This window comes from Scophthalmus maximus, chromosome 11, assembly GCF_022379125.1.
Source record: "Scophthalmus maximus strain ysfricsl-2021 chromosome 11, ASM2237912v1, whole genome shotgun sequence".
Classification (NCBI taxonomy): domain Eukaryota; kingdom Metazoa; phylum Chordata; class Actinopteri; order Pleuronectiformes; family Scophthalmidae; genus Scophthalmus; species Scophthalmus maximus.
Genome location: NC_061525.1, coordinates 22665056 through 22809234, shown reverse-complemented (window position 1 = coordinate 22809234; position 144179 = coordinate 22665056). Strand labels below are relative to the sequence as shown.

General features: G+C 46.6%; 3 protein-coding genes, 1 long non-coding RNA gene and 1 other non-coding gene across 6 annotated transcripts in view; 3 read left to right on the top strand and 2 right to left on the bottom strand.

Moving 5' to 3' along the window:
• The window catches only part of clmpb (CXADR like membrane protein b), a 62231-nt gene extending 50271 nt beyond the window's left edge, over positions 1-11960 (bottom strand). The window contains exon 1 of one of the 2 annotated variants that reach the window (XM_035623308.2): positions 11472-11960. In XM_035623308.2, coding sequence (XP_035479201.1) covers positions 11472-11502 — 31 coding nt within the window. In that variant the 5' untranslated portion in view covers positions 11503-11960. The remainder of the gene's footprint in view (positions 1-11471) is intronic. The other variant, XM_035623306.2, reaches the window with a different exon arrangement.
• Positions 11961-67831: 55871 nt separating this feature from the next.
• On the top strand, positions 67832-72177 carry rbm7 (RNA binding motif protein 7). The gene is made up of 5 exons (XM_035623239.2): positions 67832-68049; positions 68381-68543; positions 69626-69701; positions 70991-71084; positions 71190-72177. The coding sequence occupies exons 1-5, from the start codon at positions 67957-67959 to the stop codon at positions 71532-71534; spliced, it is 771 nt and encodes a 256-aa protein (XP_035479132.2). The 5' UTR covers positions 67832-67956; the 3' UTR covers positions 71535-72177.
• A 1974-nt stretch (positions 72178-74151) lies between these two features.
• On the top strand, positions 74152-90034 carry barx2 (BARX homeobox 2). The gene is made up of 4 exons (XM_035623237.2): positions 74152-75209; positions 81898-82249; positions 86846-86930; positions 87647-90034. The coding sequence occupies exons 1-4, from the start codon at positions 75023-75025 to the stop codon at positions 87974-87976; spliced, it is 954 nt and encodes a 317-aa protein (XP_035479130.1). The 5' UTR covers positions 74152-75022; the 3' UTR covers positions 87977-90034.
• On the bottom strand, positions 75224-143975 carry LOC118299464. The gene is made up of 3 exons (XR_004789860.2): positions 143920-143975; positions 122082-122328; positions 75224-76085 (listed from the first exon to the last, which is right to left on the bottom strand). It is a non-coding gene; the product is annotated as an uncharacterized LOC118299464 (long non-coding RNA).
• trnaw-cca lies at positions 116537-116608 on the top strand. Its single transcript has one exon. It is a non-coding gene; the product is annotated as a tRNA-Trp (tRNA).
• Positions 143976-144179: the final 204 nt, after the last annotated feature.

The following is a 144179-nucleotide window of genomic DNA, read 5'->3' as shown; positions in this document are numbered from 1 at the left end:
TCCGACATAGGGGTCGGAGGAATAGAAAGATTAGATTGATGGACTGAGCTGCTGTAGTGGGGTTTTTTTCCCCCTGCAGCACGACACACCCGGGGCGTACGGTTATGATTACTTGTAGTCAAAGCCGCGGCCGCAGGGATGCAGACGGCGGCTATACAGTCTAGAAAAATATTAGGATTAATGACCGACGCCGGCTCAGTCCAGAGAAACATCACTCATACTTGTCGTGCAGTTCCAAACGGCGTGCGGGGCAAACGACCACGATACAGAACTTCTGTGGTCTGAAATATCTAAAAATCCTATTTATTTATTTATTTATTATATATACAGTATATATAAAGGCCTCTGCGTGTTCCGCCGGCTAATGTGTTCAGATAACGTGACATCAGGTTTTCCGCTGCTGACATCGCTTCATAAGAAACTGCACCACTGTCGTCACGACAACTGCTTCCTGTTGCACGATTATATTGTCACGGAAATTATCGCCATAAACAATATTATCGTGATTTTGAGACCATTTATTTTAATGACTGAATCATGTATGCTCGCAGTGAAGGTCTATTGGTCGTTGCGAGTGAGAGAAATGTAATCCAAAATTTAAACTTTGCGTTTAGGCCAATTTGAAGACACGGTACCTTTTAGAAAAATACATGAAAGCCATATTTTTGTACAGACCAAACAAGTACAAATGAGAGGACAGGAGCAGTGAGACTAGACTGTTTTTGACATTACAAGGCAAAGGTTCGACCCGTCATCTGCCCTGGGTCCGTGGCTCAGCGGTGCGTCTACTAAATCCCGCAAAAGGACGAAAAAGAGTTGTTTGCGTTGCCTTGCGCTTCTGTGCCACGCGAGCTCCAACGTGGAAGGAAATGAATCATTCGGCGGCGTGAGAAAAAAATAGGCTCCCTTCCGAGTTGGGGCGGAGGACGGGGGGGGTCCAGTCGAAGACCTGTGTGTGATCGGGTACACTCTTCTGTCAGCCGGGTCGTGTGAGCAACCTGTCGTGTCCAATGTCGGTAATTATATCCAGCTGAAAAGACAGCGCGGCCCCCGTCGGTGCCGGTGCCTGTGCCTGTGCCGTGTTTTTTGCAAACCGAGCACTTTCGCCGGCGCCCTTGGCACCAGCGTGCGGCGTCCTCCTCCGTTGTGTCCTGTAACTGAACACCGTGCGCGGCCCCCGTCCTCGCTCTCTTCTCTCTCCAATGCCGCCGCTTCGCAGAAGGCGTCCGTGTCTCGCGGCGAGCCGAGGGCAGCCTCTCACCGTGGATCGGGTCACGTGGCGCCGGGCGGATACGTCAAAGGGCACGGGCGGAAAACGCGCACACGTGGGCAGAGAACGTAATAGATAATCGATGCCAAGAGGAGCCACGGACCTCGTCTTCTTCTGCGCGCGTCGCTTTGTGGCGTTCGGCACACTTTCGTTCCGCCCACACGAGCTCCTGCGACTCGTGTCTGGCGAGGAAGCTTCAGTTGTTTGATTTCAAACCAATGTGTCCGGACAGCGCGTCTCTTTCGGTTCGGTGCGCCTCAGCGCGGCTAACGAGCGGTCCTCGGCGTTCCCCGCCGAGTGAGACGTCTCTTCCTTTTTGCTGTCGATTCATTACCGGAGAGGAGAGATGGGGGGGGGGGGGGGTTTAAGACAGACAACGGCGTCCCGCTAATCCATTCTGAGCAGCCGTAAGCCTTCCGTTATCGCTCGTTACATTTGTGCATCTCTAGAAGACTCGGGCCCTGTATGACACAGCAGTCGCTAGGCGAAGAGGGAAGAGAGACGCGCTAACTGCTGTTGAACTGGTTTAATCGGGTAACACGGGTGTCTTCCTTCACGGACGCCGAGTATCAGCACACTTTTATTACAGCGATCGACGCGATCCTGGCAAGCTCTGGACTCGAGGCGGCCGCAATGCCACGCGATTCCCTCCTGACGATGGAACCAGGCATGAACGCGGCCTTTCATTTCAGTCTCTCTCTCTCTTTCCTTTCACCATGTGCTGCGATCCAGTGCACGTGGATAAAACGTGGGCCCGACGCCGCCTGCTATCTCCAGCCGTGCCGAGGGTCGACGCATCAGCGCGGCCGAGACGCTCCGGCGTTCGTTGAGACGGCAGGCGACTTGCCTTTCTCTCTCTCTCGCGAACCCCATTTTTTGCTCCACCGAGGCAGGGTGCACTTAATTGCCTCATTAGCAAAAGGGCCGGCGAGGAGTCGGCCCCCTCCACATTGTTCAATGTCAAGAGTGCAACGGAGAGGAAAGGTTAATAGAGTAAACAGCATCTCCCTCTCCTAAATGGGGGAAAAAATGTTTGCTTTCCAGCACGACGGGTCGGAGGCCAAAAAGCTTCATTTCACCGCACAAGCGTTTGATTTCTTCGTCCTCGTATCCGCGCACTGCATACGCCATCCCTAATTCCAGAGGGGGGGGCACGGCTTGCCGCTGCTGTGGGGGTAACTCCCAAAAGCTGTCTTCTCTTCTTTCTTTTTATTTTTCAAAGCCTGGACCCGTCGAGGAAGCGGAGTCACCGCGCCAACTTTAATTATTTTAAGAGCTCGACTTTGCAAACTCTGCTCCTTCCTCCTTCCACGGCGTCTTGTGGACCCAAACGCCAACACTCTTGAAGAGAGACACGCGAAAATAAAAGCCTCACATTTAATAATTTCGACAGGGACGACAAGCACGAGCTGCACCGTGTCTCGCGCCGGAGAACATTATTATTATGCCGGAGAAGTGTGACAGTTTGGACAACAATGCCAAACCATGACAGGCGTCAGATCGCAGTCCTGAGGCCCCGGCGTCCGTCTCCCCGACAAGAGATTTGGCTCTCTGTAAGTCGCGGGGTCTGACAAGCTGCGTGATGGACCGGGGCTAAGCAAGCGCGCACTCGACCCCCCCCCCCCCCAGAAAAATGCTTAGAGAATGTCAAAAACAAACAAACGGAGGAAACACGCCGTTATCCTCACTGAGCTCGCAGTATGATTGCAAAGTTGCTGGCCGCAATTTTGCTTTCACTCCCCTTGGGTACGCTACATCACTGCAGCGAGGTTTTACACGATCGCACGGGGGCACAACGTGGCCCTGCAGCCGCGCAGAACACGTGTACGTGATGGTGGCTCCCTCTGGTGTCACGGGGCGGCTTCGAACCCCCGACATTTGGCCCTGGAGACGGGACGCTGTTTACACACTTGCGCCGCTCTGCACTCGACCAAAGTTGCGCAAGCTCAACAAAACACGAGATACAACGATTAAATCCCAGCCCCGTCCCAATATTCGTGCGCGGTGAGAGTTCTGAAATAAGCCGCGCGGTGATCAAGGCTGATGGAAGCAGGATCCTTGAGGTAAGTGAACCGCAAATGTCTCGCGCCGGGACGAGCGCTGACCAGATGGAGGCGCCAATCGGATCGCAATCGTCCTGTCGCACCGTCGACCGTTCACGTTACGGCGCTTTACTCAGTCTAAAAATGTCCATTTGATGTATTTCATACGGTCTATTGGTGAAGTAGCATTGATATCATGAAGAAAATGAGCCCCACTACGTCAGAAAAACAACCACCCGTGTGATGTGACATCCACATTGCAGGCTCCTCAGGCTGTGGTATGAAGTCAGACTTCTACTGCAGGGCTACATTGGAAGTCCACATCTGCACGGCAGCGTAGCGTAAAGGCTCCATTTCATCAACAAGTCAAGTCTAACGAGTTGGAAGAAACAAAGGTGGTGGTGCCATCTGCTCTGCTCGGAAGCTCTTCGCTGGAAAAAGGGGGAAAAGAGGAGGTGGGGGGGGGGGGGGACTTCATGTATATACACAGTCTGAGCAACCCCGGTACGATCGTTTATCTCAACCTCTTTTTTTTTGGGAACTGATAGAGGACTCGTGCAAACGCTTTTAATCTGAGGTACAGTGACGGGAGCTGGGCTGTTGTACAATCAGTGACATCACACACTTCATTTGTGGACAATTTAGCGAACTGATCAATGGCGTTAAGTTCGCGGCGTTTTTTTGACGGAGCGAGCGTTGCGGCGTTGTGGTCGGATGATTAAACCATCCATCACACGACATCCGCTGCGGCTGGGAGAAGGCAAAAACTGGAGAGCTGCACCTACAGTACAGTACGGTACAGTAGAGTTATTGCTTCTTCTTCTTCTTCTTCTTTTTTTTTTACTGACACGAGGCGAGGTTCTGATGAGCAAGGACTTCATCCCTATAAAGAATCAATTGGCGGTATTGCGCGTATAGCTTTTTCCAAAGGCCATAGTTTTATTAGAGTCAATAAAAAAAGAGATGGAGTCCAACAATTTAAAAGTCACACCATCATCTGATCTTTTTTTCGTCTCCGACCTGAAAAAAAAAGAAGAAGAAGCAGCTCACACTCAGTATGGATCTATGTTTGACAGATGGCCGAGTCCTGACTTCAGCGATCATGCACTAAGAGTCGGGGGGGGGGGGGGTCCTGCCAGATGGTGCTCAGGTCTAGTGCAGGTAACCACTTTGTCTTCCAACACTCTAATCAATGGCCACCAAACCCAGCCCCCCCAAGCCACTTCCAAACACCATCCATCTTCAGGTCTTTCCAGGCTGCTCGGTGACGAGCAAAGAGCGGCTGAAGATAAATGTTGGAAGGGCAGAAAAGTGGGGAGGGGGGGGAGGGGGGGACCTCTCCTGATTAAAGCCACGGACGCTTTAGGGGAGGAGCGGCGAGCAAAAGGGGAAATGGAGTGAGACAATGTAGCGTGAGTGGTTCAAAACACCTAATGGAGTGTCGGGCTAATAGACGGCCGCAAATTGAAAGGAACAGCAGGCGTCTAAACAGGGCGACTCGGAACATTTCCTCCCGCTCATTCACTTCAGCTGAGGGAGAGAAAAAAGAAAAGAAACTTCCATTATTTGGTGCAAAAACGCAACTAGCCCTCATTCAATCCGCGAATCAGTTCCCGGGGGCGTCGCATTACGGCCGAATGCCACGTAGAATGAAGGGAGAAGATGAAGGGTGAAAAGTCGATACCGGCCGCGCAGGAGTAAATCAAAAAGTCCTACGTACACTTTCAAAAAAGACTCTTTTCTGTCTGCATCAAAGATCCTGTATGGAGGACGCCCCCCCCCCCCCCCCCCCCCCCGCGGTCGCAGCAGTCCCGGCTCGCCATTCTCCTCGCCGACTCTCGTCTCAGCAGCGAGATGCCGCTTGAGTGTCCAGGGTTGATATTTTTGGACATGATGATCAATAATCGCACGCCGTGTGTGTGTGTGTGTGTGTGTGTGTGTGTGTGTGTGTGTGTGTGACGAGGCGCCGCACAGATGGGAGTCTGACAGGCGCGCCCCACGACCAATTACAGACGCTAAGCGACCGGTAAGAGACGATCAATTGTTGGCGCAGGGTTCACTGGGAGTTTTGACACCGGTGAGGTTTGCCAAGCACGGCTGAGTGTAAGAGAGAGATTTTCCAAACCCCCCATTGCCGTGACGTGACCCTCGACGGAAAAAACGGGACCAGCGTCGCCGGCGTCGGGGCCTCGCGCACGGGAAAGAAAACAGGGACATGGCTGCTTCCTGAGACGGAGAACGTGGACCAAGAAGCGCGTGCTGCTTATACGCAAGAGGAGCGCGCCAGGCTTTACTCCGCGGCAGATTTCAGTAGAAAGGAGGAAGCACTTGAGAAGCACGACAAACCCGGGGGCTGGGAAACTCTGGGATGATACGTACCTTTGCTCGTGACAAACAAATCCTTTTTTTTTTTTTTTTTTTTTTTTTGCGAGGCGCGTGAACGTTGATCACCTTCGCTTTTTGGAGCCGGAGAGCGCCCGCTCGGTGATGGATGGAAATCCCCTTCCCGGGCAAAATGTCAATAAACTACAAAGGATTAATATCGGAGACGGACCCTTCGGCGGCGGGGGGTGGGGTGGGGGGGGGGGGGGGGGGGGTGGGGGGGTTGATGAGGGAATCAATCTGAGACTATTCCCTGTTCCACATTCGCCGACAGCATCGGCGCTCGTCTCGCCGCTTCCTCTGATCTTCGCCCCGCCGCTCACACGAGAACAATCATGGACCCTGATCACGATGACTCAGAAGGAGCATTCTACTTCACATGTTTTCCGGGGGAAAATGGCCGCGATTGCACCTGCTCCATTGACTTTCGCGGTTATTCCTCCCCCTCCCGTCGGAGGGACGTGGCCGTGGAGATTAGAAACCGGGGAAGTGGAGGCCAATGGAACATTGTAGAGTCGCTACTCAAGCTCAAGAGCATAGCTGCTCTTGAAATGCTAAATCTGTGGCCCTGTCTTATCTTTCTATCTGGGATGCAATAGAACATGATGAATAAACAGTAAGACGTACACTTAAGACGATAGACGATAGAAAACGCTGCTCTAACAGTGTGAGTGCAGTACAAACACACCCTGCCGCCGGTGTACGGACTCACTGCGCATGTGGCTCCGGTTAAATGTGAACCTGAGCCTCTCCGGAACATCTGTCACAGATTAGCAGTGAAGTGAAATAGGCAGTTCCTGTTCGTACGTTCCAAAATGAATCTGGCAGTAATTTTCCTCCAGCGAAGGATGATGGGGGAAAAGGGGGGAGGGTGTGTGGGGGTCAAGAAACACTACACAAACCCTGCTCTGTCTAGGCATGTGTCTTGTGTTTTACAAGACGACAGCAATCGTAGGTGTGGCCCTAAAAAGAAGAGAGACAGCGGGAGGAGACGCTGAAGAAACTGTCAGATGAAGGAGTGTTGATGACACATCGAGGAGAGGCCGGCCGCGACCCAGTGACCTTTACTTATTGTTTGTTTTACCTCGCCCGTCTTCAGAAAACACATAGGGCCACAACCTCAGCCCCTTTCTGCTGTTAGGGAATAAAGGCACTTACTGCACAAAGCAGGTACACACACACACACACACACACACACACATTTTTAAACATGGCATCCGGCCTGCTGCGACAGAAGAGAGACAGACCCTCAGACTAAAAGCAGCACAATCAATGAAACATGAAGAACCCCCCCCCCCCCCCGACCCCCCAGGTGCAGCGGGAGGAGGAGGAGGAGGGGGGGACGGTGGCGGCTTGTTATTCCGGGAAGACGGCCTGTCATTCAGAGGCCGGGGGAAAGTGCTTGGAAGGCAAATCAGTAGTTTGATAATGACATGGGTCAATTGGTTCCGAGGACGTCTTTCCGGACCCTCGGCGCTCATCCGGCGCCCCTCCTCGGTCGACCCCCTCGCTGGAGGGTATTCCAGAGCGCTCCCTCCGCCTTTTGCGGATTTGCCACTTTTTGAGTGATAGAATCCTCTCTCTCTCTCTCTCTCTCTCGACGGGGAAATCTGTTTACACTTTGTTGTGCCGTGTCGAGTGGCCGACGTTGCAGGAGGAAGGGAAGCTGCGCCTCTATCCGGAGCCATACGTCTCCCCCGTACGCGTGTGTCCTACCGCTCGAATGCAGAAGCTAGTGGATATCGATATCGTACGTTCACGTGCTGATGTGTCCGATTCACATTCATCGAGCGAGCCTCGTGTAAATGAATCCTACTCGCCCACTGAAAGTCGTTTCATAAGCTCCGACAATGTGGGACGAAGGTTGACTTCTGACACCTGAGTGACAGGGAACGGATGAATATCCTGCAAAGACTTCAGATCCCAACGGAGCGAGCGTTTCCAAATCCATCCCACACGCTCTCCTAAAAGAAACAAGCCAAATATGCTCAAAGCCGAGCATGTGCATATAAGGGGGAAGGGGTGGCGGATGATAAGGCCGAATGATAATGCGAGTCAAAGGGAGATCAAAACAAAACCGTAATGTATGGTAACTACACGTCAGATGTGGGAACGTCTCCGGGTTTGTGTGTGGGAATGTCAGAAGTCTGGGTCCTGGGATGTGTGTGTGTGTGTGTGTGTGTGTGTGTGTGTGTGTGTGTGTGTGTGTGTGGGAGTGTGATTCAGGCGCAAACACATCCAAGATGTCACTTCGTAACCTCTGGCTCAGGAGGCTCCTGTCATCTTCGCATCTCGGAGATCCTCCTCTTGCCTCACCCCGGCAGGCAGACGTGCTAAATATAGAACGGGGACAGAGGGTTTTTTTTCCCGTTGGGCGCTCTGCTGCTCTTCTCTTCATCTACATCTGTGAGGCCGGCGTGTGTGGTGCGTGGGCCATGTCCCCCTCTGCACACACACACACACACACACACAAACAGACACACACACAGACACACACACACACACACACACACACACACACACACACACACACACACACACACACACACACACACACACACACACACACACACACACACCACACAGGTGGGGTTTTGGGCCCCTGCGGATGGAAGAGGCTCACTCATTCATTCCAATTACATTCCTGCCGCGTGACTTGCGCTCTGTTATTACTTCCTGGCCGGTCATTTTCAAAATCCTCCCATTCAGAATCATTTAATCCTGGCACGGGGACGGATCGGGCCAATCCATCACCGGGCCTCCTTTTCCTTTTACCGTTCTGCCCACTGCGCCAGGCGCGCTGTCGTGACCTCGACTCACTCTATTGTGACCTTGTTCCGTTTCCAGTAATACTTTGCGTCGACGGAGTCGGCGAGGGGGGGGGGGGGGGGGGGGGGGGGGGTGGGGGGGTGCAGGAAACTCTCCCTGGCAATTAATTGTGCTGCTTATCTGTAATGTGAACGGTGGACGTTACAGCTCATCCAGCAGATATTAAATTAAAAGGACGTCACGTGACTCGCAGCGGCCGGGGCCGAATTGAAGACGGAGGAAAAAAAGAAAAAGGAAATGAGCCGCTATTAATGACTATTGATTCTTTTATAGTAAAACAGCCACTTCCCCTCTTCACTCGGCCTCGGTGTTGATCCTGAAATAATGCGGACTATAACTTTAGTCTGGCAACGACTAAAGCAGCATGCAGCCCGACGAACATACACATATTTCCCTCTTTGCTCTTTCGGCCGTCTGGTGGATTTATTTCGCGAGAGACTCACGACCCAGGTTGAAGTCTTGGACACTGGACACTCGACCCCGATGTGATTTTTCTTTCCAGCTCGCCTTTATACACCTCGTGACATGACAAGAGGAGGGAGATGGGAAATGCCTCACCATGGCAACAACCGAGTCATTTAATACACTCTTGGCACAACACGATGGTTATTCTAAGAGAAGCGTATCTTGGTGCTTTTTAACTGCTTGTTGGTCAATTAGACGTGCGGCGCGTTTTTTGGTTGCCGTGCGATAGCTATACACTTCCCACTGTGCCAGCCTGAGGAATCGCTTGTGTTTTCATCATCATTTACATCATAGCAATCATAACTAGAGCCCGACCGACATATCGGTTGGCCGATAACATCGGCCGATATTAGCCTTTCACAGACATGTCGGTTATGGGGCCGATAAGTTTAGGGCCCGAGCGATAAATTGGTCCGGCTCTAAAATGTACATTCATGTTTTACATGTTTACGTAAAAATTAATGGTGTTTATTTTCTTAATTCAAGTTCTACATATTTGGTTGTATTTCTGATCTTTATTTATTTATTTATTCATAGTTATTTATAATAAAGTTTATGCTTTAACATCAAGTCTCAATTACATTTCTTTGTCATGAAGGTTTGATAACGAAATCTTTGACGGATTAACATTATGCATATATCGGTACAGGTATAATTTATCGGTATCGGAAATCTTTCACTCCCTAATAACGATATCTGCATCGGCCCCCCAAAAAAATCCATATCAGTCGGAATGTATAATCATAACCGTGATCGGCAAGTCGGCGATTTTCTAGATAATCGTCGTAAAGATGACGGATAAGCTTCGTGCCCCGAGACGAGTCGGCCCTCCAGTGAAACCAAGGACGAGTGACAGGCGAGCACATGCTCAGGGTTCACCGGTACGTCCGACGTGACCCCCCCCAGCTCCACAGCATGGGTCAATTTTATTCCATTTGTTTCTACACTGCTTTACTTATTCAGGGTCAAAGTTCAGCCTCCACTGGCGCCCGGGGGGGGGGGGGGGGGGGGGGGGGGCGCTCCCCGGAGAGGTCGTGGAAGTATAACTGGACAACGGGAAAAGGGCCGATGATGCTGTATAACAAAAAACTCTTGAGGGCGTTGACATGGTTACATCACAAGCCACATCGAGCGCGAGCGAGTGACATCAAGTCGTCGGATGAAATGAGATTCCCTTCTCTGCAGTGCGATGCACGAGAGCGAGCCGGCGCCGGATTGTGGAGCCGCGACTTCTCGGACTCGAACCAGAACCCGCCGAGCTGCCGGGCTCTCGGCTTCACTACTCCACACGCTGCTCTCTCTCAACCACACTCCTGCTCCAAACTCCCCCATGCCACAGCAGCAGCGTTCAGGCGCAAGTGAAAACTCCCTCTCCGGCCCCAAAGCCCCAGTTACACCCAACTCCAGCTCTCTGTTTCCTCTCTCCGTTCCACTGCGGACGCCGAGAGGCGAGCGGCGGGGAGTGTGAAAACCCCTCCACTGGAAGTGGTTTCGACACAGCGCCCCAGTCACTTCCAGTCAGCGAATGGTCACGGCGGAATTAGGCAACAATCCCCCATTCAACTCCGGTGCACCTGGAGCAGGCGATCACAGCCGCGTTGGTGCCAGCGTCAGCAGCAGTGATAACACAGCGGTCTGTGGATCAGAGAACTAACCATCTGACAGCCATAAAACCTATTTCAGGCTCCAAAACTATTTGTTTCTTTCTTTTTTTTTTTGAGAACAATACTCTTGAAACTGGGCCAAACAATAAGGCAGACTAGTGGAAACCGTCCAACCCTGCAGGGTCTTTGTGGCTTTCTACATTCTCCCTACAACAGCATCATCTGCATCATCTGCATCCAGCCATGCCCTTGAATAATGCAATGTGTCAATACCTGCATGTGTATCCATATATATATATATATATATATATATATATATATATATATATATATATATATATAAACACACATATAGACACACATATATATACATATAGGTATGAGGCGATGGATAAATCTGGACAGCAGATTTAAAAGGGAGGGGTCGGGGTGAACTTTCTTCCTTTTTCCATCAGCACCCCCCCCCCCCACCAATTTTTTTTTTTAAAAAGCAGAGCAGCATATTTGCTAAGCACCCCCCCCCCCCCTCCACCCCACATTTGTCAAATATACATTATAAAATAGCAAATTTCCCAACACATGCGCGTTGTAGAGAGAGATGGAGGGTGACGATACAAAAAAAAGGATAAAGATGAATATGTGCTGACATCATGATGGGGCTGAGGAAACAATGTTGGCCAGACGTGTTAACAACAATAAAAAAATAAAAATATATACTGTATACATATATATATATATATATATATATATATATATATATATATATTTACACGCAGTGTCCACATTCCTCGAACACGCTCCATGGCTTATTAAAATCAATTAATGGATCGTTCAAAGGAGGAGGGGGGGGGGGGGGGGGTGAAATGAGAAGTGACTTACCCAGAAACAAAGAGAGAAACGTTGCAGACATCGCGGCTGGAGATCCCGTCCGCGGCGGAGCTGGAGACGAGGCGCGCGGCGGAGCAGGCGCGCGGGGCGCAGCGGCGCGGCGGAGCTGGCGCGCGCGCGGGGCGCAGCGGCGCGGCGGCGTCGAGGAGCGAGATCGCGGGTCGAATTCTCACAGAATCTTCGCGGGGCGCGTGTGGCGGGGGGGCGGGGGCGTCCGAGGGCACGTTGTCATCGTGTCTAACAGCAGTGAGCCTCCCGCTGCTGCGGGGGAACGCGGCTCTTCCTCTCCATCGTCCTCCTCCGTCGGTCGCTTGTTAAATCGCAGGCTCGTCACTTGGCGTCGAATCAAAGTTCCCCGGCTGTCTGGCTCCGGCTCCGGCGTGGGACGTGTTGTCTCAGGGTCCCCCTCCGTCTCCTGTACACTGGGCAGTCCTCTCTCTCTCTCTCTCTCTCTCTCTCTCTCCCTCTCTCTCTCTCTCTCTCTCTCTCTCTCTCTCCTCCTTCCCTCCTCCGCTGCACAAAATGCCAGAGAGGAGGAGGAGGAAAGGGAGGAGGGAGGAGGAGGAGGAGGAGGAGGATAGGTGGATGAGCAGGAGGAGGAGGAGGAAGGATGAAGGATGGAGACCTCTAGAGTCTGAACTTCTCTCCTGCCTTTAAACAAACACCCCTGGTTTCTGGAGGGTGTGTGGGTCATCACGAGAGGCGCCGGCTTGATCCCCCCTGACATGAATATGAATTTACAGTCGCCTTGACAATCCGTATAATTCGTGAAGGGTTTATAGTGAGTGAGTCGTGGGGACCTGATGATAAGATTATACGTGAAAAAATGTGGTATGGTATGTTTTAACCGTGTTATCTTAAGAGTATTTACACTTTGATGTCCTGCGTTTACTGTACACTGAAGGATCACAGTGAGGTTCCTGCGTATAATATACTAGATCGCGTCACAACGCGTTTCTCTGACCTTTTATAGATGAAACTATACATGTACGTCTTTTAAATAATTCAACAATACATAAAACTTGGGCTGCACCTAACGATTATTTTCATCATCGATTAATCTGTCGTTCGTTTTCTCGATTAATGGATCAATTGTTTGGTCCATGAAATGTCTTGAAATGGTGAAAAATGTGTTTCTCAAAACCCCAAGATGATGTTTTGTTTTGTCCACACACCAAAGATATTCAGTTTACTATCACAGAGCAAAGAAACCAGAAAATATTCACATTTAAGAAGCTGAAATCAGAGAATTTTGAGTTTTTATTATCATTAAAACTACTTGAACGGATTCATCGATTATTAAAATAGTTTGGCGATTACTAATCTGTTGCAGCTCTACATAAAACAAATAATCATCATATTAATGGGTGATGAATTGAATTATGAATTTTTAGCTCCATCACCACTCTCCATGGTAATCAGATTTATTCATTTATGGTTTGATTTTTAATATGTTCTGAAGAATTCGCGAGGTCAATCCAACCCGATGCGATCTGCTCGAGCAGGAACAAGCAACGCTGCACGTTTGAATCTCAGAAGCGTGATATCATTTCCATGGCCACTCATATTTCCCAAGCTGTGCTTGTGATCAAAAGGGAAGTTCCAACATCTGTTTCGTTCCAAAAATGGCACATTTTCATTTCCTTTTTTTTCAAACTTGTCCAGCAGCTTCCCCCAATTTGAAGGATTATTCCATCAATCCTTTCGCTGGCTTTGGGTGAGATATGTCACATGATGGTCCAAGTTAAACAAAAGGGGCTGTCTGGCCTTGAGACAAATTAACCTCCCCCTCCTCTTCTTCATCCTTTCTGTGTCTCAACAATCCACAGAAATAACAAAAGGATCCCACTTGCCACTCCGCCGCTTCGCTCCCGCCAACCCCCCCCTCCTCCTCCCCTCCTCGAGTGGCCTGCTCTGAGCACCAGCCCTCCTCCTCCTCCTCCTCCTCCTCCTCCTCCTTTCCTTTCCGTTCCAATAACTGGAGATTGCTCCAAACAACGTCTCTCGTGCCAAAGTGGCCATGCACACACACCACATCCATTCTCTTCGTCTTTCGCAATCCGGGGACACAGACACGTGTACACAGACAGTGAACAGTTGGTGAGACGCACAAATACAAACGCACAACATAATTCCAGATGTTGCAAGAGGCAGATAGGACAGATCCACATTTTGTGGGCGATAGCACCTGGGCTGCGGTCGAATTGTCAAATGTGCTCAGGAAGTTTTGGCTAAATCTTGAAGTGTTTCATCGGCAGCCACGACACGAGTTGTTCGGATTCTCTAAACGCTTGGGACGGGCGCTTCAATGGTTCCTTTTCCTGTCTCCTTTAGCGTAGGGTACACTGGAGCTTCCTGTGCGAAAGGAAAGGAGAAACGGACGCCCCACAATTCATTGCGGCGGCGATGTTCAACGTGACGCGCCGTGCACAAAGGTAAAAGATTCAATCTGAAATAGAAGAAGACGAGTATGAATATGACCCAGAAGAGACACACGTCATCATGTAAGTTACTGTTACATATGAAACATAACATGTGATGTCACACGCTGATGGAGCCAATCTTCGGAAATTTGCAGTTTCACCACGACAGACGCGTCAACAACATCCGCCGTCGCGTGATGACGTGGTTTAGTGAAAGTGGTCCTGTGAATCCTCCTTGACACCTTTCCTTGACCTCATGACGTTTTCCACCGAGGTCAAGGAATAGTAGATAGGAAAAGACGACAGGAAGCAAGATCCCAATGCACCAACGGCATCTTTTTTTTTGTTTTTTCTCCTCCTTTGCTTGTGTTGCTCTGTTTTTTCCACCTGAATATAAAAAAGGGGTCACGGCCCCCGTTGCAGCTCGTCCCTGCAGGAGTCGGGTACTCGCAGAAGTCCGCCGGTGTAGAAAAGTACACAAGGCAAAAATGAATAAAAAGAACTACTCCGAACCGCTGCAATATCAGCTGTCGAACGATGACGGATGGCCGCTTACAACGGACGCCGTTCGCCGCTTGCGATCGCAAGCAGTCCCAGATACGAAAACACTCGATTTGAAAAAAGATGAAGCACAGAGAAAGCCAACATACATCACATCTGTGTTCCATTTGTTTGCCCCCCAAAAAGCAAGCGGGCAAGAGAAAAAAAAAGATTTGAGATCTGGAGGTGAACAACACAGCAGCAGCACGACGACAAGTAAGATGACCTCACTTCATGCAGCGCTGTATAAAGTACTCACATGCTGTACTTGAGTGAACAGAAAAGATATCTTACTTTTCTGGGTTCGACCCCGGATCAAACCAACCAGGGCCTTTCTGTGTGGAGTTTGCATGTTCTCCCCGTGTGTGTGTGGGTTCTCTCCAGGTTCTCCGTCTTCCTCCCATAGTCCAGAGACATGCAGAATGGGGTCAGGTTCATTGGAGACTCTAGATTGACCGTAGGTGTGAATGTGAGAGTGAATGGTTGTCCGTCTCTGTATGTGGCCCTGTGATAGGCTGGGACCTGTCCAGCGTGAACCCCGCCTCTCGCCCAATGTCAGCTGGGATTGGCTCCGGCCCCCCGTGAGTCTTAAATGGATAAAGCGGTAGACGATGGATGGATGGATATTACTTTAAAATGACAAAATGTTAAAAGTAAAAGTTACCCATGAGAAAATGACTTGAGCAAAAGTCTAAAAGTAGCTTACATCAAATGTACCTGAGTATCAAAAGTGTTTGTCAGGTATTTAAATGAACTCAAAGCTACAGGGTGTAATATTTAGAAGGACTTATTCACAGAAATTGAACATATTGTCCATAACTATATGTTCATATATGTATAATCACCATGTTTTTTCGTCAACTTTAAATGAGTTATATATAGTTCCATGAGGTGGACCCGACCTCCGTGTGAGTCGCCTAGTTTGCTACGTCCTGTTGAATACGGTTGTTGTAACAAAACGGTCCAGAATTCGTCGCATTCGCGTTGAATTTTCAGACAATGCCAGAAACTGGAAATGGAATCAGCGCTGCGCCGCCATAAAGTGTCCCTTGTCGGTCGCTCAGTTGGTTGTGGTTTGCAACTTTGCCCCCAGATGTCGCCAGAAAATTACAAACTGGGGCTTAAAGTCAAAGTCAAAGTTGAAATAAATATAAAAACTCTAAAGTAAAGTAAAGATACTCCCAAATTCTACATAGGTACGTACCTTTACACTTATGTATAAAACTGTATGACAACGCAACGTGAGGAACGAGGGCGCATCCATTGTTGATGGTGTGGCGATATATATTCACGACACGGCTCACTCGCCTCGGCTGCCGAGGGAGGCAACCTGCCCGCGCGTGGTGGCTTGGCCTCGGCGCATGATCTGGCGCCGCGATTGCAGATGGCCCTCGCAGATGGTTGATATTTGTACCGCGCGGGGCCCCTCGGGAAGTCACTTGCGTGGAAGCTGCTCTTTCTGACCGATTAGTTTCGCATCGCCGATAAAGCGCGGCGATCTCCTCGCTGGGTGAGAACGTATCGCCTGGTTGTGACATTAGGAGAAATGTTATGATATTGTTTTAGGGTGTGGGCTAGCCCCCCATTTTTGAGGTGATGATGATGATGATGATGATGATGTTGTGCCGGGACTCCACCCTACCCCCCCTTCCTCATTTTCTCCTCCACGCATGAAAACGTAATCCTCCTAAGTGCAACGTCCATGATTTTTTTAAAAGTCTTCCAGACCCCAACACGGCTTGCATTTTAGCCCGGAGCACTCCCCGACTTATGTACCTTTAAGTGGATCTGCAATTTTAAATCGGGAGCAACGAGACGACGGAACCTCCCGGCAGAGACGGAACCGCCTCGGACGAGAGCGTGTTCCCGTACCGCCAGAACAGCTGTACCCGCCCCCCACCCCCCCACCAACTGGCGATGACATCACGGGGACGTGTTAGTGTTTCGTTGACTCGGCTGTGCCCGGCTCTGGCCACCTTCCCTCTCTCTCTCCCCCTCTGACCTCAGGGAGCGACAGAAGTGGGTAGTTAAAAGGATTCTCGAGTAACAATATGGACGATGAGAAAAAAAGAAAAGAACTCTTTTGTTTAGGCCCTCTCTATTTTTAGCGACCTGCGCCATGCGTTTGGCTGTTAAGTGTTTCACGGCTCGCAGATCCTTTATAATTTAATGAGGGCGACCGGCTGAGATTTACGGCGAGCGTCTTATTGGCCACTCGGCTTATTGATCTAAATCAGACATTTGTTTATGCGACGGTGAAGCTCTCTCCCCCTCCCCCCTGTGCCACCCCAACCCCGACCTCAGGGGCATTTCAAATCATCTGGCTTCTTCTTGAGCCAATAAAGAAATATACTTTTACTAATACTTTCACCGAGAGGCGAGTTTATTGTTCAACAGAATAAATTAGGTCCTCGGAAAAACAACCATCTTATTGTTTCTTTTCATATCTATATTGTACAGTTCCTTTGATCGGGCAATGTTTTCTATGAGATTTTATTACAACATCCTTTGCCGTCGCCCATTTCAACTTGTTCCACGCAGCCGAGCACACCCGTCTCCTCGTGCACTGTGAAGCCCCGTGGATGTTCCCGCTCGATTTGATCATGAGCCTTTTCTTTGTGGTGGAGAAGGATGGAGCTTATTTAAAAAAAATCTAGTTTTCGTGATCTTAATTAAAGGCGAGAGGCAGACGACAACATGGCAATTCCGGAGAAAAACCCAAGATTAATCCAGGATCTGTTGGTCTGGTCTGTTGGTAAATGAATGTGCATGAATGGGAATATGATTGCATGCACGAGTGAATTGGTCTAATGGTGCGTTCACAGCGGACGCGGTGCGAATTCTTTCGCGCCACTTTGGTCGCGCGAGTTTGGTCTCGAGCAAACATTTGTCCGTTCTCTTTCCTTCCACTTTCTCCGACAAACGTCATTTGAACAAACACAAGAACTGTTGAATTTAAAAAAACGGTCAGACAGGAATGCCGATGACAAAGCGGTTGTGCTAACTGGGGAGATTCTAGCTAGCTAGCGTCCAACTTCCGCGTTCACTTTCTGCCGAGCGCTCTCCTTCTCCACCCGGTCACGATGCAAATAGCGACCAGGTCGCTTGAGTCCGAATATTTTAACTCGAGCGACTGAAGTGACTGACGCAAATTCGCCTTATTAGCGTTGCGCTACTCGCGCCATTCGACTAGCCGCCAGTTAGCGCGAATAATTGGCGTCGCGTCCGGTGTGAACGCACCATAAGACACGAGGACGAAAAGACGGAATGGTTGTTTTTATTTTGAATCGTATGACTCTGACTTCTGGAAAAGGTCATAATGCTAAATTGTAGCCGTCTCCAATCCAAGATCAACGGATCGATCACGTCTGAACACTATTTTTCACCAGGCTGCATTAGAATCTGTTTTTTTTCCTCAACTGGCCTTTTTTCTCACCGATGGATTAAAAGAAAACGCTGCATCCTGCCCCGTCTCCAGAAACCATATAGGAAAAGAGAAAAAATCTGATAAATCTTTAATTAGCGGAGGATGTTTGGGTTTAATGTAGACACGTTTTTTCCATTAATAAGAGGGAATAACTGATCGGACCGACGTCATCGAGGGGCCGCGTGTGACCTGAGGACTGAAATCCTGAGTCTTTCCATTCTCACCTTAATCACATTTATGACCTCGTTGGGAAGAAAGTATCGTCTCTACAGCTCGTCCTGAGAAATAAACCTCGCTTTCATTAAAACAAACTGGCTCTAAACTAATTTTCGGCATCATCATTCCCGTGATGCACTTAGAGCGACGCGACAAACCTCGACATAAATCCAACGTGCCGCGACTCGCTTTGCTCCCGAAAGCACATTTTCCCTGTTCCGTCTATAGCTGCGTGTCCATGGAGGCGTGTCGTGGCAGTTGTGTAACTCAGTTAACGGATTCATGTAAAAAAAACACAACAATGTTTATTCTCATTATGCCGGGACGTGTGAGTGGCTTTTGTCGGGAGGAGGGGGGAGCTTGGATGCTACATTGAACCAAAGCAAATTAGCTGATTAGCCCTGGATTTAAGCGTCAGTGGAATGTCCTCTTTGTCATTGATCGCTTTCCAGCCTCTTCGGGTTTATTGACACGGGACGGGGAGCTTCGCCAGACTCCCCGTTATCGTTTTGCAAAAAAACCAAACAAGTCCGTCTTTGATCGAGGGACAAAGCGGAGGGGGAGATTGGCGCGCAGGTGAAGTGCGGAGGCTTTTGTTTGATTTGGCCGTCGCCCCCCCCCTCCCCTCCCCTCCAACCCCCTTGTCCAATAACCATGACTACTGCTGCTGCTGCTGCCCCTCTCCCTGATGAAGTGGTCTCCGTGCTGGTCACCGGGGGGAGAGTGAGTGATGCGAGTCATACGGCGGCGAAGAGCCCGCGTAAATCAGCCGACGCTTTGCATCATACTGTATGTCAGGTGTGGGTGTAGCTGTGGGGGTCGTGGGGGGGGGGGGGGGGGGGGGGGGGGGGCATCCATCTCCCGCACGTCGCTATTCATCACTCCGGGAAATGACCGAGCTGTTGGTAAACACTTTGAGAGTCACCGCCGAGGGGCATTTCTTGAGGAACTGCCCTCGCGCTCTCTCACCTACTGTATCCATACGAGCGGGGAAGCATTAACTGAAGGGGTGGCGACTGAATCTGCACAACAAGTCAAGAAGGGCCGAGTGTGTGTGTGTGTGTGTGTGTGTGTGTGTGTGTGTGTGTGTGTGTGGGTGGGTGAGAGTCTACCTGCTTTGTGCAGTAAGTGCCTTTATTCCCTAACAGCAGAAAGGGGCTGAGGTTGAGGTTGAGTGTGCTCAAAGGTGAAGTCTTCTTGTGTGATGTCAAGGGGCTTTTGAACAAACCTGTTTCCATTTGTCTGTTAAATGGCCGTCGCCTGCCTCTCCATCCCCTCGTGCTCCCTCTCTCTCTCCCTCTCTCTCTCTCTCTCTGTCTCTGTCTCTCAGCCGGTGGCGGCGGCGGCGGCGGCGGCGGCGCCTGCAAGGTCAAATGTGTGATTGCATTTTTTTTTTACTCCAACGGGTTATTTGCGACCTAACGATTTGTCACTTAGCCAAGGCCAAAAGGACTTTATCGCAATTTACTAAAAATAATGTAAAATGATCTGATATATGGAGAGAAGATGAAAAAAACATATATAGAAGAAAGGAAAAAAAGGGAAGAAATCACAGAAACAGGAACAGTCGTGCTCTGATGAAGACACTCACATCGTCTGTGGAGGTGGACGTAGAAACAGGTTGTATTGAATGAAATCAATTTTACATAAAGCTGCTTTAATCAATATTTTCTATCAATAATAGCAGCAAGAAAAAGGGGACGAGTAGTTGGTTCTCAACTGTATGCTAATGCTAACTGTACCCACAGCCCTGGACCCCTGGACCCCCCCCCCCCCCCCCACCACAATGTGAAGATAAGGGAACTCCTGTCTGAAACATGGACAATGACAATCTTGTGGAAAAAGAAAAAGAAAGTAACAACATGTCGATCCATGGGATGAAATGTGATGTGGGATTTTTCTTTTTCTTTTGAACGAGACATAAAAAAATGATGTAGGATTATCTTGTGCCTGGATAACCTCAGAATGGAACCCCCCCCCCCCCCCTGTTCCCCCCACACAAATCATTTTCCTCCAGGAAAAGGCGATATTGGTCCCAGACAATTCCAGGGCCCCCGAGCCGGAGACTGTTCCGAAGCCCGGGCAATTTTCCTGGAGCGGCTCCGGGGCGGAGGCGTGACTGATGCAGTGACCGGTCGAGCAAGATCACTTCTTTTGACGGGCGCGGCCGAGGAGGAACGACGAGAAATGAAAAGTTCAGCACAAAGCAACGGCGTCCCTCATTGGCCAACGTTGCACACACACACACACGCGCACGCACGCGCGCACGCGCGCATATGTTCAATAAAAAACATGGGATTGTTTGTTACCAGAAAAGTGAGAAATGAAAAGTCTCACACATCCAAAAAAAGAGTTTGCTTTTCATTTCTCATTTCCGCGACGCCGTCAGCAAAACAGCTCGAGCGACTGACGACGTCCGCCGACGCCCGTCGGATCCGCTCCCGTTGACGGATGGGATGTTACGGCGACAGATTATCAAAAAAAAAACAAAAAAACAAAGCGTCCGACTATGCGGATGAAAAAAAATGAGTTCATTTCTGGATATCACCGTTTCGATTTATCACCTCTCTGGCTGAGAACACAGGCCTCCGTCTGTGTCCCGACCTTTCAGGCCGGGAACACGTTTCATTTATCACCAACGTTGGGTGAGATCACTCCTCCTCCTTCCCGACGGAAGCACAAACAGCTGGCACCAACATTCTGCTTGTTACCCAGGCCAGCCGTGTCGGGTGACTCAAATCAAAACCTGGGATTTAATCCCTCCGAGGGGCCGCCCCCCCGATGTCCGTCTTGATTCTCTGCCTCCTTCCTCACAGACACGTCCATTCGCGGTCTGGCGCGTTTCGTCCTGACGGGATCTCGCCGTGTGCACCAGTCACGACGAGGAGCAGATCCGTACGAGGCCCAAGCATTAGGGAAGCGGCCGCGAGGGACCTCCCGTCTCCCGGGACGACTCGGCTGCATGTGTGTGCTGGGTGTTCCCAATAACCCCAGATAATGAATGTGGCAATGAAGGGGTTCTTGAGGCTGGAGCAGTTGAGAAACACTGACTTTAGAGTGCTTGTTTTTTGAATTTTTTATTTAATTTGCTTCATCCTCAACCTTTTATGTTGTATTTACTATGTTTGCTATGCACCAGGCCCCCAAAGAAAATTCCGTGCATGTGAGAACCTACTTGGCAATAAGCACGATTCTGACTCTGATTCTCAAAGTAGTAAACATGACTCTCTTCATTTCGGCTCGATATGCAAACTGACTCGAATGAAAGGGATAGTTCAGTGATTTTGAAGTGGGGTTGTATGAGTTACTTATGCATAGTTAATTCCACTTCTCCTCCAAACTCCGTAAAACGACATCGCTGATCACCATCTCCACAAGGTAACACATGAACTATGCATAAGTAACTTATACCAACCCCACTTCAAAATCACTGAACTATCCCTTTAAGGTTTTAAATTTAACTCTTTCCCGTTCATCCGTGTATCATTTTTAACCATGTGGCACGTCCGTAGCAGCGGGCGCAAGTTGTTTTTTTTCTTCACATCTCAGCAATTTCACAACTCTGATTTCAAGCTTCACGAGAGACAAGTTTATTCACCCTGGATGTAGAGTCCTCGGAGGGGGTGTTCTCAAGTGGTGCTTGTCTAAATATTTCTGCGAGGAAGCAGCTCGGAATAGATCGTCCAGGGCCGATACATAAATCTGAAGGACAAAATCGTGTTTGCTTTACAACCGAGGTATTTTTTCTTTTTCCTTTCCACACACACAATACAAACACACATGCACTGAAAAAAAAATATGAGTTGTGTCAGATACATAACGCTATAGCTTAGCGGAGATATGATTGCTTCCTCCTGCATCAGCCCTTAAGACTGGAGGTTTGTGTGTGTGTGTGTGTGTGTGTGTGTGTGTGTGTGTGTGTGTGTGTGTGTGTGTGTGTGTGAAACTGCTGTTTACTTACCGCTGCAATGCAATCCGGGGTGACACGTTTTCACGTGTAATGCGCTCGGACACCGATCTGGGCTTTTATGAGAAACAAATTACAACCTAGCATGCAGCTGTCACTTTGCCTTTGTCAGGAGGGGCCACCCACTAAATATCACCTCGCTCGTTACGGCACAGAGCGCCGCGGCTGCTGCACATGGGGAAGAAAAAAAATCATAAATCTATTCTGGAGGCATTTAAAAAAAATAAATAAGTCCAGCGTGATGTGATGTATAAAATGCATAGAAATCCTCGTCTGCATGCAGCTCGCGTCCAACCGTGTGTGTGTGTGTGTGTTTTGATTTGTGTACAGTACATACGCTTAACAACGTTCACAAACAATGTATATTACAGCGGTATAGGAAGTGTCCGGCCCTAATGCTGCTCTCTTCCGCGAAACGGTGAAAAGTCAGTTTGACTGAACGTACACTAGCGGGATAAGGTTAAACAAGGTTGTTTGTTATTTTCCTTTTTCTTTCCCCCCCCCGTGCACGACATGCCCCGTGGGCACAGTTGCCATTTATGCATGACTGAACTGGCCTGCACCACCACGTACGCGGGGGTCAGCTGCTCCTGCTGCTGCCGCTGTAGGTGGATAACAGGGGGCTGTGCTGGTGTTTAATGCTTCTGATGCAAAAGTGCTCATTAAATAAGCTCAACAAAGGGGGGGGGGGGGGGGTGGGGGGCGTACTGTATGTGAAGTAAAAAGAAAAAATCCTTTATCCAGGTCTGTTCAATTGGGTCAGGGCGTTCGCTCACATCGTCTCTGATCGCGCTCCAACACCGGGAGCGCTCGCTGCCAAACACAAAATTGTGCATGGTGACTCACGGAACACTGACTGGGATGTGGCCCCCACAAAACCAACACATTGGGCCGTCGCCAGCTGCGCAGCCTCTCGGTGCAGCTTCTCGTCCTGTCACTTCCTCGCTGGGGGCCTTTGCTCTCGATCATCTTTGATCGTCTTGATTCTGTGGCCACCACTCAAATGAGACAAAAGCTACAGATTCTCTTAAAGGGGCAGTGAGCGATTTCAGAGGAAGCTCGTCTCTCTCTTTGTCGTTGTTGATTTTTTAAAAATACACTGACCGGGCCGCGAATCCACAGCCTCGGGTATGGGAGAAGGACGCGCTACACACTTGGCCAAAAAACCACTGACACATAGCGTATGCCGCTAGCGCATCTGCTGCTAGCACGACTGTTGCTACTGTCGCTTTCATGTCCGCCGCTAGCACGACTGTTGCTACTGTCGCTAGTACGTCTGCCGCTTTCACGTCCGCCGCTAGCACGACTGTTGCTACTGTCCCTAGAGCACCTGCCGCTAGCACGACTGTTGCTACTGTTGCTAGTACGTCTGCCGCTTTCACGTCCGCCGCTAGCACGACTGTTGCTACTGTCCCTAGCGCATCTGCCGCTAGCACGACTGTTGCTACTGTCGCTTTCACGTCCGCCGCTAGCATGACTGTTGCTACTGTCTCTAGCATGTCTGCCGCTTTCACGTCCGCCGCTAGCACGACTGTTGCTACTGTCTCTAGCACGTCTGCCGCTACTGTCGCTAGCAAGTCTGTCGCTAGCATGTCTGCTGCTACTGTCGCTAGCACGTCTGTCGCTAGCACGTCTGCCACTACTGTTGCTAGCACAGCTGTCGCTAGCAGGTGTCCGGGAGTGATGTATACAAACTGAACACAGTGTTGTGTGGTGAGGACCGCATCTTTTTTGTTAGTTTTCAATTTATGGAGCCAGGGCTCTTTTTTTTTTTTTTCAATCGTAGATTTTTCTAAAAACATGTATTGGTTTTAAAATCGCTCACTGCGCCTTTAAGATAGAACTATCAGAAACGTTAAAGGGGCAGTAAGACCACATGACCTCACCATGTTTTTTAGCCTGGACGGAGCCGAGAAACACAGATTTTTTTCCCCCGCGCACACAGAAGCGACAGCTAGCGGACGGTGAGGAAATATGTCTTACGAAACGTGTCATTGCTTCAGAATCGCTTACTGCCCCTGTGAAGGGTGGTATACTGTACACGGAGCACAGACTGTGATTATGGCTTCAAGAAAAGTTACAAGAAAATGATGTGTTTTGCGACGGGCACGCTCGCATCCCGCACGCGGCAGCCTTTGCAACGCTGTCAACTTCGCCGTTGAACACGGGGCGGCGGAATGACCTCCGCTCCGTCGTCAAAATAGAGATGAGATAACGCCATATGGCGGTCGGAATTATAGCCCGTCATGTTCCAATACTCCAGAAATAACTCTTCTGGATGCAGACCAGTTAAAATGGTGTTTTATTTCTGGGGATTTTTTGGGGAGCCGATTAATGAATAGAGGAGCGGTACCACTGGGCTCTGCTGTTCCCTGAAAAACGACAGCTGACAAATTGTATATTTTCGGAAGGATGATATATCATCACACACACACAGTCACATCCCTCTCAGGCCTTTGTCTCCCTTTTTTCAAACGTGTCCCAGAAACAATATGATCAAGGCGATCGAGATGAGACGCGAGATCTGATGGATTCTGAAAGTGGTTGAGAAGCAGCTGAAGGGGAGGAGGGTTTTTTTTTTCTTTTTTCTGTCTTTCATTTCCCTCCCCCTTCACCTGTTTTTCTTTTCTTTTGGCAGGATAGAAAAGGGACAGTTAGGGGTCAAAGAAAAAAAAGATATAATAACAGACTGAATGGAGAGAGCGAGCGAGAGCAAGTGTGTTTTGGTAGCTTCAGGAGGGAGAGAGGGGAAATGATAGTCAAACAAAACTGAGAAGACAAATGTTTGAGCAGCGAGCGAGAGAGCACACGTGAGAGAGAGGAAGAGAGGGAGAGCGAGAGAGGAAGAGGGAGAGAGAGAGAGAGAGAGAGGGAGAGGAAGAGAGAGAGAGAGAGAGAGAGATGCTTCTGTGGCTGCAGAGTGGAGGGGAGGGGGGGGGTTGTCTATTGCCTGCATTAGCACTGCAATGTCAGTGAGGACTAGTGTAGCTATGTGTCGCTACATGAATGGATTTTTGGATTATATCTCCTGCAAGACATAGTTCATTACTTTAACCGGTGGCAAATTGAGTCAAATTGAAAGATGTGAGATAACACGTCTTCTAAAAATAGACCCAATATAAATCTATCTATAGCCATAACGTTTGTCTCGGCGTTCGTCTTTTCTTTGCCTAGCCAGAGCGTCTGCGTGCGCGTATGTCTGTCCTCTCGTCTGTTGCCGAGACGAAGGAGGACGTTTTTGTGATTCATCAGCACACGGGGCAGCGGAGACGGACCGGCAGGTTGAAAGAGGGGGCAACGCTCCGATGCCCAGTCAGCGCACACAGAGCAAGCAGGGCAAGTGAGTACACAGCAGGCTCAAATATGAAAAATAAATAAATAAAGAGGAGGAGGAGGAGGAGGAGGTGTTGGTGGTGGTAGGGGAAAAGAGGGATCAAGGCCAAGCACCAGCTGTTAAAAATAGCCGCCCTGCCTGGCACTTTTTTCTGTAGCTTGCAGCAGCTCCACACCTAATAATAGCAAGTATACACACACACACACACACACACATAGCTCAGGGCCACTGCAAACAGAGTGGGGCGAGAGGCGGGCGGGCGCGCCCGGAAGGATAGATAGCACTGTGGCTATGGTGATGCTTTTGGAAGACGAGTTCCCACCTCGGGACATTCTGCTCACCCCGCCCGGTCCCTTAGCCCCGTTTAATGAGCTCCAGCAGACGGATACGAAGTGTGTGTGTGTGTGTGTGTGTGTGTGTGTGTGTGTGTGTGGAGAGGGAGCGGAAAAGGCTAAAGATGCTGCGGTGATATAATATTCGATGTGCTTGTCCACAGCAAAGAAGAACCGTTTGCAGACATGAAAAACACACAGGCAGGAGAATTCACCTTGAGCCTGGTTGAATGTCAAAGGCCAGGCTGAGCAAGTGGCAAATTCGAGAAGAGAACCTTTAAAGGAGCAGTAAGTGATTTAGCGTCAGTGGCTAGCACGTCTCTGATGGTGCGTTCACACCGGACGCGACGCCTTCTTCACCCAAAAGGTCACGACACAAATAGCAACCTGGCCGGGACTGGCCACATGGAGGACTATAAGTTATCCTTCATTTCTGATACAATGACGGGACGTCTGACGACAGTGACGGAGGGAGGATCTCAACGCTAGACGTCTATGGCGCCACGCGGAATATTTCGTTTTCGAGTTCAAATTGCCCTAGCACTTTGGCCGCTAGCACGTCTGGCACTAGCACATCTGGCACTAGCACGTCGGCCGCTAGCACTTCGGCCGCTAGCACGTCTGGCACTAGCACATCTGGCACTAGCACATCGGCCGCTAGCACTTCGGCCGCTAGCACGTCTGGCACTAGCACGTCGGCAGCTAGTACGTCTGGCCCTAGCACGTCTGGCCCTAGCACGTCGGCTGCTAGCACTTCGGCCGCTAGCACGTCGGTCGCTAGCACCGGCAGCACGATGTTTACAAACTGCACTTTTTTTCCGTTTTCAATTTACAGAGCCAGTGTTGAGCCGCAAACATAGAACAGACAGCTGTAACGATATTCGCAGATTTTTTTCAAAACGTGTATTGGATTTAAATCAACTTACTGGCCCTTTAAGTGGGAAGCCTCAGGCGCTTGGGTCACTCAGTTGCGTGAACAACCCGACACAATGACTCTAATTATATGAATTTCAAGTTACACCGCCACAGAGGCAATGTCATGGTCAAGCGGACGAGGCAGCGAGGGGACAAAAAGTCCAACAGATGATGGATGCCTCGCTCCGCGACGGTGTTGTACTAAGTAGGTCTTTTAAATTCATTAAACACTTTGCCTTACACTTTTGGATGAGCCCGTGCTTGGGCCAGAAAACCATTATACTTGCAGATCGCTCAGGAATGAAACGCATTCCCGGGGGATTTTTACATATCTGGCCACTGTGGCGGAATATCCTCTGTCACTTGCTGTTTGTGATTGGTGACTGAATGCACAATGTGTGTGGGTTTTTTCTCTTCCCATGGCACGTCAAACAAAACCGGGGGAAAATATCAGAACATTGCATGGACATGGGAGTTGGGCTCGGAGGAGCACACTTTTCTTTTTTTTCCCGGTGGGAACCTGGGGGCTGCTCGTTGAACTGAGAGTGGCTTTTGTGTGATTCAGCAAACAAATTACTCAAAATGTGACAGAAGAAAAAAAACAAAACGCAAGACCTCCTGTGTGCACCGAAAAAATGGAGGAGCGCAGACGAACGGCGTGGGCTCCTGCACCACTTGGAGCGGGGAGGGGAGGGAGGGGGGGCGCGCATCATTCAAGCATGGCAGATGAAAATTCAGAAGGCAATGAGAAAAACAAACACAGCCAGTCGTCTGCAATATGATTTCTAATTTGCTACTCGCCACGGCAACATAGAAGCGATGCAGTTTCAAAATAAAACATCTGCAGGTGTAAATTGGAACGCGCTGCTGTTAACGACATGTGGGTCACACCCCGGCCGAGGCACTGGTCACGCTGCCACACACAAATAAAATGTCTGGTGGCATTCAAGATGGCAGATGCAGACCTGAATTTCATCAGCGTGTGGCCATTTCCAACGAGCGGGTGTGAACCAAACCGCACGATAAATTGAATTTGTTGCTGTGAGATAACTCCGAGGGCAAATTATAAATAAAGTTCTACTTCTTTAAGAGGATTTATGGGCATAAATAGCTGTAAAATGAGAAAAAAATAATTATTTACAACAATTTCTATCACAAAATGCAAGAAATGTAACAACTTTATCAAATTACTTAACACGTTTCACAGACACCTGTAGGATCATTACAACCGTTTACCTGTAGGAAGTGTAATTGTTCAGAATGTCTCATTAGTGAAGTGTCAAAGTTGCAGAAAAAAGAATACAATGTCCACATTTGTGTTCACCGCAGAGGGCGGACCGATTGTTTATTTAACTTTTATTTTTTTTGTTTTTCCGAACACAAATAGAGCCCCAATTAAATCTTTTCTCCCCTGAAAATATCTGCGGTGTTATTCCTCCAAAAAAGACAGAAAGCGAAGCTCTTCAAATCCCAAACGGTCTTGTCATAATCCAGTAAATTCAGGAGCCCTAATTGGATCTTTGAAACGGCCCAGAATAGTAGCGGAATATTAAATACTGGCTCCATCAAACTCTGTAATGATAAAGGGGGTCAAGTGGAAAAGCCGTCAATGACACACACACTCACACACACGTCTACTGTGGCCGTGGAAGTCATTTTTCACATATCATTTACCGCCTCCCCGATGCCAAAATCTGGTCGGTCACCAGAGCCAGACATTAATAGCGGAAGTTAAACCCCCGGAACAAATATGAGGAGTGAAAAGGCCTTTTCGACGTCCAAATATAGACACTGAGGATTGTAACGCGGAACCCAGAAACTAATTAAAGCCCGTCTGTGAATCGCGGCGCCAATGCGAGCGTTCCAAAGTCTGCCGCTTCCACTTTCAACACGCTGAGCGAGGTGGGTTCGGACGCTGAGCATCTTCAAGCGCAATCTGTCTCCCTCCACGTCCCGATTGATCTGACCGGACAAAGACGCAACCACTTCTGTTGCCTTGTACTTTAAATAAATAACAAAGCGTAGGGAACCTCCGGAGCCATACATGGGCAAACACAAAAATATCTCATGTCAACTCATGACAGCAATTACTTTTTCTGTGATGAAAGAAACCATCAAATTGTAGACACACGTATCACTCAGGGTCGTCCCTTCTGGCCGTCAGGGTGAAGGAAATCCATACCACTTGACGTCGCTGACAAGCATTAAGGTCACTGTCAGGAAAAAGCACAGAAAATGCAGAATGTCAAGCTTCTCCAAGAGAAACAAAAGCCAGTGAGACGGAATTGCAGAGACGGGCCTAATAAAATGAAGAAGCCAAATCTGGAGCCTCGTTTCACTTTGAACCACGTTGAACTGGATGAGACGTAAAGATTTAAATGCTCCAGGATGAAGTTTTCGACCACATCCCGGCAGAGACGCCGTTACGCGGGCACCTTCTGTGGCGAGGGAGCTAATCGCTAACAGGCCCCCAGAAGCTCGTTCAGAAGGAGAACTCGCGGTGGTGCCTTCTGCGTCAACTGATAGAACCGGACGAATGAAAATTGTTCCAAACGTCCAGTTTGTATCGAACAACCATTGCGGACCATGTCTTCGGATATGGTAGATGGACTGTGTCGTGGAATTTGGTCTATCCTCCCTGAGAAGCTCTTCGTTCTCAGGCACCAAGCAAGGTCATCTTATCTATGGCAAGCCGAAACAGTCGGTGGGCTGTCTCGGGGGCTGTCACAGTCGCGGTGAAATGACGATGTTACTCTAAGCTAAAGACAACTACCGAGACCAAAGATGGGCAGACTATCTAGAGACGCCAACCACTGTGAACCTGTTGATCTATGTGCCGACCCAGAAGTCTCCTCGATATTGAGCTCTTATAATAAATAATTCTGCTTAAGACATCCACAGTTTCCGTTTTCCTGAATCAGCATCCACTCCGTCAATTATTCCATTTCAGACCGAATTTATGTAGCACTTGTCGGACTAGGGGAAGCAGGGATCGGGCCGCCAACCTTCGGGTTAATGGACCCAATATGGCAGATATGGCACACGATATCGAAAAATCGCAGAAGGACACGGCAAGAAATTTTGCAGTTATTCACTCTGGCCTGTGATGGCACTACAACAACATATGTGGGAGGAGTTTGCAAGACATGCATGGCATCCTTATACCAAAGAGAAGGAGTTCCAACCATCACTGAGAGATTACTGTGATAAAGTAGGTAAATGGAGTTTAAAGTTGTATAGCCCCCTTTACAGATACTAAAAGGGTAAAGGCCAAACTCATAAAGCATCTGTTAAAACGACAACAACTCACAAAGAAAGGTCAGAGACACAAACACAAAGATCTAACGAACGTGTGTAACTGAAGTATGTTCCGTGAAGGACGTCATCAAAATCAAAAACAAGGTTCCCCACCCTCCAGGTAAAAGGAGTAGAACCGACACGGAGCTGTCCTTTTTTTTTAAAAATGCAAATGGGGCCTGCGTGAAGTTGTTGTGGCTCAGACACTGGCTAAAGGGGTGGATGTTTAAAAATAACACATTGTGAGTCGTGTCCCACATTTGGCTCAGAAAGAACCGCCTGAAAAGAGGCAGAAAAACCAACCGGTGGAACAGGCGAGTTAGAAACTCAAAAACCTCATTTACATTTCAGTCACACTCTGGCATTATTATTTGTTGAAAAAAATTTCTAAATAAGAAAAAGAAAATACACAAGGGGGGAGAAGGAATTGTGGGATATCAGACGTGTGTTAAATAGCTCATTGTGCATTTCATGATTCTGTTCTTAAAGCCACAGTGTGTCATTTTTGTAATTTACTGGCGGCATCTGGTGATGAATGTCAAACAGACAACCAACTGAGCGACCGACAGGGGACACTTTATGGTGGCGCACCACCGATTCCATTTCCGGTTTCTGGCAGCCGCTGAAAATTCAACGCGAATGCGACGTATTCTGGAGCGTTTTGTGCAACAACCGTATTTAACACGTCATAGGAAAAATGGCGACTCACGCGGAGGTCGGGTCCACCTCATGTAACTATATTTAACTCAATCAAAGTTGATTATACATATATGAACACAGTTATGGACGATATATAAAATTTCTGTGAATAAGTTCTTTTTTCTAAATATTACACACTGTAGCTTTAAACTTTTGAAAGGGGCACAAAGACCAAGCTGTAATTGCAAAGTCTACTACAGGGACTAGCTGTAATAGTTTTACACGACGTGCACACGCACAGTACCTGGATTTGTCGGGGCTGCCGCCTCAACCTTTTTCCTCCGCTGAGGTTTCACCATCAAGCTGTTTCCATGACACCTGAGTTACTGCAGGCGTTTGCTCTTAATGAGAGGCTGAACCGCGGCCCGGTGCCAACGTCTCCTCCTCCTTCTGCATATTTTAAGACGTGATGGCGCAGAGTGATCACCCCCCCCCCACCCCGTCATTTCTCTTAATGCACCTAATGCCACTTAACTGCTAATGGGTTCTCATACTTGGGGGGGAAGGCAGAAATCAAAAGGCGTTTATGAAGGGGGGACGTTCGTCCGTCCCTTGATAAATACTTCCTCGTGAGGAGAAGCTTGACAGGTGAGGAATGTGGCGTTAATCCCGCCTCCGTGTGCTCGCTAATGAATGCAGAGGCTAATCCGTTTCCCCCAATCTGCCCTCCGTAATGAAAAGAAGAGAAGGCCTTCCACCCCTGCAGCACTGCCCCGTAAGCCAAGTCAACGCACGCAACGCCGGCCCATGTGACTTGCAAGGTTGGATTTGCCATTAAATTATTCACTGATCTCCATCTACAAAAAAAAAAAAAGGCCTCCTAAACAGGCGGCGGTGTGGTTTCGCCCTGGTATGTTATTTGCATCAAGTGCTTGCGGTACATCGAGGAAGAGGGCGGGAGGAAGCGGCCCCTGGCAGAGGATACAGGTGGCACAGGAATACGGAACTGCCACAGTGGAATTAAAAATATCTCAGGTGTTTATCTCAAATATCTCAATTTCCCTCGCTATAACGAGACGGTTTCGCATTGCAACGTGACAATTTTTCTCATTAAAAACGTTATAACGTTTTCTCGTTACAATGAGATCTGTGACACATTGTTCACGTCTCATCTGGGAGTTCAGACAGTTTCCTGATAGCAGATGCCGTGTCCTCCGTGAGGCTGGTATAGTTCAAGTCTACTCATGCGGCGACACAAGCGACACGCCCAGAACAAACCAAAATCGGACAACAAAGCTGTAGAAAATAAAAGCCTGCCTGGCGAAAAAAACAACAACCTGCGGGCGAAGCGTCTGTCATGAGACGAGCTCTCTGAATTCACTGGTTTCTGTTCACCCGAAACGAATCGCTGAAAAGCGGCGCTCTCGGAGACGAGCGGTATCTCCGACGCGCAGCACCGCTGGTGGCGAGCTGTGCCAAGTACGGGGTCACGTGCCCAAACTGAGAGCTGTACACTCGTGTGTGTGTGTGTGTGTGTGTACACAAAAGTGTGTGAGGAAGCGAGGTCAAAGGTTAACAGATACTTACTTTTTTTTAAAAATTGAATTAAAATGTGTGTGTATTCCGAACAAGTAAAATAATGAAACAAGTTGAAATGAAACGACAAACAATGAAAGCATGAAGTGAAAGAAACTGTCCAACACTTTCTTTACATGTTTGAAAAAGGGGTGAGAAGAAGAAGAACTCAAGTCATTCATCTAGAATTAAAAACTCATCAGCTTCCTTATTGATCGAAATCTATACTTTTGTTGATTGGTTGCATTATGAGTAAATAAAATGGCCATTTAATGTTGGTATTGAATAATAATAGTTCTAATACAATTATTCTTTTGTTGGATGCTGTGTTGTTATTTTCCCTCTCGTACATTAATACCCTGATGTCACCTTGACATGGAAGTATTCTGTGAAATATTATGCGAGAGCCAACGGCCAGTAGAAGGTCACATCCAAGGACGAGAGCAAACTTGGAATAAGCTGAAATTACCTTTTTTCCTTTTGTCTTCAGTAATATTAGTTATAACTCACATCCCGAGACTATCGGAGCCAGAAATATCTTCTCCAGACTGTGGCTGCGACTATGAGCCGGTGTTTTCATGAGCTCTAACTTATTTCTCTCTATCCAGAGAATCCTGTAAGTCGTTCCCGTGTCTCGTCTCCAGAGAAACTCTCCGTGCCGACCCGAGTCCGACGCTGCGTCGCCCCCCCACGTCACGTTTCTCTCTCTTTAAAACCCTCACAGTTCACCCCTTGTCTGTCCCCCTCCCCTCCCGACGGTGTTCCGCCTATCAAAAACTCCACCAGCCTTCATCCCCGCGCTCCCTTTACACTCCACTGAGTCCATGTCATCATTCCTACATATCTTGCCAGGTAGAATTGGCCTCCTTTTCTCCTTCCTGTTGTTCAACTTCTAAAAATAAAGCTCCCCTTTCGCCGAGCTGCCAGGAGGCTCCGGTCTGCTCCTCTGCGGGGCTCGAAAACTTCCACTTCCTGACAAACGCAGACTCGGCTTTTCAAGAGTCAGAGGGAAAAACCTGGTTTGTCTGAGTGTGGACCTACGAACGCCTTTGAAGCGCTGCATTCATCTTATTAATGTACTGGACAAAATATACATAGTTCAATCAGTTTGGATGTAGACAAACAAAACCCTCACAGCAGGAATCTCTGTCCGTCTGTGTTTGTATGTAATTTTTCTCTCGAGAACCGCTCATCCCATCTACTTCAAACTTGGCAGGTGTGTTGCCGTGGGCCCGGGGGAGAACAGTGGCAGATGATTTGGTACAATTTGGACAAACAACACATCAAATATTAATGAGGATTTGAATAAACAGGTGAACAGAGCACCGTTCAGCAGGGAGGGGGGGGGGGGGGGGGGGGGGTCCAGAAGACGGCTGCTCCCAGTCCAAAACAGCAGATTCAGGAAACCTTCTCTTTAGTTTATCGGCTGCGTATATGAAGATTGTATATATATATATATATATATATATATATATATATATATAACTAAGGGAGACTGTAGAATATGAGGGTTTTTTTCTTTGTTGGCTTTGTCAATATTTATGAATGTATGAATGTAAATAATTTTGTGTAATTGGGTGTTTATAGCTGCTAAATTTGTACAATATATTTTTAGCAGTTGCAAAAGGGGTTGGAATCAATAGGCTTTGGCTTCGTCCTGCTCCTTTTGGGACACTTATTTATGAATATTGTTTGCTTGCTTTTTTAATTTATTTCAAATTTGTTTGAAATAAATTAAGAAAGATTGAATTGGATTCAACTGTTCTTACTGTCTTTAAATCATTTCAGTGTCAAGTGTGAGGATGCTTCGAGCATTTCTCAAGAAAGTCGCAACCAGGCATGTTTGGTACGAGCACCGCACCAGTCGGACAAATACTGCACATTTGCGGTGAAAAACTTATTTCAACTTAAAACTTTGATGTGTATCATTGGATAAAAGGATTCAAATCTGTTGAAATCTGTTTGCTGGCATTGGTAATCCTACTGGGAGTCAACACGGCCCACATCCCAAATAAGACCCATATGGTGTCATAGACAAGGATTTACTGATACAACAACTATACAGCCTTTGATCCAGAAACAATGTAGACCACCAATCTCTTGTAAGTCTACCCAATACTTCAGTACGATGTAAACTAGGATAACGTGTCTCGAGTCCTTCTCCCTGTGGGACAGTCTTTGTTAGCTGTTGTGGAAAGCAGTTCATAGGATTCCTAAGTGTACCGCTGCGAGTGAAAAATCTGTAGGCCTTGTTCCAGTCTCGCTCTCTTTAATCCACAGTACATGTACTGTAAATGAGTCACTCATGTTTTTCTTACCCCACGACAGCAACTTTGCTGAACTTCTTAAAACTGTCTCTCTGTCTAACAGGCACAAGTTACAGCTCCGAGTGGAGCAGAACTCGCAACAAAAGAACCAAGAGAATCCAGCCGCACTCGAAAGCTTAAAAGCTAAAAACTGAATAGAGAGCAAACAGGGATATTTCTTTTCTTTTTTTTGACATTGACATGAACGCATCTTCTTTGATCGCAGGATCAATTAGAGCCCTCAGCTGATCTCCATTGGACGTGGACGGACGAGAACGGTCTGACTGCTTAGCGGCTTAGTGCGATGGTTTAATGGGACACGAGGCAGGAACTTAAAGAGTAAGACGAGGCTGCGTTTGGGATGTTTTCAATAATTCATCATTGCGCTAAGTCAAAGGCCAGATGGTTTCTTCCTGCGCTGCCTTGTCTTGTTTCCGCGGCGCAAACTGAACGATACAGCGGCATGACTGGATTAGTCAGCTGAATTATAAAAAGGTCACAACGCTTAGTCAGTGGAACTATGACTTTAGGAGGAATATTTGATGAAGCGTCCCCCAGGTTGACACGTTGCTGACATTATAGAAAAAAGGAGGAAAAAGAGAGAAGCCCGACAGGAATTTGTCTTCTCAGGACATTCCTAGTACGGATTAGTAATGACCCCTGTAATGTCCAAGTTTATTCTGTTTCACGTGGCTTCTCCAGAAAACAGCTAAATATTGACCCCGTCACTCCACCTTTAAAACAATAAATCCATCTTCATTCGGTAGAAACAATTACATTATTCAGTCCAACCGCCCCACTGTTGCCATACGAGTGCAGGTGGTTGCTCACCTTGATCGCTGGTCAAGTTCACTAGTGAGCAAAGCCAGACAGGCAAAGCCACGTTTCCACACAGATGGGACCGGACAGACGGAGATTTGAGAACGGTGCAGCTGATGTCCTTGGGCACTGGGAAAAATGTAGGTGTTGTGGGTGGAAAGTAGGAAACCGCCCAACGCTGTACTTGACTAACCCGATTAATCCAAAGCCCTGGGTTCAACTCATTAGAAAAAAAAACCGCCCTCACTTTGAAATATCGGGTTCACGTACAGGTTGCAGGGAAGGAAAAAGGAATTTGACCTGCACCAAAAAAAAGGCCACCTAGGTCATTTGTTAAAGCGGCTTATTGTGACCTTCAGTTTGTAGTGATTCAAAGGCAGCAGACCTCCAGCGGTCACAATGTACTTGGCGGCTGGAGGTCAGCGTAAATGTCGGATTCACAAACAGGTTCCAGGGACGAAACACAAATTCGCCCGCCACCAAAAAAAAGGCCACGGAGGTCATTTGTTAAAGCGGCTTATTGTGACCTTCAGTTTGTAGTGATTCAAAGGCAGCAGACCTCCAGCGGTCACAATGTACTTGGCGGCTGGAGGTCAGCGTGAATGTCGGATTCACAAACAGGTTCCAGGGACGAAACACAAATTCGCCCGCCACCAAAAAAAAGGCCACGGAGGTCATTTGTTAAAGCGGCTTATTGCGACATATGGCATGTGGTCGTTTCAAGGACAGCAGACCTCTAGCGGTCAGCAGTATAGACCTGGTAAGTCCGTGAAGTTTGTGTATTTCAATAGATGAAGTAACCTTGCGGATTCTCTGCAATGTCACCCTAACCATTACCTTAACATGCTCATCAACCACGATGCTCTGAGGCGAAAGGTATTTGTGGCGTACCTCCAGTCACCGGTTGAGGCGCTAATTTAGGAAACAGTCGATCTGGTCGTATTAAATGACATGAGTTCATCGTACGAGTTGGAGGACTCTTTGGAATTCGATCAGGGCAATACTGGAAAGCTCTGCCATAAACATTTTCTGCATAGCTGACATCAAATGCCTACGCATACACATCTCCAGAGTAAAGTTGATTTGACCCCAGCATCGAGCTTTGACTTTGACTGCTCGGTCCTACAGGACCACAAGGTCGAGTTTCCGAGAAAACCATGGGAGCAAAACCTCCTCAATTCTCCACTTCTTATCTCTCTTCACTCTGTACTGTAGAAGGTGATTACCTTCTTCGTATTCCTCTCATACGGAGGGAACCTTTTCCCCTGCACCTTCTTAACCCCCCCGGGGCTGGGCAGATAAAACTGGACCTCCGAATGATCTTTTTAGGAACGGCCACATCAAATCGCTTTGCCGTTACCAGAGCAGTAAAATGAAATGTCACGACAGCGCTCGTTGATTTTGGCAGCTCAACGTTTTCCTTCTCCCTAAACATAAAACGGTATGATTTCAACAAAAAGATTACAGTAGAAATGTATATTTATACTTAATTTACTGACGTCGTGATGTGTATTGTTACTTTCTATGTATTGATTTCCTCCCGATACCCTCCCCTTGATGCTAACCCTCCTCCAAGACATTCACCATCCTACTAGTGTGGACGCAGAACGACAATAAAGCAGCATTGATTTTTTTTCCTTTTCTTTATCCCCCCTTGATTTTAAAGGACAAAAGAAGGAGAGTCCAGAAGAATGGCCCTTGCACAGATATACCTTGTCTGCTGGCAGGTGTCACTCACTGGGACCTATTGTTTGAGCAACACATGGCGTCCATTTTATGGAAACGGCCCCCTTTTTGTCGTGATAGAAGGTGGACTACCAAGCTTAGGGACACATTTTGTCAAGGTGCTCCTCAGGCTTCTCTGCAGGAGTGTTGTCTGCTTTGTAAATGCAATTACCGTAGACATTAATTTGCCCACTAGCCAATGTCATTAGGGACGTATAACATTTTAGGTTTATAAACTGTCAATTCATAATATCAAATTTTGCATGTGTCACTAATCTTTGATATGAAAGCTGCTTTGAGAGTGAAAAATAACTTAAAAATTCCCCATTCAACAATTATTACTCGATATTAATAATACCTACGGTGAGAAACTAAACAAAACACTCCTGCTCGCAAACTCTCATCATGTCAGATGACGTGCGGCGGCGAAGTGAGGAACAAGTCCCAGCAGTTAATCGCTGCTCTCTATTACCCAACGTGGGGGGGATCCCGCAGGTGTAGTTATTGTAATAAGTCTGCGCTGAAAGCTAATGGAGGAAAGAGTCGACGCTTCTGTCGGTCGGGGGTAAGAACCGAGGGAGGGGTGTGGAAAAAAATTAGATAAAACCCCATACAAAGTAAAAGTGCCGCCCTCCCTCGACGACAACCCAAGGACGTCCACGTTAGTGGAGTTGACCCCGAGGTGCCACGGTTCATTGACTATATTCCCATCGATCCGTCAACATGGTACCTGAAGGACGAGTCTCTGTGGCGGGGGGTGGGGCGAGCACCCTGTGACCTTTTACATACGAGGAGCTGGTCTCAATTAGCTTCACATCAGAGGAAGCCGGCTTGTCTCAGGAGTCTCCAGTGGATGAGCACTTTAATTACATCTAAGGAAGGTAAATATATGTCTTTGTGACAACGCATTATAGGAGAGCAGCTCGAGGGAGGGAGGGAGGCCCTATAGCTGCACATTAATATATCTGAGCACTTTTAATCCCCATATTCACTTACAGAGATATGGACGTGGCTTAAGAAGATGGAGGCCCTTTTTACTCACCTTTTCCTCGAGTGAAATAATCGTATTTGACGTACCTCTTCAGATGTATACAAAAGGAAATAGAAAAAAAATACATAAAATATATACATAGTGTTTCCCCTCGGTTTACTGGTTTTGGGGGGGGGGGTTGGGCTTAGGGCTTGGTTTCACAAATCATGTTAAGTTTCATCAACAATCTTTTATACAGGGATGAGGAATAAGGTGTATAAGCACAGTCCAATAAACCACACTCTTACAGCAGAGGGGGACTTGAAGTACTGAAACATCATCAATAAACACAAGGTTTCATCCGACGCTGGGTGACACTCGTGTCTCCATGCCAGGACTAAACCACATTTAGCGTGCGTGTGTTGTTGCCTCTGGAGTCCGTGTGTGTGTGTGTCTCACACACACACACACACACACACAGCTGATAGATTTAAAAGGGTCACCTTGGCTCGGATGCTGTCACCTCTCTGCCGGTCTGCCTGTCTCTCATTCTCCTGAAGCAGCAGTCCTCAGAGTGTGAGGGATTGTGTGTGTGTGTGTGTGTGTGTGTGTGTGTGTGTGTGTGTGTGTGTGTGTGTGTGTGTGTGTGTGTGTGTGTGTCCAGCATTTAATAACATGCACATGCTCGTACATCCTCCCGCTCAAAGTCTCACACGAGAGCTGCCACTTCACCCTGCTCCGTCTCCATCGATAGACAATTACCTCAGTCCGGCCGGAGGATTTATCGCGGCAGTTTGCCTCCGCAAAGGCGATCATTTGCAAATTCAATTGAGCGGAAACAAAAAGGTTAATAGGCGTGTGGGAGGCAGCAGGAACATAAATAGTTTGCGGAGGGAACCTGATGGAAAATGGATTCCCGCGCGAGAAGAGGGTTAACTAAGTTTTTTCTCCCGCGATTTAATGCGTCTCTGTGCAGCTGCTAATCTGTATCAATACATCCGATAGCCAGATGGCAGGGAGGAGAGTAACTGACAGGCAGAAGAGCTCGGGAGATAGATAGCGCGAGAGGCAACTACACGGGAAGAGGAAAATACAATCCGAATGATACTGCAGCTATTATGCAACATTTTAATTCATGAATCAAGGTCAATAAATTAAAATTAAAACAGATCAAGGTCAATAAATAGTTAAAAGGAAAACCTATAAAATACATTTAATAAAAGCTTTTTTCTATAGAAGTCGATGTAGTACCATCCAATTTTCAATCATTTGCAATGCACGGTTGCAGCTGTGGGTGAGCGCGCAGTTGACAAGCTCTCAGTCAGACCCCCCACCCCCCACCCCAAAAAAACCCAAAATGGCGCAGGTCAAAATGCTAAATTTGAGGCGTCAAAAGCGGCAGCTCACAAACCAGTGGGTGACGGTCGGTTGGCACTTGGTCTTCAGGTGTTGTTTGAGATTCCACGGTGGGCAACCGACTGCAGCACGTCGTAACAATGTTCACGAACCTGTGTGACGGCATGTACAAGTCTGCACAAGTGAACGGCCTTTTCAACTCGAAATGGCACACGTCCTTTACATACAGGGCCGAGGACGCGCTGCCACGCTGCAGAGGCATCACCCGCTGTCAGAACGGAAAGGTTTCCGGTGCGTTGACGCAGGCTCGCGGCGCGGCCCCCACTTGTTCCAGCGTTCCAACGCGGCCTCGTCTAAAAATACCTGACATCTTTCGAGGGAGCAAAAAGCAAATTCACAAAAACAGAAAAACAAAGAGCTTGTGTCCTACCGCTGGGATGCGGTAATCCCTGCACCACTTCTGTTCGGCGAAGGCCTCCCTGAGAGACGGACGTGGAGAAGAAAGTATTGGCCCCCTCTCGTTCTTCGGTCAGCTGCTTGTTGCCGATGACAGGCGCCGTCCTGTGCGGAGCGGTAGGAGCTGGTCGGGCTAATGGCAGTGAAAGCAATTACAGAGAACAAGGAGACCCTGCGGGCACGGCAACTCTCATGATACTGTTTCATAAAAACGAAGTCTCGCCTTGTCGATGTGTGAATTAAGTAATGGGGCAGCTTCGGCAGGCTTATGAGGACAACTGAGTGAGTCTTCTTCTTCTTCTTCTTCACGGCACAGTTTTCCTTCACGCGGCGCTGAGCTCTGTTTACACGTTACGTGACAGAAACCAAACCTGAAGTGTGGACGCGGGCCGGAAATGTCCTGTTTACACTCGGAGCAACTCATTGTCCCGCTCAGTGTAAACCGTTGCGCGGCTCTGAGAGTTCTGTGTGGGTCACCGAGGGCCCGTTCGTTCTGAGTGAGCCTGTTAAATTTCAGCACACGGCAATTGAAATACACACCGCAGTCGTCAGAGGAACGTCAACGAGGCCGACAGATGCTTTTTTCAATACGTGCTCACTGTGCGGAATACGTTTTTGCAGGGACAACGCATTGGGAATATGACACGATACACATTTTCTATTCAAGACACTTGCAATTACAGGGGGCACGGAGGCTAACGCCCTATCTCACCATGTTGAGGAGAAAAAAAACTTCCTGGATCCTCGAACAGGATCTGCCCCAGAAGTTAATGGGTTCTTCCTTGGATCACGGCCCCCAACCCCTCCACGGAATTTCAGGGAAATCGGTTCAGTGGCCTTTTGCGAAAATCCTCCTAACTAGGAAAACAAACGCTGATGGAAACACCACCTCCTTGGCGGAGATAACAATGTTTCTCATCAGATAATCAGTAATCTGTGGCAATTCACATTAATCGTCGCAACCTTGGCGTTAACCCTGTTTACGTTCCCCGACGGCCTATTAGCGGGGATTTGCCATCCTCTTGTACCTCCAGTCATGTTGTCGCTGTTCGCTCGGTGTCGCCAGCCAAGCCGCAACATTTACCGTGGAGAGCGGCCAAATGTTTGAGGCGATGTTGACTTTATACACACAACGCTTAGCTCGCACGGAGACGAATGAGGAAGAGGAGCTGGGAGAAAAGCTCATGTGAAAAATGTCTTAGCCCCGTCTTGTTTCAGGAACGATTACAGGCAATTTGAGCTGCAGCGTGCCACAGATAGTGGTCAAAGGATTTCAGAGATTCTCCAAAATAACACCGTGACAGAACAACAGGTATGAATTACACTTTCTGACATAAATAAGTACTAGTAACTAGGTGTTTTCTTTGAATTATTCTCATCAGTACTCTTGCATCCTAAACGTTGGCTAGAGTGAAATAAAATGCAATATTTTTTTGTTCATAAAAATGATTCCAGATATGATCTGACTTCTAGTTGGTGTTCTGTTTAAAGGGCATTCGTGTTGTGGCCATTTTGTATTGAATTTTTTTTTACTGACGAAAACTAGTACAAAAGGTTACATTCGTGCATTTACAGGGACATGTAATCTGTAGCCCCTCAGGCCACGAGGGGGGCGCTGGACACACTATATCCCTTTACGGTGTATTGAATGAGATTTACAACAATTGTACTGTAGATAATGATAATGCATTGAGAAAAAGGTCCTCGGTTTAGTGGGTGACCATAAAAGAAGTGAAGCACTTTCACTTCCCCTCGACGACGCTTGTGAGGAAGCTCCACGCTCGTTTTAAACCGGAATTCAATTCCATACATTGTGTAACAAGTTACGATAAATTTAAGTCTAGTGTGTGAGGTGAGGTGATCATGCATAATTCATAATTCAACTAGTGTCTGAGTAAGGGGGGGTGGCCTCAGGTGAGGATGTAACAGGTAACGATGAGATGATAGTGGCAGGGTATATCACGGGGCCTGTTGAGGGTACAAGCGATTGCATAAATAAATGCAAATGTTGGATAAGTTGCACACAGAAGCAGCTGGAGCCATGCAGCCGTGCGACCTTTGACTATAGCATTCTTTCTTTTTCCAAATCACGTGCCAGAAAAATCATCAATACGAGTCGTGCTATTTTCCCAGTGAATTTTGGAAAAGGGTATATTTGCTTGGCTCCGATCACAAAAACACACCGACATTCTATTCCATCTCCCCTCATTTGTTCTTTCCAACTTTCTCTCCTCAAAGGCAATTTGTGTTTACATCGGGATGCTACTCTCCGAACGAGGGGCCGTAATTGAGCCAGCTACCTTTTGGCAGCAAACGATCCAGATAAGACGAGTTTACGCGAGCGTCATAATCGGAGCAGACACTCAAGTTGGGCTTGTGGGCACACAGATCTCACAGCGTTACACTACATGCCTCTCTCTTGATAGGATTCCTGCCCCTTTACATTTTGCGGAGAGGCATCCGCGGTGAGAAGATCAGTGGTTTCCCCGCCACAGATAGTCTCAATTTAGCTCAGGCTAAAGCGGGTCAGACCACAGTCCCAACCTCCACCCATTTGCACTAACGCATCTACGGACAAATGGGGGACTCTGGCCTTTTAGCACCTACACACAAGTGAGAAAATGGCAGCATTGCTCACAGGTTAAATGAACTTGGGAACAGCCCACCATTACAGATCCATTATTTATTAAATGGGCACTTTACAGGCCACATCACCTGAAATCAAACAGTCTCAGTTATCAACGAGATCCACTTTGGTGTTTTCGAGAGAACAGATTGGATGCTGCGTGTGTCTCACATGGCCGACCCTGAGCTAAAAACCTGACAGAGGCCAAGTATGACCATCCTCTTCCCAAAAGGCCGGATCCCATATAAAAAAAGGTGACAGCCAAAAGAAAGGGGCTTACCTTACCTCAGTGCTGTGACCTTCCAGATTTTTTCTGACTGATTACTTCTCACAAAGCTTTCCTGTTACTCACTTCTTGCCAGTCTCATGTGTATCAACGTGCTCGGACAAGGAGCTGCTAAGAGCATTTTGCTGCAGAGCCATTCCCTTCATTGCATCCCTTCCCCCCCCCTCTCTCTCTCTCTCTCTCTATCCATCCCACAATTCGCCTCAGAGGGATGACCAAAGGAGTGTTGGAAACGAGGTATCCGGGATCGTGTCAGCGCTTGAGGGACTTCGAGTCTACACTTGTCAACAGAGGTGCCAGCCATCATCAGTTTCCTGGAAATACAATATGATAGGCGCATGGCCCTAATATTGGGTGGTTATCCCCATTGCGGGTGCCGTTTGGGGGAGAGTGTCCAGACGGTTACTAATGACCTTTGTCTGCAACTAGCTCTGCCTTGGGGAACTGAAGAATGGTTTGGTTTAGATGGTCCATGAGGGCAAAACATGGAAGAAGTTGAGAAAATAGTAGAAGTGGAAAAAAACGTATGGAGTTGCCCTCACCTGCGGCGATGAGTATCCTGCATTTTCACACTATGGAGAAATCTGGTAACTGACAACCTGTCTTTCTCCGATTGTCTGACCATGAATTATTAATGGGCACACGAGTTCCCTTGAGCCTTGGCACAGGCATATTGTGCTATTTTAAAAAAAGGTCCGCGTTTTTCCTCACAGTCGTACAATGTCATGCAAGCAGTGGCGATAGAAATCTGTAGAATGACAACACGAGCGATATATATTCTTTTGTTAGATAATTTTTGGGGGCTTTTTCCGCCTTTAATTTGACAGGACAGCTAGGTGAGAAAGGGGAGAGAGGGGGAGGGGGGGAGACATGCAGGAAATCGTCACGGGTCGGATTCGAACTCTGGACTTCTGCGTCGAGGCATAAGCCTCAAAGTATATGTGTGCCTGCCCTATCCACTGAGCCACCCCGGCCACAACGAGCGATATATTTTTAAGTGAGAACGGACACTATCCTTGGATTCCGTCCGTTCTAACTTGCCGTGTCCTGTGGTCCTGTGTGAGCCCGTGTGTCCTTGTATGTCCAGCCCATTAGACGAGCACCTACCGGACCAGTGGGTTTCCATTAGGCCTGCCGATCAGCTCTCTCTGTTTACACTGTTGATTAGCCGGAGCTGACTAGCATGCAGTTGTCACTCATCGCACCAAAGTGCGTCCACTGGAGCTTGTCTGGCTGACTGCAGAACATTGGCTTGTCATTTCTCCCCAACTCGGAGAGGGGGGGGGGGGGAAGCTGCGGCAGATCGCCAAAAATCGCCTATTGTTCAGCTGTACGAACAAAAGTCAAGAGCCCCATCCGAGCGCTGGAGCTCTGGAGTGGATTTAACTGTAACAATGAGCGATTGTGACAGAGCTACCACGGGAAAAGGAATGAACAACGGAGCATCGGGCGTATATATCTGATTTAATCAGGAGTGAGATGGAAGTAATCCCTATGTTGGGTCTGAGAAGCAGAAACGCAAACGGCGGGAACAGCACAACCGAGTCACGGGCCATGGTCATCGTGGGCAGAGACCCCCCCCCCCCCGAGGACGAGGAAGCGGATGCTCTGACTCAGCATCTGGGGCACTAATGTAAAGGGCAGATGCCATATTATAAAAGTAAATCACTCCTTACTCCAGTTTTACCAGGCTATGAATTAATGAATTTACAAGGGGATTATTGGGAGGCATTATTATAGCAGGATTATTTCTCACATCCTGAAGCAACGAGCAGTGAGCGAGCAACGGAAATAGTTCATCAGATTTCCAGCCCTGTGCTGCTGCTGCTTTGAACAAATAATTACTATCACATTAAAAAACGCCTAAAAATGACCAAACCCTGCATCACAGTTTGTGTTATCATTTGGAGAACATGGATATATTGTTATATCTGTGCAGGCTATCATAAAGCGGGTCACTTAATTAGTCCAAGAAGCATGTAAAGGCATAAAGGCATTTGCCACATTCTCTACACCGCAGTGCACGAAAACACAACTGCTTCGTGTCTCTTAGCTTCTTCCCTATTACTTCTTCATCTCACATTCAGATTGCGAAATTCAAAATACGTCTCAAATGGTCCCTACTCATGTGCAAATGGTCCCTGCTCCTGCTCGTCCCCGCACATCCAAGGGCACCGGTCTGATTTAAATGCGATATATACACTGTATCTATAAATATGAGGCTTGGAATCTTTTTCTTGAAAGAAGCCATGTGTGCACTGATTAACATGATCAATCTGCAAATGGACAAATCTAATCTGTGGGGAAGGGGGTTGGGGGGGGAGTTTGCACTGTCCCTTCTCTGCTGCATCACCATTTTCCCCCCCGATTGCATCAATCACGCTCATGTCCCATAATGCAATCAAAAGCTTAATGGCAAAACACGCACGGCTCGGCGGCACAGTGCTGACGCGGGGGCAATTTTTCTTGCTGGCCTAAGTGGACACGTAACTAAGTGAGTTATGCTAATCGGGGAGAAGAGATAGTCGTAGCTCGGGGAATGTAGGCGTGTGCTTTGAGGTGGCGTGTGCGTATGTCCGTCCACGACGTCGGCCCGATATCGATCACGCTCACAGCTGCAGGACCGTGTTGGGGCGACCCGCCTGCTGGTTTGACAGGTGTCCTTGTCCGGCCTCATTCCTCCTCCTCTTGCACCACTTTTCTTCCTCCTCCTCCGTCTCGTCCCCCGTCACCGGAGGCGCGGCGCCCCAGAAGGGCCGCTCACGTGACAGGTGTCCCAGTCGAGCGCAGACAAAGACAAGAGGCGAAGTATAAAAAGACACCTCGCGTCCATGGCGCCCTCTTTAATATGTCACAAGCTGTCGGGTAGGTTCGTGCTTTGCAGACACGAACCAACAACCGCACAGACGCAGGCAAACAAACAAGCGTGGCGTCCTCGCATGACCGGACGGAGGTCAGGTGCGAGGCGCCGGCGGCGAAGGCGCGCAGGCTCCTCGGGAGTCGACGAGCAGCTGCGCGGCACGTCGACGGAGGAGCCGTAATCACTATTCCGAATGCGAAGGGCTCTTTATTATAGCGATACACTGGCAATGATGCGGGGCGGTCTTGCGTGAAATTGAAGAACTTGTTTTTTTCGTCTCCTCCTTTTTATTTGCCAGCTCTCCACGGTTCAATAGCAAGAGGCGTCAGTCACTCGCTCAAGTCGAGTGACGCCGTTGTTATTATTTTTTCCCTTTTCTTGTCACGCTCAACTTTACCCCCCGTTATCATCGCTCTCGCTGATTGAAGCGACGTACACTTTTCCGTGACACCTGGAAACTCTGTGCGTCCTGCATCCCGGTGACGGAAGGAGAGAGACCTTCCTTTTGACGTGCCGCGGAAATATGTCCAGGGAGAATGGGCGATAAAGGGGTTTTGGGAAAGGGACTGTCAGCGAAACTTACTATCAGCACGAGAGGACACAACACACAGGCACACGGTCCAGTGGCTCACCACGTCCTGGCAGTTATTCACCACGACAACTTTTCAAACACTGCTTTGCATGACTTTCTCTCTCGCCCGCCCTCGAATAAAGCATTCACCCGAGCCAACAGAATCTACACCTGGGCCGCGCGGTGTCTTTCGGGCTCGTGTCCAAACGGTCATTCTGGTTGTCATTGTAAATTTGACCGTCATCCATCACGTTGAAATGTCTCTCTGTCCGGAAAATTCTAATTAGTGGCGACACAGACAAAGAATGTTTTGGGCCTGACCTCTAAACTGGAGACTAATACGCATACTCTCCCGATTCTTAAATAGTCTACGGATGTTTCTCAAATTATTTTGACCCACTTCCGGCGCTAAGGTAGCAACGCCCTGGCGGTAGGAAAATATACCCTCCGACCACAAAGTGCAATGGCAGAGTGGCGCTGTCTGTATTTGTGCACGTCGACTCTGCAGGGAAATGAAGCAACTGAAGAAGCACCGGTTCAAAGTTACAGTTACAATGAGCTGAAAACTCAAGGCGAAATATGAGACATTCCATGTCTGGTGAATGAGACATACATGTCGACTAGTATTCCCCTAGTCTTGGATACACAAAGGTGTTTGCCTCCCTCCTGTAGGTTGTTTTTTTCATTTTCACCCCAGATGTAAGACAAAGCCGTCATATGAAATTGCCATCAATACTATTTTGGCCGTCCTGGACCATTTTCATGATCTGGTGGTAACCGTGAGATTGGACGGTTTGGCCCAGTGGTAAAGCTGATTTCAGATATGAACGAAAATAAAAATGTACACATGTAACTTTACTTCTCACTCCTCGCAACCAGTTTAAGGCTAAAGTTCAACAACTTCGCTCCCATAACTTGTAGGAAAAAGTCCCCTTCGCCGTCCGCAGCGGGCCTTTCATGCGGTCGCCGGACTTGTTTTGGCAGAGGTGCACACGGAGGTGCTATCGATTTGACAGACTCCTGCCTGCAGCGCGTTGTCGTCTCCGTAGGACTGTGACGGGGGATTTACTGCCAAAAGAAATCGCTCATTGGCGAAAAGGAACAACAGTTTTTTTCCCCCCGTTTCTTTTACGGACTGACATCGCTTGGAAGTATGTCCAATATCATATAGTTCATGTAGGGTTTGGGCCTGTGGTTCCATTTCCCCACTGCTTACAATAAGGAGACTGTAGAATAAAAACAGAATCATATCCACAATTATCAGGGAAAGACTCCAGTAGTTATATAAAAAAGACATTCTTTTCCTCACCTCACCTTCGTCTCTGTACAGCGGTACGGTCGACAGACGTTTCTCGTTTCGTACCGTCTCCCTTTCTTGAACTTTACCTGGTTTCTCTCAAACTCTCACCACCGCTCCCCTTCCATTTTTGACATATCCCACAAGCCTCCTGTCCCTTCACTACACTCTCTGCAACGCGTTCGACTGTAGCCCTCACAAAAACATTCTCTCCCTCAGCTAAAGCCGTCCATCTGTATCCTGCCCTACAGCCTACCTTCCATCAAAACACTAATCTCCAGGGTTATACATAGATCAATAGCTATAGCTCTACATGTATGTGTGTGTATATATAGATATACGTACACAGTGGGATCCAAAGGTCTGAGACCACTTGCCATCCTTCACCAGGGTTCACTTGCTGAATTGAAATTAGCAGTGCATATAAATCCACAGTCATTGCTCAGATTTCATATGCTAGCGGACATACAGTAGACTGCTGAGTGACACAATCAGCGAGTCAATATTAAATATCAACCGCGTTTGATGATGACAGGAACAGTGCGAAGCCCAACTTCTGCTTATTTGGCATTCAACAAAAATGCATCACATCTGCAAGTGGAATGCGTCTTCATTCCCTCCCAGAACGGAACAAAGACAGTAATCGGGGTACGGTGGCTTTTATTTCTGGTAGTCGTCTCTGTTTGTGTTTGCCAAAATTAAAATCTTGGTTTTTTTCCTTCTTCGTGTAAGCCTTGGGAATAATGTTTTTTTTTAATAATGAGTTTTGTTGAAGGATTTGCCTCGTGTGTCTGAGAGCGTTTTTATTTCTATTTCATGAGTATAATCATCAAAGGTGTACAATATCAAATGGGAAATATAAAAAACTGTGGTTAGAACTACACTGTGCTTGGAAACTGTGTTATCTCAGTGTACAGAAGCCCTGTATTGACGTCACAGCTTTCATATTAATGAAATCTGTAAGAAAGAAATTTAAAAGCCGGCGGTAGCCCCCTACAGTATAAGACAACAATTATAATTCTTTCACAGATGATTCTAAAAATAAAACTCTGACCTCTTACACTGTTTCATGACCCTGTGTGTGTGTGTGTGTGTATAGTTTTGTATTTTTGTTTCATATGTACATTCTTGCTCTGTGGTTGCCATGGTGTTTCAGCTCTTTTCAAATTAAACCTCCTAGATTTGCTATTTTAAGACGCTTCATTCAATATTCCTTGTAATTATTTAAGCAGCACTGCTGAAAAGTAGTCTAAATGGAAGAAAATATATTAAAAAGACCAGTGTGTGATGTACTCATACAGATTTTAAGGGCATCGCTCTTAAGATCCTAGTGAAAAACACAGACATCTTAAGGAAAAAAACTGAAGGAAACCAAAAACTGGAAGAAAACAGCAGGGGGGGGGGAAGCTAAATTCTTGCCACCCAGCCCCAGTGGTGGCGGCGGGTGGGTGGGCGGGTGGGCTAACAGAAGTGAGAGTCCGTGGGTTACATCGCATGTCCGTATAGCGGGAGGTGGAAACTGGGTGTATGGAATATAAAAAGCCCTAACACTGTTATCGTTGACTGTCTGCGCGTGCGAGATGCGATGTGACAGCTGAGCAGGGCTGGGAGGACAGAGATGAATTCACAAATGGTAGCCCCAGGGACCAGTGTGTTCGGGGGGTGGGGGGGGGGAAAGGGGTGAGCGGGGTGACGGTGCACGCCGGGGAGGGGGGGCACGGTTATGGCGGACTACCCAGGGTAACCCATTTGGAATTGTTTACCCTTTGCCCTTCACGGTTGTGTGTAAATAAGACCGTCTCCATCAGGGAACATGCAGAATTAACCACCAATTAGTTCATTTTTAATTGTGAGAAGCAGCTGTAGATATGGGGACAGTGGCATTGAAGGTCAACAGCAAGGTCAGTGCTTAGTGGTCCTTCTAAGCTACTCAAGTCTAAGCAGTAGTTGTACATATTAGGAAATACACCTGCAGTATTTCACGTTCTTGCAGAGAGTTAGATGATAAGTCCGATATCACTTCCGCCGACTGTAGAGTAAATATGAAGCTAGGGTTTGGTATCGTGAGGGTTCACAATCGATACTTTTTAAAAGGTTACGTGTGCCTAAATGGTGCCACAACTGTTACTTTTTTCTTTTAAAAAAAAGGACAAAATGACATTCGACGATAATATTCTATTAATTTTGCTGACGCGTTTGTCTAAAGCGACTAACAATTATCGGTTACATATCAGAGGTAGGTAGGATAGCCATTTTTTTGGCCGTGCCCTGATTTGGAATCGAACCGTCTGACGTTCTGTACCAAAGTCAGTGGTAACATAACAGTACCTGTTAACAGTTTCAAATATAATACAGCAAAAAACTCCAGCCTCAACCTTACGCCCACACTGCGGCCGATGCCAACGCTCTGGCAACGAAATCTTTGTTGTGATTCGGTCCGGTAGGTACCGGTCGAGTAGGAATCGGTACCTGACTGGCACCGTATTTCCTTACCCAAACCCATACGAAGCTACAGCTGGTAAGATCAGCTTAGCATAGCACTAAGACAGCTCGCCTGACTTTGTCGAAGGCGGCAACAAAACCTGCAAGTATTAAATCACACCAGGAAGTCGCTGCTCCACGCCCATGAAACAAACAAATTGACCTGACAGAGATACACATTATTCATCAGTGAACTTTGAGAAGTTGTTGGGTGGATGTGTGGAGCCGGGCGAGCTGTGCACCACCTCTGATTCCAGTCTTTATGCTAAGCTGAACTAACTGGCTGCTGGGTGCAGATTCATATTTAGCGGACTGATATTGGAGTGTCATTAATCCTCTTAGGCCGATTCCAATCTGCAAGTATTGCAACACTGCCAAATTCATTTGCCGTGCTGCGAAACAGCTATTTAGAATTTAATGATGTCCCGGTGCACTAATGGAGAATTATTACTTCCCTCTGATTTGTCGTCCTGATTATTCAGAAAGGGCTTGTTGTTTGTCCAGAGGGAATCTCTGCACACGCGCGTCAAACAGCTTCATATGCTGCTCAGGTCAGGACATTGTACGTTTCACACAGTTTCAGGTATATATATAATGAACTTACAATAATAATATAATATATTTCATTTCAACAATACATTCCTACGCTTTCATTGCCGTGCAATTGCGATCGACTCATCCGCCTGACGCATGCCCTGAATGAGGACGTGTCCTGGCCTCTCTCCAGGATAAACTCACCAGATGTCAGGTGAGTGTCGACGCTAATTCCTGTTGTGCGTGATTCCCGATCCCCTGGGCAACTCAAGTTTAAAACAATGGCCTCATACCAGAGTGCTGAGGACCTAAGGCAAAATTAATCACAGCCACCAAAAGTGAGTCTGCGGGTATTTAAAGACTGGCAAAGCGTGTGTGTGTGTGTGTGTGTGTGTGTCCATAGCTGGGGGCAGGGGGGTGGGGTCTTTTGAGCAAGCCGGAGAAAATCGGACAAACCATTTAGCGTCTTAAAAAGCTGCACCATGAGCCCCATTAATTAAAAGGACATGCCCCGCTGGAGAACCAAATGAAATCTCACTCTCATTCACAGTGGAAGACGTCTGGTTCCAATGATCTTCTCCCCGCCCCGTGGTAAAACCACGTAATCTAGGCTACAGACTATGTTATAATTGGATGAGGATGATTTATGCCAGGTAATGAGAAATGATGATGAAGGGGAGGCCTCTCACACACACACACACACACACACACACTCACTCACACACTCAGTTTTTCAGAGGATGTCACATACGACCGTATGGACTCGGAGCTTCTCGCAGCGAACATGCACGAGGGAGGCACAAATCATCTTGATTGACGTTTTCATCTCATTGGGGGATTTGTCATCAGCGCTTTGGCACGTCTGTGTCATCTCAGAGTTTAATATGCACTCGAATTGGCAAGTTGACACTCAACTCTGTGGCCAATTTTGAAGCGTATGTGATGATTGCACATCCACATACCACTGCTACTATAATCTACCCTCTACCGTACATGTGTAGGCCTTTAAACTCATTGGATCCAAAGGCTACCACCTAGGGAATGGACAGTTCCTGTGCGTGTGGATGTACAGTGTCGACCTCACATTCACATCATGCTGAGCCGATGGTCCCTATTACATCGTAATGCACATTTTCTTTTCAGTTAGTCTTGATCAAGGGTGACGTTAGGGTTGAAACGGTTACCGGCATCACCGTAAAATTACAGGCGGTTAGTTTTACAGATTCAATTTACAACTAACCATGATTAACTGTGATGATTTGGTTGATACCGTCTGACATTACCTTTGGCTTTTCCAGCGTAACTAAGTGACACTGTTATTTTCATTTGTCTGATGTTCAGTAAATTGTTGGACTCGTACAAAGTCTCGTGACTTTATATGTTATCAGCATCAGACGTTGAATTTGTTTACATATGGTCGTATTGTTCTTACAGCACATGCACGCTGGTATGATCTTTGTGGTTGTGCTGTTCATTGCAAAAAAGAGTAATTAGCAAGCTAAAGCCTTCTTCCTTTAACGTTTCATATTTCATATGCTGCTGGCTATATTATTATTTTTTATGAATGATGAATGTACTATTTAAATATAAAACTTGAAAATGGAATGACTTCAGTTGGCGAACCGGTACTTTTACAACATTTTCCGCGCATTTTAACATAGATAACCGTGATAATTTGAATCACTATAATCATAATATGACATTTCTACACCATTTCATCCCTGTGTGACATCAATGAGACTTGAATGTGTCGTCGAGTCTGAAGTCTCGTTTGCCACGAGGCTGCGAGGCAGTAATCCACTTTATCAGAGCCCTCGACCTCTGAACATTGAAGCAACCAGAAATCTGACGTGGTTTGCGAATGTGCGTGGTAAGAGGCGCGCACGGGCCATCTGCATTTACATCAACATTCATGTATTTATTCATGCATTTGTAATTTACACACTGTTCCCTCCACGGGATTTTGCTCGTGGCTATTCAACCTACTTCAATTTCAGGTAGCGGCGGCTCCTCTGGGAGGTCTTGTTGTTTGAACAAAACTTTCCACCGTGTCTTACTGTACAAAAAAAAAGTAAGTAAAGCAGGCTGCTTGCCTCGCTGGTGTGGACCAAGCAGAGGAGAGAGAGAGAGGGCAGCTTTAATAATACATCCACACAAGGGTTTTTAACCTATTCAGCACTGCTACAAAGCCAAGAGGCTTTATCTCGCAGACATTAATGGGATTGAGTGATGTGGGCAACTAGAAACCATCATTAATTCATATTCCATTTTATGGAACGCATTCACACGCGGCGGACAGTATACGTGTGGCACAGATACAAGCTGTGAATATATATATATATATATTGTATATATATATATATTTTAAACCACTGATAGCTGCAGAATTCTTCATCCGCAGCCTGTTACCTCCTATCAGAGATGATATAATGAAAGAAAAGAAAAGAAAATGGGAAGGGGAAAGGGGAGGGGGAGGGGGTTAATAATGCTTTCTCCCCGCTCCACTGTATATCGGGAGCGGATGCGTAGCTAATGAAATGGACGACACGGAGGACATGTTGCTGATACAGTAGTAATTAGCGAGTGCTGCCACTGCAGTACCTCCGCTGCCTCGGTCACATGCTCACGTAGCCTCGAGCACGACTCAGGCGATGCTCAGAGCTGCTCTGCCCCTCCCTGCCCCCGTTCACTGCTCCTGACGATCTCTGGCTTTTTTTTATAGCATTTCTTCTTTGTCTTTTTTCACACATCGCATTACCATTCAGTGTTTAACTTACCCCAAAGTAACTGAGTAGCTGTTAATGGGTCTCCCCTCTATAAATATTACATGTACTATATACTATATTATCCCATTATTCCAACAAAAAATGCTAATTACGACTTCCTGTACATGTTAAACCCACCCAATGTACACATCCTAGAAAGAGAGTCAAACAGCTACACGAGTGGATTTTATAAAACAAGCTCATATCTGTGGAGTCTGAAGTCCACAAAAGCATGTAGCATGATTTTGATGGCGCCGATTCACATGTTTACTTTTGCACCAATGTTTATTGGACTAATTGATCGTTGGCCCTGGAGCAAAAATCCACATTATAATGAAACGATATGTATATTGCATATACATGAATGTAAATTTTAGCAATGTCAACTATGAACATTAGTAACTCTCAGCAACAGATTGCACATTTTTTTATATATTCAATCCTATAGTTTTTCCACTTATTGCTCTTGAACTTGAAGTTCCTATCTTTATCCTCTTACTTAAAGCCCCAGTGTGTAATCTTTTGTAATTTTCTAGTGGCATCTGGCGGTAAAGTTGCAAACCGCAACCGACTGAGCAACGACAGGGGGACACTTTATGGCTGTGCACCGCTGACTCCATTTCCGGTTTCCACCAGAGTCTGAAAATTCAAAGCGAATGTGACGTATTCTGGACAGTTTAGTTCAACAACCGTATTCAACACGACGTAGAAACATGGAGACTCACACGGAGGTCGGGTCCACCTCATGGAACTATATTTAACTCATTCAGAGTTGACGAAAAAGCATTGGTTCTCTGTTGTGAGTGATTATAGATATATGAACATTAAGTTGTGAACAATATATTCAATCTCTGTGAATAAGTTCTTCTAAATATTACACACTGTAGCTTTAATACTCACTATGTTCGTTACGCACCAAAACGCCAAAGCCAATTCCTTAAAATGTGAAAACCTACTTTGCAATAAACACTGTTCTGATTTTAGAAAATAAAGTGGAATGGATCTTTAGTACAGGGGGTTTGGAAGCCACGTTCAAATCCTGCACCTTTCAGCTCATCCATTAATCTCAGAAAACATCTGTGCAGGTATTTTTTTCTGCGAGGCGCAGCGCCGTTATAAAGTCGACCGGGAGTTCCAACAAACTGCAGATGCCTTTATTATTCCAAATGTGTCCATTCCAGTAGCTGCATGGTACAGGCAGCTCACTCATGCCAGGGTGATTAGCATATGTTAATATGGCTATACTGTACGGGAAATACATTGGAGTAATTGCGGTGCCACAAGACAGGGGGGGTTCTGAGAGTGCAAACCATTGATTATGTTAAAACATAAAAAGGAAATGGATGCATGTAGTCAGCAGAGTATACAGTTGTTAAATCCCAGATGCTCCAGAGATCCTGTTTAGCACTGATTTTATTGTGGGATGAAAAAAGATAATTTCCTGAGACAAAATAACTCAGAGCACTTTTGGTCAGTTCTATTTACTGTTCCAAACCATAAACAGACACCTCATTAAGCAAAGAAACGCGGTTTAATGGCAAACAATTACGCACGGAAACTCGGCACCGTGAGTGGAATCGCAAAACACCTGCAGAGATCATTAAAGCTAATTTGGGGGAGAGAAATCCTCTGAGTGAGACATTAACGCAGCACAAATGATATGAAAAAACTCAATTAACATTTAACCGAGTGATGGAATACAACAATACAAACAAGTGCGCCTCCGGGGCACAATGAAAAAGAAGCCCTCATTAGCCAGATGGAAAATATTAAAAATACGATAATACGAGGAAGACTTCTCCCCCCCGTGCTGCACGGGGGGGAGGTCTTGTTGATGTTTGCTTTTTATTTAGCAAAGATGAATATTAACAAAGAATATTCATAAGGTGCGGAAAAATGTTTATCTCACATGTAAATGCAAACCAATTTGGAAAAAATACACAAACTAGGGAATCAGCGATATTTAAAGTGTTTTTCTTCTGTTTCTGACACATTTTGTCACTGTAGAGGTGTTTTCACATTCCTCTCCTGGAGGAGGAGATTTCTTTGCACTTCTCTGAAATTTGAAATTCAAACGAATCCTGTTCAAGCTAGATTTGGTACGTCACAAATACAGAAAACCAATCACTGTCCAATATGCAAATGTTGGTAAGGGTTAGGGTTAGGACGGCAGGTGTGTGGGCAGACATTTAGCATCAGCATTAGCAGTTAGCATCCACGAGAGGACAGCAGGTGTGTCAGCAGACAGTTAGCATTAGCAGTTAGCATCCATGAGAGTACGGCAGGTGTGTCAGCAGACAGTTAGCGTTAGCATTAGCAGTTAGCATCCACGATAGGACGGCAGGTGTGTTGGCGGACAGTTAGCGTTAGCATTAGCAGTTAGCATCCACGATAGGACGGCAGGTGTGTCAGCAGACAGTTAGCATCCACAGGAGGACGGCAGATGTGTCAGCAGACAGTTAGCGTTAGCATTAGCAGAAAGTGATGTTTTATGTCAACCTAGCGCGAGCAGCTGTGGTGGGCGGGGCCTGTGTTATTTACATATCATGAGTTGTTGTTTTTTAAAGTTTCTTTGGGGAGACAATATTAAACAAAAAATTTGGCATAGCAGATTATTTTTGTATACTTAACTGGAGGGGATCTTTAACTGGTTGATATGTTTTGTATGTCATTTCGAGTTGAACGATATTCGAATGTGCATTTTTTTTAATTGCTTATGTCCTTTTACTGTTATCTGAGTCACTGGGCTGCCGTGTAGTAGATAACAATATTGATTCCAGCGTTGATGGTTTTTTGACCTCCTTCCAAACAGCTCGCTTATCTCGTCCCTCCATCTCGATGGACTTAAAACATCGGGAGCGTAGGTTGAGATTGCAAGTGTTGCTACCAGAGCTGCGATGGTCGCAACCTTTTCCCCTTCCATGTGTCATCTATTAATAAAGTCATATATCATTGTAAGTGCTGCTTATTCTGCCGCTGTCATTCTCGCGCCGCAGCGCGGCTGCCTCGACCAGTCGGCCCGACACTCTCCTGACCCCCACTAATGAATAAAGAATTGGTTTCTTAAAAGTCCTTCATCATTAAAATCTCCTCACTCCGCTCGTTATGTCTCGGAAATCTGCTGAATCTGAATTTCAATCTGTTCCCGTTGGTGATATATATATATTTCTTCTGCACAGCCTGACAGTCTGTTGAAATACGTTTATGCTTCGGTTTACGAGTTTGTCCGGAACTTATTGTATAAAACTCAATAAAGAAAAACAATAAATCTACTGTTTAAATATTCCCCTGCACGGTGACACTCTTGCGGTTTCCCGGTTGTAAGATTGGAACGTAGCGCAGTAAAGTGGAGGCATGTGTTGCTATTACAGCCACATGCGAGGCTGCACAATACACAGATATGATTTATGGAACGCCGCCATCACCCCTTTGATTCCCATCCATATCTGCGGCTATAATTACACTCAACAGCGTTTCCTCTTGTACTCGCTCCGAGGATTGATGTGCATAATTTATTTACTTTCCGACAGATTTGAAATGGGAAGCGTCAAAACCGGGGAGTAACCTTGGTGCCTCATCCGAGTGCAGTCACATCACTGTCACTTGGAAGGAAAAAAAAAATTGTGTAAATATGCCAAATATGCAAATGTGTTTCCCTTCGACACAGGCTGCAGTTCGAGGGCGAGGACTCCCTGTAGTGTTTTTTATATTACCCAACGATTACACTTTTTTTCACACCAAGTACAGGTTCTTACATTTACCTACTTGCAGATACCAAGTACCGATATGAGGACTTGCCCCTGCTCGCAAAGAAGAACGATACCTTTGGAATTTGTGGAGTCAGGGCTTTCATTGTGCTGGTAGCATGAAATATTATGATCTTTAGTGCCATCTTTTTAGATTTTGTACAGTTTTTGCTACAAACTGCCGACATTGCTCCTCGCTCATCGATTAAAGTCGCCTACCTGGTAAACTGTCTAGAGGACGCTATTCGATTACTTTGAAATGTTGTCAGTTACTGGATGCAAATTACATGACAGTTGTTGTGATTAGTAACGTAATCCATAGGATTACCAAAACAATGCAGTCAAATCTGAATACTTTTGGATTACTTCAAAATCAAACATTGAAAATATTGCACCTTATACTAAAAATAATGGACACAACCACAAAATTTGGAGTTCCACAAATTCAATTTTTTGCATATTCAGCATTGGTTATATATATAAAAATCCGTTACCAACCAAACCCTGACACTATGTTGCTGTAGTGGTATCTGGTGCTGTAGTGTCAGAGTAGTTTTATGAGTACAAGTACGAGTACATGAGCACAGTATATCGGACCCGATACCGGTATCGGTGAATCTCTTCTGAATATGAACTGTACATCCAGTGAAAAACAACAAAAAAACAGGCTGAAAAAGTGCTCAAATTCGCTGATGTGTGATAAGCCGTCATTGCTTACAAATGATTCACAGCTGAGATGCCTTCACCTTTTGACAGCTTTTCTGCTGAAGCAACACCATTCAAAATTTGATAGGAATCCAGTGTCCAACTCAAGAACCTTTCAATCCAACGCACGTGTTGTTATGGGGATTGAAAGTATGGCTCTATAGTTCAGTCTTTCTTGCGGAAGCCTCTCTCTGATAACTAGGTCGCCTCGTTGTCCATATAACAATGTGACTTTCTTGTCATTTGTCCCACTCTGGAGTGAACACGTGGTACACGAGCCAGTTCCCATCAATACACATCCCACTTTTACATATTCCATCAACATTATCCGCTAGTTAATGTATGAAACGCTGCTTTTTGTTGCCTGGGGGAGGGTCGGGCGGGGTGGGAGGGCAGACCTTTCCCCTGCATAAGAACACCACACGGATCATTTAAAATGAATATGTCACCGGGCTCCGGCGCCCCGTCACACAAATTTGTGTGGACATCCCGTCAATAGATGGTTGGTAGATTGATGGAATGTGATCCCATGGGTGGAGCACGGAGCAGCTGGTGGGAGTTTTGATACGAGCGCTATTTCGGGAAGATCCCCGCTTCTTTCCCGTTAATCCAGCCGGGCAGGCGACTGATGCATTGTTGCATGCAGCAGTGTGCTCTGGGAGAAAAAAACAATAAGGGAAACCAGAAGGGCACCGTGTCACAGGAATGTCCCCCTCTCTGTTAAAATGTGCGCAAGAAAGGAAAGTCACGGCTCGCTTGCATCCCGACGTCGTTGTCAGTAAACGTCAAATTTATATATGTCGAAAAACAGAAATTGGTTTGCATATGTAGTCACAGTCTTTTACCATCGTTTTCGTACTTGTCTCCGACACCGTGTCCACTTTTTCAAAACATTGAACACACTGCGTGAAGAGTCTTTGAGGAAGTGGTTTGGGTATTGAGACAAATTGTGTCAAAACGATTTTCTTCCTCGTACTGTCAAGTTACTACTGTGGCAACGCAGAATCTGTAACTTTTCATCCTTGAAAGTAAAGCTTGTAAGTCCAAACTAAAGCCTGTAAGTTTTCTCAAAGTGGATATTTATGGAAAAAACTAAAAGGATTGCAGTAAAAGACAAGTTGAGATTTGTTAGATCATGATCATGGTAAATACGAGTTGCCGACTTGGAAATTGCACATGAACGCCCCCTCAAGTCGTAATTACGAGTGGGTTCCTTATTATTAACAGTGCAATAAGTATTAGCTGTTGCTTGTGTACATACTTTTGATCTGTAATCTATGTACACTTAACTTAACTTGCTCTTGGGCGCTCTATCCTGACATACGAGGTAAATGTCAGAAATTCTGTGGGTTTTTTCTCGGAATATTACCCCCCGGCCTCCGTATTTATTCATTTTTTCATACCATGGCCCTAATACGGCGTCGTAATAGTCTGCCTAAAGTTATTACATTAGCCACTGCGCACTTGAACGCGACATTCAAATGGGAAGCAGGATCTTCCGACTGTAGCACGTGAAGGCAGCAGACAAGTTTCGACAAGCTGAAATTACCACGGGTCTCCCTCGGCCTCCGTGACATTTGTCTACGACCTGCGGGTCTGGGGGCATGTGCCTCGAGGGCACCGCCTGGGGGGGGGGGGGGCGTGGAGGCGTGGAATCTGAACGGACGCGCCCGGCGGCCGGGACAGAAAAAAGGTCAAAGATCTAAGAGGAAGAAGCCCCTTTTCCGTACTGTGTCTCGAGGCATTGTGGCTAATACGCTGTCATTTGTAATGATGTCTTCGTTTTTTGAGTCATTAGTCTGAAGAACAAACAAATTAGTGTGGAAACTGTTTGTTCACATTGCATAACGTACTTCTTACAGGCACAAAAATTTGAGAAATCGTGTAGCTGTAGACAATGTGGACACACAAATGGGGACTAAGTCCCTTTGACACTTGGATGACGATTCTCTCACTGAGCCCCGACACAACCTCCGTCCCTCAACTCCTCCTGCAGTGTAGCTTTTCTAAAATTGTCCAACATTATTTAGGAAAAAATATAAGCTGAATGCCGAGGAATGATGGGTTTTTTGCACAGAGAACCCCGCAAGCCAAGGATAGAGGAAGGGCCCCCGCACACAATATCAGTTGTGACAATAACAGATCCAACCCCCCCCCCCCCCCCTTCAATGGATTTGACGTGGTCCCATCTTGCCGCATCTGCCAAATTCCTCTTGAACCTCCCGTTCTATTATTCCGCGGTACGGAACACAGTGCAGCCCCCGGAGCAGCTCCTCGCGCATGGGTTTGAAGTAATGTGCTTTACCCTGACAGTGAAGATAAAGGAGGCCGAGGCCGAGGATGGGGCTGAGGAAGTAGAAGAAGAAGAAAAGAAAAAAACCCAACTCCGTGGTCTTCGGAGAGCTTTTCTGTGGATGTGAAGGTTAGCTCTGCGGCTCTGTGCCTGAACAAGGCTGGTATTTGATTCAAGTCGTCCCCACTGAAAGCAATTAATTTACACAGAATAAGAAGAAGAAATAATAGTGCTGACCTCCCATAAACACCCGGCCCGGCTTCGCCGTGAAATGGCGGAGCTAAATGAAATTTTATTTCATTTTGCATCATTGACTTCCTGGAGCTCGGTCACTTTAGCCGGCGCCTATGGGGGTAGAGTTTAACAGTCTCCTAACTGTGCGCCAGCGGTGCGCGGTTTATATGAGAGTCTATTTTTCTTTTCTTTTTTGTTATATATAAAACCACAGTAAACATGATGACATCCACCACTTCAGGGGGGAATTATGAAGTTTCAGCATCTCAAGTGGCACTTGATCCGAGAGGAACTCTCTCGGTTTGAGAGCAGCTGTGTCGTCGTGTCTCAGTAGGGGGGATGGGATGGGATGTGATGGGGGGGGGGGCTTTCCACTTCCTGGGCTTTCTTCAATTTGAGTAGGTGTGACTGCCTGACGGCCGGGTTCTTCATCCAACGCAGGTGATGATTTCCTCGGGGCAATTACATAATTGACGGCGGTCAGATTGCGAGCCCGCCACTCGAGTGCAAATTAGAAAAGAAGGAAAGGTCCGGAGTGTTTTCCCCATGCAACGCAAATTTTCCCATCACAGGGAGTACACGTTATCTGATCACCTGATTACCATGGCGATCGGCAAACCGCCCAGAGCCAAGTGGTTCATCTCAAAGAGCTGCAGGTTATGAGCTGCGGTCATTGATCGTCTGTGGTGGCACGTGCTGAAGGGATACGGGGGCATGCATGCTGTGTATTCTAATGAAGTCAGGGGAAGGAAGCACTTTTGGAGGGAGAAGCAGTTTTTTAATTTTGACGGAGCTCATTATCTCCTCCGAAAGGTGATTGAGGCTTTAAAAAGAGGCAGCGGCAGTAGAGAGAGAGAGGAGTTGGATGTGGAACATCCACAGACGCCGGAGACCCGTGACGCGATGAGCTTTCGTACTGACCAAAGGGGGATCTGGTTCTTAATGATTCCTCCCTTCCAATTCCTCGGCCATGCGAGCAACCCTCCCATATGGCACCTTTGGCAAAAGGGCAAATACTCTGCTGCTCCCGCCGGCCGGTGTCAGCGCTGAGCCTTGGCCATCGGAAATAATGTGCTGACACTTCGCTTCTTGGAACGGTAACACGGGCGTCCTGGAGAGGTAATGGGGCAAAGGGATTAATGAAATCTTGCGACGCGTGCGGTGTCGAGTTAATAGTAGTCTGATTGGGGGGCGGGGGAACTGGGGAATAAGGATGCCGTTGGAGTTTAGTGATGGAAGGGGGGGGGGTTTGGGACGGCCTGCCGCAGTCCGTTTTTTGTTGTGTGGGGTCGATGCCAGAGATTCCTCCTTCTCTCTCTCTCTGATACTGCTACTCAGCACTGCAGCACTGTAGCAACAGGATGGATCTTTGGCTTAATCTGTGCGTGCGTGCGTGCGTGCGTGTGTGTGTGTGCTGAGAGAGAGAGAGAGAGAGAGGGGAGATGAAACGCCAGAGGGGAAGTCCAGAATGAAAATGAAGTCACAGCATGTCAGGGGGCAGCAGAAACATGCAGAGTTGATGTTGAAATGTTGCAGCGGCAGACTGAGAGAGAGAGAGAGAGAGAGAGAGAGAGAACTGTGAAGAAGAAAAACCCTGAGTGCCTCGGACACCCTTCACAAGATTTTCGCATCCATTTGCTTTAGGAGGGTGCTGAGACGGGGCGGCACGCTGCCAGTGGTGAGCTCTGGTCTGCCCCTGTGTGCGTGTGTGTGTGTGTGTGCGTGCGTGCGTGCGTGCGTGCGTGCGTGCGTGCGTGCGTGCGTGCGTGCGTGCGACGGAGGAGGCTACTCCATCAGATGTGTCTTATAAAGCGAGGACAGAACATTTTCCCCTCAAGTCCGACACTTAATATTTGAGGCAAAACCCGTCGAAACTGATTGATTGAGGATGATTAAAACTCTGCCGGTGGAAGAGAGGGAGTTGTGTTTAATTTGTGAAACTCACACTGTAGCTTTTTTCGCCTCTTGCTGCAACACACACACACACACACACACACACACACACACACACACACACACACACACACACACACACACACACACACACACACACACACACACACACACACACACACACACACACACACACACACACACACACACACACACACACAAGCTTTTTCCTGTAATCTAGGGAATATGTCTGTCGCGTACAGGATTATATGGACATAACGGATCGTACATGCATGTTGCATAAGGACTCACGCATTTACTGTTAGAGAGACACATTATATGCAGACATCGCATGTATACGCTCACTTACCCAACTATGTAAAAAAGCAGGCCTATACACGTATAGACCGCAGTGCTGAATAATTGATAACATCCGCCACACAAAAGCAGTTCTGCTGCCATCCTGAATTAAGTATGATTGATCCACATATTGCCACTGGAACTGTAGGGGAACCAGCCAGTCGCGCGCCCCGTCAATCGGTCCTGTCCAATCGCAGCACAGCAGATGTAAAATAAGAGGAGTTGGGAGGTTGACGCTGGATAAGTAGCTCTTATTAAAAAGAAAAAGGTGCAGGCCATTAAACTCCGCACTGGATGCACTGGAATGGGCCCCCGCCCTGTGATGACATCACGGCCGCCAGGAAAGGAGAGGGATGGCTTAATTAAACTTTCATTGCGACAAAATACCCGCGTGCCATTTAATGATCCTGAAATCACTTCATTCCGCATGAATTATGAATATTAATGACCGTGGGGGGAAGGGAAGGGGCAGCGGCGGAGGGGCTTTGTGCGTGTGTGTGTGTGTGTGTAAAGGTTGGAGCCCTCAAGCGAGGGTGGGTGGGGGGGTGGTCGGTGAAACGGAGAGGGATGTGTGTGTCTCATGGCCACCAGTCAATCACTACGGAGTCCCAGCAAACCCTCCAGGCCAGAGGTCGTAATTGGAAGGGAGTGCGCTGTGTGTGTGGGTGTGGGTGTGTGTGTCGGTGTGTGTGTCGGTGTGTGTGTGTCGGTGTGTGTGTGTGTGTGTGTGTGTGTGTCGGTGTGTGTGTGCGCGCCGCAGCCTCATTACAGCAGACCTTGTGAGGGAAGCATCAACCCACCATAAGATCTCACCCTGATCGGACCAGAGCAGGGTGAGGTGGCCGCTGGTCGTGGCCTATTTCTGGGGTCCCGCCCTCGTCACTTCGCCCCCTCCTCTCGCTATCTGGCTGGGCTGGGCTTACCCGTCCTGCCCTTGAGCGATGCTCCCATTTTGTCAAGTTTTTTGTTCTCCTTCCTCCATTTAATTAAATCAATGCGGGCATCCAAGAACCCAGTCATAAAAAGTTAAAAATAACACAACAACACAGAAGCGGACGCAGCCGTGTTGATGAACGTTGAGCGGACGATCGTGGGATGTTGCGTTCGAGGCGAAAGTGCCAACAGCTGTTTCATGTTCAACCGCCAAAAGTGTTTCTGGGGTAAACGAGCACAGCGGCGGTCTCCTCCACGGACTCTTCAGGCAGATTAAGAAGGGAAAACAAGTCTGGGATCATAGTGAGAAAGCAGTTCCATGGTGCGTTAAATGTATATAGCTTTCTTTTAAATCTTGTATCTTCTCATCTCCTTTATATTGTATATTTTATTATATTTCTACCTCTTCCCTGGCGCTTTTTTGGGCTCTTGCTGCTGCTGTACCAGGTGAATTTCCTCGGCGTGGGATTAATAGAGTCTTATTTTATCTTAAGCTTGACCAGTCCAATGAAAATACGCGATGTAATCTAACAGTAAGAGTTGTTATACTGGCATTCATTTGGAAAAAATAATAACAGCGTAAGACGTCAATTAAAATTTAACCTGAGACGTGTGTATAGTAGAGCTGCAACTAAGGATGATTTTCATCATCGATTAATCTGACGATTATGTTCTCGATTAGTCGATCAGTTGTTTGGTTCATAAAATGGTGAAAAATGTCAATTGTGTTTCCCAAAACCACAAGACGATGTTTTGTTTTGTTCGCACACCAAAGATATTCAGTTCACTGTCACAGAGGAGCAAAAAAACAGAACATATTCACATTTAAGCGGCTGAAATCAGAGAATTGTGACTTTTATTTTCATAAAAACTCCTTGAACCGATTAATCGGTTATCAAAATAGTTGGCGATTAATTCAGTAGTCCATAACTAAGCGATTAACTGTTGCAGCTCTAGTGTATATGTATCCAAATGTTCTCATATTTCTATGACGTGTGTCACAAATGTCAAATGCGAATCTGTTCTGTGGACCACTGACTTTCACTCAGGGACCATATTCTTCTTATATTGAAAAAATAAAGTCACCGCTGTAGAAGAATATTTTTTTTGGGGACAATAACACCAAACCCCCCTAACAAGCCATTTAGAATCCTTTTATGTTATGGGGGGGGGAACAACCCTGAAAGTGGGCTACGGGCTAAAAGACAAACATGAAAAGAGGATATTAGTGTGACAATCAAATCCAATTCCCCCTTTCCCATATATATAAAAAGGAAGAGATGTTTTCTTCCACGGGGCACAGGGACCGTCTCATACCCCCACAGAGACAATATCCTGTATCACTGGATCAATGCTGCCACCTAGTGCTGCTTTTCAGATGCTGCAGTTTAACGTCGTTTGCATAGATTTGACTGATTATTGAATAAAGAAAGGTCTTGAATTCAGAGCTGCAACATTTAAATCGATTAGTAACCGACAACAAAATTAATACCCAACTATTTTGATAGTCGATTAATCTGTTCAAGTAGTTTTAATGGGGGAAAAAGTCTGATATCAGCTTCTTAAATGGGAATATGTTCTGGTTTCTGTGCTCCTCTGTGACAGTGAACCGAATATCGTTGGTGTGTGGACGAAACAAATCATCATGATGAGGTTTTTTGGGAAAGAAGATGGACCTCTGAGTGAACCAAACAACTCATCGATTAATGGAGAAGACAATCGACAGAATAATCGATAATGAATATAATGGTGAGTTGCAGCCCTACTTGAATTATTGACAAAGCCAATATATACATGGAAATGTATTGTCCTCCGTTTCCATACGCGAGTACCGAGGGTTTCATGGATTCAGCAGATCTGCCCGTTTTGTCTTCCATCCCTCACTTCCTCCTTGACCTCATTTCCAAACTACCTCTGCTCCTGCAGAACAGCACTTCCACAGTGCTCTCCTGAAATCCTTCCAACGGTCATAAAAAATGTGGAGGAGGAGACACATCAGGGGAGAGATGTACGGGCTAATGTGAGGGACACCCAAATAGATTCAGAAGCATTAGGTCATCACATTTTATTTTTACAGCTCAGGCGTATAGTTTTATGGTTCAGGCTGCCGCCCTGCAGCGTTTTTAAATCAAATAGCATTTTGTGCGGTAAAAGTGCCAATACATGCACAACACGCCAGGTATTAACAACTATGCACAAGAGCACAGTTGCCCGCGAGACACGACGAAAAGCCAGAGATCTTTGCGGTGAAATTTATAGTGGCTTTTTTTTGCAACAAGCACACTTTTGCTTGGAATAAATATGTCAAGGGAGATTGCAGAGGGGTCTTCCCTCCTCCTGTAACAGGCAAAAACCTTTCTTAAATTCAACAGCGTGGAAAAATATAAAGAAGAAGAAGCAGCGGTAGTGTCATCATCCCTGTTTGTCTTAATCAGTGAGGATGTTTTCCCAGGCATGAAGGAGAAAAACCATTACAGTTTGAAATTGGTGTAATTGATAGGGGAGGGGACGGACACCAGCTGATTGAGGGCGGAAGTCGAGCCTGCTCGTTGCTGCTCGCTTTGACCTCCGCGTTCAATGTCGACGCCAGAATCAGAAGCACTCGGTTGTTCCAGGCGTTTGAGCCACAAACACATAAAACGTGACGCAAAGAAGAGAAGAGCTTCTTTCTTTTTTTCTTGTCTGCAATGGTAGAATCTAGAAGAACATATTACTAACTATAAAAGAAAATGTTTTGTCAAAAGAACACAGTCAGGAATTAGTGCTTTCTTTCACATGGAAGAGATTTTGATATCTCACAGGTGTAAATAAACACCTGTATTTCGCAGTAGTTATGCTTTTTTGGGCGCTTTACTTGAAGTTTAGATATCGATGACAAGATATATTCATTATCTTATGCATCTCATTTTGTAGATTCATAAACTCTCAGTTGAGTGTTACATCTCTCTGTTACCTTTCTCTCTGGAGCTCTAGATGAAACCAGGGCGTTGTCGAGTCGGCTGTGTCCTTCTGCTCAGTCAGCGCTGGACAGATGGTCACATGATGTGGACCTCGGGGGTGACCGTCCGTCGGTGATGCTGCAGTGTCCAGGTCCAATGCAGGAGCCAACGGTGGAGCCAACTGCCCCCTGACGCCAGCCCACTCCCCTCAGCTGCTACGCCCTCCAGTGCCAGGTACCGCGCCGGGGTCCGTCAAGGCCGGCCAGGAGAGTGTGTGTTTGGTCGGGTCGCCGAATCTGAGACAATCATGGGAGGCGGGTGATCAGGCAGCTGGGACAGTGAGAGTGGAAGACATATGCTACTTAACAAAGCCGTCAAGTAGCTGACTACAGGCAGTAAAATACCAGGCAAGTTTGCTGTTTTTCAGTCCAAGTGTAACTTAAACAGAAAAAAAAAAAAAAGACACGGCCAAACAAAACACAAATTTAAAATACCAAAACCAAATCCTGCAAGGTTGAACAAGCGGGTCCGAGTCGACCGAGAGCGGTGACTGTTTCTATTGTGACATCACAAAATTACAGACGACCCGGCGGCTCATTTTAGGCAGCAGTTATTGAATATGGGCTGTGTGCATTAGTTTCTACGTGGATTGAGCATTTGATAGCATTCGCAGTATTTATATATCACCTACACCTGCTTTATGATCCAACAAGATATGGACATCTCACTTTCTACAACACGGGACCTTTAATGTCACTTTTCCTAATATAACAAATCAAAATATCGACTGTGAAAAGTGCCCTTTGTGTCTTCGACAGGGATATATCTCTCAGAAAACTTTTTTTTTTAATAAAGATTGATTGTTTTGACATGTTCTGTAACTACAGATTTGCAAGTCAAGTAGTTTAATCACTTTGGCCTCAAGGTTTAACATCAAGTAAAAAAATGTAGGTATAGTGTAGCCCTAAATAAGAATGAGAAAGCAGTCATGGAGCCTGTAGGACAGAAGCAACTTCTCAGATGTGAGCAGCTCCTATTTTTTTTCCAACAAAACAAAACAGGCAGTTTGAAAATTTCAAACTGGAAAATTATGTGGGGTATATCTTTTCCACTCTTTCCTGTCTCTTAAAAGTCTTGATTGATTGATAAAAAAATATATAACATTGTTTTCATTGAGGAACAATCACTAAAAATTAAAAAAACATATATATATATATATGTATCCATCAACAATGAAATCGTAGCTGAACAGTTAAAGTTGAGATGTAAAAAGCACAAACATTTTCAAAAACTTCTCCTTTTGTTTGGTCGTGTTTCACTGGTGTTGCGGCTCAGATAGAAATGAAACAAAATATTCTTACTCACCTCATGACAGATGTGCCGTTTATGATTAAAAATCAACTGTTAACACCTGTTTAACAATCACTCTTATCAACCAGACGAGAAAGGTAGAGAAGACCGCCATTTTTTTTTTCTTTCTCAAATGTCGTGAAGTCGCCCAACTCGTCTTTACGGCAGGAGCTCACGTGTGACGGCATTCCGCTTTACGGCAAACTCAGGCCTTCCGTCTATATACGGCCGAGCGGCGCTAATCGTTAGCATTCGTGTATTTACTCACAGTCGGGGGACTCGAGTGCCGCCAACGGCTCACACACGATGGGGATCGAGGAAGAAACGGACCGGACGCTGTTCATAAGAAACTTAGACTCCAGAGTGACGGAGGAGCTGCTGTTCGAACTCTTCCTACAGGTGACGCCGCCGCTAATCGTTAGCAAAACATCCGAGGTCGCGGTTAGCATAGCATGTGTGATGCTAACAAACGCGGAAGCCGTGGTGTTTTTTGGAGTCTGACAAGTGTCAGTTTGTGAAGAGGTCGGCTCTCGCGTGGCTTCTGTGCAGCCCCAGTGTTTGGACGTTGTGGACATTTGTTTTTAATTTTTTTTATGTGGAGTTATTAGTTTAATTCTGGGCAGCTAGCACGTTAGCTAGCTAGCGGTTGTTAGCGTTAGCCGGTTGCTGTGTGGACACGGCGTTAACTGGCTGCTGCTGCTGTTGTTGTTGTTGTTGTTTTCTTCAACAGGCAGGACCGCTCATCAAAACGAAGATCCCGAAAGACCCGGAAGGGAGACAGAAGTCGTTCGGCTTCGCCGTCTACAAACACGAGGTGTCGGTGCCGTACGCCATGGAGCTGCTCAACGGCACGTCGCTGTGCGGGCGAACCATCCACGTGCAGTTCAGATCAGGTGTGTTGGCTTTTTAAAATGTTTAACCGTGTGAACAACGTGCCATGTGCACACACATTTAATGGAGATGCACGTCCCAGGTCCCAGGTACGTAGACGCGTGTTACCGTGAATGGATAAATGATGAATTTAAAATAAAAGCTTCCATTCATCTGCACCCTTCACTATTGATTTTCCATGTTTATGTTTCATTTTGTCATGCCAAAAGACTCTGAAGACATTAAATGTTCACACTTTACGACTTTACGTAAAAAGAGGGGTTCTGTTGTGATGTATTTAATTTCTGTTCAGGTTTGATGAGCTCAGCTTCAGGTTTCTCACATTCCTGGTTCTTGAGATGCATTATAATAATTCTCTTATGAAGTCGGTATATATATATTGCATTTTCATCATCATCATCATCGTCGTTATGTGAATGTGTGCGTTATACACTGCCTGATACATGATTCATTTGTAAATTATATCACGTGGTTCTCTGCTTCTTTTTGGTGTTGTTCATGGTCCAATATGCTCACTGCTCTGTAGGTGGGGCTGCAACTAACGATTATTTTGCTTTTTTAATAGATCTGTCAAATATTTGACAGATTAACTGTTGCAGCTCTAGTTTAAAAAAACCTTTGCAGATGTTATGTTATCGACATTTTGCATTTGTTTCCATTCGTGGGTTTGTATAATATGATGATTTTGCCACTGTAAACATTATTTGATGCTGCTCTAGAATGCTTCAGAATTTTATCTTCTTTAAAAAAAAAAAAATAAATAATAATAATAATAAAGATAATAAAATCCAATTAGGGAAATGAATATAGAAACTGATGAGGTGGACTCTGTTGATAAGATGAATTTAACATTATATGGCTACATTCTGATGAGAGAACCCCCACTACCGTACAACTACAACCTCAACATAAACCCTAAATTCCCACTCTCGACTTGCTAACCTTTGACCCATCAGATTGGAGCCCTGGACGGAAGGGCCCTTAATTTAATAATGTGGCATAATAAACATTCAAGATACTGTTTTTTTGCAGCTACTTTCACGCGTTTTCTTGGTCAGTAAGATTGTGTTTTCTTCCACCCCAGGTAGCAGTCATGGCAGCAGTCCAGGGAACTCGCAGAATTCTATTCCTGCGAATACTCCCAATCCCCACGGCCAGAGGTAAGAAGAATGTCTCGTGAACATTTTTTTATCTTCTGGCAGTGCCAGAAACAAACTGGTTGACATGAGCATGAACATGTCACCGTCGCTAATTTGTGCTGTGTGTTTGGGCGAGCAGCTCGTCGTGTCTTTTCACCCTTGAGCAACACTATGAGGCTCCTTTGTGCATCAGCAGATTCAAACTACCCACCCCCTGAAAGTCACACGTTGTCCAATCACAAACGTCCCACAGATTTTTTTTTTTTTAATTTACGTTTGCAAATCCAGTTCCTTGGAATCTGATCCGTCAGACTTGGCTGCACATCAGTGCTGCTGGACTCGTTCGCCAGATATTCCATCACAGATCTCGACACTTAACACGAGGATGTTACATCTCTTGATGCACTCAGATTTTCTATCAGGGCTTTTTTAATAAAGTCTGTTTGATGTGGCAGGATACATGAATCATGACTTGTTAATCTATGTTGTTGGACACGGTGTCGCTTGAAGTCTGAGTTTGCATTTGGAGGCTTTTTTACAGCATGCTTCTGGGCTGCAACTAATGATTATTGTCATTATTTTTTAATCTGACGATTATTCTCTCAATTAATCGGTTAGTTTGTTTGGTCCAGAAAATGGCAAAAAAGGTTGATCTGTGTTTCCCAAAACCTCCAACGTGATTCGTTTCGTCCACACACCAAAGATATTCAGTTTACTGTCCCAGAGGATCAAAGAAAACTAGAAAATATTCACATTTAAGAAGCTGAAATCAGGAATTATTGTTTTTTTCTCACAAAAATTACTTGAACGGATTAATCGATTATCAAAATAGTTGTTGATTAATTTAGTAGGCGATTACTAATCAATTCATCGATTAACTGTTGCAGCTCTAGTCTTTTTATGATGATTACTAGGGATGGACCAAATGTTCGGCCAACGAAATTGTGTTCTACAAGTGGAAAAAAAACACCAAATTTTTTTTTACCGTACAATGTTTTAATGATGCGTATAATTGTTTTTCAAATTTATTAATTTTAAGTCATATTGTGCTTTGTGGTATAATGTCTGCTGGGATGTAAAAAAATATGTTCAGTGTTATATAAATATTTATAAATAAAGCATTGTGGAAAAATTGGCAATTGTTTCTGTATTCGCCCAAGTGTTTCATAATTTTAATTTAAGTAATCATGATTTAAAACTGAGAGGTCAAACGTGGATATTTGCAGGAGTACGTGGTTGACATTGAGTCGACTTGTTATGTATTTTTATTACAAAAATGTTTGACCGTGGTTCGCTTCGCTCTCTTGCAGGACGCCGGTCCACTTCAGTACTCCTCCGTACACCCCGCCGCCCCAAATGCAAAGGTCTTTTTCCTCTCCCGACAATCTGCAGAAGCAAGTCACGGTAAGGTCCTCTTCTAACAAATAAAAAATGTTTACACAATATGATTTGTCAGAAATAAACTCAGGCTCTCTGGTCTCCTGTCGACCGTCTTCTCTTCACTCGTAGATGAACAACATGATGTGGCAGCTCCACATGCAGCAGCTCGAGCAGCTGAACGGCGGCGTGTCCAAGCCTCTGCAGAGGCAGTCACCCGGCGGCGGCTCCCGGCAACACGACAGCAGCCCCTACCGGTACAACCCCTCCCACACGAACAGCGGCGGCGGCGGCCGAAACAGCCATCGCTACGCCGACGAGTCAGGGTCCGGCCGGCACCAGCAACAACACGGCCGGGACGGCTACCACCACGACAGGAGCGGCAACCGCCACCACGACGGCCGGGGCGGCAACAGACACCACGACGACAAGGGCGTCAACCGCGGCTACCAGGACGGTAGATGGCGACGGTACTGACGATGCACACCGAGGATAAAGACTTTCACAAAAAAAGTGCAGCTTCCCCCGAAGAAGAGCATGAATTACGTCGACAGTCACACTCAGGTTGTTTTTGTACATCCTAACCAGTTTTGACGATTTAATAACTTATGCCTTAGTCGTTTTTGTTTACTTTTTAAGGCGATTTTAAATTTGTAAAGTACTTTTCACGTGAGGTTTGTCCCCTCACACACATGCCTCTTTAAATATTCAGAGGAGATGAAATGTGTTGCCATGAGAGCAAGGGAAGAAAAAATTCACACGTGGACAGGAGACATGTTAAAAAAAGAAGAAAAAAAGATTTGAGATATTGGCCAGTTTTTATGTTATGCAAATAGTCTTTGAATGGTGCTGCCGGAATTTTAAACTCTTCAGGTATTTTTCACAAAAGAAAAAAACATAAAAGATTCCACCAGCATCACTTTTACCGCAGCATCTTTGTTATTGTCGGATCACTTGACCTTTGCTCTTTCTATGAAGAAAAAAAGAGGAAAAAAGAGGCTTTGTTTTATTTTTATTTTTTTAAATTCCTGAGTCTGTATACGACCCAACTGTTTTACAAATGAACATTTTCATTATTATTATTATTATTATTATGATGATAAAAGCTCCTTTTCATTGACTTTGTCGCATTGTCTTTTCATCTGTGGACACGTGTCAAGAATGCTATTTACAGGTGTGTGACTAAGTTAGCTATTGTACGTTGATGGTACATGCTGTAATGCACACACACACACACACACACTCTGCCTTATCTGTGCCTATAAATGGACCGTGTGTGTGTAAACTAATACACTTGTGCAGCGGTTATGAAGTAATCTACAGGTGGCGCCGCACTCGCACATCCTTTTCATTCAATCAATTAAGACGTTAAATATAGCTTTGAGCCACACACACACACACACACACACAGCCACACACACACACACACACACACACACACAGCCACACACACACACACACACTGTGATCTATTTCGGATGCTTTCAAGTCTTTACACGCGGGGTTTGTCACCCACTCTGTTCACTTTACAACCTCCAAGTGCAACAGAAGTTAAATCTCCATACTGTTTTTATTTTTATTTATCAGAATCGAGTCTTCGCACCACTCGATGATTATCGCGATAATTCCAAACACCCTCGATCCTTGGAATCGCCTCTCTCGGTGCCACTGGGATCAAATCCCCATAATGACCCGAGCCCAGGTCATAATCCATCCTTCCGAAAGTGCTTATAGCTCCCGAGCTCCCTCGACCACCCCCTCCTCCTCCTCTTCCTCTCATCCTCTCCTCCTCCTCCTCTTCCTCCTCCCAATTAATGTCCCGCTGTCCGAACGCGGAGGTTTGCATTTGCACCCAGCTTTGTTCTAATCTCGCGTCGTGTCGTGTTGCAAACGGCTCTTAATGGAGAGTCTCTCTCTCTCTCTCTCTCTCTCTGGCATAACTCCTGTAATTGGTTGATCTGCCCTGGCGTCTCCACCCCCCCGGGTGCAGTAGCCGTGGACTTATATAGAAGCGCGTGTGTCTCACGTCCCAAAAAACACCCATGAAGAAGAAGAAGAAGCAGAGGAGGAGGCCCTTCCTCCATCCCTCCATCCCTCCCTCCATCCCTCTCTCCTCCTCCTCCCCCTGCTGCTGCTCCCGGGGTCTTAACGGCTCCACCTCGGGTTACCGGGTTCATCGGTGCCCCCCCCCCCCCCCTGCAGGGAGACAGGCCCGTCGGTTAATGTCTTTAAAAAATATATATATATGACGATAAAAATCAGGCATCGTGAATTTTGGAGTTTTAAAACAATAAGTGGTTGATTTGCGGACATACAAATTAATTTGGATTTCATATAAACCCAAAGTGAACACCCTCCACAGCAGTTGTTCTCATATCCCACCTCCTTTTGATGGAGCCGAGCCGAGGGTTTATATTTAATAATTTCAATATTGTAAAATGTGATTATGATGATGATTATGATGATGATCGGTTTCCTTCTCTGGACACGCGACGTTTCAAAGTTCATAAATTGGATCTCTATAGTTACCAAGCTCTTCATCAGCCTCATCTCCTCTTCTTTCAAACAATCTGCCACAAATTATACTTAAAATGGTACAAATTTACATATAAATGAAAGAAAAGTAAACTCACAATATACTTGGCTTTATGTTTTATACATAATTAGTTGCCCTCCAGCAGTCGATCATCACTGAGCCGGATTGACAGGTGCTCCGCTCATGTCACTGTGTCATACGCGACTGACTCTGTCGTCGTGATGTTCGTTGGCTTCTGATGTGTCGCGCGTGTCCGCGTCCACTTGTTCAATCATAATGCATAATGAATGTTCAGCACTTTGTTTGGCAGGAAACGAAATCACTCGGCATTTAACCACCTCTGGTGTTTTGCTCCTTTAAAAAGTTGTTTTATAATGTTCCTTGCAAAAAAAAAACCACTTTCAGAAATATATAATTTCAACAATAATAATAATAATAATAATAACAGCAATTGGGCCCAATGATAATAATAATAATGTAATAATGATAGTAATTTTTATAGTCATATAAATAAAATAAAAACACATTGATTTAAACATTTCTGCTCTTTTCATATTAAGGGTTTAATAATTTTTTTAAAGTGAAAAATGGAAAGTTAAAAATTGGAAATACATTGAATTATTCCCGGATCAATAAAGGTCATCTATTATGCAATGCCCCAAGCAATTTTTCAGAAGACGATAAATCATAAGTCAACAAGTTATATGCGTGTTTGTCAAGAACTAAATCAGATAAACCCGAACGCGAAGATAAATGGTTCAAATAAAAACTTTGGAAACAAAGAAACAAGGAACAAACAAAAAACCCCACAGTTTAAATAATACCACGACGTTCTCCTTCTTTTTTATTACACCTGACACTTTGACAACCATACGAAGTATCGAATAGATTATTTGTATTGATTCAATTTAGATTCATATCCTGAAAAGTTATCGCGTAATTCTGAGACCCCAATTAACTGGTCGTGAAACGAATATATACAGAAATATATCTTTCTATATGGAGATGTGTGTGTGTGTGTGTGTGTGTGGTGGGGAGGTGGCCATGTGCATGTACAGTACATGAGGGAGAGAGAGAGAGAGAGAGAGAGAGAGAGAGCAGGGGTAAATGAAGCGGCGGAGATGCGTTCAGGGACGGTCTATATAGCAGTGGGTGTGAGCGGCGGACTCAGTTTATTCCCAGTGTGGCCGCTCCGCGCGCGCAGCTCAAGTTCAAGGCGACCGATCCTCCGCGGGACACACAGAGAGAAACTGTGCATTTCCAAATTAAAAAGAAGAAGAAGAAGAAGAAGATTAACCACCATGAGTTCTTCCAACGCGTGAGCAGCAGTGGTCGCGGGGGTCCTCGTCGTGCGCACGCACATCACCGAGCCGAGCAGGCTGCCGCCGCTGCAGGGGAAGACCAGAGAGCCGCCTCCACCGGCGCCACCATGCACTGCCAGGCCGAGCTGAGGCTCTCGTCGCCCGGGCAGCTGAAGGCGGCCAGGCGGCGCTACAAGACGTTCATGATCGACGAGATCCTCTCCAAGGAGACTTGTGATTACTTCGAGAAGCTCTCCCTGTACTCGGTGTGCCCCTCGCTCGTCGTCCGGCCCAAGCCCCTGCACTCGTGCTCGGGTAAGAGCAGCTGCATGTTTTCACTTCTCCTCTTTAAATATCTCATTTGAAATATTAAATTGACAATAAGTTTTTTTGTTTTTTTTTGTATCCTTTTTATTCTATTTCATTCTATTTTGTGCTCTTGTTTTATTACTGATGTTGTTTTTTAAAGTTTTTTTTTATTATTTTGAAATGTAAATCTGCAGTGCAGCAAACAAACAACAACCTTTGCATTACTTATTCCACGCGTGAAGACATGTGCATTGGGATGCTTGCACAAATTTAGTTTGCTGACACAAAGTTCAATTTTTTTTATAATTAATAATTTCATCATACACTCCTCCATGCTGTGCAAAAAAAAAAAGAAAAAAAAGAGAAGGCATTGTTATTTTGCATCCTTTGACATCATTGGGGTTTTTTTCTTCCAAGGAAAAATATTTCAAATTGACTAAATGACGATGATGAATCTATATGCTTTCCCTCCTGTAAAGCCGCTCGCTCTGTACAATAAATCACAGCAGCTCAAGTGTTCGGTGTTGACAATCGCAGTGTCAGTGAGTCAGTGATGCTTCGGGGGCCCAGATGATAAATGCCTGCCACCGATAAGTGGAAGCCAGTGAAGAGTCAGTTGGCAAAATAAAGAATATATATATATATATATATATATATATATATATATGTATATATAAATCAAATCTCTTACTCCCTTTTCGTATCCATCGCTTCGATTCATGCGGTTGTTTTTCGCTGGATCAAAAAGTTCCTTTTGCAAATGAGTTCAGCTGCTGCCGGACGTTTGCAGACGGGGAAGCGTTGAGCATCTTGTTAATCTCCTAATGTGACAGAAAAAGTATGTGACCCCCAGGAGCCGCGAGCCGGAGACCTGGTGCCACCCTGTTAAAAAAAACAAAAAACAAAACACTGAGTAAAAAAAAAGATACATATTCCTGCATAGTAATGCGTCTAATATGGAAGAAAACACAGGAAGAAGAGCGGCTTCAATATGGAAGAAAACACAGGAAGAAGAGCGGCTTCGATCCGAATCGCGCTCAGGTTTTGTTCTTCTGATGATAATGATTTTTGTCTGTGCTTTCTCTCGTTTGCCCCCTTCACCGAGGCGGTTGTAATCATCCACATCCAAAGACAGATTGATAGATGAGAAGTATCTCAGTTGGCACATTGCATACATGCGATCGTGTCCAAACAGAGCCCCCAAAACACCCTCTTCCCGATGGATCCTCAATTGCAATTCCTGAATAAATCCCCCCCCAAGCAGCCCAAAGGGCCGCCCGCTCCCTCCAGTAACCATTAAGGGGGATAATTGCTCCAAAGTCTGAAATAATAGCCACTGCAATTCGACGATGACAGCGATGCGTGGCGGCGGGAGCGGATTAAAAATAGGGGCGCTGGCAGCGCTGCCCTCACCCCTCTGATATGGACTCGGGTGTGTGGCGTGCATGCTGGAGGGCACCGTGGCCCCGGGCCTGGATAGAGTAACCCGCTCTCCGCATATCAGAACACTGTGCCCACCACTTATTTGTGGCTGCGGTGGGGTGTGAGACACCGTATATATATCCCCCTCCACCTCAACATCAATGGCTTTTTAAGCGCTTGATATAGAAGCTTGGCACGGGCTTACGCGTCCGGGGTCCTGGGGCCAAGGGGGACGGGGTGCGTGGTCCCTCAACAGTGACTTCTCCTGCATCCTGCTGCTGCAGCAGGAGGAGGAGGAGGAGGAGGTGATGCTGTGACCTCCCGCAGCCAGTGGAGGCCGCTGAAAGACAGCGGTGGTGCACGATGATGTTCCTCTGAAGGAGTTGATTACCTTTCACCTTTTTCTGGATCTGTGCATTTTTCTCTGTCAGGTTCGTTTGCTCCTTCCTCCGTCCTTCCCACGGGCCTCTCCCCCGTCTATTTTTATTCAACGTGCTGTGTCAAAACACAGATCCTTAATTTAGTAGGGGCCAAAGTGGCCAATTTGCGGTGTGTGTGTGTGTGTGTGTTTGTGTGTGTGTTGGGGGGGGGGGGGGGGTTAATTCCCTGTCAGTTAGGATCCCTGAACTGGTTTGCTGAACTGGCGAACGGTGACGCAATGACAGGTTTTAATATTTCGTTTTTGGAAGTCCCACGTCTCTCAGCGGGACCCAGGGCAGGGCTCTCAGTGGTGTGTTCTGGAGGGAGGCGGAGAGATTAGCATCAACCCAGGTGTAATCTCACCTGACAGCATGATGAAAAATAAAAACAAAGCACAAAAAAAACCCCAGTGTGTGTGTGTGTGTGTGTGTGTGTGTGTGTGTGTGTGTGTGTGTGTGTGTGAGTGTGTGTGTGTGTGTGTGTGCAGCCTGAGGGCCACATGCTTAGTGGTTTGGTTACAGGCACTGAGGGGCTTAGACAAATCTTAGTGAGCAAAAAAAAGTTTTCATCGCATCTTAAACTCTTAATCTGCTGCGTACAATAACGTGTCCCATTAGGCATAAAGCCGTCTTGAAAAGGTTGATTACACCCATGTCAACACACACACACACACACACACACACACGGGCGAGTTCACACACACACACACACACACACACACACGGGCGAGTTCACACACACACACACACACACACACACACACACACACACGGGCGAGTTCACACACACACACACACACACACACACACACACACACACACACACACACGGGGGCGAGTTCACACACACACACACACACACACACGGGCGAGTTCACACACACACACACACACACACACACACACACACACACACACACACACGCACACACGGGCGAGTTCACACACACACACACACTACGACTAAATCTGTGCACATCTTCCACCCACGGTTAAAAGCTACAACGCTTGACAGCCTCTCATCCGCCCGTCACTTCTGATTCTTTTTCCTTTTTTCGCTATGAAAAATTACAAATCAGCTCTTCAAAAGCAACAGTTGGTGCTCTGCACAGGCCGATGGCAGTTTCGGTGCCACGGGAAGATCGCGGATCAGGTATCAGATAAAATAGTTACGGCTTGTGTTTGACATGATTCCTCTTTTGGAGGAGCCGACTGACAACTCCAGTCATCGAGAGGCTCCCTGGGTTGTTGGCGAATCGGGATCAAATTGCTCTTTTCATCTGTCATGTCCTGGAGGTGAATGATTCTATAATTAAAGCAATCAGGCGGGACAGATATAGAAACGTTTCTCATTGCGTGGCCCGTTGTTGCCCTTCCCACTCTCTCAACAGTTTTTTAAATTATATATATATATATATATATATAATTTGCCCTCGAAGGGCAAGGCCCCAACAAAAAACTTTGAGAAGCTCTCCCGAGCTGTCAGCGCCAGTTTATAACCAAAACATGGCAGACGTTCACGTGCACTGGTAGGAGCTGAATAAACCATGAGTCATCCGTTTCAGCTTCCCATCGCAGAAGAGCAAAGCGTCTTAAAAGTCGTGCAGGTGTAAAAAAAATAAATATATATATATATATATATATATTGTAGAATGCCAATAGCTTCAAATTTGTCGGTGTTATAAAAAAAATGGAAGGCCTGTAACAAAAGGTTCTCTTGTTGTGGTGCGTTCGCAGCGGAACGTGACGCCAATTCTCACGTGGCTTTGCTCGCGCGAGTTTGGTCCCGAGCAAACATTTGTGCTTATTTGCGACGCCATTCGCGCGAATGTCGGCCCGTTCAATTCCACACACCGCCAGACAGACAGACAGACAGACAGACAGACAGACAGACAGACAGACAGACACACACACACACACTCACACACAAAAACACACAGGTAAACATGAACTGTTGAACAAGGTAGACAGGAATGAATGGGAAAGCCACACAAAGCGGTTGTGCTAACTGGGGCTAACTAACTAGCTAGCTAGCTAGCTAGCGTCCATCTTCCTCGTTCCCTATCTGCCGAGCCCTCGCCTTCTTCACCCGATCACGATACAAATAGCGACCCGGTCGGGCTGCACACACACACACACACACACACACAGACGCAGCAACAGCAGTGATCCTCCGTTCCTGAGTGACGGAGGGAGGATCTCAACGCAAGTGGTGCGAGTGGTGGATCAGGTCGCTCTTTGTATCATGTATCACAACCCGCTTAGGGCGGTTTTGCCGTCGGCATTCCTTTTTTGTTTTGTTTTCCTTCAACGGTTCATGTTTACGTGTGTCCAGGGGTGTAGCACTAAATTCTGGGCCTTATACATAAGCAGTCTCAGTGACACCCCCCCCCCCCCCCCCCCCACAGCTATGATTCATTCATTTATGATACTGTGTGTGTTCTAATAGTAACTAGCTAACTGACTGTATTCAGGTATAAAAGTTACAGTGAGCTAGCTAGCAATAGCACCTGTGTCGATCTCAGCTAGGTGGCTGCTAGCTAGCAGCTCCAGGCCCGTGCCAGTGTCTGTCTGTCTTTAATAATAATAATAATAATAATTTGATTCATATAGCACCTTTCAGAGGTAGCTTCACAAAGTGCTTTCACAAAAACATACAAATCACAGACAATTGAAATCAGCATATAGAAAAATATCTAAAAAGAGGATATAAAAAGATTTTAACCTTTTGTTACGAGCCTTCCTTTTTTTTCCACACCGACAAATTTGAAGCTATCGGCATTCTATATAATATTTGTAATAACTGTCATTTGTTCACATGAGGTTTGTCGGAGACAGCGGACGGAGTTGAACGGGCCCAACATTCGCGCAAACGACGCAAAGACGCGCAAATGTTCGCTTGATGCGACAAAACTCAAAGCAACGTCCGGTGTGAACGCAGCGTTAGATCTATTGTCAGCAGGCGTTTGTCTTTCTGTAAGGGTTTCCCCAAGAAGCACATTCTCACCGTGTTTGTCAAGAGTATCAGTGTGCAAAGTTGTGCACGCCCCCCCCCCCCCCCCCCCCCCGGGTCGCATGCAGCCAACACTCGAAAAGTTTTATTTGTAGATTATTGACAGAAGGACTCTGGCACTTGTCAACAGCGTGTCAGAGAGAGAGAGAGAGAGAGAGAGAGAGAGAGAGAGAGACAACGACAGGGCTGACAGATCTCTCTCCGTCTGTCCGGAGACAACTTCAAGCCGACTGTTGACAAGAGACTTCCTGACACAAAACGGAGAGACGTTGTGACACTTTCATCATAACTCCAACAGTGTTCATGAGAAACGACTCCTGTACGTAGAGTACATACAGTGATGATGACTCATCGATAACATTATTGCAGAGAGAGGGGGGGGGGGGGCTGAAAACGCAAATATATAAAAACGGGGAAGCGAGAGAGAGAAGAAGGTGTTCTTGTCCCGACCTGTTGCAACCGCAGCATTCTAACGCCGGAGGGCTGCTGATGACCTCAGCGCCTCATGATGTCATGATGAGCCCTGGGCAGTGTCTGGCATGTGTGTGTGTGTGTGTGTGTGTGTGTGTGTGTGTAGAGCAACGTCTCACACTCTCCTCATGCTCGACTTGCGTCTTACAGTGGAGTTCATTCGTGCACAAGTTTGTATCGTACGTGTCGGGTTGGAAATGTGGACATGCTCCACCTTGACTTTTATTTATTTTATTTTTTCTATTTCTTTCATTGGAATTATGCCAAAATCCATATTTTCTCTCTGACCTTTAGGGGGAAAATGGCAGAAATCAAAAATGAGAGTGGGGCTCTGACTTTATGCCTCCCGTGGGGATCAGTCGGTGCACGTGTGTGTGTGTGTGTGTGTGTGTGTGTGTGTGTGTGTGTCCGAGTGTTTATGTTGTCTGTTGCGTCGATGAGGAGATCGACCGGACAGGAACACACAAACACACACACACACACACACACACACACACAGCTTGACAACCTCCTTTTTTCTCTACTCCCATAATCCCCCCCTCGTGTCCCCCTTGCTGCTCCTTATCGCACCGCAGTCAGTTTTGCTTGTAAATTTTGGGGGTTTACACACATTTGAAGCTGTGACGATTTGCTTTTCCTCTGGCAGAATATTATGTTCACTTCGCTTGACCCACAGCCACATCCCTCCCTCCCTCCCTCCCTCCCTCCCGCACTCGGCTCCAGACAAGTGTTACTTTTTTATTGATTCTGGCGTCTCGCTGCTTCTGTCTGCACTGATAAAAAGCAAATAATGTGTGTGTGAGCGTGTGTGTGTATTTGTATATGACTGTGCACATGCACAAGAGCGAGAGAGATTGTTAAAAGAGACGGGGGGGGGGGGGGGTTATTAGTTCACTATAGCTTTTGATTTAGTTTTTTGGTAGATTTTATTACAGCTCAGTCTGTGTCTGTGTTATCTGTGAGTGTGTGTGTGTGTGTGTGTGTGTGTGTGTCTGTGTGTGTGTGCTTGCGGTTTCGTGTTGGGTTAAGCCAGTTAGTATTTAACAACCCTCTGAAAAAAATAATCATTCATCGGAGGAGTTCAGGGGGGCGCTGTAAAACACGGCCTGCGTCATCGGGGTGGCGACCCTCTTACACGCTGGAGGTCGAGAGCATATAACGCTTTTCATTCGGTGATTTAAAAAATGAACCTGTCTCGGCGATTACAGGGCCGGTCGATGACGGTACAACCAGGGGTGACCGAGGAGCTCACTAAAAAAGCCTCCCGATGATTCAGAAGGAGCCCTAATCTTTCTTCGCACTGTACACCTTAATTGCATTTCTTCCTGTCGCCTGACGCACCGTCTCTCTCCCTCTCTGCTCCCTCCAGGCTCCTCGTCGCTACGCGCCTACCCGCTCCTGTCGGTGATCACGCGGCAGCCGCCCAACCTGGCGCCCCACCTCGCTCCGCCGCGGTCGCCGGGCGGGGTCCCCTCGCACCTGTCGCTGCTCTCGCCGCCGCAGCAGCAGCATCATCAGCAGCGTCCGCGCGGCGGCGGCGGCGGCTGCTCCGAGCCGTCGCCCAGCCAGACGCCGCTCAGCATCAGCAGCGAGTCGGAGGCGGAGCGCGGCACGCCCCGCCTGAAGAAGCCGCGGCGCAGCCGCACCATCTTCACCGAGCTGCAGCTGATGGGCCTGGAGAAGAAGTTCCAGAAGCAGAAGTACCTGTCCACGCCCGACAGGTCAGTGTAGTCCAAAGAGAAAAGGCATCATTTGAGTTTCATACAACACACACACACACACACACACACACACACACACACACGCACACAGTGCGTTTACATGCACAGCAACAACCTGGGTATGGTCTCACCACGGTTAAGTTAATAACTGGGTTATACCAGAAAGAATGACAGTAGTAACTCTGCCTCCGGTGCAGTAGGTGGCGCTCTGCCAACGTACAACTCTTCGGAATAAGGTTTCTTTCCCCCCTGGTTGACTTTTGTCAAAATCACAACAACTTTGGACAGCGGGAGGAGAACGTGAAGGACTTTTCAGTGCTGTACATTTCGTAACATTCTCTACTACGCCTCAGTAACGTCACCTGCAGTGGCGGACTCAGGCTGTATGAGGGGCAGGGGCGAACCCCCCTGTAGGAGTATTGTATACAGCACCGCATCCCATTTTCTCTACTGGGAAGGGCACCCTTTGGGGCACTGTCATGTAGGGGCAGCATAATGGCACCCTTTTCCATTGGAAGGGCACCCTTTGGGGCACTGTCATGTAGGGGCAGCATTACGGCACCCTTTTCCATTGGAAGGGCACCCATATAGGGAACAACAACTTTAGACCATTGTAAGGGCACCTTACAGGGCACTGCATCGCGTTTTCTCCACTAGAAGGGCACTAATTTAGACACAATATCAAATTTGCTTGCTCTCAAGGGCACATCGTCATAGTTTATTGCATGAAAGGGCCCCCTAGAGGGCACTCCCCCATGTGAAGAGCAGCTAATAGGGGACTTCCCCTCGTTTTCGGACGGTCCGCCGGTGGTTACCTGCCATGGCGAAGTCCTCGGGTTTAAAGGTCAACCTCGTGTCGTTGCTGTTGTTTTTTGGCGCCATTGCTTCCTGCGAGTGGGGAGGGGCAGTTATAACCTACGGAGCATGCGCGGATGCGTAACCCGAGCTTTACCCCGGTTAAGGTGTACACATGCACGAATTCCCCTGGTTACTAAAGGAGTTATCTAGGTCTGTTAACCGGGATAAGGTGTTTACATGGCGTTTGAGAAACCGGGGTTTTTGCCTTAACCCGGATAACATCGGGTTTTTAAAACCGCATTTCAACGCGTTGACACGCACTGACCTCATCGCTACCGCAAATGATTTTGTTACTAAGTTACGGCGAGAGAAAACAAAACAACAGATATGTTCAAGGTCATAACCAACGTCCCAGTTATTAAAATTTCAACATGAAAGCTATACCCGAGTCATATAAGTGTCACTCAACTGTGACAATTTGATAACCTGCATGCATACCTGGCATATATGGAGTTCTTCAATTTGAAAGTGCAGCGCAATCATGCGCGCACACACACACACACACACACACACACACACACACACACACACACACACACACACACACACACACACACACCGCAAAAGTGCAATCACACTGAGCTAGCGGTTGAGGCTACATCATATATTTTTTGATTTATCCCGTCGGGGAGCGTCTCGTTGTAATGTGAATTTGTCGACGCCAGAGCATTACCTCAGCATTCCAGTTGAGACAAGAGTTAACGTTTTAACCCTGCAGAGCTCTCGAACAGCAGAAAGAAAGAAAGAAAGAAAAAAAAGCCCCAACAAAGAAACACACTGCTTCATTCAAGAGAACGTGGACCGTGGCCAACGCAAGCAGACAGAAATGTATTACACTGATTTACTGCCAATCACTTTCTCACATGCAGGTGCATACGAAGCGCGTTTGAGCTGTTCGACGATAAGATGAAGTCATCTGCGTGCTAATATCTGCGTCCCATTTTGTTTCTGGGTCATTTTTTGGGACCTGACATGAGGTTGGACCCATATGTTCCAGTTTTATTGAAGGTTACGTCTCATTTTGGGGTTTTTGGCCTGCAGGCGACTTTTCCATCTTTATCCCAGAATAGCGTTGAAGCATAAATGTAAAAAAAAAAAAATCTCTCCTTCACATGTGCAGTGAGAAGTGGGAACTGCTGGTGAACTCCACCCACGTCACTCAAATGTGTTACTTCATACAGAGGGGGAAAAGTATGCGAACCCTTTTATTTGTTGTAATAGGTGAAACAGAATGTGCTTCAGTTAATAACGCGCAAGCATTTATTATCTTTTGTGTCGTTATTATTATTATTAATGGACACACCCAGCGCTCCTGCTGCTGCTGCTGGTGGTGGTGGTGATGCAGTAACTGTTCAAACCTCTTATAGAAGCAGTTTACAATGTGCAGGAAGAATATTTTGGACTTTTCTTCCTGCTTCAGCTCAAACCTTTAGAGGAGCGTTCGCGCCGGACGCGAATTCCCACGTCGCGAGTAGCACACAAACCGGTTGTGCCAACTGGGGCTAAAGCTAGCGTCCAACTTCCTTGATCACGTGCCCTCTCCATCTTCGCCCCGGGCAAGATAAAAATAGTAACTTGTGTCGGGCTGCACACACACACACAGCGACAGTAGTGTATCCTCCATTTCCGGTACAACGACAGGGCGTCTGACGACAGAGACGGAGGTAGGATCTTAGCGCTAATTGGCCAACGCGTCACACGAATATTTCAGCTCGAGTTGAAAATATTTCAACTCGAGCTACTGACACGAAATTTGCATCTTTGCATTGACTTTGCATGTATTCTACTTGTGCGAATAGTTTGCGTCGCGTTATTTAGTTCAACAACCTTATTCCACACGATGTAGCAAACATGGAGACTCACGCGGAGGTCGGGTCCACCTCATGTTACTATATTTAACTCATTCAGAGTGGACGAAAAAACATATATATACATATATGAACACATAGTTATGGACAATATATTCAATATCTGTGAATAAGTTCTTCTAAATATTACACACTGCAGCTTTAATGACAAATTAATACATTAACGCATAAGTCGGCATGGAGAATGAACGGCTTCACTTCCCATCAAGACGTATCCTCTTCGCAACACATCTGCTAAACCACATCCAACCCGATTAAAGACATATGCATATTTTTGGGGAAATAAATCAAACATTATTTGTCATTTCCATATTTACTCCCCCCCATTCCGGTGGGGAAAACTCCCACGATGCATTATTAATTATATCACATCTTGGCATCGCTCCTGTAACCGTTGGAGAGGCGCCATCGCCTCGTTTTATCAGCGAGAAGACCCCGGAGGCAGAGCACAACTCGGGGATCAAAACCCAACCACCGTGCGGACGGCTGAGCCAGGAATACTGTGTCCTGTCAAAATATCTGATTCTGACACTTGTGTTGAAAATTAATTAAATATACCAGCGCAGAAATTCCCTCCTTTTTAAAGGACCCACATCAAAGGTGGGGCTCCACTTTGGTTTGTTGTGATCCAAAGATAACTTCACTTTACCTCCTCCTTTTCCTTGGCTGGGAAACTCTGCGCTCTTGATTTAAGACTCTGTGTGTGTGTGTGTGTGTGTGTGTGTGTGCGGTGTGTGCGTGTGTGTGTGTGTGTGGAGGGTGGAAGGTGGGGGGGCGGGGGAAGCCAAAAACCAAAATTGCCCCTGAAAAAGATTCTTAATTATTTATCCCAAAGGGCAATAATGAGTTTACGCAGCTTCCAATTATAATAATTAGTGCCTGCATGAATCATCATCATCATCATCATCATTAAGGGTTATTCACATACGGCCAAGATTCCCTTATTTACAGGTGCGAGAATGGAACAAAATGGCGGCCGTGCCAAGAGGGAGTGACTACAAGATCCTCCATTGAGAACTAATGAGCGTAAATAAGTGGGAATTTCTTCTTCTTCTTTTTTTCTTCTCCTGCAATTACTTTTCCTCACCTCCAGACGGGGGCACGTATAGACAGCTCGTCTGATGACAGACACACACACACACACACACACGCACAGCTCTTATTGCAAGGTATAAAGGTTTGTGTGGATGATCCCAAGAATCCCGGGGATTTGTCGTTCCACTTCCACTTTCACCATCAAATGAAACTCGGCTCCGCTCGCCGGGCCCCAGGGGGCCGGGGGCCGGGGGCCGGGGGCCGGGGGCCGGTGGTGGTGGTGGGGAAGAGAATCCCTTCATCCGACTCTTAAAAGACTTTGAGAAGAGCAGGGACGAGGAAACCCCTCGGTAGCTCCGTTCCATTACAGACGGATGCCGTTCTCACTTTCGTCCGTCCATTTCCTGACCTATCACATTTCGCAAGCAGCGACCAGTGCGCCCCGTTTGGTCATGGATCAACACATGTGGTGGACGCGTTTCTGGGTCTTTCTCCGAGACCAAGTGCCGCGATTGGGTTACCGGCCGACCTCGGCGTTGGAAACATCTGCGCCGAGGTCGCAGGTGCACCAGCGTCAAACCGGAGGCTGTTAGCGAATCAGCTTTGATGTGAGATTCAAAGACTCAAAGAGTTCAGGCGATATGAAAAGTCTTTTAATGTCTAAGATTAACACAGTCTGGCTCTGTGCCTCAGACTGCGTTAAGTATATAATGAGCTCAACCGCGTGGAAGGTTCTTATCGTCTCTACATCTCCTGTTATGGGAGAAAATTTCTACCAACTTTTTAAAAGTGTCTGAATCTAATGTGGCCTTCTCTTTTGTCTGCGACTCTGCAGGTTGGACCTGGCCCAGTCCCTCGGCCTCACACAGCTGCAGGTGAAGACCTGGTACCAAAACAGACGGATGAAGTGGAAGAAGATGGTGAGCGACGGTGTCTTTGGGAACAATGTGCTTTTTCCGATTGTTATTTCAGAGAACCTGTTGTAAATCGCTCCGGTTGAGTTTATCACGAGCAGGTGCACGTTTAATCTGCACCCACGAAACTTCCATACGACCTCTTCTGTTCTGTGATTTCATTCAAAGCCCACATTTCTCCAAGTTCCACTGTCAGAGATCGGCAGATGAAGATAAAACACGTGTGTCAGTACAAAGTGTTAGAGGACCTGAAATAAATGGAAAATATTGATATTACATCTGTCAATGACCTGTTATAAATATTTATTCATGACATAAATATAGTTCATACATAAGTCAGATGCTAAACCAAACCAAAGCGGCCCATGACTGCCACTGGGAGAAAGGGTAAAGAATCATTTAGTAAAAATTATATCCATAGAGAAAAATTCTGAGGAAAAGAAAATTGGTTAATGCAGCTTTTTAAAATCACGCAGAGAGGGTGCGGAAAGACGGAGGAGGGTATAGTGTGTGGCGCGACCTATGAGCAAACTCTTCTGTGGATCGGGGTCAAGAGAAAAAAAAGACCTGAAATCGTTAAAGATGAATGAGCACACTGTGGGGGGGGGGCAGCAGCAATACGTCTTCTCTTAATTGCTATAATAGCAGGCGTTGCCTTTGACTGCTGCTGCCATTTATTACCAGAGGAGTCCGCTCAGATCTGTCTGCGTGTGTTATCCTAGGTGCTGAAGGGAGGTCACGAGGCCCCGACGAAGCCCAAGGGACGACCCAAGAAGAACTCCATCCCCACCACGGAGGAAATCGAGGCCGAGGAGCGGAGGATGAAGATGGCGGAGGAGGAGGAGAGGAAGAGGAGGCGGGCGGCGGCGGCGGAGGAGGAGGAGGAGGAGGAGGATGAGGAGGACGAAGAGGGGGCGGGGGAGGCGTTTCAGCTGGAGCCTCAGGATCTCAGCGCGGAGACTCGCAGTCCGGCCGGAGGGATGGAGGAGGCCGAGCGAGAGCCGCCGCCGCCGCCGCCGATGCAACCAGTGACTCGCGCGTCCAGCAGCTAGGCGAGGACCGAAGGAAGCAACCAAAGACTAAATGACAACCCTGACAACAAATAGTGCCTCAGGATCACCGTAAAGAAAAAAAAAAAAAAAGCCACGTGTGGTTGTTTTTAGAGCCATTTGCTTGATAGGGACTTTGACTGGAAAACATGTCGGCGGTGTCCGATCGTTGCCTGACGTAGCCTTATTGTTTGTGTCCGTGTACTGGAACGGAGAGCCGACGTGCGAACAGGCGCCGGCCGACACTCGCGGCGTCCGGAGTGTAAATCTGTCAAATCCAAACGGGTCGGTCGAAGCCTTAACACACAGCGACGACGCGTATCGCGCCGCATCAAAGATCCTACACACACACACACACACACGCGCGCGCGTGCGATCGCTGATCCTCAGAAGCTGCCTCACGAATCGTGCCAAAATATCAAACTCTTGACTTGTGCCTCTTGTATGTATTTATGTATCATAACTCTCTCTCTCTCTCTCTCTCTCTCTCTCTCTCTCTCTACACTGCCAAAAAACCAAACTATAGAATATTCAAAAAAAGAAAAACGGCCCCAGTGCCTTTTGTCGGTCTCAGAGGAAAGCTTTTTAAAATAATAACAAGTATATATTTTTTAGAGTGATTTTTTTTAAATTACACGTGCTGGTTGTTTTTGTTCTTTTTGGTTTGTTCTTTTTTTTTTTTTGGTGTTGTAAAGTTTAGAAAAACTTTTTGTTCCAAATCTGAAAAAAGAGGAAAAAAATATTTCTGCCAAGCCATGCACTGTATCATACTGTAGAAATATGTACAAAGTATAAAAATATATGATCCTTCAGATATATATAAATATATATATATATATATATATATGTGTGTAAAAACAGTATTTTTAACTGCTGTTTTTCAAATTAGGATTCAACATAGTTTGTATGTCTCACGTCACCGACTCTTATCTTTAACGTTTTTCTTCTTCTTCTTTCTTCACATGGGAGATGACTCTGCTTTTTTCCCCCCGCGAGGCCACAAGGTCTCTTAAGCTGTCACAGAACCTCAGAGGAGAATAAATCACAGCCCGTGCCAGAGCAAGAAAGAAAGAAAAAAGTCTCACAGACAGTTTCCAGCTCGCGGGCTTTTTAATTTTTTTTTGCGTGAGTAACGAAATCCAAATTGTTGTAGACCGGCATTAGCATAAGGCTGTCCTCAGCTGCGGGTCGCCGGGCCTCGACCTCCCCTGCCTTCTCTTGGAATTAAAACAAAAAAAGAGTTTTACTTTTTATTTTGGGATTCATACAGATTTTATTTTCATTCGTTTTTATGGTTCCGTTTGAAAAAGTCCAGTATTTTTCTGATGTACATAATTGCTTGTTTGCCGTGTGTTTTGTCGCTGTTGTTGTTGTTGTTGTTTTTTTTTACCATATACCATATAAAAGTGTGTGTTTATGTATTTAAATACACGTAATAAAATAGCCTTCATTTAACTTGTGCTTGTTTTTTTAAATTTTTTTAATTAGAATCCTGTTTTCACGACCTGATTGAATTTAAACCTCAAACATTTGCATATTCAACAAGAACACCCTGCTCCTATATATATGTCGTCAAATTAGTGGCCCCTACAGAATACCATGCCGTGAAATAATGTTCAGCTGCACTGTCACGTCAGGTGTGTGTGTGTGTGTGTGTGTGTGTGTGTGCGTGCGTGCGTGCGTGCGTGTGCGTGTGTGTGTGTGTGTGCATAAATCAAACAGTTACAGTAGCTGTGGCAGGTCGAAGTTTCAGTCAGATCCATTACTGAGGGGAAGCTCTCCGAAGGCGCATTAGTCGCAGTCACAGTTTGGCAATGAATCACGTTTCGAGGACAACAAAAGCGCTCAAAGCATTCCATGTTGTGACATTCATCATATTTATCTGTGCGGCAGCAACACACGATGGCTTCTTCTCCTTCTACGTCTCCTTCTTCCACTTCTACGTCTTCTTCCGCGGCCACGACCGAGCGAGGCCGCGGTCTTTAAGTGTATTTTTAGTGCCTGATACTGGACATGGATGATTTGCAAAGCAAACAGCGCGAGGTTAGCATTGACGGGCGTGCACCGTGCTCCCGACGCCTTGTGTAAACACTCTCACAGATATGCCACATATGTGTGTGTGTGTGTGTGTGTGTGTGTGTGTGTGTGTGTGTGTGTGTGTGTGTGTGTGTGTGCGTTCCACAGCAGAAGCCTCGACATCTTTAGGAAGTGTGGTTAAACCTTTGACTCTTTCCCCTCCACAATTCACAAAACAGAACGAGTCACTTGTCTTTGGTTTGACGCATGTCAAAAAAGTATTTACTTTTTAATTCTTCAACTCCCAGCTGCACAAGGAACCCAACATCCTTCAGTCAGAACTGTATTAAACCTTGGATGACTGTGCGAGTGTCTTCAGGCGTGACCGGGCCGCCTCACCTCGGCCTCGCCGCCTGTTTAAATTAGGACGAGGATAAAAAAAAAGGAGCTTTTTTGGAGCAGGCACGGTGTGCACCGTGAGCATTAATTGCCGGGGATCGAGTGCCAACGTTTTCCCATTACGCATCCTTGTGAAAAACAAAGAGTTCCCTGGCAGGCAGGCGGAGAGGAGGCAGGTCTCCACAGGCTGGTGAGCTCCTCCGGGCTAATTGTTGTGTGGCGAGGTAAGGCCCACTTCCAGAAACAGCCCCGCGGTGAGACACTGGCGGCCTAATTGGACAACCTGTTATTTTCTCACAGGTCCAAGTTCAGCGGCGGGTCACAGGAGTGGAGTGGTGTCAACCCTCAGCCAGGCCCCTTTCTCCCCCCCCCCCCACCCACTCACTAAGACATCCATCGCGCACCTTCACCTGTCAGCTTAGCGTACGCTCAGGTAATTAGCGCGGGGGGCCGACGCTGTGAGAGGGCGAGTGGGCGTCGCTCACCTTCATTATTTGTGTTGTGACAGGGGAAGTTACCGCTACATGTTGACTGTAGGAGCAACAGCGAGGGCTTGGCTGAGTCAACAAAGGCGGATGCTTTTTTTTATTTTTTTGTTTTTCTCGACGCGCACAATGCTCCCCACTGTCCTGCGCACACATGGGTGGAAGGGAGGAAGCCATCGAGGCCCGAGGATCACCTCCTCACCTGTGAGACGTGTGGCTGGCTGTGATTCATCTGTTGAGCAAGATGTGGGTTGAAACAATGTTTGCTTGGTGGAACAGCAAAATACAAAAGTTTCCAACAAGTCATCCCACGAACAACCTCAAATAGCGCCTCTACTGGTGACAGGCGGTACGCCACAAATACTTCTCCCCCTTCAGAGCATCTTGGGCTTCGAACGCATGGCTAATGAGCTTTTAAAGGTCAGGGTGATGGTGAGGGTGACATGGCGGGGAATCAACACGATTTCTTTACAGAATATAATATTATTTATTGACACAGGTCTGCCGTCTATAAAAAGACCACATAAGTCGTGACGACATGATTTTTTAAAACACAACATAAAAGATCGCCAACCTTTCACACCATTGCTTTATTGTAGAGCTGTGTGCGGCGCTCGTTGCCCGGCTGTCGCTCTCTCGCTCTCTCTCTCGCTCACAAACACATTGAGCGTCTGTCACAGTCAGTCTGACCGTGGGCAGCACCAGGGGAACCCCCCCCCCCCCCCCCCCCGCGTCAGTGTCCTGTTAAAGCGTCCATAAAGTTTTTACCGTCCTCTGCAGGCATCACGCTTCTGTTGCCTCCCACCACCACCACCAGTTTATCATCAGGAAATATCCTCCCGAGTAATACCCCCACCCATTCATGCACACACACTCACACACACACACACCCACACACACACACACACACACACACACACACACACACACACACACAAACGCACATAAGGCCTTTCTACTTACTCACTCAAGACAACCAGTAGTAGTGAATGTGGACGACTTACAGTACAGTCTGTACCTGATGTACCATTGTTACAGTAGAATTAAAGGAATTACGGTTGTTATTTCAAGCCCGCAGTCTGTTTTGTCTGCGAAGCTCACAGTTAAAACAGAACTCGTTCATGCCCCATGAATTTCAGTCCTGTACCTGTACCTGTGTGTCACATATACTGCTGAGACGATGATGCAATATGATTCCATGTGGCCTTTGTTCCAGGTCGAAGATTCACTAAGGGTGTGAAGATCGTATCAGACAGAACACAACGCACAAAACTTTACAACTCTGGGCAAGTGTTGTGCGGTTTCAACATATCATTCGGGCTGGGCCGGGACGATTTGATGTTTTTCTTTGCTGGATCCCTCTGCTCTGCGGACCTCCATTTTTTAACCCACACCCTAAACATCTCTCTCCCACTAGAGGACACAACTACAGATATGGGGAATTCCCATTCCAATGATCCACCCCCCGCCCAAAAAGAGGAAAATCCTGTACAACGCAGAAAACTCCCACACTCCACTTTCATCAAACAATTCACCCAGAACAGCAACATGTCAGTGACGGACATTGCTGATAATCATCGGAGGCAATTTTTTTTTTCAATCTACAAACTGAGAAAAGAAAGGAGAGAAAAGAAGGAGCATCAGCGCGATTCACTTCCCTTCATTTGCACAATCACCAGCACTAAGTGCTCAATCCCTTTCCTCGGTGCATCCCCCCTCGCTGATGTACCGAGGGATCCTTCAGCCTTAACGTATTTAGTGCGTTAATTACAGAGCTGCCCGCCTCCCTGTCTTCCCCCCTGATAGCTCACTCTCTGGTCAACATGTCTGGGAGACGCCGACTCTGCCTCCCGCCCTCCCGGCTCTCAAGCTCATAAATCAAACCCGTGAGCGCGCGTGTGTGTAGATACTGTATATATGTGGTGTGTGTGTGTGTGTGTGTGTGAGTGTGTGCATTTTTGCTGCAGGGATATTGAAGGGGCTTGTTATGGAAGTCATGATCACACTTGGCTCGGGGGTTGTGTATCCGTCTGCCGAGGAGACGGGGGGGGGGGGGGGGTAATAGACCTGTCAGTTGTGTTTTTCAACCCCAGGAGCTACCGTGTGCTGCCATGTCCAAAATCACTGCAGGCTCTCGCGAAAGAAAAGAAGAGAAGAAGAAAAGCCCCACAGACCTCCGTGAAGATCCTTGTGTATTGAAATGTCCCGAAACGCAACAGTGCAACATGTTAGAATCCACTCGCTTGATCGCCGACTCCGGCCCGAGGACACGGAACAAGAACAACGAGTTTGAAACGGGCTGAAACACAAACGCAAAATGTTAAAATGATCGTTTCATGTCCGCTGGATCTTTCAGAAACGTATTATTTCCACTTCGTCGCGCTCCACCAATCATTTCTGTCCAAGGTGTTCCAACGAACCAGCTCGCCCTGTTGCTGTGCAGATACTCAAACCTCGTGCGCTCATTTCTAAGCTCGAAAAGGCGGGAGAACGGTTTTCTATTTTACCACGACATGCGGACAAATCAGTAGGAAGTAGGTATGAAAACACAGGGGGTGGTGGGTGTACGATCAGAGTTCCTCTGCGACCATAACTCACTGTGAGGCACAGCTGAGTACATGGGGGTCATCCGTACCAAATCCAGCAAAGCTTCCCGAAGCCCGTTCTCTTTTTCTTTTTTCTTCTTCCTCTCTTTCCTTCTTCCTGCCGCAGTGACCTAGTCTGCCCTTTCGAGAGACGCGCGCACATTTGCCATTTTAGACGGGGAGAATTTTTTTTGGCCACGGCGCCGCTTCCTCGCCCCGCGCTCACAAATCAACAGCTCTCGCGACGAGGGGAGAGAGGACGCGGCCCACAGGGGGAGAGAGGACGCGGCCCACAGGGGGAGAGAGGACGCGGCCCATAGGGGGAGAGAGGTCGCGGCCCACAGGGGGAGAGAGGACGTGGCCCACGGGGGGAGAGAGGACGCGGGCCAATGGGGGAGAGAGGTCGCGGCCCACAGGGGGAGAGAGGACGTGGCCCACGGGGGGAGAGAGGTCGCGGCCTACGGGGGGAGAGAGGACGTGGCCCACGGGGGGAGAGAGGACGTGGCCCACGGGGGGAGAGAGGTCGCGGCCCACGGGGGGAGAGAGGTCGCGGCCTACGGGGGGAGAGAGGACGCGGCCCACAGGGGGAGAGAGGACGCGGGCCAATGGGGGAGAGAGGTCGCGGCCTACGGGGGGAGAGAGGACGGGGCCTACAGGGGGAGAGAGGTCGTGGCCTACAGGGGGAGAGAGGACGTGGCCCACAGGGGGAGAGAGGACGCAGCCTACGGGGGGAGAGAGAACGTGGCCCACAGGGGGAGAGAGGACGTGGCCCACAGGGGGAGAGAGGACGCAGCCTACGGGGGGAGAGAGAACGTGGCCCATAGGGGGAGACAGGACGTGGCCCATAGGGGAGAGAGGACGTGGCCCATAGGGGAGAGAGGACGTGGCCCATAGGGGGAGAGAGGACGCGGCCCATAGGCGGAGAGAGGACGTGGCCCATAGGGGGAGAGAGGACGCGGCCCACGGGGGGAGAGAGGACGTGGCCCATAGGGGGAGAGAGGACGCGGCCCACATGGGTAGAGAGGACGTGGCCCATAGGGGGAGAGAGGACGTGGCCCACAGGGGGAGAGAGGACGCAGCCTACGGGGGGAGAGAGAACGTGGCCCATAGGGGGAGACAGGACGTGGCCCACGGGGGGAGAGAGGACGTGGCCCATAGGGGGAGAGAGGACGCGGCCCATAGGGGGAGAGAGGACGCGGCCCATAGGGGAGAGAGGACGCGGCCCATAGGGGGAGAGAGGACGTGGCCCATAGGTGGAGAGAGGACGCGGCCCACGGGGGGAGAGAGGACGCGGACGAGATTCTACGACGAGTTGTCTTTTTTTTTTCTATCTCTCAAACGTCTGGAAAGTTTTCAAGTTGTGACGGCCCTCGCTCCTATTCGGGCGAATGCTCATTTGAAGGTTTGAATGTTTTTTCTTTCCTCCGTACTGTGGAAAGAAAGCTGCAGTGTAACACAAGTGATATACTTCACAGGATTTCTCCTCACGGATGTGATTTTCTACACTTCTCTTTCACCACCGCCCGGCCCGTCGCTGCCCCCCCTCCCTCCCTCCCTCCCAGGCTTTCACTCAGGGTTTTCCCTAATGGCAAAGAGCAGCCCTCCGAATGCACTTAATTTAGGCTACATGAAAAAGTGAGCTCAATAGGCCTGTAATCCACATTTTACACCGAGGCTTGAGTTTGTAAGGGGGGGGGATCAAGTGAGTGGCTGAGCAATTACGTATTTGTTGAAAGTCCATTTCATAGGTCTGTGCCCGGGTGAAATCAAATGAGCTGTGTGTGTGTGTGTGTGTGTATGTGTGTGTGTGTGTGTGTATGTGTGTATGTGTGTGCGTGTGTGTGTGTGTGTGCGGGTGTGTGTGTGTATGTGTGTATGTGTGTGCGCATGTGTGTGTGTGTGTATGTGTGTGCAGGCTCGTCTGTGTATCATTGGGGGGGGGGGGCTTCTCCCCCTTCTCACAAGAGACTATTTCGGTCACGTATTCTCCATAATTTCTGTCAAATTATGTTTTCTCTTCCCGTCGAAGAGCAAAAGAAAACTTCCTCGCTGTCACAATAACTCCATTGAAGACTCCTTCTTCAACTTCAATTCCTTTTTGACACAAATCCTCGCCCGGGATGCTTTCCTGTGCTGACAGCGGCATCCACTTTCCTTTTCTCTCTCTATGGGTGGACACCCCTTCTTTCCACAGTGTGTGTGTGTGTGTGTGTGTGTGTGTGTGTGTGTGTGTGTGTGTGTGTGCGTGTGTGTGTGAAAGGACTTAATGTCACTTAAGCGATGTTGCCCGGGCCATGCAGGCAGGTAATGAGCTCAGGTGAGCGATCTCTTCTCTCTTCAAATATGTCGACTTATAGGGGGGGGGGGGGGGGGGGGGGGGGGGCAGGAGGATGGGTACCTGTGATTGGCAAGCTGCGAGGGGAGCTTCTATTTTCTCAACAGCGTTCAGCCTCTCCTCCGTCAACTGCTCTGACAGCGGCAGCATGTCAGTGAACCGGGGCGAAGGGGGGCTGATGTCAGGGAGCAGCCAGGGGTCAGCCGTCAGCTCCCGGGGGGGGGGGGGGGGTTGGGGGGCGGAGTCAACGGGGCGGAGGGTGGAGCCGGTGACACCGGCGTCCCTCTGCCAATCGTTACCGAACCCGCCATTGTGAATGGAATAAAGCAAAATGTTCTTTTGTAACGTGGCAAAAACATCCTTTTTTTTTTTTCCATTGAAAAAATGTTTCGATGGAGATTAAACTCTAAAACTAGCTGCCGTCACTGGGGTCGGATCGCGGCCCGGACAGCTGTGCTCATGGCAAAGAGGCGCATGCAAGCTGCTGCATGCGAGGCAGATGCATGTGTGTGTGTGTGTGTGTGTGTGTGAGTGTGTGTGTGTGAGTGACTCATCCGTTGGTTATTCAAAGGAAAAACACACCAGCGCACACTGGAGAGATTGTCATAAATAACCGACGTGAATCACAGATCGCGCCTTCGACATGAGTGGTTTTTGTGGGCAACTTCGGGGCAAAATGACTTCAGGCTTTAATAATAATAAGTTCTATAATAAGAGTAATTCGAAAAGGATGAATGCAGCGTGTGTTGTGCTGCTGCTGTGTCTGACAAGGAAAGGGCTGAAATAACAAGAATAAGGTTGTAACAATAATAAAAATAATAATAAGGTGAACGTATGAATTGTTTTACAAGGTGTAGTTTGAGGCATAAATAAAAAAAACATGTTGCCTTAAAGGTTGTAATATATCAAATATTAATTGGCCGCTGTTCTTCACTGGAGTACAGTTTTTGAGTATTTGTACTTTACTTGAGCGCTAGTTTTTCTTGGAACCTTTTTACTTTTGACTCCACTTCATTTCTACGAAGGCCCTCGTTGCTCGTCACATTTGCGTTGAAGTCAGCGGATGATTATTTTTTTCTTCTTCACAAAATGCAAAACTCCATAAACTGTGTCTATGCAGTTTCTGCGTGTATCTCGATTGTCCAAGTGGTGTTGTGACGTATCGCTACCTCGCACACGCGCTACTAGAGACAGGTAGCTAGCGAGAGAGACGACGTCATCGGCAGGTGGTTGTCTTGGTCCAAGACTGGTCACATGTACTAATAATATTAATAATGCATTTTATTTATAGGCGCCTGGTAGTTTAGTGTTTGTTCTCTGAGCAACAGAGTTCCTTTTTTTCTTTCTATCACTCGTCCGTCCACATGATTCAGGTTGTTTTTTGCATGTGCACTGGTGCGCTGCTTATGAATCCTTATTAAAATACTTATATAATAACCAGCATTTAATTATATCTTATTTGAAATGAAGATGTTTCTCAACCCTGACAGATGAACCTGAAACATTGTTTTGCTTGACGAGGCTCGGACATGTCAAGTGAGTGTTATGAAATAGTCACAGTAAGTTCGCCAGGGAGGTTTTCACGTTTTTTCGTCCGTGACCTTTTGGTCTGTTTTGCTCTGTTCTGTTTTTTAGCCCGATTACTCAAAAAAATACAAAACGCATTTTTTACGGAACTTGTTGCAAGGATGGAACATGGGCCACGAAAAGAACGCGGTAAATGTTGGCATGGATCCAGACAAAAGGGCGGATTGATCGAATTTAAAGTTAGTTAGCTAGCTAGCAATAGCAGCTGTGTCGATCTCAGCTAGGTAGCCGCTGGCTAGCTGTCGTAGTAGGAGTTTGCTAATAGCTAGCGCACCTTTCTATTGAAAGAAATGAACAGCTGTTATCCCTCGGTTTGTTTTGAATCTCTTTCTTTTCTCTCTGTCCTCTTCAGACTTTACTTTCTTCTGGTCACCGGTCGGCAGATCAGCTGACAGATTCTCGTGCTGAGTCGTGATGGGCGGGTTGAGAGGGCCCGTCAGAGGAACTCTGTTCGGTCTCTCCACCGATGTATTTGGCCAATTTTTTAATTCATGCAATGACACCGATTACTTAGAAAACACAAAACCCCAGCGCTACGCTGGTGAGTACAGCATACTACGCGTTGAGATGAGGGGAAAGAAAGTACTTTGAATACTTAAAAGCAAGTACTCCTTGTACTTTAACTCAAGTAATAATTTGACAACTCTCACTTTTATTGCAGCAACATTCGACCAGGAGTATCTGAACTTCTACTCAAGTAGATGAAGCTGCGGACTTCGTTCTTTCAGTCCGCAGACGACGAACAACGCTCTGCACACGTGACGCGCGCGCTCCACCGAAGTCGGTTCCTCCCCGACTCGCTGTCACGAGGCGTCGGAAGGCGCCGCTCCGCGAAGAGCAAAGAGCTTCTTCTCTCCTTCTCCGTGTTTTTTCCCCAGTGCCGCCACAAAGGTGCATCCCCTCTTCCACCTGTTGTGGCTCTGGTTGCTATAAACACTCGAGTCACTCGAATTGAGCATGCAACGCTGTCGTGTTTCCTTCCAGATGCTATCTGCCCCGCGCCTGGCAGCGGGCCACGGCGCTCGGAGGGGGTGAGGCGCGCAGGCCGAGACACATGCACGAGTTACTCACTCTCGCCAGAGATGCGTTCAAGAGTTTGAAAAATTTTGGAAAATGTACGAGAAGTTGGACGTGGGGGGGGGGGGGGGGGGGGGGGGGGGTGGGGAGAGGGAAAATGAAAAGGAGGACGATATCTCCGTCTTTGAGGCCTTTGACAAGGTGAGCTCTCTCTCTCTCTCTCTCTCTCTCTCTCTCTCTCTCTCTCTGTCTCTCTCTCTCTCTCTCTCTCTCTCTCTCTCTCTCTCTCTCTCTCTCTCTCTCTCTCTCTCTCTCTCTCTCTCTCTCTCTCTCTCTCTCTCTCTCTCTCTCTCTCTCTCTCTCTCTCTCTCTCTCTCTCTCTCTCTCTCTCTCTCTCTCTCTCTCTCTCTCTCTCTCTCTCTCTCTCTCTCTCTCTCTCTCTCTCTCTCTCTCTCTCTCTCTCTCTCTCTCTCTCTCTCTCTCTCTCTCTCTCTCTCTCTCTCTCTCTCTCTCTCTCTCTCTCTGCCCCGGGGGGACTGCACAAACAACATTGCTGACTGGTGAAGCAGAAGAAGAAGAAGGGAAAAAAAAAAAAAAAGGCCCCGAGCCATCACTTAATATAGATAATTTCATAAGCACTTAAAGTTGATGAAACACGAGGGCATGGCAGATGTAAGAGAGATATTTTGTGCTTCATATCCGCGAGTGTGTGTGTGTGTGTGTGTGTGTGCGTGCGCGTTGATTGACAAAAAGACAGACACACTTCATCACGTCGGCCGGTGCCAAAAGGAAAGGCAGGCGAAAGAAAAACATTCTTCCACAATGCACAACAATCCTCAGACAATGGCGCTTTTATTGTGTTATGATTTTTGTTTTTTGTTTTTGTTCATCGGTCGAATCTCCGGGCTGTCAACCCTTCGGACGTGTGTGTGTGTGTGTGTGTGTGTGTGCGCGCTGCAGCTCTGCCCTCACATGCTCGGTATACAGACCCACGCCAGCTCCTGATTGGATAATTCATTATTTTTTCTTCGTTCAGTTAAAACATTTTTTTTTTTTTAAAAATTGCCGTCAGTCAACTTAATCCATCATGGGCGACACTGGGGCCTATCCCAGCATGCACTGGGCAGGAGGCGAGGAAACACCCTAACCGTACGCCACGGGTCACAAACACTGGCAGTTTAGAGTTTGTTCTCTGAGCAGCAGAGTTCTGATTCATTCTTTCTGCTTCTCGTTTCCTGCATGTGCACCGCTGCGCTGCTAACGAATCATTATTAAAAATAATGTCATCAGGATGACGCAGAAATGACAGAACTGCTTGTTTTTTAGCGGAACTTGTCGGAAGGGTGGAACACGAAAGAGCCCCGTAAACTTTGGCATGGATCCAGACAGAATGATGCAAAAAAAAAAAATCAGGCATATTTAGGGAACATACGTCTCTGAGTTTGTGCAAATCTGGTGCGGCTTGGTTGAGGTTAAGGGAACTTACTGTTTCTGTTGCTGGTCATCTTTTACTTTACTAATAATACGAAAAGTTCCCATCCGTTGGGATCATCCACGACTGAAGATTCTCAATTTATACCTGCAACATGCAGCTACAGCTTTTTTTTTTTTAGCATAATATCACATTTGTATGTATATAATAATGTATTTATGCAACTTTCAAGTAGTCTTGTCTTAAAAGTGGACAAAGGCAAAAATAATTCTGTAACTGGTTACTGACAGCAGTCATAACAGTGGGTGAGTTATTAATAAGTGTGTTGCATAATATTTGTCTTGCATAAAAAGCTTCAGATCATTTTTTTTTTGTGGAAAATGAGCTCAAAGTGAAAACAAGTTATTTTGACACATGACGATATTGTTCATACATTGGGGGGAGAATAATCAGTTATGCAGCGATATATATATATTTCACATACATTTCCCCGTGGCCGAGTTATAAATGAGGTAAATACACGGAAATGTTCCGAGGTCGAATAACGACGATAACTCGATTAACGGAGATCAAAGCATTATCATTAAATCAGGCGGTCGCTACAAACGCAGGGGCACAAAGTGCATTAGGGGCCATGATGATGTGTTTTCTTTCCTGTGGCGTGGGTGGCGATGATTCCATTTCCACGATGAACGGGGACGAGGTGCTTCCTGATTAGCCGACTGGAAAAAAAAAGTGGCCTCGCTATTAGGTTTGGGGATGAAGCAGCGAGGGAACGCCAAATGAAAGAACAAGAGAGAGAGAGAGAGAGAGAGAGAGAGCTCCAAAGGAACATGGTAACGGAGCCTCGGGGTCGGGGGGATTTTCCTCGCAGTCGAGGGGGCTTATTTGAATTGGATCTGCTGTTGATTGAAATGAATCGGCCCGATATCGCAACCTCCTTACAACTCGATCCCGGGGACAGATGGACGAGTCACCCGAGAGGACACTCTCTCTAATCCTCGCTCCTCTCATGTGCCGTGGCATTCGGAGAGATGTTGGGGACGGGGGGGGGGGAGGAAGAAAGAGGGATGGCAGAGACCGATGACCCCTCACACTCACACTCACACACACACACACACACACACAGAGTGTGACTCTTGGCTCCGGGGCCAATGTGATTTCACGGCGGACGGAGGAGCGCGGTCAGAAACAACAGCCAGGTGTCGGCGAGAGTGTTGTCTTAGTCTCGCGTCTCATCCGGGCGGTCGCGAGCGGCAGGGTGCCGGGGTCAAAGGTCAGCTCGTCAGACGCACTGGCTTTGACCCCCGTCGCCTCAACCTTCGGACCGGGGGGGGTCAGATTTCACTGGGTCGCAGAGAAAACCCTAAATAAAAAACTTTTGGAGGATGTGATCAGTTCTATTCATGATGACTCTACATAAATCATTTTTATAATTATCAGAATGGTTTTTTTAAAGCTATTATATCCTACATAAACAACATCACACCTGGAATTCCTCTTTGATACGTATTATTTGGAGCTAGTGGCACAAATTTGCCTCATGAGTTTTCCTCTTCTAACTCTTCCGCGGCCTCTCCCCGGTGTCTCCCCTCAGCGACGCCCCCTCTGGTATTTCACCAGCGCAGCTCCTGGGGCTCGCGTCCACTCGGGTCTGTCGTGAAGCTGCGAGACGTCATGAACGCCGATAGAGCAGGAAAAAAGACGCTGCTACTTCAGGCCGGGTCTGTTGCACAACTCAAAGAACTGAATGATTTACTCATCTGTTGCACTTTTGAATTATTTGAACTATTATGAATCCATGAATCTGTTTCTCTTTGAATTAGATTGGAATGTTCCTGATAGGTTGTGTAGGTGTTATTTGCAGGTACAGGCCTGTTGCATCATGTGCAACTTGTTTAACATCACCGGATCAAAAAAGGCCCAAACTATAAATAAAACTATAACTTATTATGTTATTATTATTCATTTCTACATTACTGTCGGGCTATTTACACAAACTGAAATGCAGTAAAAAATAAATATTTTACAACGTATAATCATCTGCCTTTTCTTTTCTTTCTTTTTTTACAACCTACATGTCACTATTTTATCTCTGATTGATAATAGTATGTTTCCTTTTTCCTACTAACAACACAAGTGTCAGTTTTATGTGACAGCCTAACACTCGGTCAAAATAAATAAATATCCATGCGTCATTTATAGAATATGACGAAACAACAACAACACTACATGGGTAAAAGTTGACAGTCGAAAAAGAGCAGCTGTCCACCGTCGTACGGTCGTACGGTAACATGTCCGACACAAGGATCTGTCCCACAGGCGTGGGGAAGAAAACAAAAAATCAAAAATGAATTATGCTTTTGGACCAAATGTTGTAATATGTTCAAACAGATCCAACATGAACTCACACTGTCTACAGCGTGAGTTCCTCTGGTACTCACACTGGTATTCGGGGTGAGTCAGTGGACCAGAAGACACAATGGGGACTGTTGTTCCAAAAACGACACCGTCCTTGGATACAAAACCGAAACGGTTGCTATCTTTATCAACACTGGCTCTCTGGTAGAAAACACATCTGGTAAAAAAAAAAAAAGAAGAAGAAGAAAAGAAAAGCCGTGAGTGGCCGCCGCAAACACACAAAGAACGCCAGTGTTCCGCCCTTGACTGGCAACATCTGCGGGACGTAAATGATTTAGTGAAACACCGGGGGCAGGGCGCCGTGCGCGTCCAACGTCGGGCTGCGTGGCGGAGCGCAGAGAGAGAGCGAGAACATACGTCTGCACGCGTGTGCTGCTGCATGCACTTTGCAAGAGGCCCGAATGCAAACGTGTTGCACGTGCATGCACCACGCGGCGTGCACGTGCACGTGCACACACACACGCCGGTGCATGCTGGGTGTCGCGGCTTCTTCGCCGAGCGTGTTGCACGCGCTTCTTGTGCGGGGTTACCCAAACAGAGCGGCAGCCAAGAGACGGCACCTGATACCTCTGTGTTTTCCACCCAGTGTCATCTCTTGACAATCAACCTCTCTCCGCACATCGAGCGGAAAAAGCATCTTCGCGCCGAGTTTCTGTTCCGCCCCCCCCCCCCCGAGTTTCAAATCTACATTTACGTCTTCACGAGTCCGAAACATCCGGGGACGCCAAAAGATGAAATGAATGTGGCTGTGTTTGGTCTCTTAAGTGTTTCTTTCTCCGCGCAATCAGTAAAGATCTCGGAGGCGATTTGTAGAAAAAGCCGCATTAGGGCCTGAGTCATTGCGAACAAAGGCCCCTCAGACTCCTCTGCGCACGTGAAATATTGTTTTCTTAATTGGATTAAAAAGCTCAAAGTGAGTTTAGAGACCTCCCACGCTCCTGACGGCGGAAAATAGAAAAAGAAAGAAAGGAAAACTGGATCGCGGGCAGATTGGCATCTCGTAAGGCCCTCGCTGACTCAAGAGCTATTAAGACGAGGAGCCTCGTTACAAATTCTTTATTTTATTGAGACGGTAAATCTGTCATCTCCACAATACAGAAGGGGGAATGCAACCTGCCTTTCTTTCGCTCGCTCGCTTCCCCCCTCGGACAAAAAGATGTTCCATAAAAATAAACATTTGGTATCTTCCCCATCATTTCTTCTTTCTTTTTTTTCTCCCTCTCTTCCTCCCCCACCCCCCCCCTCCCCCCCTCGCTCGCCTTTGTCCTCAGGTGAAAGGAAATTGTTGGCACATGTAGGTGGATCGCTCAGTCACTCACAGTGTGCAATGTACAAAACCTCTCTGACAGTAATCCTGGCTGATGTGTGTGTGTGTCTGTGTGCCTACAGACACACACACACACACACACACACACACACACACACACTGGAGGTGTGTGTGTGTCTGTGTGTGTGTGTGCCTACAGACACACAGACACACAGACACTGGAGGTGTGTGCGAGTGCTCTCTCTCTGTGTGTGTGTGTGTGTGTGTGTGTGTGTGTGTGTGAGTTTGGTTTGGCCACTCGTGTGTTGACAGCAACCTGCTGGGTGAGCTTAGTGCTCGCCGTGAGCCGGACGGACGACACCGTGACACATGTCAGCAGAAGGCATCCTGTTCAGTCAGCAGTCATCTGTAGCCATTTATTGACTCACACACACACACACACACACACACACACACACACACACACACACACACACACACACACACACACACACACACACACACACACACACACACACACACACACACACACACACACACACACACACACACACACACACACACACACACACACACACACACACACACACACACACACACACACACACACACACACACACACACACACACACACACACACACACACACACACACACACACACACTCAGGAAGTCAAACACACTGCTGAGCATTTATTCGTGTCTCTCTTCTGTCGCGCAGGAAAGAACAATCTACCCAAAGTAGTTTGGTCGATTGACGGCTCGAGCATGAACTGTTTCTGAACTGTATCTGCACCGGTGACAATTCTACTGAGAAATAATCATACTATTGTTGATCGCAAGCATAAAATATGTGATTATTTTGGATCATTTTTTCACGTGTTACCGTGAGATTCCAGCACCTGATTTTTTTATTTGATTTTTTAATTTTTTAAACCCTGCAAATGAAACTGCAGCAGCAGCTGGTTGTTTCTGCTGATTTTCAAAAGAGACGACACAAACGTTCAATCCTAAATCAATTCATTCAAAATAAAAAAATAAAAAGGAAAGTGCACTGCAGCTACAGTGGCGAGTGTACATTAGATTGTGTGGTTCTAATTCTGTTCCGTTTCTGTGACAGCATTATGTATTTTTTGGGTTCGGGACTCAACACGTTCATCCAATAAAACATTTCTTCTTGACGGCTTCAGGAAAATTCTTTCTGCAAACAGCGATGATGATGATGATGATGAGGATGATGATACTGTAAAAATAAACATGTAGGCGGAAATCCAAAAAGAAAAAGGATGCGTGAGAGTGAGTAAAAGTTGTAATTAATCAATTTACTTTGTCGGAGATTAGATACATGAAAAAAACCTATTATAATATAAATACATATAAGTGAAGGAAAAAAGAGAAAGCATGAAGGCATTAGTCATAATTGAGCCAAGTTAACATAGTTCAGTAAATGTTTTGACAAAGCATTTAGGAAAATGAAACCAAACCAAACCTATATTCCTGATTTAAAACAATTATAAATGTTTGTTATATCATATTTAATATGGCAAGGCCATTCCCTGAAATATAGTAAAAATGATTAGTGACCTTCATTTCATGAAAGCCTTATCTTCATATTATGTTTTAATATTGTAAGAGTTGAAATGGCCCTGATGTGGATAAGAACGACCGTGTGCCAGAGATACTGTACCTTTGTTTTGACAATGATAAGTACATAAATCATCACCGCGAGCGAACAAAGATCACATCTGCGTTATTACACAACATTAAAACTTGGTAAACGTTACACACACATTCTAAGATTTATACATAAAATCATATCTAAACAGTAACTACAATAAAACAGCAGCTGTTTTTACAACCAAAGCTGCACATATGGATTTTGGAACGTGGACCAAAACAGATTTCTTTTTCAAAAAAGAGACAGACGCGACTGTAAAAACAAACCAATTCTTTTTGTGTCTTTTCTTTTTTTTTTTTTTGTTGTTGTCCGGGGCCAATTGAGACGTATCCAGCTCTCACACACCAGCGAAAGGTTTCCACTTGCTCATCTGAAGAACCCAATCCTCCCTGAATTACAGGGAGATTAGGGCGGGATTACGCTGCCTCTGAGAATCCCAGCCGGAGAGCAGCTATTATATCCATCAGAGGAGACAGTGGGCCGCACCTGTTGCCGCACGCAGGCCGCCCCGGTCGGGGGTCGGGGGTCGGGGGACGGACGGGGGACGGACGGGGGACGGACGGGGGACGGACGGGGGACGGACGGGGGACGGACGGGGGACGGTCCGGCCCCTGATTTAGGGAAAATATCGTGGATACTTTGAAATGAAAAAAAATGAAAAAAACAGAAGTCAAGGAGAGTTTTTATAAAATAAAAAATTCCGTGTTGCTTTAACCTTTTCTCGTTCCTCTCCTCCAAGGAGGAGCAATTTCGCCTTTTTCGAGCGCCTCACATGCGAAACGTGTTTTGAATTTTGCACCATGACTTCATACCCCTGGCAGAGGACGTCTCCAACTGTACATGAAAATGTGCGCAGAAAGAGGTTCCTTTATAGTTCCTGCGAGCGCTTTACAACCGGCTGCGTGTGCGAGTGGTTCACTTAAATGCAATTATCTTGAAAAAGTGGCCCATAAAAATTAAAAAAAAGGGGCAATTTCAAGAGAAAAACGGTGTCAAGAGAAGTTAATAAAAGCTGGGAGTTATTTACGTGGGTAAACTGTGCAAATGACTAATGCTAATGCTGCGGTAATGGAAGGGGAGGCAGCAGCGAGCGCCCACAGTTAACTGCCCGCTCTTAAAAAACGCGCTGCACCACTTTGCAGGTGCAACATGCGTAGAACGTGTGCATGTTCTGGAAATAAATCACAAAACTGTTCCACTAGGATGACTCCATCTCACAACGTGTTCTTAGAAGAAATGTGACTGACCAAACCCCTGTTCAGACTGAACTTACAAAAAGAAAACTCCCCCAGATGAATTAGTGAATGATAAATTAAGATTAAGAGATTAATTGAAGACAGTAACAATACCGGGGGGGTCAACCCTGTGTTCCCTTCAGGCCTATGACATTTCCCCGGCATCAAAATTAGGCCCTATGTTAGGGTTAGGAAACATAGGGCTGAGGGAAGACAAGGTCGAGGAACATAGGGGTTGAGGGAACATAGGGTTGAGGGAACATAGGGTTGAGGGAACATAGGGTTGAGGGAACAAAGGGTTGAGGGAACACAGGGTTGAAGGAACATAGGGTTGAGGGAACATAGGGTTGAGGGAACAAAGGGTTGAGGGAACATAAGGTTGAGGGAACATAAGGTTGAGGGAACATAGGGTTGAGGGAACAAAGGGTTGAGGGAACAAAGGGTTGAGGGAACACAGGGTTGAGGGAACACAGGGTTGAGGGAATACAGGGTTGAGGGAACATAGGGTTGAGGGCACATAGGGTTGAGGGAACATAGGGATGAAGGAACACAGGGTTGAGGGAACAAAGGGTTGAGGGAACATAGGGATGAAGGAACACAGGGTTGAGGGAACATAGGGATGAAGGAACACAGGGTTGAGGGAACACAGACGCGCTCCCAACAGGGGGACAATCGCCGAACACGCCCCATCTGCTTCCACAGGTTGTCCACAATGCAGATCACTCAACCTTAGAGTGACCGCACCTAAAGCCTTGTAAAAACTTTACTCTCCCAAGGTGTACTTACGCGGACAATGGCAACGCTTTGAGTCATGCCAAGGTGGAATTGAGCAAGCGTGTAATGGTTTAGCGTGAGCGGTTGAATCAGCAAAGTCGCCCACAGCTCGTCACTCAGAGCTTTTTTAACTGTGTTTTGATAAGACCAAATAAAAGGAAATGAGACGGTTAAAAAAACACCAAATTACAAGGGAGATGTTTTCAGAAATAATGCAATTACTCCGAAACCAGAACCACATAATATGTCCACTCGCACAGTGTCTGCATACTCAAGAACTGTCTGACTGCAGACAGAACAAAGGCTCCTTCTGTTCCTGAGAGATGTCCCCAAATACAAACAATGCGATTGGGCAATCGTCGAGACGATGTACTGTGCCCTGTGCGTCAGGGGACAGAAACAGGACGGGTAACAGTAGGTGCTGTACAGTGAAAACAAGCCCGCGGTTGCTAAGGGAACCGGCAAACAAACACGAATGACGGAATAAGAAATGTTTGGTGCGTAAATCAGCCCCGAGGGACGAGACGAGGGCCCGATGTCACCGAGAGACAGTTTCACAAGGGAGGCCCAGGCCAAGTATCATCCAGCGTGAAATACCAGCAGATAATCGTTTACCTATTGTCTTTCTCCCGATGAAGTCTCTGTTGGATGGACGAGGTCGTTTCTTTGTGCAAAACTTGCACTTACCTCAAAACTCCTCTTTTTAAAAAAAAAAAAATATCTTTGATGGTTTTACGACGGTAAAGATTTGCGCGAGCCAACGAACACACTTTCTTTCAAAATGCAGTCGCCTGTTCTCGTTTCTCTGTCGCCGGTCCCGCTCGCATGATGCTCTCGTGTGGCAGTGTCAAATTATCCTGTCATGTTCCGCCGTAAATTTTAATTACCGCCCCGCCGACCCCAGTTACAGGCCGTTTAAAACAAAGGTTAACAGTTTTCATTTGACCTCTCCGAGGCTAAAGAGTTTAGCTTTTTTTCCCCCTTTTTTCGGGAACACACTGTGTCGACTCTCAGCTCGCGAAGCGTGTAATTCCCCCACCACCCCCCTTTCCGCTCGAGTTGCCGCGGCCCGATGACAGACGAGTTAAAAGGGGTTGAGGCGAGTGCGAGATGCGGCCTCGCCGGTATCGCTGCCGAGGCTGAGGCGATACCTGCTCTCCAGTTTCGATTGCCGTTCCACTTGACCGGGTAGACTGGGGACATTCCTTTTCGACGAGCAGGGCACACTTAAAAACACACACACACACACACACACACACACCGCTGTCACATGCTTAATTCATACCCATAGGGACGGCAGCATCTCGTAATGTGTTTCTCCTCTTGACATGTTAAGCTGAGGAATGCGGGTGAAACGGTGGCGGCGGCCTCGGAGCGGCTTAGTTGGCCTGTTTTTCAGCACCTCCGGATCACTCCGCTGCGACAGGCGAGAGTGACACGTTTGCACACACACACACACACACACACACACACACACCTGTGCAGAAAGTCTCGCCGTTCGCTAAATCTCTACAGTCTGAATTGAGGCTAAAGAACCGTTTTACATGAAAGGATGCGTTTAATTACTTTCATGGCTCAGTTTCCCAAAGTGAATTTGAACGGTGGGGTAAAAAACACACACACACACACACACACGCACACAAAAATCATTTTAACACCGACCCCGCTGACTTCTCGGTGTACGACACACGCCCATAAAGTCTAGAAAAACTCATAAAAAGTTCAAGGAAGTTGAGTCTCGGATTACAAAGCAAAGCATCATAAAACGTATCCTCGGCGAAAGAGCGTATGCCGTCTACATAGGCAGGGTAGAAAAAAAGATTATATCTGGCATATAAGCACAAAGCTTAGTCCAGATATCTCGCTACATTACTCTTCTACTTCTTAAATGCCAGATGTTTAACTTGAGTCTTTTGGTTTAAAAGCACTGGCGTTCCGCCCGGCTGCGTTTTTCTTGGGTCACCTTGCGGCTCCTAAACGCTTGCAGGCTGGATGTCGTCGACGACCCAGCTGCTGGCGATGTCACTCGGCACCGGCGGCATTGGTTGCCGCGCGGCGCGGCGGGCTAATGGGCCCCCGCGTTACTCCATCGCACTTCTAAGTGTTGCATTGGTTTAAGAGGAGCAACGGAATGACTGCAGAGCCGCCAATAAAGCCGTTCAGAGGAGTTGAAGCGTCCGCCCCCCCCCCCCCCGCCCCGGAGATCTCACCGCTCTCTACTTGTAAAAATCGATGACAGGCTCTTTTCCTAAAGGCCCAGGTGTGCCCTTCAAACGGAGCGTTTCACTCCTCCGCTGCTCGTCTGCGAGGCCCTAAAAGGGAGCGCTGAGCGATTTTTGGAGAAAGCTGGTTTCTCTCTTTGTACTTGTCCTCGTCACCGCACTGTTCGTGGTTCGCCGCCTCGGGTACGGGAGACCGACGCGCTAACCACGAGGCCAAAACCCCAGAGTCGTAGCGTCTGTCGCTAGCAACGTCTCTTAAAGCTACAGGGTGTAATATTTAGGAGAACTTATTCACAGATATTGAATATATTGTCCATAACTATGTGTTCATATATGTATAATCACCGTGTTTTCTCGTCAACTCTGAATGAGTTAAATATAGTTCCATGAGGTGGACCCGACCTCCGTGTGAGACGCCATGTTTCTACGTCGTGTTGAATACGTTGCGTTCACATTGAATTTTCAGACGCGGCCGGGAACCGGAAATGGAATCGGCGGTGCGCCGCCATAAAGTGTCCCCTGTCGGCCGCTCAGTTGGTTGTGGTTTGCAACTTTACCACCAGGTGCCGCCAGGAAATGACACACTGGGGCTTTAAGGTGTCGAGGAGTGATGTTTACAAACTGCACCATTTATTTATTTTTTTTAATTTACAGAGTCCGGTTGTCTTTTGTGTGTTACATTATTTGGAACGACATGCATTGTGCTCAGAAATCGGCTTTCATCACGGTTATTTCGCTCACAAATGCAAAATTGCAAAAACAGTAATACATGTTGAAGAATTATGGCCGACCACGGTACAACGTCGGTCCAAATCCTTTTTTTTTTTTTAAGTTTTGCAGAGCAGAGAAATCCTTGCTCGGAACTCAGAGTTGTTTTGGCCCCAGGTCGCGTTCCCCCCCCCCCCACTTTCTCCACCAGGAGACATGTGTCTGAGGATCCCGGGACAAATACTTTAAGCACCATAAACCGTAGAGAAAACCAGGGAAACGAATGTAAGGATTCGTGTGGACGGAGACACCTGTCTGCGCGTGTAATGCGATATTCGCCCCCCCACCACCACCCCCTGCAAGAGCAGGAGCATCGATCATCCTCCGTTGAGGTGTTGCTGTGTGCGAAATGTCACAAAAAGTCCCGTGCATAAAATCCCTCATCACTACACAAAGTCCTTGAATTTTTTTTTTTTTTTTTATTTCTGCCCATGAGGCATTTTTGTGTCTATAAATTAATCAGCAATTACACAACTGGTTGACAAGGCGCAGGAGTTTGTGCATCTGTGTGCGAGCTCTCGACGCTTTGGCACGGCTGTCAACACGTGTGCGCCTGAGTGTGAACGGCGGTTTGTAAATCATCCATCGTCGAGAGAGAGAGAGAGAGAGAGAGAGAGAGAGAGTGATGGATGCAGTGTTTGTACGACATGAGCTTTGCGCAATACACGCCAAAAAAAAAAAAAAAGTCTTTCTCGATTGTATATCTCTATCTAACAGTAGTCACTCGCTGCTGTAAATTCATCACACGTCTGTTGAGATTATCAAAGTGCTACAAGGTAAAACGATCCCGTCCTGATTTCTTTTTTGGGACGCGGCTAACCCGTCAGGCAATTCATCAAGAGCCATAAAGTGTGTGCCCACCCCCCCCCCCCAAAATAACTCGATCAAACAGGTGAGATCACTGCGCTGACTCCGAATCCTCAGGACGGGACACGCTCAGCTCCGTTCCTGCCAGATGAGGTTTGCCTTTTATTTTACAAGAGGAGTATGCAGATTTTTTTTTTCTTTTCTTCCCCTCCCCAACTGCTCAATGTTGTTTTCTCACCCCCCCCCCCCCCCCCCTGTGAAACCACAGGATCCACACTCACGTCTAAATCCAGTGCAAACTGACGAAAAGGGACAAAAAGGGGAATGGAAGGGGAATTTGGTGTTGTTATCGTTGTCAAGAAACGATTCCAGAGAATCATAACACGGAAAAAGAAGAAAAGTTCATTTGAGCCCGTCACGTCTCAACTGACAAATACCGCAGACAAACAACGAACTCAGCAATATGAAGTGTGAAGGGAAAAGAAACGAGAGAAGGAAAATCCAAACTATGAATAACATTTGCCGCCTTGTGCAAATACTGGAGATTGATTTTGAAACCTCCCCACGGCCACGTGGACGTGTCCGGTTACTGTCCGGTTACTGTCCGGTTACTGTCCGGTTACTGTCCGGTTACTGCCCGTCGCGGACAGATTGATTGTTTCGGACGTGTTCGACCGCGCATCAACAAGCGCAGCAGGTGCGATTCGATCTCAGTCAACGGATACATTCATCGTCACGTGTGGCTTCATCGAACGACGGTTGTAGCGGCGACATGTTTGGTTGGAGGAATTTCACAATGTGAAGAGTTCAGCGCTGTCATGACGTCAGATATCTTCAAAAAAAAAAAAAAGGTCTTGTTGCTGTTGGCCAATGGGAATCGAAATGAAATCATCTGATGTTAGACAAATAAATTCACATTCCATAACACAAACATGTTATGTTTTGGAAGAAAAGGGCTTGAGTGCTCCAGAGTAACGAAGTACATTTACTCAACTACTGTACTAAAGTTCCAACCTTATCTTATACTTCCATTTTTACTGTATACTTCAACCCCACAATGTGTCTGATGGAAATATTAAACGACTTAAAGAACAATAATATTAATTCTTTCAAAATACATAAACACTGTCAGGAGCAATTTTACTGGCCGATCCCACATAACTCAACTCGCCATCAAATTCATGGATATGTTGCTTTGTTTCATTTTTAAATTTATTTTGAAAAGATATGACAAAGAAACATTCGGCGATGTATCAAGTGACATTTTAAAATGAACGGGTCATTTCTGACCCATGTTGTGCATTAAAAGATTTTGAATATGTTGTGCACCAGGGGGTTAGATGTTTATTTAACCCTCTGGGTTATAACTGCCTGTTATAACTGGCACTTTTATTTTGCTCGTTTTAACTGTAAGGTGTCCTTGAGTTCTTTGAATGGCACCCATAAACAAAATGAATTATTATTAGAATTATTATTTATTATTTATTTTAAATACTTAATGTAACATGTTAAGTGTCCAGCCTGCACGGCCTCATGATGCGTATTCACGTAATGTGGTGCAATTCTTTTGAATTCTTGCATTGCTCCTTTTACCAGGCTGTTGAATTGATTTGAGAATCTATCTAATATTTTTGTCATTTCTCGTTTGAGCTGAGAATTGCGCAAGTTGCGAAAAAAAAGAGACGAAAACATCTATGAAAAAGCAACAAGAGGAGTAGAGAATATCCGTATCAACCTTGGCTACGCGAAACGTATCTGTCCGCAAGTTGCCCCCCTGTTTAGTCGGAATTGACAAAGTTGCACGTCGGACAGTGAAGCTCTTGTTTTAAGAGCCGAGGACCTTTTTTCACTTTACTTCTGCTCTGTGGAGTTTCCAAGCAATGACATCTGTCCACAGCATCCGCCCGAGGGCCAGAGGGTTCGAGGGAAGGGAAGCAAGAAAAGCACCTATTCATAACAGTTAAAGAAACGGGGCCCTTCCCACCGGCCTTATACCTGCTGAGAGACTTACGCCCATTGACTGATAAGGAGGAGGGCATCTTTCAGCGCACATTCTCCTGCGGGGCTTACTTAGGGACGCGCACAATCCGCCATTCATGCAGAGAGGCTGGCGTCACACGCCGCCGCTCGAGTGGCGCACACGCGGCGAGCGCCGGCGTCAAATGAGAAGATGACCTGTTCCGACCCCCTCGCCAGGGGGTCTGACAAGACTGTCAGCGACAGGGGCAACGGAGAGCACAAAGGTCACAGGGGAAAAAAATAAGTGCGCGAAACGTTTTCTGCATCTGTGCTGCGGTGCGAAGGGGGGAACAAAAAATGAAAAAGACAGAGAGCGAGTTGGCAGGCGGCCAAGTGCTGTCTGGCGCACATCCAGTCGGGATGATGTAATAGTGGGTTAAGTAGTTCAGAGAGCTGAAGGAGTGGGAGACAGGCTTCGTACATTTTTGGGTGGGTGGTGGTGGTGAGTTTGCAGCAGGTGAAACACAACAATCGCTGGATTCATTGACCGTGTATCCCTCAAAAGAGGAGTTCGCAGGGGGCTCGACGGACAGCCCTGAGGACGGAGTACGAGTCCTGGAAGTCTCAACTTTCCCCCCAGTTTTTCCCCGATCTCTTGGTTTTCCCCCCGGCTGTTCAGTCCGCGCAGCCTCGGAGAGAAGCTCGCGCATCGCCCTCGTCACTCATCCACGGTTGAACGACCACAAGCTCCGAGCACACTGTCCGAGTGGAGAGGATTCACGGGCTCCGTGGGACACGGTCACATTCACGGAAGCTCGTTGCGTTCAGTCGCGACCGTCCTCCGGCAAAAAAGTAAGAAGGACGACCACATAGGTCGTTTGTTCTAGCAGCTCATTGCGACATAGGTGGACCGCAGTCGTTATGAGCACGGCCACTAGAGGTCAGCGCTAGACGTGCCATAGACCTGCTGAGTCCGTCAAGTTTGTGCGTCAATAGATCTGCTTAAATCGCGTAAAATCGTTGTGATGACTCTCGGCGGCCCTTACCCTGACCTTTACGAGCTCATCACCCATATGTTGGAAAATCAAATAAAAACCCCCACAATGCTCTGAGGCGATAAAAGCATTTGTGGCATACTTCCAGTAGACGGGGCTAAAGCGGTCCATTCGGTCGTATTAGAGCGCGAGAGACTCGTAAGACAAAGTCGGTCACAAGCGTTGGGAGGACCTGGTCGGTTTAGTCTCACCTCTCATACAGACATTACAACACATGTTGCCAGAAGCCTGTGTTGCCAGGAAGGGACTCTGCATTATGTGTGGCGACCCACCCGCCGGCGTCACCAATTGGTTTTTTTGTGAGCTGCCGTTTCGAGGCCTCGACTTTGCCATTTTGACCGGCGCCATCTTGGGTTTTTAAAACCAGAAGTAGATCTCTCTGGAGGAGCAGGTGGGTGTGGCACCCTGCACACATTGGACAGTACTAGGTGTCAATCACACGGTACCCACGCCCCAACGCACAACGTGCTTTATTGGTTTATTCTACAATTTTACAGAATCATCACCATCATGCTGTGTTGAAGAAGACTTGAAACTAGAGATTGAACCATAAAATCTTTACTGGCGTTACAAATCAAGTGAGAAGTAGAGTCATTTTCTCAAAGACTTCTATAGAAACCTTTTGCAACCATTGGAGTCGCCCCCCCGCTGGTGATTCCAGAGAATCCAGGCTTCAGGCTTCACTTCTTGGACCCGGCAACTCCGTATAATTGTGTCGTAAAACAAATCAAAAACCAACAACATTTCAAAAACGTCTTAGCTCATTTATTCAGTAAATCAATCAACCGGACGTTCTGTCGTGTTTATTGCGTCAATCAGCCCGTCACTGAATCAATAAATCACTCCCCAAAGCTACAGTAAATACACGTGTGTGCGTGCGCGTGTGACACACGGAAGCTTTTTATTATCTATGACCTTCGAGTGGCAGAATCCTCCACCTGCAGGTGCACGCACAGAAAAAAAAAAAAAATGAAAAATGAAAAAGTGACAGATGAAATGTGGGAATTACAAGAGGGAGAAACCGCCACAGTGCGTTTTCTCCCTAGTAATTTTCATTTTTGGCGCTAAGATGCTTCGATAATGCATCCGCCTCCGTCATGAGAGTCGGCCGTCGGTCTGAACAGGATGCGGTTCGACGCCAAAGCAGAATTACACAGCGCGCGCATCAGATGAGTCACGCCTGCTAAAATGGAGATGTTTATACAGCACAACTGTGAACACACTGTCTAATTGCAGAGTGCGATCACACCAGGTAACACACGCACACACGCACACACACACACACACTGAGCCGGTTTCTTTTATCATCACTGCACGTTGCACGACGTGATCGTTAAAGCTACTGTATCTAACCGCAAGCCGCTTAAACAGTTTTCGCTGTGTGAAATGCTTTTCAAAATAAACAAGAGCGATAAAAAAAAAAAACGGATTTGGTAAATCTGCGAAAACAGACGCGAGGAGCGTTCGTCGAGGGAGCTCGACTATTTGCACACACACGATTAATGAATCAGCTCAGATACTTTCAGGAGGGTTACGCCTGTGAACCGAGAACACGGCACCAAGAAAACAAGAACGACCTCGTTCATTGGTCCACCGACTAAACATCTCACATATTTTCCTTTAATTTGACACTTTTGAAGCATTTAAATGCTGCGTTTAATTTGGTCAGGGTTATGATTCGTTGTCCTTGTACTCTGCCCGTAACATCAACCGACAACTTGGTTTTAAAAACAAATAAGCACTACAGTAAAAAAATGTCACTACATCTACTTTCATTCATTCGCTTTTCCCGCCACATTTGAATATCTGCCGCTGTCGGAGGACAAAGGGAAAACACTCCGGAGCAGAAGGTGCCGATTAATGCGCCTGTTGCGCTGGTTTGCCAACCGCCATTAAAACGATGACGAAGAAGAAGAGTGTACAACCAATCACGTTGCAAGCACTGAGCCGGGTGTGGCCCCAAGAACACGGCCTCAACCGTAGCTCTACTTGTGACTCATAGTCAAATGAGAACCTTCATCTGCTGTTTAAAGCTACAGCGTGTGATATTTAGAAGAACTTATTCACAGAAATTGAATATATTTTCCGTAACTATGTGTTCATATATGTATAATCTCCATGTGTTTCGTCAATTCTCAATGAGTTAAATATAGTTCCATGAGGTGGACCCGACCTCCGTGTGAGTCTCCATGTTTGCTAGGTCGTGTTGAATACGGTTGTTGAACTAAACGGTTCCAGAATACGTCGCGTTCATGTTGAATTTCCAGACGCTGCCGGAAAAACGGAAACGGAATTGGCCGCGCGCCACAGTAAAGTGTCCCCTGTCAGGTGCTCGGTTGGTTGCGGTTTGCAACCACCAGATGTCACAATGATGGAGGCAGGCAGCATCAACGACCCACAGTAGGATGACCTGGAATTGAACCTTCTGTACCAAAGTCAGTGGTGCGACCCACTCAGCTATACCAGCTATACCAAGTCTGGCCGCCTGAGCAAAACAAGTAAGGGCAACCTGCAAACTGTGAGACCTCGTGGCGCAACGGCAGCGCGTCTGACTCCAGATCAGAAGGTTGCGTGTTCAAATCACGTCGGGGTCAAAGTTCTTTAAGAGATAAGTTGGGACTTAATCTGAAAAAATGTAGACGTTGGCCCATAACCGACAGATGTCTTCCAGATTTTGATCCTGCTTTGAAATAATATAATGGTTCCTTTTTACATTACATTCATTGTGCAGACGCTTCAGTCCAAGGCGACCTACAATAAGTGCATTCAAACATGAAGATATGAACCCAAAGGTGCAAGAATCGATATGGTGCATGTACATTTATCGAATAGGCAAAAACAGCTTCACGTGCTCATTTGAGATATTTTTTAATGAGTCCAGGGAGTAAGGTGCAGTCTGCACAGGTTAGATGTCAGTCTGCGACGGAAGCATTGAAGGGATTCTGCCGTCCTGATGTCAAATCCCTTTGATTTTGTATTTAACTGGCGTCTTGTGAAACGCTACAAGTGGCTGTCGTGAATCTCTGCACCTCTCGACTAGGCCCTGGAGCGACTGCGCTGTCAAATACCAGCTCGGCATGTCACACAGTCGGCCCTGTTGGTTCCCAAACAGCCGCCGTAACCGGGGAAACGCTTTGCGATGACGACACGCGAGGCCGAGCGAGAAGTAGGATTTATCGTCAACAGGCGGAGGTGCCAGGTAGCACAATATTACTGGTTGGTCGGAGCCGCCGCAGTATTTAAAGCCACCGATATTAATGGCGGCGGCGGAGGGGGAAACATTATCCTTAAGTCCTGCGGTTTGATTGGAGCACAGAGAGCCACAGACGGGCCTGCCAGCACCGCGGCGAGCGAACGCAGCCCCTAATATCCGAAATTACATTACGGCGGTCCGAGGGTTTATAACTGGTCACAGGGGGGGGGAGAAGGAGCGAGGCACATTTTCGTGGGGAGAATGGTTTCATTTATGAATCAGGGGGTTGTAAAAAAAGTTTGGGGTTTCGGGGGAGTGGGGGGGGGGGGGGGGGTGGACACTTAAAAATATATCAGCGGGAAACATGTCATGGCCGTAATAGCATTAAGTTTGCCCTTTAATCTCCATTGAACTCTGTTTTGCTTTTCAATTACGTTCGCGGTAATGGGCTTCGATGGATCACACGGTTTTTCAAAATGCACGGGGGGGGGGGGGGGGGGCTTCTGCCAGCTCGAGTGTGGAGAGTGGAAAGAGAGAAAGAAAGAAAAGTCGCACGACATCCATCATGTTTCCGTACTTGGCCTCGGCGTTCAGATCATATATTTCTGTCTGCGTTTCCCCGCGATGGCGACGGCGACGCTTTACAACTTCCCCGCGTTGGACCCAGCTGCTCACTTTCACATGCAGATCGCAGACAGATTGTCGTCGACTCCAACAGCAACAGAGAGCGAGTCGAAAGAAAACGTCCCCTGGTTGCACTTTTATTTCAGTTGGACGGAGCGCGCACGGAGCTAAAAGAGAAGTATTTACGATCTCGAAAGAAGAAGAAAAAAAAAAACAACCCCTAAGCCATGGCCATTACACGAGGAAAGCTTATTTAAATGAAACTTTCAGTTTGAGTTAGATTTTATTTGATGGCTCCTGATTCCCTCCGCAGTAAAACGCAGTTGTCGCTATTGAAGTCGTCGCTAATCGGGCGCCCGGCGACGCTCGGGAGCCCAAGACGTCACGAGTGGACATTCGTGGAGCAGAGCCGTGTGATGTCACACGTTACTTTTTGAAGTCCGTAATGATACGAAAAAAGCACCCCCCCCAACACAACCTCACCCCCCCGAAAGCCCGAGCTCTGTTTCAACGGAACATGAGATGCAGCATGTAATAGACGTTTTTTTTGTTTCCTCCGCACTGTACAGACATGGATTTGCAGCGTATTAAGCCATTTGGCTTCACCGTCATGTGTCTGTCTGGGGGGGAGGGGGGGGGTCGGGGGGGGGGGGGACAGAGATCCATGTGAAGGAGATGAAAGGATGAAGAAAATTGAGCTTTGAAAACCAGGGGGCTTGTGTCTGCCGTGGTGGTCTTCTTCTTCTTCTTCTTCCTCTCACACTCTCACTTTCTCTCTTGCCAGTGGAACCCACCCTCCTCCACCACCCTCCTCCACCCTCCTCCACCCTCAAACCCTGCGTCCAAGCCTCCACCCCCCCCTCGTCTCTGTCCCGCAGCCCCTCTCCTCTCGCTGGACTATCAACCAAGCGGCCACCTTTGAGCTTGGCCACTGATCTAACGGCCATAAAATGCCAAATAAAACTCGTGGACAGACCATTGCCCCTCGCGCCCCCCCCCAACCCCCCCCTTGCAAAACAATGGATCATTGTTATGGAATGGATGATGTCATGGCGGCGCTCATGTCAGCAGTGTTCCTCTTCGTTTCTTTTCTACGGAGAGGAATCCGTCTTTGATTATGTCACGTCTCTTCTTCACTAAAGCTTTTTTTTTTTTTACACACAAATCTGTGCACAAATCTATTCATTTCAATAAAAAGTTATTGAAATGAGTTTTGATTTGTGTGAAAGAAACGCAATTACCTGTACTGATCTCACCCCGGTTTCATGTACAACGCCCCATTTAAAAGACACAGGCGAGTTCATAACCCCTTAATAAAATTTAAAAAGGCAACATCCCTCCCGCGTCGATTTTTTCTTTTTACGAGGCTCATAATAGCGAAAGTGGCAAACAAAAAACCTGTTGAAGGTTTACTATTAGAATGGGCCCGTGATGGATTTTATATTGTACTTAGAGTCACACGTGTCACAATGTCAATTTGAAATCCATGACCTGTTCCTCTGAAGTCAAATTTCTTATGAACATCATGTAAATATACTTTTCATGGAAGCCCTGGGAAAAAGATTAAAAACATAAAAGTACACCTTGAATTTTATTTTTCTTCTGTCAAGTGTCAAGTGTGGATTTTATTCCTCAAAGAAAACTTGTGTTGTGTTACGCTTAAATGAAAAAAATTCTTGTGTGAAGCCAGAGTGCAAGGCTAGATTTTTTTTAAAGACAGCTTTACACATACAAAAGAATAGTTTGATAATTTCATACTTCCCCACTGGCATCATCATCATCATCATCATCATCATCATCATCATCGTCGTCGTCGCTGCAGCAAATCACTGCCGTCTTTCTTGTCAATGCTCATTTTCGCGAGCGAGGTAACACGTTGACATGTTGCCCTGATACGGCACAGAGAACTATGTATGCATCATAATTCACCGGTAGCGTCACCAGCAGGTAGTAATTATGTAGATTGGGCCGTAAATCTCCCCGAGGAGCTTCTCGTGTTGAGGAGCATCTCGCAATCGAGGTTAACAAAGGGTTTGTGTTTTTATGCTATAAATTAACTTTGAGCTGTACACACGTGATGCTTCATCTTCTCCGGCGCTGGTCGAAAGTGCAGGGGAATTTATGACGCCCGGCCCCCTGCGCGTCGTCCAAACACGGGGCTTTTAGCGCATCGCTATCGCAAGACATAATCCGGCGCGAGTTTGAAGTCGCTGTAAGCAAAAAATCCATTTGGTCGCAGTATTAATTGTGTGGAAGTTGACCCGTGATGACGAATAAGCTCCTCGATATATAAAAAAGCCACACACACACACACACACACACACACACACACACACACACACACACACACACACACACACACACACACACACACACACACACACACACACACACACACACACACACACACACACACACACACACACACACACACACACACACACACACACACACACACACACACACACACACACACACACACACACACACACACACACACACACACACACACACACACACACACACACACACACACTATAGCTTGGATTACCTCGAGCTGTTTATGATGGCAAGCTCGAGACAAGGGAGAAGCTCGGATTTTATGAGAATCACCGAGACCCTAATGTTCCAAATTTGGAAGCACTGATACGTCTTTATTGAATGGATTTAGAAAAAGAAAAAAGAAAAAAAATACCAAGAGGACATAAACTGTGCAGCCACAGTGTCTGTCACCGTCGACGTCTGTGAGCTTTTTTGGCAGTAACTTAATGGAAGCCCCCCACCCTCCACCCTCCGCAAGTGTGTGTGTGTGTGTGTGTGTGTGTGTGTGTGTGTGTGTGTGTGTGTGTGTGTGTGTGTGTGTGTGTGTGTGTGTGTGTGTGTGTGTAACCAAAGAACTCAGCCATTGGCCGCAGAGCGGCACACAAGCATTCGGGCCTTGTTCTTTCTTCCCTCATCCCACTGTGCCATCCCTCCCCAGCGGTCCCCGGGCCCTTTTTGCGAAGCCGCAAGCCCACCGGCGGGACCCAGGCCCGAGCCCCGTCCGCCCCTTCGGCCGCCCCGCGCTCCGTCACCCTGGCGTCGCACGACATTCTTTCCCACAGGCAGTCGCATAGTTCCAGCGTCTCCTCATGCGAGGGGGGCCTGGGACCCTGCAACAGGCGGGGGGCACTTCAAAGGCCGGCCGGCCCACAGCTGCGGCCTGTCGCTCCAGCAGCCAGCTCCAGTTTGTAATCATTATTAAAGGCTTGACCTCGGAGGCATCTCTGCCGCTGTTCACACCCCCTTCCCACCCCTGATAACGCTTCACGGGGGCTCCCTCTCAAGGCCACTCCAGTTACCCATCAGCCGAAAGCCGGACCGGGCGGGACGGGGCATGGAGGGCATTGTTTCGCGCCGGTGCGATGGTTCCACTTGAAGCACTTTTTCTCGGAACGCCTTCCTCATAGGCACCTGTATGACCTCAGCGTCAATGATCCTCCGCCGAGGGGCCGGAGACGAAGCCTCGCTGGAGTCTTATTAACGTGTCTGATGCCAATGAAACTGTTTTGGCGCCGAGTGGGGACGAAAGGTCAATACGTGCCCATGCAAAAATATATATATTTATATATATATATATATATATATATATATGAAATCATGCCGTCTGAGGCTGCTTTCAGACATCAACTGAAGATCTTCGGAATAACCACTGGAGAGCTGCGACAGTTAATCGATTAGTAATCGACCACTAAATCAATCGCCAACTATTTTTGATAAGCGATTCATCGGTTCGAGTAGTTTTTGTGAAAAATTACGTCAACGATTTCCGCTTCTTAAATGTGAATATGTGCTGGTTTCTTTGCTCCTCTGTGACAGGGAACTGAATATCTTTGGTGTGCGGACGAAACAAAACATCACCTCGGGGGTTCTGGGGAAACGCGTTCCACCAGTTTGTGGACCAAACAGCTGATCGGTTAATCGAAAAAATAATTGACAGATTAATCGATGATGAAAATAATCGTTAGTTGCAGGCCCAAGTCACTGCAAGCGAGTGGGCGCTCTACGCGTTCGCCTGAACGTTCCCGAAATGTTCCCGCTGTTGCAAACGCGGACATTTTCCAGAACTTTTCGGAACTTTTCCTACGAAAAATCCTACGAAAAATAAAGCGTGAAATTGGTTCACTTGTTGCCTGTCCGGTTTAACTTGATTTAGCATAGTTGTTTTACCTTTATACAATCAAACCTGAAAGACATGGATCGACACAAACCTTCATAAGTTGAACTTGACCTAATTTGCACGACGACTTTACTTTTTCAGCGCTTGCTCCTCCTCATAAGGGTTCTGAATCTCTCTCCTCCACGACACCCTCCAATCCGGCTCGTCATCCGCTCGTCAGTGTGTTGAAAGGAGGAATTTTTATGTAGCTGTCGCCGTCCACCCTCTGTGATTTTTTTTATTGGCATTTCTTCTCATCATTACGGAAGCTCGTTGATTAGTAGTCGAGTGGGTTTGACCTGCCAACGAAAACAAATGAAAGGTCATTGGCGACGAAGAAAGTCATGACAGGTAGGAGGGTAAACGCCGCGCGGCTTGTATACTTATCGCTCAACACCTCGACAGCTGGAACCCGCTGGGAGATATTGATTGTAAACAGCGCTGTAATAATCTTAACTCTTGTCCGTACCCGCTATTACTCAAACTATACCTGCGCTGATAACAATCATCAGGCGCAGCGATGCTCTCATGCTTCGCGGGGGCCAGATGTTAATGTGTCAGGACGCCCTTCCTGCTTCCTTCACCTCCTTTTCTCTCATTAATTTCCTCGTGCCTCTTTATTGATGTCACGCTCTTGAGTCACTCTTAAAAAAGGAAAACTGAAAAACAAGAACAACAGCAGATGTCCAATAATGGCAGGCCTGCGGAAATCCAGTGGGAGGGGTCTCCCGCCAGGTGTGCTGCGTATTGGTAACAAACACGGCGCGGCGATAACCCCTTATTAAAGATTCCGCACGCTGTACGGCATCCAGGAGTCTGACCTCAAACCCGTCTGCCTCTACGTTATAATCAGATCGGCACAATAACTCATTGGCTTTTATTGGGGGCCTTTTGTGTATCGTACCTGCACAGATGGCTGCTTTTTTTTCTTTTCAGAACTGACATTCGCCAAAGCTAACGCAGAATTTATGTCTCCGTTGTATACCCGCCAGTAAATCTCATCCCTGACAGCTGACGTGTCAAATATATAAAAAAAATAGATTAAAAAAAGGCAGAAGAAAACAAGGCGGTTAATGACACAGTTGTGTACGAAGGGAAGTCTAAAAAAAAAACACAAAAAACTTCATTCACAAACTCTGGAATAGTCCTGTTAGTAATGCAGACAGTTGGCACACACACACACACACGCACACGCACACGCACACACGCGCACGCACGCACGCTCTCTTTACCCTCAGTGGGCCCGCCCACAGATCTGAGTTGAACTCAACAAGGCTTTTTGTTTTTTTCCAACGGAAATCTGAACGTGGAGTTCATCCATCAGCAGGAGATTAAAGAGGCTAATTGTATGCTGTGAATGCCGGCGCTTAAAACCACATAAAGGACGACTGTCATACCTGAACTCTTAATCCCGACCCACCTTTGACCTCACTGGGTACCTCATATTCAGAAACAAAAAATGGTGACCCTGAGAAAACTAATCACAAAATACTCAATTTAAATCACCACCACATCCGAGGGATGAGGGGATGAGGGGATGAGGGGATTTCCCCCCCCCCCCCTCAGGATGGATCGGCGCTCGCCATTCGCCGCAGTGCCGCTTCACGACTCCTTCAAGATCTGCGACAAGATATCTGTGCTGTTTCCATGGTTACGGCACACAAACACGACTCCCACGACGGCATCAACACATTTTTCCTAATGATCTCGTCGGATGGTGGGCGGCTGAAGGAGAGCGGAGAGACGACGCGCGCTTGCAGCTGTGTTTACACTGACACGTCAATAATCGCGTTCACGGCTCGGTGCTATCTGCATGAGATGATGACGTGTTTATTTATATATATATATATATTGTTTTTTGCGATTGATACGAAACCAGCGCCCGAGTGATTTTCCATGACTGATAATTTTTCCTGTCTCACCGTGTCTGTATAAACAGGACTCACAATAACGCATTCATCACAATACATATCAATCTTAAGATAAGATAAGATAAGATAAACCTTTATTCGTCCCACAATTGGGGAAATTTGGGCATTACAGCAGCAAAGTGGACCGAAGAATATAGGAAGACATTTTAAAAAGCAACAGGTATGTACAAAATATAACAGAAAATATACAAAGATATTTAAATACTATATACAGAGCAATAGCAATAGTTGTAAATGGAGAATAAATAAAAATATTGCGCAGTTTATTGCAATCTTATGAAAACGTTATAAGGAAAACCCCCTCTCTTATATTACATCGTCATATTTGGCTCGTGTTTGTTTTTATTTGGACAGTTGGCATGCTGCAAAAACGCCACACTGCGTCACCGGCGCACCGTATTTCAATTATCGCAGCAGATGTGATGAAAAGGACGCGGCGGAGATCTGACGCAATCCTGCAGGTATTTCACTTGTTATCGCATTTAAGACATTACATGTTCCATCAGAGTTTAGTGTCACGGACGCACACAGAGGGTGTGTGTGTGTGTGTGTGTGTGTGTGTGTGTGTGTGTCTAAGTGTCGGTGGAGTGGAATCCTTCCAGGGCCCGAAGGCTGACGGCTCCGGACAGATGCAGCGGCCTCGCTCTCTCTTCGTCCACCTTTCCCCCCTTTTGTTTTGTTGATCTGTTTATTTCTGGTTTCCATACAATCGAGAGTCTCTCCAGCACGCGGCGAGAGGCCCAGACATAATACGGCGGCGGCGGCGGCGGCAGTGGGACGTGAGGGACAGTGAGCACACGGGGGGGCAGGGGCAAGGACCCCCCAGGCGTGCTGCAAAGGGTGGTGGGGGGGGGGGGCTGCTCCGGAGCCCGGATGCCAGGAATGGCTCAGAGGTCCCAGCGGCACGAGCCTCCGACACTTAACAAGCGTCCTCGCAGTTGTCCCTGGCCCGCGACCCCCGTCTCATCTGGAGACACGCACGACGGGCGCGAAAAAAGCCTCGGGGACGCGATCGATTACACCGTGTCACGTTACGGGAATCTCTCCGTGAGGAATATTTGATAACCAGCTTTTCCATTACACAGTGTGGAGGGAAAGCTTTGACACGTAGCGAAAAGCTGTCCCTTTGTATTTTGATATTTATTTCTCTTTGAGACATACATTTAGGATGTTCTGACCTGGTTAGAAAGGATGATGCGTGTACAGTGTGCACATACAGATACTATATGTACTTTTAAGACTTATCTGGCGCCGTCGTACACTTTTTGATTCTGCCCTTTCTTGGCCTTTTGTGGCCTCGTCCCCTCGAGAAAGTCAAAGGGTTTCTGCCGGGCAGTGCAGTAGGTGTCTCAGCCCATTGGGGGGGGGGGGGGGGGGGGGGGGCGTCCTGTTACAAGACCTTAACGGACTTTGCTCGGCGAGAGTAACAAGGACACATTCCCTGGCTCCTTGCAACGTCCTCTGGGAGCCCGCGGATCACGTACGGGACTCAGCAATGTCGGGACCACGAGCCCCGGAGGAAATAAAAAGAAAATCAGAGGAAAGAAAAGTCCTTGTCTCAAAAAATTAAAAACAAAGAATAAAAACGGACTGTATCTTTAATAAAGTCTAGAGGGAGCCTTTGATTCGTACTCGAAACAAAAGTGGCTGTTCTCCAGCGCTACCGTTGACACATTGTGCAAAAATGATACAGTCGTAAGCGGCGCAAAGTAAACGAGCGATGACTAACATAGGTGTTTTGATTTCTTTAAGTGTTTTCAAAGCTATTAAAACTGACAGGTCGTATTAACATTTCCACATTAAAATGTTTTTAAAAGAGGAACAGACGTGCTGCGTAATGATTTTTATTGCTTCGTGACCTGAGGAGGGAACGCTGAAATTTGGGAAATCCAATAAACAAATAAATAAATAAATAAAAGGTTAAAAAACTCGCCGGAAGGAGAAACTCCATAAAAGTCAAAGAGCCTCGCATGACGGACATGGCAGCTGTCAGATCGGCTTCAGTCGACATCAGGTTTGGAGAATGTCATACGCTTCGAAATGAACATCCATCATTACCAAAAAAAGAATATACCGTTAATCTGTGTTGTCGACGTGGACGTCTTTGCATCTCAACGCCCTCGACCATCGCCGCGTCTGAAAGGCCGAACCATTAAGGAGCGACGCCGCGCATACCAGGCAGTTAATGTGGCGGTGGACATTCGCCAAGTGTGGATTCCGTGCAAACCGAGACGCCCCCCCCCCCCCCCCCCGCGGCCTCCATCGGCCTGGGAATACACAAAATGCCCCACATGCATTTACGCGACACCCGATTGTGCTCGTGGAAAACGTGGCTTTTAATGTTTCCCTAATTGTTAGGGGCATTAATCAATTTCTGCTCCATCAGCGGAGGCTAACGGGGGGGGGGGGGCCGTAAGCATCTGCCCCCACCGTCCCAGCTCTCTCTCTTGACCCGACACCAGCTGGCTCTTCAACCCACACTCTGCCGCGAGAAATCACTTTTGACTCAATCAATCAAAGCTAACATTAATATTCCGTCTTGAGCACAGCCCACGTCCTTGGACCGCAGTCAGGGGCTTAATTACCCCGGGACCCTGCCAGAAAGAAGGTGACCGCAGAGAGCAAGAGGCAACTGGATCAGCTCTCCCCTTCTCTGTCAGTTACCATACATTTATACTCCATCAGGGACTTCTCAGATCGCTCTTTCAGGCTTGGTCCGCTTTGGCCCGTACATACCGCGCACAAAGGACACGGGAGGGGTGGGTGTGGGTATCAGAAATCGGGGACAATGGCAACAACTGCACATCCAATTTAGCTCCTTGTTTATCACAAGTTCGTAATCAGATCCGCCGCACAATGCCGCGGGAGCACAATGGAATGGCGATCGGGGGAGCTATTGTTTTTCAAGCTAATTAGCCTCCCGGCCATTCCTGCGAATCCTCCGAGGTGTAGCGATCCCGGGGTTAAATGTGGCTAAAAGCGGCGCGCCTCCCTTGTACCATTAAAAAGGGCCTTACAAGTCCATGGTATTTCGGGGACGTGTTATACGACGGCCTAGTTATCTGCCCATTACATTGCTTTGTTGAACGCGGCCCAACAGTCACCGCGGGAGCCCGGTAACCACACAACAGTTGTTTTTCTGCTGCTCTAATGTGGTCCATTCATCTGTTCATGCTGCCAACTCACATCGCCCTCGCCCACAATTGTCACTCCAGCTAAGCTCAAGAGATTACACGGAGAACTCGTGGTGGTGTCAGCTCCTGACGACATTTAACCGTTTTCCAACGCAACATCTTGGCGGAAAATCACATTAGATTAAAATATGACGAATGGCAAAGAAATGTTTCTAATACGACAACGGAATGTGCTCAATCGTGAGACGGTATTCATCAGCTGCCCCGTCAGTGTGGCTCGCCGGTGAGGTCTCAACCGTTGAGTCAAACATTCGGCACCCAGGGTGGGAAAACTGTTCCAGCCGGAGAAAGCAAGAGTTCCAAATCAGCCTTTGTGGAAACAACCTTCGACCTCGGAGCATTAGCCCCCGACCCGCAACAGGTGGAGACGGTGTCTTTCCAGCCAGTCGGACCGATCGCCGGGGGGCCTTTCGAGCATCTACCCCTCGGCTCCTCGGACAAATATTATCATTTTTGCCGAGGGCCACTCAGACAAACACGGTGTAGGCCACATGTGAGGTCTGAGAGCACATGTTCTCGCGGGTGTAAATGCTGTGTCTGGGCCTAGGTGGCTGAATGTCGAAAACAACAGAAACACCTGTTTTACACCGAGAACTCGCCACAACAGTGGGGGATCCGGTGGGAAGTGGGGACGCGGAGACACTGGAGGATTTATTATTATAAACTGTCAGTGACAGTCAATTGAGGATAGTTTGTTCCACGGAATACAACTATTGCTTAATGTGGATAATACTGTGTACTTTCACTTAATGTTTCGACGGATCGTTCGTGTTATCGCCTTTACTCACCGATTAAAAAATGAATATCTGTTGGTTGTAATGAACGCACGCACAGTTTTCTGTAACAAGACTGTCTTGTATTGGAGTTATAACATTATTTGAGTTCTCCAGAGCGCTGCAGAAACTTCCCCCGCTATCTGATCGATTCCTCTGAAAATCAGATTGTATGCCAAATTAAGATCGTCAGATCGCCCACCCCTAGTCATAGTCGATGGCTTTTCTAATCTGTTCTGGGAAGCAAATAAAATCCTTTTGTGTAAAATTCTTCAGTAATTCTTTATCGATGTTCGCAATTATTCCTTTAAAACAATGTGTTCTAGCATGTGTCAGACACTGTGCTCTTTTTTGACCTCGTGGTCATTGGTAACGGGGTGAGGAGACCACAGAGTCATCCGCTGGCCGAAGAGCAAACGGACAATCTTTTGATCTGCAACTGTGGTCTGTAGTCACAGAGGCCGGGCGGCTTCGTGAGCCTGTTGAGAGGAAGAGGAAGACGAAGAACAAGCAAGCGAAGCGTCGGCCCGCCGCGCTCTGGCCCGTCCACATCACAGGGGAGAATGCGAGCAAGTGGTCCTCGGAGACTCTCTCCCTCCTGACGTGGCTCTTCGCTGGCAAACGGGTTTTAATGGGAGAGGTCAGGGAGAGTTCCCGAACCAAAAACGGGGGCCGGGGGCCGGGGGCCAGGTGGCACATCACAGCGTCCCCTGCGCGCAGCTATCCCCAGAATGCGACACAGTGGCGTCGGCAAAGTTTGCCTCTGATCAGCGAGGGGAGGGCTTTGGGGAGGGGGGGGGTGGGGTGTGAGAGCGTCGCCAAATGCTGGGGGGGGGGCTGTGTGGCACACAGGGACTCTGTGCCAACTCCTCAAGTCAGGCCACACTGTTTTCTACTCCGCAAGGAAATAAAACCAGCGTAGCATTTATCTTTTCAACTGCAAAAAGAAAAAATTATTTGAATCAATAACTTTCTTTTTTTAAATTTTAAATGAAAAGTCCTTGATTTAAGCAAATATAGAACTTTTGAGACACCCAAGATAAGAGCTGCAACAGTTAATCGATTAGTAATCGACAACTAAATTAATCACCAACTATTTTGATAATGGATTAATAGTTTCAAGTAGTTTTTATGAAAAAAATAAGTCAAAATTCTGTGATTTCAGCTTCTTAAACGGGAATATTTTCTTCGCTCCTCTGTGACAGTGAACTGAATATCTTTGGTGTGTGGACCAAATAAAACCTCATGTCGATGGTTTGGGGGAACATTTTATGGACCGACCAACTTAATCGAGAATGAAAATAGTCGTTCTTTGCAGCCCTACCCCCGATTACCATTCAGTAGGATGTAAGATTTTTTATTCATCTGCTAATTCAAACTTTCAGGTCTTTATCCTCACCAGCTGGACGCCCCCTGGCTTCACCTCACTCATTTCATTAACCTCGTGATCCCGTGGCCATGTGGCTGTTTGATGAAACAATATGGAAAAACTTCTTAAACAAAAAACCAAAACAAAACGCGACTGTATTCATTCATCCACTTACTGAAAACGGGGGTTAAATACGTCCCGGGTGTTTCGGAGGAAGCGGGGTTCGCTCGTATGAACCGACATCCGTGGGACATCCGCAACCTGCCGCTCCTTCTAATGATAACGTGCACCGGGAAGCGCGTTGCCAAAGGGCAGCTGCTTTTATTTATTTTTTTCCTGATTTACACTCCATGTAACAAATGCAATTTCGAAATTGATGGAAGGGAAACAAATGATTTCGCCACACGTGTGTCTGTTAGGAGTGATTCAGCGACGCCATCTACTGGCGGCATGTTGCTATACTCCCCCCCCCCCCTTGACTTTTAGAAGAAACAATTCTATGTCTCTCTCGCTCAGATTAACATCCACTCCTCCAAAGGAGAGAAGAAAAAAAAAGGCATCATCTTACACACGAGCGACTCTCGGTGTCCGTCATTTATCTTCCCCGTTTTAATGGAGAGGATGACAAGGACTAATTAGGAGCTGCATATGGCCCACAAAGTGGCTCTGTCATCCAGTGGCCATTGAGGAGAACAAACAGTCCCCCGCCGCCCTCAGCTGTTCGGAAGATATTAGACGACGACGAAGAAGAGGAAGAAAAAAAAAAAAAGGAAAACATTTCCAAACACCAGCTGTCTTGTGGTTTTCAGCGCACAATGCTCTTGAAAAGAGAAACCACAAGGCCTCGCAAGCGCACACGGCGGCACGTCTGCGCACCTCGAGTCAGACGAGTGATGTAACCGGAGCTTGGAGGATGACACCGGCCACTTTCATACGCAACATAATAGCCTGTTAATGACCTGTTAATAAAAATACAGTTTATTTTTAATTCAAAGCATGAATACCTCCCGGAAAGAAAAGGAAAAAAAAAAACTGTCTGCGGCACAGTTTACACTTGGGATTTTTCGTGATTTGCAGCCGCACGTGAACGTGTCTCACTGACCGCGTTTGCACGTGAGAGGAAGCGCGGCTGCTAACTGACGGTTATTTTCATTATCGATTAATGATAATAACCGCCTGCTTGGTGCATGAAATGGCGAAAAATGACCATCGTGTTTCCGAAAACCACCGAGATGATGTTTTATTTTGTCCCCTCGCAAAACATATTCAGTTCACTGTCGCGAAGGAGCAAAGAAACCAAAAAATATTCACAACGAAGAAGCTGAATTCTGCGAATTTTGACTTTTTATTTTCATATAAGCTACTTTTTATGAAAACCGATTAATCGATGATCAAAATGGTTGGCGATTAATTTAGTAGTCGATTACTAATCGATTCATTGATTAACTGTTGCAGCTCTAAAAGGAAGCAACGTTTGTCTGTGCATTAATGCTGAATTAATGATATTTAAAAAAAAAATAAAATTGTCCAAAGTCATTATGCTCATTAGGAATCAAACTGTGTCCCCAAAAAAAGTGGCTTTTAACATGCGGTCGAAATATAAGGGCGGAGTGCGTTTCATTTCTATACCTTCTCCTTGTCAATACGTCCAATCAAAGCGTCTCATCTCTCTCTCATATTCCCGCCTCTTAAGAAAATATATACAGGAGAAGAAACGTGAATCTGTGTTTACACATCTGTGTATACATCATCAGTATCAGTGTTGCGTCTGCAATACTTTCCGCCGAGTGAGAAAATAGATGAAAAAATGTAAAAAGTGCTGGGTACACATAATGTTCTGGTTTTCCATTGAGTGAGCATTTGTAATTTGCATAAACAGATGTGCAGCCCAGATTTTTTTTTTTACACCTGCACCGTTTAATTAGAAACGCACACCTCCCCACAGGCTAATTCTGTTATTTATCTCATTTGGAGGTGAGGTGTTCATTTGCACATTGTGTGCATGTTAAATAAAAATAAATAAATAAATAATTAAATGGCTGTGTTTGTAATCCCCATGAAACCAGGCTGTAATCCTCAGAAACCACAGGGACACGGCGAGGCGGTGTTAACAGCTCTATGAGGCAAATTCATTCCTCGTTTATTAGTCTATTAAAGGCGGAGACGTGCGTTACCACAAAAAAAAGTTAGTTTATCAGATCCACCTCAAACTCGGGCAACTCATAGTAAAGACCATACCGACTAAACGACACTCAAGGTTTTAGGGTAAGTTGAAAGACGTGGCCGTGGTGACGCATGATTCGCCATGAAACAGGAAGTGTTTTCTTTTTTTTACGGGGTTATGGATGCTTCAAAGTCGCGGCCCCCAGCTTTAAATTTGATGTAAGTGGACGAAATTTGGTAGACACTTGTATCGTGTCAGGATGTACAAAAAAGCCTCCGGCGGCCATTACCTCCCACCAACAGGAAGTCAGTCATTTTGAAGTGAGCGTGTACATTTTATCGGGGGGGCTAATTGAAGGGGTCGTACTTAAACAAATTCCCCCATTATGGTTTAACAGATCCACCTCAAACTTGGCCAACTTATAGAAAACACCTTACCGATTTAATAATACTCAAAGTGTAAGTGGATAGGGGTGGCTGTGGCGAAGCATGATGATTCGCCATGAAACAGGAAGTCGGTGATTAAGGGGGGTTAGTTAACTGTAGACGTCTCGTCCGTCTTTATTTACGGAACTGGAGACAGTGAACACTGATGCATATTTTTTTATGAACATTCTGGTTCATGTTGTAGGTCCTGCACAGGGACATTAAAAACAATCCATGCAGGGGGATGATGAAGCTACCCGCCGCCATGTACAGTATAACACCGAGACAGGTATCGCTGGGGTCTGGGGTTGTTGTCTATAAACTTGGTTGTTCTCTATTTGTGTTTTGTCAGGCCGTAACATATGGTGGCAACTGACGGGAATCCCAGCTGGTCATTTCAACGATACCACGGTAATGTTTGGCAGATATGAAGCCAGAGACCCAATATGTCTGTGAGTCATATCCCCAAAACGATTTATTTTTTAAGCGTCATTTATCATGAGCAGCCCAGAAACATTGTAAGTTTGAGTTAATGGCATTATGTTGTAAATTTGTATTTGTAAAAAAAAAAGATTTGAACAATCCAACTGAGTTTCCAACCACATTCATTAAAAAAATTATCCGAAGTTTCATTGTCTACGAAATAGACACTGATTATACGTTTGAATAAAGAGGCATAATATATCAAATATAGTTCAACATGCAGAATGGAAATATTACAAAACTTTTAACAAGTCTCTCATTTATCACCCCCTCTCCAATCACAATGGTTTTGTATATACATGCAACCGGGAGCTTTATTGGTCTCGTTTTTCACCATCTGATCATGATCATTATATATATATATATGAGAGAACAACACCTGCCCAACCTATTACAAGGTTTCTCTGCAACGTGTGTGTGTGTGTGTGTGTGTGTGTCGGCAGCCACTTTCTCCAGTCCGTAATAGACCGCACTCCTTTTCCCCTCCTCTCATTCATCACGATGATTGTCTGCGGCGAGTGTGAGCGAGACGTGCTTCCCCTCCGCTGCTCCAGCAGATGGTGCTGGTGCTGCACTGCGGAGCCAGCGGTGAGGTCACAGAGGCAGTGCAGCTTCTTCTGGGATGACGTGACGGTCGGAGAGGAGGAAGGACGGGTCTCTCTCTCTCTCTCTCTCTCTCTCTCTCTCACATACACATGTTAAGAGGTCACTCTGCGTTGACCCTGGGTAGAGGTCACATACTATGCACAGCCACGCCGGCAGAGATTCAGCGCAGCCATTTCTTTTGTCATCAGATATATCATCCTCACGCGTTCCCCTTCCTTTACATCACCATCCTGTTCACTGTGTGTTGAAGCATACAAGCAGCTTTAAGCTTGTGACAGTGAAACCTGAGTAGTTGAGTAGAAACGTAAATGAGTTTAACGATTCACCGCAGCACATGACGCTGGTAAACTGCATCATATGCATATCCACCGTGTAGCATGCCTTGTTGTTTTTGTGCTGATGGAAATGAAAAGATGTCAAGTAGCTCTCTAGGTTATGTAACAAGGTTTTTAATTTTTTTAAAAATTCATTTCCATGATGACATTTATGTTTATCTCGCACTGACTCATGCTCAGAGACAGAAACGGAGACAGCTCACACACACACACACACACACACACACACACACACACACACACACACACACACACACACACACACACACACACACACACACACACACACACACACACACACACACACACACACACACACACACACACACACACACACACACACACACACACACACACACACACACACACACACACACACACACACACACACACACACACACACACACCTAGCACCAGTTGAAGGAAAGTGCGCAGTACCTTAGCTATTTATATTCATATACTCACATTTGCGTGCAGTAGGTGAACAAATGGAGAAATAATAACTAATTGTAATTCTGACTGTGCTTTACGTTATGACGCCGCTGACAGCTGGTTATCGATCGGGCCGGAGGAAGACGTTAAATCCTGACACGCCTAACGCTACTCGAATGCCGAACACTATAAGGCAGAGCTGCGTCTCCTTTTACATGCACACGAGATATTATAGCCAGGTCCCAGTCATCTGGAGCGTTACATTATTGTCACTGTATCCCTTCAGGTGAGAAAGACACTTCAACACCCTTGCAGCGACGTCGTCGCCAACCACACAAGCCTCAGTTATTAAACAGATACAGGAAAACACCCACGTAACACGGAGAGAGTGTCAGTGAGGCGCCGATGAAATAACAATGTGTTTGTGACCTTGAGCTTTTTTGACACATTTGAGAAGCGTCCTGATGGCATGTGTGCACAGCCACGCTTTGTGATAACGAATGTCTTCCTGCACACAAAGAAGAAATATAGTTAAGAAATGTAAAAGTTTAGTTGGAACCAAAACAAAATCTATGAAGGCTGAAATGCAAAATCTCTCACATGCATATATAATCCCTATAGTGTTTCCTTATATAAAAGACACGCATATCTCTCCTGTGAGGAAATCAATAAGCCGAAGAACCTTTGTGACAATCCCACAAAGACCGACTTCGCTGATTCTTCCCTATATACATTAGCGCTGTCGTCAACGCAGAATTGTACAGTGCAATTTTCCCGCACAGTTAGAGGACAAAAGCCTTTAGAATCTGATTGAAAAGTTGTTTCTTTTCTTCTTCTTGCACTTTTCAATTACCTCTCGCTCGACGCAGTAGCCCATCTCCCACATAATGTGCCGGTCCAAGGAAGGAGGGGGGAAAAGTTCAGCAGGGGGAGATTGAGAAAATAAAATAAAAATGCATCCTACTGACACAAAATATCCAAATGCTGCGTAAGTTCACGACATTACCTGGACAATCAAAAAATAAATGCTGAGCCTTTCACTAACTTGCAGTTGAAATAGCTCATGGAGCATTTTTATTGGGAACCTGCAGCAGATATTCATGCAATCTAATCCGCCAATTGGGCAGATTCAGTTTCTGGATGCAAGGAAAATTTCTAGTGAATTTACGTGGAAACTGTGCTGTTAACACTATTTTAGTTAACAACATTTTCTCTGGCTTTGCTTTTTACTGTAGAGATATCATATTTGGTTGGTTTGATCACAGAAATAAAGATGATAATGCATTTGTCCATCAACGTGGTCTTGTTCTTGCCAAATTCCAAATCCGAAAAAATTCAACAATTTCCAAGAATTTCAAAGTCAACAACACACGCACCCAACCAGCCTCGCGACAAAGGTCCAGAATGGAATCTGAAGCTGGTTCGAAGACTAATATTCAAATGCGTATTCGTCTGGGACCTCTCATTTTCGATGACCAAGAGGCGTTACCATCGGACGCAGACCAAAATGCCCCCGGACATACCCCGGCTACTTTGGGCCAATAAATACCAATCAATGGTGGTTTGAATGCCACAGACTATCGAGTATTGTTGATCTCTATGCAGCCACAATTCACCATCTTCTAATGCCTACTACTGTACTCCCGGCACGACAAGGACAAGTCATCTGAAGCTGGTTTGATGAACAAAACAAGGAGTTCGGCGCGTGCTTTCCGTGTACTTCTGCAGTCGCCGGCTCTGAATCCAGTAGAACTTTTCACAACTGGCTCTTCTGTCCTTGTGTTTACACAAACAAGCAATGGCACTAATGATAAAAGTTTAACCCAGTTTCTTAAATGAGTTCAAAAGCTGAACTCCCCGTTGTATTTCCCCTGCCACTCGCTGGTACTATATATTCGCCAATTAATGCGAGAGGATCGGAGGCGAAAAACACTCTTGGCTGGTTTTTATTTTGCATGTATGGCCTTGATGAGAAACAGACACTAAATATGCCCTTGCAGTGAAGGACTGTGGTTTGCAGAAGCTACTGATGTTAGCCATTGATATGCACAGCAGTGTTTTTTTTCCCCTTTCTGTTTTTTTTTTTTTTGTCTTCCCACACAAGAGACCCCAATCCCTGCTTTTAAAATGAACCGCCCACCTCAATCAATGAGTCAATTAACATATTCCAGAGTTGCTCCGAGGAGTGTTGACGAAACTTAACGCCAATCTCGGGCTGCAGTCGGTTCCCCCTGCAGAATGAACACAGTTCCCAAGGTCATACTAATCAGACAGCTGATTTAAATTATATCCCCGATAAATGGCTCTGCAGAAGCAAAGGCGCAGAGACGGTCCACTATCAATGAACATTTAAAGAAAGTAAAGCTGCTGCTGCTGCTGCTGCTTTTCACGCTGCGATGCTCCCGTCACGTTTGTCATACTGTAGCCCACTTCTCGGGGAAGGGCCCCGTGTTCGTTAATTCAGTTAACTTCATTTACACCAACATAGACTTGAGGTTAAGGTTCCCACGTTGAAAAATGATGACCTAAATTTTTCAGCGCACACTGGGTTAGTGGCTAAGAGTCCATTCACTTTGCTAATGAATGCTAAGAGCATTAACACCGTAAGCTAATGAGCTAGCACAAGCGCGTGAACAACAGTAGGATAAACGTCGGGTAGAAATACCTCCAGTTGCCCACAAAGACGTGACTTCAGTCAGTCAAGCGTCTTCGTCCACTTCACCCTACTTCCTCTGACTGCAATGGATCTTTCACAATAAAAACAATTAGATTCATAACTATCTATTTGTATCATTCAAAACATATTTATTACACCGTACCCATTTAACTCTTCATGAAATAACTATTAAATAACCATATTCATGATGTACCTTTATAACCTTATTTAACAAATTTACATGGCTTTATCTTTACGTCATTTTATAACAATGTATACGATTTTTTAACCGGGTTACAATACCGAGCTCCTCGAACGTCTGGAAATGTAACGGTAGAAATCATGTAGAGCTTTGGGCAGTTTTGTACGACACCTGCAACCTCTCAAACTCAGCTCCTGAGTAGTGCAGGTTTATTCTCTTTTGCAGCGTTGCTTGCAGAATTTGTTAAATCATACATGAGAAATCAAAAGCTTTAGAAGGAATTTTTAGAATTCGGGCAGTAAAACTCCATAAGCAAGTCAATAACTGTAAGTGGTACAAAGGTAAGTATTAACAAACCCAAGGTAAAAAAAGAAAAGACATAAAATCGTGCAATTTTCATGTTAAAAAACAGGCCTTTTCTCAGCATTAAAGAAATTGGTTAACTTTCCTGCAGCTATGGAAATAAATGAAACCTTGAGAGTTTCTGAAAACGAATTCTGTCGATTACCTAAAAACCCTCTGTCTGAGGCAAATGCGGAATAAAGTGTGACTACAAACCCCGGCTGGATTTTCAGAGCAGCACTGTACTGCGAGCAATAGTTTTGTAATAGTGCCAAATGAATTGTGAGGCAAAAAGACGAGCAAAAAAGGAAGACCCGCTCGTTGGTCAGAATTTCGGCAACGCTGAGACGTTGGATTATTTACATTTGATCGTAAAGAACACTGAGGTTCTGTGGGAACTTTTGGAAGTCCACGTCATTCGCCGGAGAGAAGTCCAGGGAATCCGTTTACCAATCATGCTTTGAAGAATCTCCTCGGCCTCTGCTCCCCTCTCTCTCACGCCGCCCTCTGTCAGACCGAATTGCTCTTTTCTCTTTACAACCTCATTGACGAGATCCTTCCCTTCCTCTTGCTCTCTTCTCGCGCTCGTGATTCCTCTGTCACTAACGCTTACCCTTTAGGAGGGGTTTTTTTCCTTGCATCATCTGACAACCCGCTCGGTGTTCAAGAGCAAGAGAGGTATGAGAGGGGGTATCATTGGCTTACACCTGCCCTGACAAGCGTTCAGATGAAATATCTAACTGCTGAAATTTCTCAGGGTTTTTTTTTTTTTTTTTCCCCACCCGAAGGGAAAGTAGATGTTAAGGTTCGGATGCCGAGTGTTTCAATTTGTTCTTAACTTTTTTTTTTTTTTTTTTTGATTTGATATAAATATTTCAAAACAAAAACAAAAAAAACTTTTGTGTCAAGTTCTCATCTTGCTGAGTCTTTAGTCCTTCCAGTGGGATGGGTCTGTAAGTCTTTGCAAAAGTAGGTATAGATATCCTTCATCAAACTTTCTTGTCATAGATCGTGTAGAAAGATGGACGACATGTCTCCAATTCCTCCCCGTTGTACAAAAAGTTAAAGAATCTTGGGTACGGGTGCCGCTATCATGTGCCTTTGACGTAATTTGGAGCCAGAGTCTGCACAGTATAGTGATTGTGGAGAGGAGCTGCAGTGATTATAAAACCAAACTTAACAGAACTTATCAGTGTGATAATCATAAAAAAAGGATAATAATCTATATTTATATTCAGGGAAGACAAAAAGCCTTTTAAGTTTATTTGATGGGCTGGTCCGGGACCTGGATGATACATGGGGGAGTACTGCCCCCCCCAAAAAAGGTTGTGAACCACTGGTCAGTCTTCTTGCTGCGATGGTGCTAGGAAATTACAAAATCCACCTCTGAGCTATAAATCCTAGCCCTATGCTACAAGTTACCGTGGCAGATCTCCCATTAACGCGTTGTGTCGACCATAAATCTGCGCCACAAATAAATCACCTTAACATATCAGCGCGGACAATCCCGCCAGTGAACAAAGTTTCTGAAGGTCAGTGGGTAGAGCAGCCAGACACGATGTAAAGTAACACTGCTTTATGTGTAAAGCCCCTATCCGTGCTCCACCTGCAAAGAGAAAGGGAACCTCCACAAAACAAGTCGTGGAGGGAATCGCTTTTCAAAGTGAATTGCAACTTTGCTGTGACTTATATTTTACATCAGATTATGAAAGCTTTACGACAAGAACTTTTGAATTCAGGGGGAGACTGCAGACTGGGGAAGTGTGTTATCAACGAGGCGTACAGAGAGCCGTGAAAGCTCTCGGCCATGTCATAAAAATGCCAAGAATGTAACATTCTCAGTTAGTAGACAAAGAAAAATAAGTGTTCAGTGTAAAGCCATCCAAAGCCACAGGCCTTCAACCTCACCTTTCCTCAGTGAAACATCAAGTCTTCTGTATTTGTCGAGTTTGAGTTTTTGGGGGCGTCGGAAGATGGTGTACTAAATTGTTTAAATGTGCTCTATCAAATAATAAAATGCCTTCGTATTGAAGGAGAGTCTGCGCCAGCCACGATCTCCTGTATCTCCTTTTCTATATTGGATTGTCCGTGGACTCATCAACACGGCTCAGCTCAGCCTTGTGGTTCGGGAGGTGCCGATCCAGCCAGAGTTTCAAGTCGCGGCCTCTGTGATCCTCTCCCTCGTAATTGCTGTAGCGGGGCGGTTGTGGGAGCCGAGACTCCCACCACAACTGACCCTACTGTGAGGAAAAGTGCCCTAAAAATCCATCGCTGTCTATCCATACTGGCTGGGTGATGGTGACAATTGATCCTTTTCCATCACTCCTCCTCCGCAATCTTTTTCCTAGACATTGCACACCTCCATTGCCCATCGCCACTTTGTGTGATTTAAGTATTGAAGTGTGAGAATTCAGTAGAGGGGCTTACGGTTACAAATCTTCAAATCTATCAAGTGGAAGGTCGATTTCACAGAACAACGAGCCACACAAACTTAAATTCAACACAAGTGTAACTAAAACGTCAAGGTTTGAAGAAGCAGGACATTTGAAAATTTGTATTCCACAGGGAGAAACGCTAGGAAACAAAATACACAGGGAATGAGATGGCCCATGGGAAAAGACAAGGAACTAACCAAACGACCTGACAAGGAGGACTGGGAGCACTGAGACTAAATACACAATGGAAGATCGAAGACAGGTGAGACACATCAGGAGCAGGTGTAGACTTTCAAACGGGAAACACAAGAAGACGTAAAGTGGCAAAAACAAGACACAGGGGGAGAGGAAGTAAAGATACACAAGCAAAAGTTCAAAATAAAACAGGAAACTCAAAACTCCAGATAAAAACAAAGGCGGTGGATTCTGATGGTCATTCCTATCGTCTATTCCTTAGCTCTTATCATGGCTGCAGATTAAATAATTCTGAGTGACTTCAAGATTTAGGAAACGTCCTAAGCAAATTGGGCAATTCGACCGGACCCAGGGGGAAAAGAAAGGCAACTTGACTAAAACAGAGACACAAGGAAAGTCACTACAATAGAAAACTCAGATTAAACATGCCAGGTAACAAAAGTAACTTAACATTAGATACACAAATCAACGAAATAGGTAAACAGACCAAGGTTCACAAGAAACAAAAGAGTCCACCAAAGTCTTTTCAGATTAGAGTTCACAGGGGGCAGGATCATGACATAAATGGTAATGCGACAAACAACCTCTCACAATAGTCAGAAATAACCATCTTGGTACTATAACCACAATGGTATATTTTATTAACTTATATTTACCTGAACCTGTTACAGTATCTAATAGAAGACATTCTTCATGTGGCCAAACACATGGGCATCATCAGACGACTGTTAAACAAACGGCTAATTGACTCGAGTCATGTTCCGAACCTTGACAATGTTGTGACACGACTACGCAGGTTCTGCAAAAGGTGTTGGCATGAATGACCTATGGTAGAAACTCGAACAAAGTGGTGGCACTAATCTTTTCTCTTCACTTCAGGCATTGACGGCATTAGGTTTCTTAGGCAGGACTAACATGATGTGCAAAGTGGGTACTGTATGTTCAGGGCGTTTTGGATTGAAAGTAACACGCCCAGCTGGTGCAGTAAAGCTCGGCCTCTGAGCTTCGAGCCATTTTCAAACTCAAAGGAATGTTAAAAATAGGAAAGGGGAAAAAAAGAGAGCATTTTATTCAATTGCTTTTGTCTGTCACGACCAAGTGAAAACCCACCGCGACGTCACCCGTTGGTTTTGAAGCCTTGAGTTTAGCATTTTTGTTTCAGCGCCATCTTAGTTTTTGAAACCAGCAGTAGAGGTATGGTCTGAGGCCGAGAGCCCGGTACAGAGAACACGACAAGGATGAGCTCGTTCATTTGTTCACAGCTTGCGCATGCGCATTGTCACATCTCCCGGAATTCCAAAGATGGCGGGCAACGACGTAACGTCACAAATATTTTCTTGGACTGAAAGCTCGTCCACTGCACGTTCACCTACTCCTGCAGCCATGCACCGATTGGACAGTACAAGCTGTCAATCAAACACATTCTATGCCCCATTGCATACCCTGCTTTAATGTCAATTTTACTCTAAATGGGAAAATGAACATCATGCTGTAGTGAAGAAGACTTGAAACTAGAGATTGAGACCATAAACTCCCTTGGGAAAATGTTAACTGACGTAATGAATCAATTTCTTTTGCAACCAGTGGAGTCGCCCTCTGCTGGTCATTCGAGAGAATACAGGTTTCAGGCACTTCCATGATGGCTTCACTTTCCAGACCAGGAAAAAAACTGGTTAGCAAACATTACATTAGAGACATTATCCACATTATATCACTCACGGAAGGGAGGCGACCCCAGGATCTACTGTACCTATACTGTGAGCATGCAGTTAATCAGCAGCTCTAAGTAGGTGGAAGTATAATTTGAAATCATGCAGCAATGGCACAGTTGATGATCGCACATATCTAGCACAGCAGTTTCAGGATCCAAGACCATCTGCTCTGTAGATCTGTTATACGAGTCTGATGACTCTAATTCAACCAAAGGCAAAAACATATTGCGTAGGTTATAAACCTTCCTACCATCCGACTTGCTCTTCTTCGCGATGGCTGCCTTCATGTGTGTGTTGTCAGGGGCAGGGGGGTGATAATATAGCATTTGTGTACGACACCATATAAGTTTAATGCTGTGCCTTGGCAGTAGAAAAAAAAAAATCCATGGGATTTAGTGTAGTCTGCAGTTTAATGGTCAGCAGGGGTCACGGGGGCAAGCTTTTAGCACTGGCACTGACAGGCGGGTTGAGCCTAATGGGCTGGAGTTTCTCTTCTTTTTAAGCAAAGTGCGCAGACGCCGGAGCCGGGGCCGGGGCCGCGGCTGATTGGCCATGACCTTGGGAATAACACGGGTGTCAAGGAGGCTGCCACAGTACGTCTCGCTCATGACTCAACCGAGAGCGAAGTGTTGGACTGGTTCCCGCACCTCTTTCCCACCGACGTCCCAGTTTCTGTGAGACGCTTGCATTTCATGAGGCGTGCGAGGCAATTAGCGTAAACAGACAACTCGACGTACACGCACTGTCCACATCACATATTGTCCCCTCATCCCCCTTTTTCTCCCCTCCTGCCTTTACTTTTCCTTTTACCTCCATTTTCCAAACACACAATGACCTATTTACGTGAAAAAAGGCAGTGGAGCAGTAAACAAAACCTATGCAGAGACAGACAGACAGAAAGTCATCCCATAAAAACCGGGGGCATGAATGATGGACAGGTCCTGCACTTACAACAGTTGATTAACTACAAAACACAACCATTTTTTTTTCTCCCCCACCCCCTTTCCCATAAGAGATTCAGTCAAGGTGAACGCCGCGAAGACATGATGAAACTTGAAGCAATCCCGACCCCCAGCAGGTGAAACTGTGAAAGCTGATGTCTTCCCATCTGACGGATGTTAATAACACACACACACACACACACACACACACACACACACACACACACACACACACACACACACACACACACACACACACACACACACACACACACACACACACACACACACACACACACACACACACACACACACACACACACACACACACACACACACACAGTTTGTCTTTAAGTGCGAAACAAGCCTGTTGTTTGTCGGTGCGAGAGGACGGACAAAGCATTCGTGACTTTACTCAGGCTTTAGCACTACCCATATACCAGAAAGATACATATACCTTTAAAAGCAGAAATACATAACGTTTCACCTTGAGGCGTGAAGCACGTTAGTCCTGCTCTGCTCCGCCTTGGTTGGTAAAGTTCACCTCCTAGCACTTGCCACTCATCCTGATGAGCTGTCGAAATTGAAATGGCACATAGCCCGAGGCTGAGGGGTAACTGACTATGGTTTGAACCCACTGCAGGTGTCGAAGTAAAGAGTAAAAGGATACAGTGCTAAAAAAAAAAGAGGAATGAAATGTTTACTTCTGTTTTAATCTGCTTTGTCAGTATTACATGTAGCTACGTGGTTACATCTTCAAACAAGAAAACAAAAAAGAACCTTAAAGAAACCCCCCCGGTCACGTTTTAAAGTATATAAAAAATAACCTGCAATGCCTAATATCATTTTTAACATCGTCTACCCCAAAAATTAAAAAAAACAAAACCCAAACGAACTCTTAAATGGGGCTGAAAAGCATCCACTCTCTCTCCCTCATTGAGGAATCCTGAGACTATGAATATTCATGATATGCAAATAACACAGGCCCCGCCCACCACAGCTGCTGAATGTGCGAAACAAGATGGCAACATCAGCGATATTCAGCCATAACACTTTCACCAACTGCTAATGCTAACGCTAACTGTCTGCCGACACACCTGCCGTCCTCTCGTGGATGCTAAGTGTTAATGCTAACGCTAACTGTCTGCCGACACACCTGCCGTCCTCTCGTGGATGCTAAGTGTTAATGCTAACGCTAAGTGTCTGCCGACACACCTGCCTTGCTCTCCTGATGCTGGTTTTCTGTATTTGTGACGTACTCAATCTAGCTCGCCCGGGATTCGTTTGAATTTCAAATTGCAGAGAAGTGACACAGAGATCTCCTCCTCCGGGAGAGGAATGTGAAAACACGTTTATAATGACAACATGTGCTCAGATACAAGTCCCTATAGTCAATTTCAGACATGTTAGAGGACAGACACAGAAGAAAAACACTTTTTTGAGTGGGGGGGGACTTGAACTAAGAGGGACACCACTCGCACATCAGCATGTTATTTTCTACATGCGTTCATTTTGCTATAATTTAGCATTGCTAAGGTAACATTGCTAACACTACCCGGTTTGTCTGCGTTAGCATCATGTTACAGTTCACATCGAAGCATATGTACGTTAAAGCTAACACACACACCCATGAGTTACTCTCAGTTATCTTCATTACGTTGCAGGTTTGGAAATTGTTTGTTCGTCCATACTCACAATTGTTTGTTCCTTTGTTCAGAGCCACCATGCACTAGGTCTGTTGTTTGAAAGAGGCCCCGCCCAGAACATCCTGGTTTTTTATGGTGTTGCTGATGTCATCGCTGACATCAATGGGTTAAACCAACTGGTGGTGGGGGGGGGGGGGGTTTAGTGGGAATGTTTAGTTTGATAGTTTATTGCTTGTTGATAAAATCTGTTACCTTTCAGATAGTGATTTAGAAATCTAATGAGCTTGGGGAAGGGAGTTAAATGAAAAT

What these genes read in the sequence shown, in the direction of transcription:
- barx2 (XM_035623237.2), top strand. Translation starts at nt 75,023, where the DNA reads ATGCACTGCCAGGCCGAGCTGAGGCTCTCGTCGCCCGGGCAGCTGAAG. An exon ending in TACCTGTCCACGCCCGACAG is followed by an intron (nt 82,250 to 86,845) that starts GTCAGTGTAGTC and finishes GCGACTCTGCAG; the next exon opens with GTTGGACCTGGCCCAGTCCC. An exon ending in GGATGAAGTGGAAGAAGATG is followed by an intron (nt 86,931 to 87,646) that starts GTGAGCGACGGT and finishes GTGTTATCCTAG; the next exon opens with GTGCTGAAGGGAGGTCACGA.
- rbm7 (XM_035623239.2), top strand. Translation starts at nt 67,957, where the DNA reads ATGGGGATCGAGGAAGAAACGGACCGGACGCTGTTCATAAGAAACTTA. An exon ending in TGTTCGAACTCTTCCTACAG is followed by an intron (nt 68,050 to 68,380) that starts GTGACGCCGCCG and finishes TTTCTTCAACAG; the next exon opens with GCAGGACCGCTCATCAAAAC. An exon ending in CCACGTGCAGTTCAGATCAG is followed by an intron (nt 68,544 to 69,625) that starts GTGTGTTGGCTT and finishes CTTCCACCCCAG; the next exon opens with GTAGCAGTCATGGCAGCAGT.